This window comes from Schistocerca serialis, chromosome 1 (assembly GCF_023864345.2).
Source record: "Schistocerca serialis cubense isolate TAMUIC-IGC-003099 chromosome 1, iqSchSeri2.2, whole genome shotgun sequence".
NCBI classification, from domain to species: Eukaryota; Metazoa; Arthropoda; class Insecta; order Orthoptera; family Acrididae; genus Schistocerca; species Schistocerca serialis.
In genome coordinates, this window is record NC_064638.1 from 1,066,907,119 (window position 1) to 1,067,051,297 (window position 144,179).

Genomic DNA, 144,179 nt, shown 5'->3' on the forward strand with positions numbered 1-144,179 from the left:
AGGAAGTCGTTTCTGAAAGTATTTGTATGGAGTGTAGCCATGTATGGAAGTGAAACATGGACGATAACCAGTTTGGACAAGAAGAGAATAGAAGCTTTCGAAATGTGGTGCTACAGAAGAATGCTGAAGATAAGGTGGGTAGATCACGTAACTAATGAGGAGGTATTGAATAGGATTGGGGAGAAGAGAAGTTTGTGGCACAACTTGACTAGAAGAAGGGATCGGTTGGTAGGACATGTTTTGAGGCATCAAGGGATCACAAATTTAGCATTGGAGGGCAGCTTGGAGGGTAAAAATCGTAGAGGGAGACCAAGAGATGAATACACTAAGCAGATTCAGAAGGATGTAGGTTGCAGTAGGTACTGGGAGATGAAGAAGCTTGCACAGGATAGAGTAGCATGGAGAGCTGCATCAAACCAGTCTCAGGACTGAAGACCACAACAACAACATATTAATCGTCTCTCATTATACACTGTTTCGTTTTAGTTTGCCATTGCTTTTCAGTATATTACGGCCACCAGTGAATTACATGTTACTTCCTGAGTAAAAAAATACAAGCAGCTCCACAACTTACGAAATTTTCCCCATCTGTTAAAAACCGTTCAGGCGTGCAACCTGCTGCACATGGCTACTCAATCTGGACTGACCGACTCTTTCACCTAAAGATTTGCAGGCGCCAAAGCCACTTCATGCCCGTATAATAAGACTTCCTGCCAGCGACACCACCTCACTGAAATAAGACGCGTAAGGGTAGATTCACTCCACCAGGGACGTCATCAGTGTCTGTATCCTTACAACGTTTCCATTTTTAATGTAATTTTGTGGTAAAATAAGTAGTTCCGCAGTTTCTCAGTTTGCTTATGTCCTCCCACATATCCAACAAAGTATGTGCAGCCGCCAATAATATTGCTAGACGAAAAGATCTCAACACTCTGAGCACCTGTACCCATGACCAATTTTTATTCGATTTCGAAATACGAAATTAAAATCGTTTTCCTGAAATTGCTGATGTTCTCTCACATGTCCACCAAGTGTGTTTCTAGATGAATAGATCTCAACTTGCTGAGTATACCTAATGTCTCTATCTACAGTTAAATTTATTTAGATTCGTGATTTTCGAATTAATGAAATATTTTTGCATTCAGCCACCTGTACAGAACGTAGTCCAGCTTCTCTGCCAAGAGTGCTGTAGTGTTCTCCTATTCTGATTTTAAAAAGGGAAAAGTCCTTTGTAGTCTGTTTGTTGAATATATGTATGCATGACTGTTTCACTACTGTGCTCTGGTAATATAAGTTACCAATTGTCTATCGTGAAGTCACTAATTCAACAATGTATTCTACTTTCAAGATCCCACACCAGTTCCCCTTTTTTAACTTACTTTTTCCATTTGCTATGTGTTATCTGCAAAGAAAATCAATTCAGACGGTACTGGCTAATGAAGACTACAGGGAAATGTTTTCGGACTACCCCTTGTCTACTTGAGATTACCATGTAAATCTTTATTCGTCGCCATCTTTAGATTCATTAAAAATTAATCTCATTAACTGTACTAGGGAGTCTAATCACGATATTAGTGACTTCCATTGGGCGACTACAATCGACCTATTTGAAAGAAACAGCTATTCTTCCCAGGAGATCTTTTTTATCTGAGTTCACTAATAGAGCCAATGAGAACTACTGGTTACATTTTGTTAGTCAAGCACTCGTAGTAACTCTTTTCACACGATTTCTCAAGTATTTCTCAAGTATTTAGCTTTTACATTGTACACGGCAGCTATCTTTTAATGTTACTTTGAAGTAGAGGTTTCGTTCCAATACTCCAAAACCGTTCAACAAACACAATCAGCATTGAAAAATCGAGAACTCTGTTTCTCGGGAAGAGAATATCTTCTGATGATGGCGTATCCATGCACGACCGTAGACCTGGTTTAACAAGAAACATAAAGCATGAAACCGCAGACACATCTTTGTTTAGAGTCTATTCATATGTGTTACGGAAGTCTACAGTGTAACATGCACACATTCTTTCAATTTATCGAGGCTTTGCTACCCAGCCACAGTTCCGTATAGTGATGAAACTAGTAACTGGACCTGGATTTTAAGCCTTAACGAAGGACTCCAAAGAGAACCCACATTACCGCAAGAGCACAATGCCCTTTAGCTGTTGCACTATTCTTCTATTGAAAACTCCACAGACGCTCTCCTGTTCATCACGCCAGTTTTGCATCCCTGACAGGGGCAGGGGTTGAGGTAGCGGAGGGGGTTGGGGGTAGGCAGGATATGGGGGAGAATAGCTTAGCTGTTGCCTGGGGCTGCTTCCAGAATGAAATGTCTCTTTCTGGGGAGGAGTGGACGCTGAAATGAAGCTCTGTGGTAGATTAAAGCTTTGTGCACGACGGGAAGTCGAACATGGGACTCCGGGCTCTACAGCCGCTGCTCTAGGACGAGGGAGATTGAAAATCTGCATTGGTCTGTAAGGCGTGTAAGAAGAGCCACATCACGTATCATTCTGAAAGACTCGTTTTGGTACGCAGACTTCCATTGTAGTCACGTATTTAACAAATTCTCCTTTAAAATTTAGCCTAAAAGCATCAGCGCCTCAGGACGCAAATAAAGAAGAGAAAACTACCGGCGATAAAGCATTATGCCACTGCTATTCGGGGATAGCTGCTACTGCTACTGCTGTCCAGCAGCTGCTATTGAATTTTCGTTACAGTCGGTAGCTTTGCTGGACAAGTGTGCAAGTTTTAGTACTAAGTTTAGCAGCATACAAAAATAATTTTTTAAGTTTTTCTCTTCCATTGTGTGTGTGTTCTCTTTCATAGGTAGAAGTAGTTTTCGATTCCGTGTTCGAAGATGTCGATTGTTCAATGGCGTCAAGACAAGTCTGAAAAAGCTTTACTCCTATCCAATTAAAGTCTACGAAGCTTGTCCGATAAAGGGGAGATTTCACTAGAGTTATGGGTTGGAAGGTACGCAGAATGTGTGGTGTAAACAAGGTCGTGTTAGTGACTTACAGGCATGCAGTCCAAGCTGAGTAGGCAATTTCCAAAGGCTTTTGAATCGCGGTTAATGTTGATTATACTGCATGTATAATCAGAAAAACTCATCCAGTTTCTAAGATTATATCTTTTACACCTACATATATACCAGCGGCTACATGACTGCTCTGCAATTCACAGTTAAGTGCTTGGCAGAGGGTTTATCGAACCACCTTCAGAGTATTTCAATATCGATCTATTCTCGAACAACTCGCATGAAAAACGAACACGTAAATGTTTCCGTGAGAGTTCTGATTTCTCTAATTTTATTAAGGTGATCATTTCTCCCCATGTAGATACGGATTAACAAAACAATTTCGCAATGGGAGGAGAAAGTTGGTAACTGAAATTTCGTGAAAAGACATTGCCGCAACGAAAAACGCCTTTGTGTGAATGACACCACCCTAACCTGTGTATCATATACGTGATATCATATACGTGCCTGCCCTACTTCGCTTTTATAGAAAAGAGTTTCGAGAAAACGTGTTCAGTAACTTTGCTTTAGTGGCACTGTCATCTGTAACATCACCATTGCTACCACTCAGTGAAGGTAACGGTTGTGTCTTGTCACTGGTGTACTTTACTTACGACCAGAATTTACTTGAATTTTCTCCCAGAATTGGAGACAGAGTTTTGTTAAGAGAACTATTAAAAGAATCACACATTGAAATCCGCGCTAAATTTTAAGCTTCTGTAAAATATCGCTCGTCTTGGAGACTTTGCGTTCTTTACAATCTGACGTGATTGTTTTTTGTTCTTATGCACCTGTGTTTTGACCTGTTTACTGTAACATGGAAGATTTGTTTCGATTCTTATTAATTATTTACGTATAAATCTCTTAACTCCCGTCGATACTATTTCTTTGAATTCAGGCTGCATCTGATCTACGATAACATAGACAGTTTTGAAGAAATGGAGGGTATCTCTTACGAAGGCGTTAAGCGCATTTTAATCTGCTTTATTAAACAGATATATTTTGCGTGTATTTTTGGTGGTTCCTGGATGTTACGGCATTCAGCCTCGCTACAGCGACCTCGTAGGCACTAGTCCCTGAATCCGCCGTGATGCTCCATATTTTCTCAGGATTATTTGTTGCTAAGAGATTAAGTATGTTGTGGCAAGCATTTACACTTCTAGCGGGCTTCTGAACTAATTGCTTGAAATGACTTTCGGAGAAAGCATTTAGTGCACTTTCGGACGATGTTTTATATCTATCACCAACTTTAAAGATGTATTTTTGGCAACATATCAAGGGGCAAACATTGATAAAACCGAAAGCCTATAGGGATAGATTCCTGATTGGAAACGGAGGAAATAACGTTCTAAGAACATGTGTCCGGAAGTGCATCGTTGGCACAGTAACTGGCTTTGACGAATGACAGTTCCTCTGACCATGTGCTGTCAGCGGCAAGCTGTATGGTTCACGCACAGTACTGCAAGCAGCAGAATTGTCCGGAATTCATTTCGGGAACAAGCCGAGATGGTTTCTGTGTACTGCCAAGCAGATGGAAACGGTCGAGAGGCAGCATCGCCATACCAAAAGAAGTGTCCTTATAGACACCAAACAAATGACACAACATCTAAAGCCCTTTTCGGACGTTAGTGTGATCATGGGCCCTTTCAGACAGACGAACGTGCTGGGAAGCTGCGGGCTGTGCGTACACCCGATTTCGAGGACCGGGCTCTACAGGATATTGAGACAAACCCTATAACAAGCTCCAGGCTAAGTGGTCCACTAACAATATGGAACCAAACTACGATTATATGTATCCTGCATGACAACATCTACTATCCCTGTCACCTACAATCCCATGGAAGCCACTTTCAACAATTATTGTGACGCAGATGTGATACAGCTCTGTAGTGCGTTCCGGGACCATTTGTTGTCGTTGGACACACACTGTCCATTTCCGCACACAAGTTCACAGGACATTCCTTCCTCCATTTCAAGACAGTACTCCACCCCCGCACTTTATCGGTTTTGTTAATGTTCACCCTGTATATCATCTGAGTTGTAGGTCAGTAAAATGAAATAATAAATTATTCCGGTTGTCATGTATGACCTTTACCCATGCTAACTCTTAGGAACTATCTACTTCAGTTTCACAATAAGATAAACTACTTACACTACTGGCCATTAAAATTGCTACACCAAGAAGAAATGCAGATGATAAACGGGTATTCATTCGACAAATATATTATACTAGAACTGACATGGGATTACATTTTCAAGCAATCTGGGTGCACAGATCCTGAGAAATCAGTACCCAGAACAACAACTCCGGCCGTCATAACGACCTTGGTACACCTGGGCATTGAGTCAAACAGAGCTTGGATGGCGTGTACAGGTACAGCTGCCCGTGCAGGTTCAGCAGAATTCCACAGTTCATCAAGAGTAGTGACTGGCGTATTGTGACGAGCCAGTTGTGCGGCCTCCATTGACCAAACGTTTCCAATTGGTGAGAGATCTGAAGGCCCATACAGGACCTGCAACATGCGGTCGTGCATTATCTTGCTGAAATGTAGGGTTTCGCAGGGATCGAATGAAGGGTAGAGCCACGGGTCGTAACACATCTGAAATGTAACGTCCACTGTACAAAGTGCCGTCAGTGCGAACAAGAGGTGACCGAGACGTGTAACCAATGGCACCCCATACCATCACGCCGGGTGATACGCCAGTATGGGCGATGACGAATACACGCTTCCTATGTGCGATCACCGCGATGTCGCCAAATACGGATGCGACCCTCATGATGCTGTAAACAGAACCTGGATTCATCCGAAAAAATGACGTTTTGCCATTCGTGGACCCACGTTCGTCGTTGAGTACACCATCACAGGCGCTCCTGTCTGTGATGCAGCGTCAACAGTAACCGCAACCATGGTCTAACCATGGTCTCCGAGCTGATAGTCCATGCTGCTGCAAACGTCGTTGAACTGTTCGTGCAGGTGGTTTTCGTCTTGCCAACGTCCCCATTTGTTGACTCAGGGATCGAAATGTGGCTGCACGATCCGTTACAGCCATGCGGATAAGATCCGTGTCATCTCGACTGCTAGTGATACGAGGCCGTTGGGATCCAGCACTGCGTTTCGTATTACCCTCCTGAATCCACCGATTCCATCTTCTGCTAACAGTCATTGGATGTCGACCAACGCGAGCAGTTATGTCGCCATACGATAAACCGCAATCGCGATAGGCTACAATCCGACCTTTATCAAAGTCGGAAACGTGATGGTACGTTTTTCTCCTCCTTACAAAAAGCATCACAACAACGTTTCACCGGGGAACGCCGATCAACTGCTGTTTGTGTATGAGAAATCTGTTGGAAACTTTCCTCATGTCAGCACGTTTGTAGGTGTCGCCACCTGCGCCAACCTTGTGTGAATGCTCTGAAAAGCTAATCATTTGCATATCACAGCATCTTCTTCCTGTCGGTTAAATTTCGCGTCTGTAGCACATCTTCGTGGTGTAGCAATTTTAATGGCCAGTAATGAATAACAACAACAAACACATCACCACCAACAAGGTAAGCTATTTCTAACAGCAACAAACACACCACCATCAACTTTATTTATTTCATCATTTTTCAACATCGTTAAATGCTTTGTAACAATGTTGGCTTAACTTACCTCCGGCTTTAGCCAGCTTTCAATACCTATAACGATATGAACATTAGTGCTTTCTATTAGAGTTTGGAGCTCTGAATCTTTCCCTACACGGCTACGACAATTTACAACTACAATACCTATGATTCCTCTGTCTACCTTCGTCCTGTGTTTGAAGTGCAGCTTTGAGACTGAAGCCCTTTCCGTAGTTTCCCAAGACCCTCTAACGTAAATAATGGTCCAGTTCACTTCACATAGTCCCCAGTACGATTGTAGCCGCCTCCTGCATGATATGCGCATGTGACCTGTCATGCGGAGCCTGACACCTCTGCAACCTATGTCTGCAGCCTGCACAGTCAATCTGCTCTGTGCTAAAGGTCCGCAATGCTATAGATGGTGAGCTCTGTCTTCATCTTGCAAGACATTACCGCTTCAGATAACCTCTGGAACCCAGTGAAAATCTCTTCCGATCCAATGCGGGACAGATCATTAATCCCGACATTAGCCACCACCTGCAGTTGGCTGCACCCCATGCTACTCATGGCATCCGGAAGCACCTGTTCCACATCTGGGATGACTGCCACCAATACTCATACAGAGTGCACACTGGACTGCGTACCCTCCTGAGCAGGTGTATAATTAAGCTGTCCCTTTTTGCGCCTAACGTTCGAGCTTCCAACTATCTATAAACCCCTCCTCTGTGAACTTCTGTACCTTACTGGTACGGCAAGCGACTGCATCTCGCTTAGGATATCAGGAACAAATACTGCCTGAAATCAGTTTGCTGTACCAATTGGAGAGGCCTGTTGTTTGGTCCTCCAGAAGTCTCGCACCCTGCCATCCACTGTAGGGAAGCAGCCTACTCACGCCATATAGAATTCATATGATTTCCATTGTATACCAACCTAATACACTGTAACTAGCTATGACATCACCAATGTTGTGCAATACCTTAAAAGTAAAGTAAATCATCTGAAAAGTTAACAGCATGTCAGGAGTATTGCTAAAATGGTAAGGTGTTAAGTTTCAGTTTACTAAGTTTAACATTTTTCGAAAATTTGCCATTGTGCATAAAAATCATCGGTGCAACAGAAAAGAGCTAGAAACTTCAAAATTTATATTCGGATTCCCTTTTCATTGTAATTTAATGGAGACAGCGTGCTGGATCTCGCAAAGTAATATTTTGGCTGAAATTCCTGATTTTCTGCTTTTGTGTCCTAAAAGTACGGAAGCAAGTAAGTGATTAGATAAAGCTAGGATGTTTAGATTTAGGTACAATGGAATACACTATAATAACAAAGATGTAAGAAGTTTCCAAAAGGTAGCTATAAAACTATAGCTGTAGCGTCTCTCCAAAGGGCAAGTTCAGAGCTCATCTATTGCATGCAGTGCAACTCAAAAAAATTCTCTCGCCAAAAGTATTTAACCTAGCCATATCAGAACTTTATTATAGATTCTTACCTGTTTGCTGACTGCACAACTAAATTGAGAGATTCATCAGCCTTCAGCGAATGAAGCAATTAATTATTTAGTAACTTGAAGTGGTACTCTATTAGCCCCAGCAGCTAGTCAGGAAGGCAAATTTTGTCGGCCGCGCTTACGGCAGTCCGCACCGTGGCTATACAGGTTGGTCCATTGTTCATGACCAGACCAAATATCTCACAAAATAAGCGTCAAACGAAAAATCTACAAAGGACGAAACTTGTCTAGCTTGAAGGGGGAAACCAGATGGCGCTATGGTTGGCCCGCTAGATGGCGCTGCTATAGGCCAAACGGATATCAACAGCGTTTCTTTTTTTTTTAAATAGGAACCCCCATTTTTATTAAATATTCGCTTAGTACGTAAAGAAATATGAATGTTTTAGTTGGACCACTTTTTTCGCTTTACTGATAGATGGCGCTGTAATAGTCGCAAACACGTGGCTCACAATTTTAGACGAACAGTTGGTAACAGGTAGGTTTTTTAAATTAAAATACAGAACGTAGGTACGTTTGAACATTTTATTTCGGTTGTTCCAATGTGATACATGTACCTTTGTGAACCTATCATTTCTGAGAACACATGCCGTTACAGCGTGATTACTTGTAAATACCACATTAATGCAATAAATGCTCAAAATTATGTCCGTCAACCTCAATGCATTTGGCAATATGTGTAACGACATTCCTCTCAACAGTGAGTAGTGCGCCTTACGGAATGTTCGCACATGTATTGACGATGCTCTAACGCATGTTGTCAGGCGTTGTTGGTGGATCACGATAGCAAATATCCTTCAACTTTCCCCACAGAATGAAATCCGGGGAAGTCAGATCCGGTGAACGTGCGGGCCACGACCAGTCCACCTTTCATGAAATATGCTATTAAATACCGCTTCAACCCCAAGCGAGCTATGTGACGGACATCCATCATGTTGGAAGTACATCGCCATTCCGTCATGCAGAGAAACATCTTGTAGTAACATCGATAGAACATTACGTAGGAAATCAACATACATTGCACCATTTAGATTGACATCGATAAAATGGGGGCCAATTATCCTTCCTCCCATAATGCCACACCACACATTAACCCGCCAAGGTCGCTGATATTTCACTTGACGCAGCCATCGTGGATTTTCCGTTGCCCAATAGCGCAGATTATGCCGGTTTGCGTTACCGCTGTTGGTGAATGACGCTTCGTCACTACATAAAACGCGTGCAAAAAATCTGTCATCGTCCCGTAATTTCTCTTGCGCCCAGTGACAGAAATGTACACGACGCTCAAAGTCATCGACATGCAATTCCCGGTGCATAGAAATATGGTACAGGTGCAGTCGATGTTGATGTAGCATTCTCAGCACCGACGTTTTTGAGATTCCCGATTCTCGCGCAATTTGTCTGCTACTGATGTGCGGATTAGCCACAACAGCAGCTAAAACACCTACTTGGGCATCATCATTTTTTGCAGGTCGTGGTTGACGTTTCACGTGGCTGAACACATCCTGTTTCCTTAAATAACATAACTATCCAGCGAACGGTCTAGACACTTGGATGATGTCGTCCAGGATACCGAGCACCATACATAGCACACGCCCGTTCGGCATTTTGATCACAATAACCATACATCAACAGAATATCGACCTTTTCCGCAATTGGTAAACGGTCCATTTTAACACGGGTAGTGTATCAGGAAGCAAATACCGTCCTCACTGGCGGAATGTTACGTGATACCACATACTTATACGTTTGTGACTATTACAGCGCCATCTATCACAAAGCGAAAAAAGTGGTCCAACTAAAATATTCATATTTCTTTACGTACTACACGTATATGTAATAAAAAGTGGGGGTTCCTATTTTAAAAAACGCGGTTGATATACTTTTGACCTATGGTAGCGCCATCTAGCGCGCCAGCCATAGTGCCATCTGGTTTCCCCCTTCAAGCTAGCCGAGTTTCGTTCTTTGTAGTTTTTTCGTTTGATGCTTATTTAGTGAGATATTTGGCCCGGTCACTATCAATGGACCACCCTGTATAAATAAGAGCGCCGCGAGCTAGAGGCAGGTCCCAGTTCTCTTGTAAATCGATATCAGCGTGCACTCCGTGTCGGAAACCACATCGCGTTTGTGCAGTTGGAAGGAACAGCCTTGGATGCCATATTACGTAACTCGGTATGCATGTAACAATGAGTTCGCATTGTGGTAAAGTGTTAACTGCGGAAAGAATTCAGTGATTTATTCTCAGTTTGCGTATGTCGTATTTTCACGTGTCACCGCAGCAAAGACCTTCTATCATTACTAGCGTGGCATTTGATGACTATTAACATCAAAGTTTGGCGAGCATTCACTTTGAACATTTACATCGATAACAATTATTGAACAGTTTCGTTATCTAGCTACAATAGGATCCACGTAATAGACTCTGAATAGCTCTGATAGCACAAGAGCTGATAGTAGCAGTACTTGGGTAAACGTTTGTCTGGAACCTTACACTTTATCGTTTTCAGAATATAGTGAGAATGGTTATAGTAAACTGCATTTTCTATGAATCCCAGACATCATCCTAAATCCTGAGAGTAATTAACTTCAATGATCAATAACTTTATTTCTCCATCAGAGTGGGCACAGTGGACTTTAATTACAGGCAGCACGTTTTTGCTAATCACTTTCTGGTTGCCAACATAGAGCCTGTGTTGAGAACGGCAAAGCCGGCTGAAGTGGCCGTGCGGTTAAAGGCGCTGCAGTCTGGAACCGCAAGACCGCTACGGTCGCAGGTTCGAATCCTGCCTCGGGCGTGGATGTTTGTGATGTCCTTAGGTTAGTTCGTTTTAACTAGTTCTAAGTTCTAGGGGACTAATGACCTCAGCAGTTGAGTCCCATAGTGCTCAGAGCCATTTGAACCATTTGAGAACGGCAACAATAGAAATTTTCCACCCCCCACGCCACGATACTGTTTCTTGCGCTGGTCGAGGTCTAATGTCTGTCAAATGAATATACAGGAACAGGGCGGAATTACGGTCAATTTGTCTCAGCGCCGAGTCGGGCTAGAACCATTGTTGGTACAATGGAATGCAGATATGTCTGTTAAATTTCACACGAAGTACTCTCCCTAATCCAAAGGGATTGTAGTAATACAGAAAAAGAGTGACCACTGCTACTACCATTAGCTCGCACGCTTCGCACGAATTTTCTCATTTAAAGGTTGCGGCTGCAGCCTCAATGGTCTTGGCTCTGGTTTGGTAGTTAAGGCTGTGCATTTAAAAATGTAAGATCCAACTTATTTAACCTTGGGCTAATTTAAATAATTCATAACTCGTGAAAAATAATCGCCTGTACTCAAATACTGAGCAAGTAAAAGCTGTAGGACGTGCCGTGGATCAGGTATAGATGTGGCGTGGAATGAAATTCGGTTATGGAAAGCCTAAATACTATTACGAGTAGAAACGAACATTTATTGACTTAAATCTTAAACCTTGGTTCTCAGTCCGTTACGGAGTTCGTCGTTTATGGAACGGGAATAATCAACGATGGCCGGCCGGAGTGGCCGTGCGGTTCTAGGCGCTTCAGCCTGGAACCGCGAGACCGCTACGGTCGCAGGTTCGAATCCTGCCTCGAGCATGGATGTGAGTGATGTCCTTAGGTTAGTTAGGTTTAAGTAGTTCTAAGTTCTACGGGACTGATGACCTCAGATGTTAAGTCCCGTAGTGCTCAGAGCCATTTGAGCCAATCAGCGATGGCTTAACCACACAAGGCTTAACGTCCACGTGCAGCTGATGACGTTTTCACAGAGGAGACAAGAAAAGAACAAAGGCCGTCCACCATAACCACACGTAGCTAGCAAACAGATGTTGCTACCTCAGTTGTAACACGCGGAATGAGTATGTAAAGTTACCGGTGAAATATACGAAGGAAGATCAAAACAAGAGCCAAGTAACATATTTAATTTAAATGCACAGTGTAACAGGTAGGTTGCGGAAGCTACTGCGCAAAAGGCTCTAAATATGGTGGAAACGAAACGAAAGTAAGTAGTGAAGAAACAGGAATTTCGAGATAAACGGATTAGTACTACACTGCAGTTATGCTAAAGGAAACAAGATGTGAAAGCCGAGGCTCTTAAACATGGTGTTTAACAAGTGATGGTCATAAACAATGCATGTACCAAACAAAGGAAGGTCGCAATAAAACAGATTGAAAAATCAGTGGCAAAATCACAGTAATATACAAATCAGTCGTACTCGCCGTTAGAAAAGTAAGAAGCTGAGTGAGTGGAATCGTTACCCATTCAACACACCTTCACGTTTTCAAGTACCTAGTTGAATGAAACAGTAGCCTACGAAATTACCTAAATTTAAAAGTATTCAGTACTCTCGATACAAAAATAAAATTCGTGACAAGAGCTAATAGACTATCAAGTTATAAGAGAAAAGCGCTAGGGCTTCCGCTACACTGGAAACTTACAGAAATTAAAGCACTAACTGAATTATCGAGGAGAAGCTATTTCGAGCACCCGGTCAGTGAACAGTGATGAGCTCTCTTCATTAAATGGTGAATTGTCCTTCCAACGGAAGGGAGCAGATATCAGTCCTACAATATTATGCCAATCAAGACAAAAAAGTTCGACCAAGGCATACAGGAACGTCTTTGCTACCCACCAAATATCTATTAAAATTGAACATACTGTCACAGTGGCAGACTATTAGAACTCCCTAAATATACGCATAGAATTCGTAAATGCGCACACACATTCATTAGTATTATTATTATAAGAAGGAAAAGAAAGGACAGGTACGTTTGAATATGGCACTGAGGCACTTGTAAACATGAGCGTGGGATTTAGAGAAGTAGCAAAACTTAATAGACTTTGCACGAGTGCATCTGAATTAGACAATTAGCAGACAAAATAAAATATGAAAAATGTGTAAACTGTACTGATACGAACGCATTCAGCTGGCCACGCCTCTGGAGGAAATTTACCAACTGCATCGTAAACTGAGGTGACAGAAATATTGAGATGAGGTTACTTTCAATAAGATCTCATGAAGAGGCTTACATAGATACCTTTTCCACTGTATGTGAACAGTAAGTAAAATTTAGTTGCTTGATAACCTTCCTGGTGTTACAATGAAGAAAAATAATGAGGCAGTACGGGTTTCTCGAATAGATGCACAGTTTCTGCGTAACTGAGTGCACGGTGTCTGGTGGCGGATGAGCTCCAAAAATACTGAAATGTGAACGGTTCCAGAGACGGCCCACTTCATCAGAGAACGAAATGGAGGAAGACGGAGAAGGTGAATGGCTAACGTGTCACCCAACGCCTGCCACTGACAGCAGTGTGGGGCGAGGTCCATCGGCAAGCCGACACCCCCCTGGGACCGCTGAAAATTCAATATTGGACGAGAGAAGTCAACAGTCCACTCACAGGCGTAAGGGGCGAAAGGCTCCTAGCGCTTCTCGGTTACAGTCCCGCGCGCACACTGTTTGTGCAGGCCCATCCACGTCCCATCTGTCGCCCTCTTCTCACCCGTTAGCAGTGGCACAAGGTACTACCAGCGCTGCAGGTTTGATGTAGGTGAGATCTTATAATTGGACAACAAAATGAGACGAGCGTTTCCGTATCAAATAATACTCCGGTTTGAGCCTGTTTTTCGCAGCGGGAACTAGGAACCCCGTAACGGTAATCAATATCTTAGCGTTTCCCTGCGAAGTATTTCGAGCATCAGATAAGCAACACCACTTGCAACGATTGAGCTCCATCTACAGCAGACTGCATTCAGTATCTGACTGTAGATTCCATTATAGCCTTTATCTGAAGCTCATCTAAAGCTGACGTCGTAATAACTTTTGACAATTCTAAAGAAAGTAACAATGTCATACTGTTGAAATCATACAATGGTTTTGTGCTCATCATAAAAACTGTCTAATACTGGAGATAAAATAATATGCTGTTACGATGATAAAATATAAAATGTCTGTCCTTGTCCCGGCGACAAGTGTAAAAAAAACAACGTCTTCCTTGTCACGGCAGTTTGTTAACATATTTTTTGATGCTATCGCACTCGAGTGTGGTATCTTTACTGTGAAAACACGTTTCGTTACTAAATAACTTGACCATGACGCTAATGCAAAGACTTGCCTCTTATACTTTTCAAATATTGGCGCTAATGGCTCTGAGCACTATGGGACCTAACGTCTGAGGTCATCAGTCCCCTAGAACTTAGAACTACTTAAACCTAACTAACCTAAGGACGACACACACATCCATGCCCGAGGCAGGATTCGAACCCGCGACCGTAGCGGTCGCCCGGTTCCAGACTGGAGCGCCTAGAACCGCTCGGCCACTCCGGCCGGCTTTCAAATATTAGTTTCTTGTTTATGAAACGGAGAATGTCACTTTGGAAACAGTACAAATCAATATTACCTCGTTTATTTGTTACTTTGCCACGTAACACACTCTCCAACAACGTCTAAATGTATCTACTATTACGTTAACAGTTAAACTCGTTAAAAATCCGTACTTCCTTTCAGCTTTAATTTAACGTTAGTTCCTGATCACTGAAGACTCTTCGTGTCTGTTTAAACAGCAATATATTCAGATAACGAAGTTAATAATCATGAAGCCCAATGCCGTTTCACACACAATTTTCAGTAAAATCCGGCGCACCTCTCCCCGTATAAACTCAACTACTAAAACATACTTTTACCCTACGATCCGGAGTAATAATTTCAACTATTACTCTACTCTTTAGCGTATTCTTCGGAAAATTTAAGTGTAACATGGCTTCGCGCGACTGCTCTTTACTCAAACCAAACGACGACTCACTGTTCAGTAGCTCGGCGCGTGACCAGTAGGGCTGTGCCGTTGATGAAGTTAAACCTGCCAGTCAGTGACATCGCCAGTGGAAAAGCGTGCCCTGCTTCGAAAATTCCGAAAGTGGGAGATAAGTAAGCAGCACAAAATAACTACGCCCCGACACCTAGAGGTGACAGAAAGTTGAATGTGTTAGAAATATCCGAGATCTCCTATCGTTATATTGCAACTATCTTCCTCTTGTTCATCAGCGTATGCTGTCAACACTACCACAGTTTTCCTCGTCTAAGTATTTTGTTCTTTCTTGTTCCTTCCATCTCATTTGCTGACTTATTTTTCATTTTTGATCATCAGGTTCCCCAGACCTAATTCCTTTTCAACTGCTGCCATGCATTTCTGTATGCCATTACTCCCATTCGACAGGAATATGGTGTTACAAGAAAATTATTGCAAACACTGCCACTAGAACTGATACGTCTGTAATATCATTTATTAATTATTGTAATTACATATACGGAAAAACCGCAACACCAGAAACTAATTAACATGGAGTAACGAAATTTCGGAAATACATTTATGTAGGTAACATATTTAAGTGATTATTATTTGCAAGATCACAGGTTGAAGTAAGTGCGAGAGAGGTCATTACAAATGTGAAATGCTTTTACATTAATAACTGGTGTAACCGCCGGAATATTGAAGCAAGCGTGCAAATGTGCATGCATTGTGTTGTACAGGTGCCGGATGTCAGGAGTTCCATGCCTGTTGGTCAGTCAATATAGGGACTGTTTATGCTGTTTTTGGATGACGCAGAAGTTCTCGTCCGATGATGTACCATATCTGCTCGGTTGGAATTAGGTCTGATGATCGATCAGACAAAGATAACATGACGACACTCTATAGAGCATGTTGGGTTACAACAGTGCTATGTGGGCGAGCGTTGTCCTGTTGGAAAACGCCTCCTGGATTGCTGTTCATGCATCACCAGAGTGATGTACAAATTTGCAGCCAGCGTGCGTGGGACAACCACTGCTGTCGTGCGAAATCGCACCCAAGACCGTAAGTCTAGGTTTATGTCAAGTTTGTCTGGTACGCAGACAGGTTGGTTGCTGGCCCTCAACTCCTTCTATCCAACATACGGCCACCATTGGCAGCAAGCCAAAACCAGCATTCATCAGAAAACACTTTTCATCCTGAGCTCTCGCTTGACACCACTAAAGTTGCAAATGGCGATGGTTTCGGATCAGTGGAATGCACAGGACTACAGGGCATCTGACACGGAGCTGACGTTGAAGTAACCGATTTGTAAAAGCTTGTTGTGTCACGGTGGTGTCAACTACTGCTCAGATTGCAGCTGCAGATGTCGTACGATGCGCCAGAGCCGTACGCCGAACACGACTGTCTTACCTCTCCGTAATGCCACTCGGCGGTACAGAGCCCGGTCATCTGGAGACCGTAATTCTCGTGACCACCGCAGCCAGCAATCATGTACAGTGGATACATTCCCGCCAAGTCTTTCAGCAGTGTTGCAGAAGGGACAGTCAGCTTCTCGTAGCCCTATTTCACGACCTGGTTGAAACTGAGTGCGGTGTTGATAACGGCGTCTTTGTCGTCTTAAAAGCATTCTTGACTACACGTCGAATCTCAAAGGTAACTAATGCCCACGACCGTTACAGCACGAATTTAAAGCAAACCTGATTTGCTACTAGCGCCACTCTTATGCGACTGGTGCGAAATTTGAACAGGCATCATCTGCCAGATGTAGAAATACGTCTACCAACTTTCGTTTACGTCGCACAATTCCTTCTTGGTGCGATTTTTTTTTTCCTTCAGTGTATTATTATTATTTTGGCTATCTTTTCCTCGCGTAATGTGCACATTTAAGCGTTAACTTTCTACAGATACCTCGTTATAGTTTTACATATCAAAAGTAATGCATACATCAAGAAAATACCATAGTATAATTTACGCAACGATAATAACATGTGTGGCAGTCAAATAAAAACCGGACACCTGTCTCGTCGGGATCATGGAATGTTTCCATTAAAAAGCTTCCACACACGTTAAGACATTTGTCCCACTGGGAGATGAGAGGATCAATACCTTGATCGTAGATCGCGATGGGCTGCTGACGAACCCACATCGGCCTCCACTCTCTGAAGCCGACGTAAACGAATGTCTTTCTTCAGTTTGCCAAGGTCGAAAAAATCACTCTGTGAAAGATCCTGCGTGTGTGGAGGATGTTGCAGTGTTTCCCAGCGAAATAGTTGAAGTCTAGCCTTCATCCGATTGTGGTGCCACGCACGAGGAACTAGTTCCCATGTGATAGCCGCCGGATTGTAGCGAGCATGCGAGGAATTCAGACCACTTCTGCTACACAGCTGTCTGAAGGGTAGTCGAGACATAGGCGCTACTTGCACGATATTACGACAGCGGCCAAACACTTTATGTTTGACCACTGCTTAAGGCAGTATTACTACTCAGGGCACATATTGGTTGAAAGCACCGATGATGGCTGTTAAGCAGTTGAAATCGATTTGCAAAAGTGAATAAATAAAACAAGATTTTGGGAATGGTTGCTGCATATTTGGTAATTTTGTGAGAAAGAATTTTTAAGAAAAAACTTTGATGCGTTGTGCCATTTCCGAGTTCAGTAGCTTTAGGGTTAGCCAGTCAGGGTATTGCGCGAGGAAATTAAAGCGGCTCGCCAGACACTGTGTCGCCAAACGTGTTCTTCGTTTTGTTTCCTAAAACCGAACAAGACAGAACACAAAAACTGAACATGGCACAGTAGTAAGAATCGAACCGGAGCCGAAGGCTGAGCAGTCTTGTGCGTTATCATCTGCGCTATGAGAACAACTGACACTAATTGTACCTGGCGTGCAACGTGAATTTGTACGCTCAACGGCCTGACTAACACCAATCCTATTTAACTCTGAAATTGTGCAACGAATAAAATTTTTTTCTAATCAATTATTTCTCAGTGCAGCACTCTTACAAACTTTACAGACTGTTTCTGAACACCCTGTACGTGTATTTTAGCGATACAAAAATATCGTAGGTCGTGGAAGAACTCTTATAGTACAAATGTATTTACAATCAGGTTTTTCTGACGTTCTTGCAGGTTTTTTACAACATATAACCCTAAATTTTATGATTCTCCCAACATTAGAACGTTTCGTTGAATAGAAGGTACTCAAATAATTGTGTAGGCCCGTCTGAGTATTTGAATGAAGTACAGTGGAAACAGTATAGGTATGCCACATGGGATATATGCCAACGTTCAGTTAATTTATGCTGCACATGGATATGTAGCTGTAGCGTCTAGACAAGACAGCCTAGACACAATGAGAGGAAGCCGAAAGGCACGCGCTAAGCTAAAGCAGGATGGCGTGAGGTCTGAAACAGGATACGTAATGAATGCTACAAATAAAAGTACGTAGCTTCTGGAATACTCAACTTTAATCCATCCTTTTGGTACATCTGGAGATTGTGGCGATACAAGTGAGACTCTTTAGATACATGCAATGTTACTAATGGCGCCTTGATAGGTCGTAGCCATTGACTTAGCTGAAGGCTATTCTAACTATCTGCTCTGCAAATGAGCGAGGCTTCGTCAGTGTGCATCGCTAGCTACGTCGTCCGTACAACTGGGGCGAGTGCTAGTCCGTATCTCAAGACCTGCCTTGTGGTGGCGCTCGGTCTGCGATCACACAGTGGCGACACGCGGGTCCGACATGTACTAATGGACCGCGGCCGATTTAAAACTACCACCTAGCAAGTGTGGTGTCTGGCGGTGACACCACATGCCTCCCCCGCAAATCGGCGAACGGTCGTGTTATAAGGCTTCCGCCCGCCGTGGGGAGGATCCCATGTTGACGTATGCGATGAGGTGGGGAGCCTAACAACAGGCGAGGCTATGCCACCCGCACCCGGCCATTCGGTCCGAGGGGAGCTAGGAAACGCCTGAAAACCTAGTCCAGGGTGCACGTCAACATGCGGTGTATGCGCCTGTAAAGAGACAGGAGGGGCCGAAGGGTCGACCTCCATTGCTTCGGGGTACCCGACGCGCGAAGACGCCATGTGGTCCGGAGCGGGCAAGAGTTCCATGGCAGAGGACAGCTGGTCACGGGAAGCGATCGGCGGCGCGTGACCCAGGGAGGCGCTTGGCGGTTGCAGCGAAGCGCCCACTGCGGGCGGCGCCGGCGGGAGAACAGGCGGCGGCGGCGGCGGCTGCGGCGGCGCGTCGCCATGGGGCAAAATGGAAGGCATCGTCGGTAACACCTGGGGATGAGGCGAGCCAGTAGATGGGTCCACAGGGCGCTGACCGGACGGCACCGTCGCTGAAAGCAGACGACGAGCGGCAGAACCCGTGCGACGACAGAGCTGCAGCTGATTGAGATGTCGACGCACCTCACCAGAGGCCCCCAAAACCAAATACATTGCGCGGCCGAGGCAGCGAAGAATGCGCCCTGCGAGCCAACGCCGTGAACCTCGATAGTTGCGATAGAATACAACGTCGCCTGGAGCAAAAGCAGAAGACTGCCGCTGCACAGGAACCTGATGCGGCGGGTGCAGCAAAGACATCAAGGTTCGATGAGGACGACCGTGGAGCAACTCAGCCGGCGAGCGACCATCTCGGGGCTGAGAGCGATACGATGACAAAAAGAGCAACAACGCGTCCTCCCGAGAATGCGACTCTTTCCACTTCAACATCTGTGACTTGAAAGTCCGGACCAATCGTTCAGCGGCACCGTTTGACTGAGGCGAAAACGGCGCGGATGTCAGATGTTGAATACCATGGGCCTTGCAGAAAGACTGAAATTCTGCAGACATGAATTGTGGGCCATTGTCAGAAACAATAGTCTGCAGAAGACCTTCAATACAAAAGATAGCAGACAACGCGTGGATGGTGGCAGATGACGTCGTGGAAGACATCCGGACAACAAAAGGAAAATTACTGAAGGCATCTACCAGAACCAACCATCTAGCATTCCAGAATGGACCAGCAAAATCGATGTGCAAGCGTTGCCAAGGGGAAGTGGCTTTTAGCCAAGCAAAGACTTTCCACGGCGGTGCGGATTGTTGTTCGGCACACGCCATGCAAGAAGAACACATATTCGTAATCGCAGCATCGATTCCGAACCAAGTACAGTGCTGACGAGCAAGTTGTTTCGTTCGCACTATACCCCAATGTCCTCGGTGAAGAAGCCGTAAGACAGAGGACTGTAACGAACGTGGGACCACGACTCTGGACTGATCATTATCAGAACACAACAACAAAACACCACGTCGAACAAAAGTCTCTCCTTGTGAGCAAAAAATCGGCGAACCAACGGATCCTCGATCCGAGACTTTGACAAAGGCCATTGCGTAGCAACAAAACGCAAAACGGTAGCAAGGACTGGGTCAGCAGCTGTGGCTGTAGCTACACGACGAAAATCAATCGGAAACGATTCGACCACTTCATCGGTTTCTGAATCAATGAACATGCAAGCAAGTTCGGAAGAATCGAATGCTCTATCCTCAGCAACAGGCAAACGGGACAACGCATCGGCGTTTCCGTGCTTAGCAGTGGACCGATACAAGATATCATAGCGGTACTGCGAGAGGAAAATAGACCAGCGAATGAATTTCTGCGCTGTACGTGGAGGTACAGGCTTGTTCGGATGAAAAAGCGATGTCAAAGGTTTGTGGTCCGTGACGATGGTAAAGTGACGACCATACATGAAATCATGGAACTTAGTAACACCAAACATGAGAGCCAAAGCGTCTTTCTCTATCTGTGAATAATTTCTTTGCGCAGACGAGAGCAATTTGGACGCAAAGGCAATAGGGTGATCATGCGAGCCATCTTTGTGCGCAAGCACAGCACCGATCCCGAAATCCGATGCATCTACCATCAACAAAAGTGGTTTCTGGGGATCGAACGGCATAAGGCAAGTATTTGAAAGCAACGCCGATTTCAACTGGCGATAAGCGCGTTCGCATTCCGTCGTCCAGACGAACGGAACACCTGTACGGCGTAAGCGATGAAACGGAGCTGAAAGAGAAGAGGCATTGCGCACATTCAATCATACCTTGTGATCCCAAATCGTGTAATGTTCTTGCGACCTCACCACGCAATGCGTGAGGAACATCGCGCGCTCTGAAAAATTTCGGATGCGCGTTTACTTTCAGTTCCAAATGTGCTTCATAGTTCTTAGCGCAACCAAGGCCCGGTGCAAAAATGGCTGCAAATTCTTCACACAGACGAGAAACACTGTCTGAAGGCACAGTCTGATTCACTGATGGGACCTGATTTACAATAGACAAGTTAAACAATTGAAATAAATCTAAACCAAACAAGTTCACTGCAGAAGAAGAACGAAGAATGTAAAATGACACCAGTTTTGTTTGTCCCTTGTATGTTGCAAGAAGAGTGCACTGTCCGAACACAGGGATATGCTGTCCTGAATAACTAGTGAGCTGAACATTTGCAGTACGCAACGGAGGTTTGCCCAGTTGTTTGTACGTGTCGTGATTGATCAATGAAACTGCAGCTCCGGTATCGAGGTGGAATGGTATGACCTTGCCATTAAAGTCCAAATCTACAAAAAGTTTATTGTCCTGCTGACGACAAGAGCGACTGTCTCGTGCAATTTGAACTGACACAGGTACAGAAGCACTTGCGACTTGACGCGATTTCCGGCGACGTCGACGCACAGTATTTGTGGGACGAACACAGTCACTGTTAGAGACAGTGGCACTGGACGAAGTGGAATTAACTACATGAATGTCCACGGGCGAAGGTTCACGAGCCTGAGTATTCTTGGTTCGATTCCGGCGCGAAGCAAAGGGCCTGGAATGGTTGTGATTGTCTGATCTGAGCTTTTTCTGGCAAACACTTTGAACATGTCCTTTCTTATTACAGAAAAAGCAAATAGCTTGGCGTGACAGGCCATTTTCACGCGAATGTCTAGTTGCACACCGCGGGCATGATTTCACTGCATTTGTATGCTTGTGCGGCACACCTGGTTTAGAGCGTGGCGGCAGCTGCGCGGACGTGTGCGAGGGCAGTTTACCGGGCCGTGCAGCGCTCCCGGCAGGCCGGTTAATGTTACACGCGGCTGGCGAAGTTGCAAATGATTCCTGAGCAAAGTCAAGCGTGTCGTGTCTATCCAATATGTCTCTCACTTGTTGAAGGGAGGGATTGACTAGTTTCAAAATCTGTTCCCGTATGCGAACATCAGAAACGTTCTGTGCTATTGCATCACGTACCATAGTATCTGAATAAGGGAGTCCACATTCACACTCAAAAGCACAATCCCGAGTAAGGCCTTGCAATGTTGCAACCCACTCCCTATTAGTTTGACCGGCCTACTGTTTTGTACGAAAGAACGTATACCTTTGTGCAACGACATTTACTGTTTCCTTGAAATAGGCATCTAAAGCAGACAAAATTTCTTCGTAGGACAAAGTTGCTACGTCGCGTCGGGGAAATAATTTCACTATCACACGGTACGTTTGCACCCCTACACACGCCAATAAATGAGGCTGCCGCTCGTTACCTTGAATTCTGTAGGCGGCGAGATGAAATCCAAACTGGCGTGACCACTCCGTCCATGTTTCCACGTCTGCTTGAAAATTACGTAATGGTGGTGCAACTGCATGTTGTGGCTGCGGTAGTTGTGAAGCGGCGGCGGCCACATCGTTTTGCAGTGCACGTTGACCCTGGACGAGCTGTCCAAGGGCATCCAATAACACCTGCGTCTGCTGATTCTGCAAGCGATAAAATTCGGACAGTACATCTGGCGAAGCCATGACACAAGTAAATGTAAGCAATTAGAAAGAACAAGACCCTTTTTGGACTCGTCGCCAAAAATGTTGTGTCTAGACAAGACAGCCTAGACACAATGAGAGGAAGCTGAAAGGCACGTGCTAAGCTAAAGCAGAATGGCGTGAGGTCTGAAACACGATACATAATGAATGCTATAAAGAAAAGTACGTAGCTTCTGGAATACTTAACTTTAATCCATCCTTTTGGTACATCTGGAGATTGTGGCGATACAAGTGAGACTCTTTAGATACATGCAATGTTACTAATGGCGCCTTGCTAGGTCGTAGCCATTGACTTAGCTGAAGGCTATTCTAACTATCTGCTCTGCAAATGAGCGAGGCTTCGTCAGTGTGCATCGCTAGCTACGTCGTCCGTACAACTGGGGCGAGTGCTAGTCCGTATCTCGAGACCTGCCCTGTGGTGGCGCTCGGTCTGTGATCACACAGTGGCGACACGCGGGTCCGACATGTACTAATGGATCGCGGCCGATTTAAAACTACAACCTAGCAAGTGTGGTGTCTGGCGGTGACACCACAGTAGCGTTGACTCGTGTGAATAACTATTGTGACTACAAGGATTTTTGATAACTAGGTATTAGCTAACATCAATAAACCGCATATTTCCATTTGAAGAAAAACAGTTTGATACTTACATTATAATTGATGAGATTCCGAAAACATGCTGTTCGGTATATTATGTGACAACAGTGAGCATTCCTCAAAACATAAATGGATTATCAGTATGTTCAGTATAGTAAGTAGTATCCAAAGTGCAACAGGCGCCTTATCTCATACAATACGTCAAATCTGAGGAACGACGGCACCCGGTGAGTTGTATCTGTTACTTTCTTTTACTCTGCTGTCTAAACACTTGAACAAACCAAATGTTTGACACGAATCAGTCCATATAGATATAACAGTAATATTTAATTTAAAATTCTGAATGTATAACTCAGTATTATGTTTCATTCCCGCAGCAATAAAATGTTTCCTAGATTAGGAGGGACTCTCTAACACATCTTATCTGATTATGAGAATGCTATGTATATTATGCTACATTAACACAATGTGCGTTGTCATGATAATCTTTGCCGCATACACAGAGAACTAATGGAATGTATAACTTGATCTTTGCATTAACTATATGCTATCTGTAGAATTGTACGCCGTATGTATTATCACGACAAATATGAAATGAATCACTTCTGTACTGCTATTGAATCCCAAAGGAACGATGTAATCTTACGGTATAATAACTTCTATATTTGTGGCTTTCATTCGGCTAGAGAATAGAGACCGCCTTGAACTTGAAGTAATTAAGTAGTTAGTTTTGAAACATATCATTTCTTTGACTGGCCACTGAAATACTTAACGAAGGTTTCTTTGTGATACGTGGCATTAAAGTAGCTTCTACATATGCTTTCGTCTAGAGCTAACTGTTCAGTAATGAACTCTTATGTTTGGATTCGTTATCATTGACCTTATTAGAAACTGTACTTCGTTTGTTTTGGGAACTTGAGTCCGTTAGCCTTGGTTATTTCTATTTTAACACAGAGATTGAATAATTAAGCAAATTTCTGTGTTACATTGTTGACTGCGTCCACCTCTCGAAATACCTCGCATTTTTTTTTTTACCTGTCGCATCCTGCTTCTTCATTATTTGATGGATGTTGTATGTTGTATGTATTCCAGTCCCTATCTTCCTCTACAGTTTTCACCCTCTACAGCTTCCTCTAGTACCACAGAAGTTATCCCCAGACGTCTCACCAGATTCTTATCATCCTGTCCCTTATTCTTGTCGGTGTTTTCCATATGTTTCTTTCCTCACCGATTCTCCGGAAAACCTCTTCAATCCTTACCTTATCAGACTACCTAATTTTCAACAATCTTCAGTAAAACCACATCTCAAAGGTTTCGACTCTCTTCTGCTCCGGTTTTCCCACAGTCCATGTCACTCTACCATACAATGCTGTACTACAAACGAACATCCTCAGAAATTTCTTCCTCAAATGAAGACCTATGTTTGATACCAGTAGACTTCCCCTAGCCAGGAATGCCCTTTTTGCCAGTGCTAGTCTGCTTTTGATGTCTTCCTTGCTCGTCTAACATGCGTTATTTTGCTACTAGGCAGCAGAATTCCTTAACTTCATCTACTTCGAAATCCCCAATTATCTTGTTACATTTCTCGCTGTTCTCATTTTTCATACTTCTCATCACTTTCGTCTTCCTTCGATGTACTCTCACTCCATATTCTGCACTCATTACACTGAGCACTCCATTGAACACATCCTGTAATTCTTTTTCAATATCAGTGAGGATACCAATGTCGCCAGCGAATCTTACCACTGCTATCATTTCACCCTGAATTTTAATCTCACCCTTGAACCTTTCTTTTACTTATCTCATTCCTTCTTCGATGTATAGATTGAATACTAGGGTGGAAAGTCTACATTCCTGCTCTACGCCTATTTTAATCCGAGCACTTTGTTCTTGATTTTCCAGTCTTATTTTCGTCTCTTGGTTCTTGTTCATGTTATATGTTACCGTCTTTCCCTGCAGTTGACACTTATTTTTCTGAGAATGTCAACCGTCTTGCACCATTTTACATTGCCTGAGAGGCACCCACATGCCTTACTCATACTGTGGCATCAAGCAGTCAGGCCTGCAAGATGAGTGGTCTGCCAAGCGAGTGGATTCATTCTTATTTATCGAGTAACATGAACTCTCGTACTCACAATTAAGTTACAAATTATCCTCCTGCATGAATATTACGCAACGGATAACGCACATCTGACTCTTAGTAATTTACACAAGTCTGACTGTTCACTACGCACTGGCAATACCACATTTTCTTTCTGATTCAACGGCTTTGAACAACACGTGGCCATCGCACTGAATATGAATGGCGCACACATTATAAATTCTGGGTATCATGACAACATACTATTCGAAGGAAAAGGCCACCAATCTTTTTCTTTTCACTATCTTATTTATTCCAATAAATTCTATAACCTAAACACACAAATTCTATAACCTATAACAATAACACATGAGAAATTTCGCCCAGTGGGCATGGCTTTACATTGGTGATTCTCTATATTATGGTCTCGTAATTATTTAACGCTACAGTGCACTTTCTGGATAGGATGGTGGATCTTTTGCTATATCTCACACTTCGACTCTCACACCCATCATCACGAAACTTTCCTCCAGACCGAGTGGTACAAAAAGGAACACGCATAACCCACTGCCTCTGAAACTATCTTGTTACTCTCCCATGCCAACCACACATACTTAAATTTCATGAAATACATCGCACTGGCAACATACAATACAAAACAAGGAATAGTCATATTGTTATAATCACATCACTTTTAGCTTTCCCACTTCAATTAAAATTCATCCCAGTTTCACACGACACTGCCCCACTTCGTAACTTTTCTTTCCTACTACGAACTCTGGAGGATATATGCACGTCTTTCTGTGCAATGCAAGCCAAGTGGCGTTGCTGGATAGACGGCTGACTCACCTTGCTTCACTCTCAGAGTATTATAGTTTGAATCAAGCGTCACATGGAAACATAACATGCAAAGTAATATTAAGAACATATTCATCACACACGCGAGTCCTCAACTGATACCATGGACGAGTACTTCTCTTTATCCTTTGTCTCATACACAGATTGAGACTCACACAGTACTCACCACGTGGAAGTACTCGTCTCTAATTTCAAGTCCTGCACAAGCCATTTCTTAAATATTTCCAACTAATAGTACACACGCAAGTAATTCAGCTTAACTTAAGCACTCGGAAGTATTTCAACTTATTGCTACACGTGGTTTCATCGTGACCGTTGGTCACTTCCGAAGATTACTACGATCCCCTTAATATTACCTGCCTGACATTTAATTCTCCCCACAAAAGTTCCTGAAATAGAGAAATTATTATTCCAAACTACTCTTAAGTATTTCACATGCATACCATGTCTCCACTCTTTTGTCTTTACGGAGCACACCTAAGACAGGTCTTACCAACACTAGATCCAGCGGCAGAGTTCTGAAACATGGCCGTTCTTCAGGTCCTCTCGCACCTCTGCCGAAGTGGGGGAAGACCATGCTACCCATTGGTCAGCCACATTTCAGGCTCTCAAAGTTCCTGTAAATTTCAGCTCTTTGGTTCCACCAAAGGTGACCAAAAGATCGTCTCAAAGATGATCATATATTCACATTCACTATCTGCGGTTAGCAGACGACCATACATTCATTCATTTCACCGATCTCACCAAACTGTGTAGGGATTTATTTTGTGGGGGTGCACATGTGATCAATTAAATAAATAAATTGTCATTCTTTCCCACACTGGTATCCGGCTTCGCTGTATTAATTGAAATTGAGTTATTCTTAGAAAAAATATGTTGTACTGACAAGAATAACGAAGAATGTTGTACCTATTTTCAATGTCGGGCGGTACTGTACCCTTTCATGCCTAACGCTTTTCCCAGGCCAACAAATTCTATGAATGTATCTCGCTTTTTCTCCACTCTTACTTACGTTGTTAACCGTAGCTTCAGAACTGCCTCTCTGGTGCCTGTACCTTTCCTAAAGCAAAACTGATCGACTTCTTAAAGATCCCCAATTTCCTTTTCCATACTTCTGGGTATTATCGTCGTCAGCAAGTTGGCTGCATAATCATTATTACTAAATTGTGATCTGCGTCTATATCTGCTTCTGAGTACGCCTTACAATCCACTATCTTATTTCGGAATGTTTGCTTGACCGTGATGTAATCTAACTGAAATTTTTCCATATCTCTCGGCCTTTACCAAGTATACCTCCACCTCTTGTGATTTTTTAACAGAGTATTCGTTGTTACTAAATGATATTTATTCCATAACCCAATTAGTTTTTTCCTCTCTCGTTCCTACTGCCAAGTCCATATTCTTCCGTTACCCTTTCTTTTACTCCCTCACCCACAACTGCATTCCAGTCCTCCATGACTGTGAGATTTTTATCTGCCCTTACGTTCTAAATTATCCGTTCAATCTCTTCCATCTCTTCAGCCTCTGATTGCGACGACGGCATACATACCTGAACTACCGTCCCGTAATCAGTACTATTTGCTAGTTACGAGTTGAACATCTGTTGCTGTTGAATCAGTGAGTCGCCGGTTAAGCGAAATCCCATACACGTTCGGAGGGCGTTGTACCAAAGAACTAGAGGAACAAGGAATAAATTGATATCCAGCGGGCGAATAAAAAATTATTAATATTTGTTCCAACATGTGATAGCGTTGGATGTGTTGAAACAAAGAATCGTGCATCCATCGATGATGGAATATAAGTCTGCATCTCCAGCGGCAGTTACTTACAGCAATCTCAGATAGCAACCGCGCCATTCGCCAACGATACTCAGTGCGCCAAAGACCATCAAGACGGATTTAATTCGGTATGATGGAGTGTAATGCTCTGTGGGAGATGATATCCATCATATTATCAACGTTATTTCTTTTTCCTTTTTGATTCCCAGGAGCATGCTCTTCTCTTCTCCAGACCTATCAATAGATGACATAATTTAAAAGAATTCACGGTATCAGTCATCATTTGGACGCAGTAAGGAAATGCGTAAGTTCTGCGCAGTGTTGCTAAAAGCCATATTATTCTTATTGAAGCGACTGCCACTTTTTTTAACGAATGACGTAATATTTTCAACTGCTGTAATGCCGAATTTGAAGCAACATGAGCAGCCGAATCATTTAATGTGATTTACATTTTTCTTACGAGTTACGCCGCAGATAGCTAATAGTTATCTTCAGCAGCTTTCAATATATAAGGTGTTTAAAATAAACACTTTCCCATATTATTGCAAGTGAGAGTACTGGTCAAAGCTTTAAAAACGTCCTGCAAACAACTATCCGGATACAAAATCTCTCGAAGATGTGGATCATTTTACTCCTTTCGATGACGGCCAGTGTGTGGACTCTCTTCCTGTTAGTGTTCATCGCTCATTTCATAATGGCTGTTTTTGTCTCTACACTTAGATGCAGTTGGCCGACATAGTGCACACAATAGTTTCATGAGCCGCTCCCTGTTCATCGTTTTGATTTTGTGCTGGCATCAGAACGATATTATCCATTATGTGGTGTTTGAACAATCTACTCATTAAGATGAAGTCATATTATTTCCCTGTTATGCATGGCTCGCCACGAATTCCTCTCGCGGGCCGGTGTGGCTGAGTGGTTCTAGGCGCTTCAGTCTGGAACCGCGCGACCGCTACGGTCGCAGGTTCGAATCCTGCCTCGGGCATGAATGTGCGTGATGTCCTTAGGTTTAAGTAGTTCTAAGTTCTGGGGGACTGATGACCTCAGATGTTATATCCCATAGTGCTCAGAGCCATTTGAACCAATTCCTCTCCTCCGCCATCCTCTTCCTCTGGGGGTAGTAAACGTCGCTCAGCCATTTCCTGCATGTTTCCCAATCTGTCTTCCCGTACAGATTTTGCCCTCGAATGTCATGGTAGTTCTTCTTTGACGTCTTCACACGTGTCCTATGATTCCCCCTCTTTTTCTTTATAAATGTTTTCCACATGTTGCTCTCCTCAACTATTTTGCTGAAAAACTTATTTCCTATCAACCCACCTAACTTTCAATATCCTTCTAAAGCACCACATCTCAAAAGCTTCTCTTGTTTTCCAGGATTCCGATATTCCAGTATTCCCACAACCAATGAATCACATCCATATAGTGCTATGCTCTAAATGTACGTTCCCAAATTAAATCCGCTGTTTAATACTAGGAGACTTCTTTAATCCTCGCAGAAAGACAATGAAAATTATTTATGCACAGCGGGGCATCACCTCAACTTCAACGTCTCGTTCGACAGTACCTAACACAAATGTCAATGAATTTGTCAGGTAGACTTACTAGCATGGTCTCCCTACTCATCTGACGTGAATCATTTAGACAATTGGTGCTTTTTTGTGAAAAAAAATGTCGCATTGCGTAATAAATAAGACCTCTGGCATGTAAGATTATATAAATTGCCAGCCACGATACCTTGTAGTAAATTGCGCGAGAAGCCGTTTAAGTCATTTTAAATTGCATTTCTTCAGTTGCACAGTGACGAACGTCAAAATGGCAGGTATTACTAACTACTAGGAGGAAGAGGTTAACATTGTTACAGATTTACAACTATATCCGAGAACTCTTGAGAGATTTTAGTTCTGTTATGCTATGTCTATTTGGAGGTGACACTATATTTTGCCGCCGAATTTCGCCATTATATTCAGCACTGTTTGTACCCTTTTGGCGGAATGTATGACTGCTGTAATCAAGAATTGCGAAATGTTAAAAAATACCATTAAAGCAGCCTTTGATTTTTCAGTAACACGGTAAATAAAATGAATTTTTGGTGTTAACACACTAAAAATTACTCTCTTATTTACGTAGAGTAACTCACAGGAAATCATTACATGTTTAGAAATGTTCACGAAATTGTAGATGTGTCATATTCATTTATGTCATCGTCCAGCGATAATTATTCTTACAGTAACCCACGGGAACAGACTCTCAGGAACTTCTCGTTATTTGTTTTAGCCACAATCATAGAACTACATTACAGTCAGTATCGTTGTCATAAAATTTTTAAGTCTTAGAAATAATTTCACTTCTCCTTGTAAGTGACGTCAATTAAAGGACAAAACATATGTCGTCATACGCAGCAAATGGTGATAAAAAAAGGCTACGACATGTATTGTGAAGTAACTCAGAGCAAAAATCCAGGGAATTATACCGATAAATGTTTGGTTGTACAACAACAATTTCCAGCACTTATTTATTACCTACGAAACACTTTTGTGTAAGACAAACAAGTATGGGAATGGCTCTGAACGAATTCTTTTATTTATCCATTCATTAACTAATTTCAATTTCAGAACTGTCAAATGCAGATGAGCATGTATTGATCAAGAGATTATTTCGTAAGCTAGTGCTCTCATAAGAAGTCACACCTCTATAAAATTCCATCAATAATTGTACTTACTCTTATAGAGCAAGTACCCCCTGCATCGCCGTGGTCGATAACGTACTCCTGCACGATGGTGCTACACTCCGAGATAAGCTGGTTCGAATCCTGATGGTACATGAAATTTTCATTACTAGTATCTGGCCAGCAAGGGGAGGAGAGGTGACGGCGTGTGTACCAATGTATGCACATTTTTTGTATCTCTTCCTGAACTGGTTGTTTTAATCGCCAGGGAATGGGATAGTGTGTGCGGCAAAATGTCTTATGGGGCTTAATCTGTAATGTACAAACATATCTTCTAATAATTCCGGGCTTTTCATCGAAAACTGAATCATATTCTGTTAATATATTGAATAATTGTTACCTCTGACTACACGTTAGGCAATCTGACTCAGCAATCTTCTGTTCGACTGCTTGCCTGAAATCCTCTACTTGAATTGAATTGATCGGTAGTCGGTACATATTATTATTTTCAGCACAAATCAACTGCACAGAAGCACCACGGAAATATCGCTCATACACTGCCTCCTTTCTCAGTAAGATCAGTGTAACAAATTGATCTTCGATTTTAAAATGCACCTTTCCTTCTACCAAGTCCAACTTGCAATTGCAGGCTTGCAAAGTTCCAATGCCAAGAATACAATCTACTAACAACTTTTCCACTACAAGGAATGTGCATTGTTTAACTACATTTCCCAATTTTATCTCTATAAGCGTTTGTATCTTGACGTTCAGGGATTTTGCTCCCACTGCACCTATAACTCGGCAATTTTGTACTGGTAGGACAGGGGTTTTCTTAATTTTACTAATTCTGCGAAACAAAGTTCCGGATACTACGTCTCTAGATGAAGCTGTGTCCAATACAACATTGGTTAAAATCCCTCCCACTTCTGTGATGATCTCAGACACAGGAACCCTTTTATCTTCGACTACACAGGCCTCTAAGTCTCTTGTCAATTCATCTGTCATTAATTCGCCTTCATTGTATCTCAACATTGCCACGGAATTAATTTCGTTTAAAACAGGTTTGCCCCTTTTGTATTCCCCGGCCGACTTTACGGAGCACAAAGCGGCCCTCTTCAGTTTAAATGTCGATTATCATTTCCTCTTGAATCACCTACTACTTCTGTTATGATTGGGTGTTGTTGATGACTGGTTGTGTTATTTGCTTCAAATCAAGGGTCAGAATTTCTGTACGCATTATTATTGTTTGAAAACTGCTGGTTCTGAAAATATCTTGCATTTCCAAACATTGTATTGTGTCTGCGGCCTGTTCGATTGTCTCTGAACCTGCCCCTCGCAGCACTGTTATTGAAATTTCCATTTCCGTAGCAATTGTTTCCGTTGAATCTCTGACTATTCCTAGTATAATAATTATTAAATCCGTTTCCGTTCCGGTTTGCGTTTGGCGCCTCAATCGCTCTCCTCTGCATAACCGGTTGTCTTGGCCGATGTTCATCTTCCTCGATCATATCTATAGTGTCAAGCGTAGTCATGAAAGAGTCAAGGTCATGCTCATTAATATACAGCATTCTATTTCTGATGCTGGCCGGAAGTAGAGATTTTAATATGCCAATCACGTCTTGTAGAGGCATAGGCTTATCCCAAAACCGCGATTTGTTTATATATTTCTCAAAGTATTTCTTTAAAGACCCACGTGAAAAGGAAAAAAGTTCCGGGTATAATACCTCCTACCTTAAACGTTCTTGTACTCCATCGGACCAGTATTTGGATAAAAATGCTCGTTCAAAATCTTCATATGTGTCCCAAGTTGATATCTTATCAGATGCCCATATAGCTCCTGACCACTGAATATAACCGGTTACGAAACTAACCTTTTGCCACTCACTCCAGTTTTTTTGCAAAACTCTTCTAAAACTTCTTATGAACACTACGGGATGAACATTTTTCTTGTCTGGCCTGTAGATCAGGAATTGACGTTGTTTCAGCATTTTCTCTTCAGTTTTGCTTTTAGAATTACAGTCATTATGACTACCCTCATAGTGTTGTGATAGATGTCGATTGCAAAAACGAACGTGTGCATTAATGTCCCTTTCTGTACTTGATCGGTTAAATAAGGTAGCTTCATTGATAGATGTTGTTATGGGTTCATTTCCTTACGTGGAACGCAAATCTTGTGGAGATAAATTTAAAGATCCCTCAATGTTTTCTTTCCATTGTTTAAGTTCTTCGCCTAGTTGTTCTCTGGCTTCTCGCAACCCTTTATTAAATAAATTTTCTTCGTAACTCTCGGTCATAGATCCCTCAATGTTTTCTTTCCATTGTTTAAGTTCTTCGCCTAGTTGTTCTCTGGCTTCTCGCAAACCTTCATTAAATAAATTTTCTTCGGAACTCTTGGTCATAGATTGCATAGCTGTTCTGACCGCTTGTTTAATATTGTCTGAACAAATGCTTTGCCTTTCCAAACTGAACTGCGAGAATTTTCCCGCGAGAATGTTTATCTTATGATCATCCTCGTCTTGTCTCTCCTTTATGTTATTTATGGATTTATCCAAATTTTGGATGTCCTTCGGAATCTTGTCTTGTGATTGTCTCAAATCCTGCATATCTGCTGACATCTCATTTACTTGTTGCTTTAATTCATCTTGAACTTCAACTAATACCGGAATTACCGCCATAGAACATTGCAACTGTTCTTGTGCTTGAACTATCTGGGATTGACTCGACCTGCTCTTTAATAGTATCAAGGTTAATAGCAACATACTCGGTTAGCTCTAGGCATAACTTCTTCGCATTTTCATTACACTGTTGAGTGACTTGCTCAATTTGAGCAGCTGATTTTAATTCTGTCTTTTCATTCTGAATTTTCAATTCTTCCGCAGTTTTATTTAATTTATCATCAAGTTTCTGAAAACTCTCTACTAATTTATTATTTAATTCCGCTTGATTAGCTTCTAATTGCTCATTCAACTTTGTTTGAATAGTTAGTGATTGCTCCTGGACTTTCACTTGATTGGCTGCTAATTGTCCATTCATTTCCCTTTTAGTCTCTATTTGCGCTTTAGTTAAGTCTGTTACATTTTTGGCGAACAGTGTTAACTGCTGCATGATTACAGTCAATGGGTTTATTTCGTCCTGCTCAGATGACATCGAAACACTTAAGCTTTGTTGTTGGGCCTGATTAATGCTGCCTCTAGACGCTACTTCAATTAAGCTAGTGTCTATTATTTCACTAACCTCAGAAACAGCTGAGGGCTGTTGTGATTCGCTCTGCTGTTGCATTGCCATTTTATAAGCCACCCTAGTAAGAACCATTAATACACAGAACAATAAATACATGAAGTCACTCGCATCTGAGTTATTAATGTCACTGACCTAAACTTTGCATAATATTCACTTATAATAAACACTTCCTATCTAAAGTTCAACCTAACAGTCACTCAATCAAACTGATTCAAAAAATATTCAAAGTCCACCGATAGACATTTAAATAGTTATTCTATCTACACATATCAAATTTATATTGAAAATGTCTGTCACTACTCAAGTATTAAAATTTCTATCTACAAAAATGTAATTGTATATTGTCTGGCCTGAACGACGTTCTCGTAGGTTGTGCCGAAATTGTGACTTCTGGAACAGGCCTCGTCTTCTTTTCTCTCGTGCACATGCAACATTAAATTCACACAATGTTTAAGTAATGCTCAAAAATGTGTCCTGTCACAGTGAAGCCAAATTTAATATTTTTTGTGCGATCTGAAATTTAAAAACCTCTCTCACACCGGCCTGATTTAGCTTCACTGAGCAGGATAGTAAAAAACATGCGTATATTAAGGGAATTTTCATTCACAAAGCAGGCTTATCACATTCACACAGTTCAATACTGTTCTATCCTGATGAAATTGAGCTTAATGTAAATTCCATAAGGCAGTGAAGCAATTTCGAAGTCTCGGTGCGACGAAAATTGTCAGTCGATCTCCTGAAAACATTTGTAGTAATTATTCACTTTCGGTGATCACTTGGGGAAGACCGGAGATCTGCTGGTAAGACCGTGTTAGCCCATTTATTAAAAGTAATAAACTGGATATCTTGAGCGTACAAAACGGCAGGTTCGTCCAGTGTAAATCAGACGTTTCCCACTGATCCCGTGCAACACAGCGTAGTAAGCAGGCACTGTCTTTATAATCAGTTAAATAATACGCAAACACACTTACTTTAGTTTAGTTCATGTATTAAATTCCTTCTCATACAGAATCTCATCAAGATGGCGACTAGCTCAACAATACATACATATACATCTTCGTTCTTTCACGGCTAATCGGTAAGATCTCAATCATTCTTTTCCTAAGAGAAAACATACATAGCAGAGAAGCTATTCCATGGAGTAAATGCACGCTCCAAGGAATAATAGGGCTTGAAACTACTTTGCATTGATAATCATCGTATATTAAGGTTTAGGAATCGGTAAGAGAAGAAGAGATATTTCGAGATATGTACTGAGTTATATAATTTATAAAATTTCTGAAAATATCGCGGAGAGACCGCTGCAAGAGACATTACAGTTATTATTATTATTGTTATAGAGCACGTGAGGGACTGACCTCTTACGAAAGTACTAACATTTCACAGACACAATTGACGTAGTTTTATGATGCAAGTCATTATCTTCCAATACACTTCAGACTTTATCCTATTTTGAATGGTTCATGAGTTCAGTATGCAGTTCTAACTTTCAGCTTGCTTCCACGAATGTTAAACAGTTTGCAACATATCGAGTCTGCCTGCACCTTTGTGCTCGCCCTAATCTTGGCTATTGTGGATGCCAGATTATATATGTGGGGAGAGGGGGGGGGGGGGAGGCGCGTCGTTCGAAATGCACATGATAGGACTGTCTTTCCATAAGCCTTCTAAATGGGTTGTGGTCCAAGCCTAATAAGTAGGCGTAAGGAACAGTGGCTTTCCATGATCGCAAGTGGTTTCCAGCAGCTGCTGAAAATAAAAGTGTGAAAAGTCTTTCCAGTAAGAGCACTTTGCAGAGAAATGATATTAATGACAGCACGAAATAGACAGTGAAAATACCAGCATTCTGCTCCTGTGGATCACTGACACAAGAGCATGCATTTTAAAACAATTCGTGGAGTGGCTGGCAGCTCACGAAATTAGGAGGTGGTCGGCTGCACTCAAGGGTGAAAAAGGGAAGTTTTGTAGCATGTGAGGCGGATTTGGTGTTTAAAGCATTTATCTTATTGAGGTACTTTTTAATGAACATAGCAGTGCAAACATGTCTGGTTTTCAAGAGTTGAAAAACTGCAGATGTAAAAGTACTGTGGTGTGATATCCATTGCTGCGAGAATTCGGTATAGATTCGCTAAGGCGCTCTTCCAGCGCTTTCAGTCAACCCATATATTTTGTGCATATCGGTCAGGTCTTTACCAGTTAACTTCCAGAGTGCCATTTTATTTTTAGTTTACTCGTCTAGTTCCGTAGGGTCAAATTTAGGAGTAAATCCCCAAGGTCATGGGACGTGTCAGTACATGACATTACAACAAAAAAACTAATAACAGATAAAATAAAATATTTATGAATCCAAAAAAAGACAATCCTTAAGTTTATGTAAACGTAATCAACAATGTAACACAGTAATCAGCTTAATTTTTCAAGAAACTCCATCAGAATAGAAGGAGTGACCCATGAGGAAACACTTTAGTTTTGATTTGAAAGCGCATGCATTACTGCTAAGATTGTTGAATGCTTGTGGTAGCTTATGGCAAATGGATACAGCAGCATACTGCACGACTTTCTGCACAAGAGCCAAGGAAGTGCGATCTAAACGCAGATTGGATTTCCGCCTAATATCAACTGAGCGAAAGGTGCTCATTCTTGGGAATAAACTGATATTGTTAAAAGAAATGACAGGAAAGAATATATATATATATATATATATATATATATATATATATATATATATATATATATTGTGAGGCCAATGTCAGAATACCCAGATTAATGTAATGAACAGGGGTCGACAAGAGGTTCGCGAACTAACACCATTTATTGCCAGAGCTGCCCGTTTCTGAACCAAAAACATCTTTTGAGAAAGGCAAGAGTTACCCCAAAATGTAATATCATACGCCATAAGCGAATGAAAATAAGCGAAGTTGACTATTTTCCGTGGCGGACTGTCGCTTACTTCAGATAGTAAAAATTGCAGCATTAAGTCTTTGAACAAGATACTGAAAGCGGGCTTTCCACGACAGTTTACTATCTATCTGAACACCTACAAGACATGATCTTATGTCATGAACTACACTATTTGAATCAGTACCGATGTTGCACACAACATCCTCTATTACCAAGCTAGTGTTATCAGCAAACAGAAATACTTTAGAATTACCTGTAATATGGAGTCCATATCATTTATAAAAATAAGGAACAGGATTGGCCCCAGCACTGATCCCTGCAGCAGCACCCCCCCCCCCCCCTTTTAACTGTGCCGCACTCAGACCCCACATCATAGCCATTCTCAACACTGCGGAGGATGACTTTTAGTAGTTCATTATTAAAGCAAGAGGTGAACCAATTCTGAGCTACTCCCTGTATTCAATTATGGTCCAACTTCTGGAACAATATCTTATGATCGACACAATCAAACGCCTTAGTTAAATCAAAAAAGGTGCCTAACGTTCGAAACCTTTTGTTTAATCCATCCAGTACCTCACAGAGAAAAGAAAATATAGCATTTTCAGTTGTTGAATCACTTCTAAAACCAGCTGCATATTTGGTAGCAAATTATGTGAAATAAAATGATTAATTATCCTTACATACACAGACTTCTCAATAACTTTAGCAAACACTGATGGCATAGAAATAGGTCTAAAATTCTCTAAATTATCTCTTTCTCCCTTTTTATGAAGCGGCTTTACTACTCAGTTCTTTATTCGTTCAGAGAACTAATCGTTCTTGAAGGAAAAGTTACAAATATGCCTAGGTACAGGGCTAACATGTGCAGCACAGAACTTTAATATTCTGCTAGGTACTTCATCACATCCATGAGAGTCCTCAGCCTTCAGTGATTTAATTATTGAATTAATCTCCAGCTTGTCAGTATCACAGAGGAGTATTTAAGACATCAGTCTCGGAAAGGCATTTTCCGAGAGAGTTATACGATTCCCTGCAGAAACGAAGTTTTTATTTAATTCACCAGAAGTGCTCAAGATGTGATTGTTAAATACTGTACGTATATTTGACTTATCAGTAACAGAAATATTTTTACCACGAATTGACTTTATATTGTCGACCTTGTGCAGCTGACCACACACTTCCTTTACGATTGACCAAATGGTTTTAATTTTATCCTGTGAATTAGCTATTCTATTTGCATACCACGTAATCCTTCCCTACCTAATAACATTTTTAAGCAACTTACAATATTCTTTGTAATGGGCTACTGTAGTTCGATTGTTACCACTCTAACATCAGATATAACTCCCACTTTTTTCTATACGATATCCTTATTCCACTAGTGAATCACCCAGGCTGCCGTTTGCTGCTAGTATCCAGTTTAGGACATTCTAATGGAAACCAACTTTCAAAAAGAAAGAGAAATATGCTAAGGAAAGCATTATAATTGTCATCTATATTCTCCGCGCTATAAACATCCTGCCACTCTTGTTCCTTGACGAGGTTTAAAACTCTCTCTCTGGCAGTTGGATTAGATTTCCCACATAGTTTGTAATTACATACAGCATTTGTTTGAGTAAAAAATGTTTCAGTGTTAAAATTTGTGCATCGTTGTCTGAAAGGCCATTCACCCTTTTACTAACAGAATGCCCATCTGGTAATGAAGAATGAATAAAAATATCGTCCATGGTTGTTCTACGGTTCTGCTGCACCCTGATCGGAGAAAAACACAGTCTGCATCAAATTATATGAATGTAGGAGAGCTTACAACATCGTTTTTCTTGCACAGTCACGTACAAATTTGATATTTAAGTCACCACATGTAACTGATTTTTGGTATTTCCTGTAGAGTGAACCTTGAAGAACCCTCTCTAGCTTGAGCAGAAATGTTCTGAATCCAGAGTTAGGGGACCTATAAATAACAACAATTAGAAATTTAGATTCACTAAATTTAACTGCGCCTGCACAACATTCAAATACATCTGCATCTACATCTACGTTTATACTCCACAAGCCACCTAACGGTGTGTGATGGAGCGCACTTTACGTGCCACTGTCATTACCTCCCTTTCCTGTTCCAGTCGCGAATGGTTCGTGGGAAGAACGACTGCCAGAAAGCCTCCTTGCGCGCTCGAATCTCTTTAATTTTACATTCGTGATCTCCTCGGGAGGTATAAGTAGGGGGAAGCAATATATTCGATACCTCATCCAGAAACGCACCCTCTAGAAATCTGGACAGCAAGCTACACCGCGATTCAGAGCGCCTCTCTTGCAGAGTCCACCACTTGAGTTTGAAAACATCTCCGTAACGCTATCACGCTTACCAAATAACCCTGTGACGAAACGCGCCGCTCTTCTTTGGATCTTCTTTATCTCCTCTGCCAACCCGACCTGGTGCGGATCCCACACTGATGAGCAATACTCAACTATAAGTCTAACGAGTGTTTTGTAAGCCACCTCCTTTGTTGATGGACTACATTTTCTAAGGACTCTCTCAATGGATCTCAACCTGGCACTGGCCTTACCAACAATTAATTTTATATGATCATTCCACTTCAAATCGTTCCGTACGCATACTTCCAGATATTTTACAGAAGTAACTGCTACCAGTGTTTGTTCCGCTATCATATAATCATACTATAAAGGATCCTTCTTTCTATGTATTCGCAATACATTACATTTGTCTACGTTAAGAGTCAGTTGCCACTCCCTGCACCAAGCGCCTATCCGCTGCAGATCTCCCTGCATTTCGCTGCAATTTTCTAATGCTGCAACTTCTCTGTATACTACAGCATCATCCGCGAAAATGCGCATGAAACTTCCGACACTATCTACTAGGTCATTTATAGTGAAAAGCAATGGTCCCATAACACTCCCCTGTGCCACGCAAGAGGTTATTCTAACGTCTGTAGACGTCTCTCCATTGAGAACAACATGCTGTGTTCTGTTTACTAAAAACTCTTCAATCCAACCACACAGCTGGTCTGATATTCCGTAGGCTCTTACTTTGTTTATCAGGCGACAGTGCGGAACTGTATCGAACACCATCCGGAAGTCAAGGAAAATGGCATCTACCTGGGAGCCTGTATCTAACATTTTCTGGGTCTCATGAACAAATAAGGCGAGTTTCCGGAATCCATGTTGATTCCTACAGAGTAGATTCTGTGTTTCCAGAAATGGCATGATACGCGAACAACAAACATGTTCAAAATTCTACAACAGATCGAAGTCAGAGATCTAGGCCTATAGTTTTGCGCATCTGCTCGACGACCCTTCTTGAAAACTGTAATTACCTGTGCTCTTTTCCAATCATTTGGAACCTTCCGTTCTTCTAGAGACTTGCGGTACACGGCTGTTAGAAGGGGGGCAAGCTCTTTCGCGTACTCTGTGTAGAATCGAATTGGTATCCCGTCAGGTCCAGTGGATTTTCCTCTGTTGAGTGATTTCAGTTGCTTTTCTGTTCCTTGGACACTTATTTCGATGTCAGCCATTTTTTCGTTCGTGCGAGTGCCGTGCCGTGATACGTCTACGGTCTCAAACGGAATACTGTTTTTTACGAACATGGCCACTTCCCCACTCCGCAAACTCGTTGAAAAACGGCCAGCTAATTTGTATCCTGATAATGGAAGCCTCAGAACTGTCAAATCATTTACTTGGTGCTCCGATACACCAATCATGTCAGAGTCAACATCTCTCCTTTGAAGGTGATTCCTCTGTTAGAGGGACTTCCTTTAACCAGGGATACCTGTCAGCTGACTTCAATCTAAAAAAGGTGCAGCTCTAACACCAAATATTACACGAATTTTTCCATGAGTGATCCCCTGACCGCCCACTACACTGTCACTTTGCAGTCCCTCCTTCCCCTACCTATTGAGGCGCAGACCATCCCTAGTGAAACCTGATCTATTGCCTATTGATAGACTGAACTGGCACCACTGCCATGTGAACCATGCCCTCCGCAATCACTGTCTTTCCAGCCCTGTGTTAACGTTCCTGACAGCAGCATTAAGACGAGGCCGATCATGACGCTGAAACAAATGTGCGAAGTGGACATTAAAGCTCTGTGTTTGAGTAACTATCTTTACAAGGTCACCACTTACATCATGCTCCACGTCCCTATCAAGATTATTGCAAGTCTATCCACAGTCACTAACTGAACCTCTTTCGTAAAACTCCTACGTAACTCCACTACATTAACAAGTCACCTGATCCAACCCTGCTCTAAGCTTCACAATTTTGGTGACCTGGTGCTCACTTCCAACACTTCCTGCAATTGCTGGCCCATACCGCTGCCACGCGAACTACCTAGCAGCAGAACATTCTTCTTTCTGTTAGAACTGGGAATTGACTGAGGCTCCCTAACTGCTGAGGACTGCTGCGTGTTTCCTACACCAACAGCTACAAGAGGCTTCTCTCCACTAAACTCTGACAGTTGGCCAAATCTATCGGTTCCACGCAAAGTACAACTGTCTGAGTATCTCCTCCTCCTAGCTGGCTTCTTACCAGCTGCCAGTTCCCATTCCCCAGTGCCCTGCACCCTTCTCAACCTATCTGGTTCCTCCTTTGCGTATTGTAACTGCACCTGAAGTGCATAGAGCTTACGCTCCTGCTCCTCTATCAACTTATTCCTGCTACAAATTCTGCATTTCCAGGCGAGGACCTCGCTAGAAGGCCCAATGGCTGCCCCACTGCATTCCACCCAATAAATACTTTGAAAAAATCTCACACCGTGACCCTCTACCCACAAACCTACGAAGAAGCCCACACTCATGGCAATATGCTAAGAGTTACCGAAAAAACTGAAAGTGTACATTGTCTTAGTTCAATTACTACAGTAGGACTTTTTAAAGAACTAACAATAGCGGTCTCGAATGTCGCTCTCTACTAAGAAAGCAAGCAATTATATTAACACTACAAAACTACAACTAAAACCATTATCACAAAACATTCACACAATTTGTTACCTAAAACCAAAAATTCAAACGACAACTGGAACACTCAACGAAATTAAACACTGTGAACGGAAGGTTTACTGTAATATTTCACTGCAAACAATAAGAAATGTCAGCTGAAAACTACAGTCATAAATTTAATAAATGATCTCAACGCACAGACAACTCTATAAAACACTGTGGGCGAAAGATTCTGGAAGTTTATTAAACTTTTGTTTCACCAGAAACAGCACGAGACACCGTTGAAGACTACTAAATTTAATAACCAAATAAGAGTGCACAGACAATTTTGTCAGAACTTAACTCAAGAACCGCCACCACTGCAACTGCACGCCACGAAAATAAACACACTGCTAATATCTGGATGAACGAATGAAAACTACTGAATTTAATATTCGAATACAGTGCACGAACAACTTTGTCAGTACTTAGCTTTAGAACCGCCACCGCTGCAACTGCACGCCACGAAATGTAAACACACTGCTAATATTTGGATGAACGAATGAAAACTACTAAATTTAATATTCGAATACAGTGCACAAACAACTTTGTCAGTAATTAGCTTTAGAACCGCTGCAGGTGCAGCCGTACACCACGAAATGTGAACGTACAACTAACACTCCCAGAAAAACAAACCTGAGACCGACCGACCAGTACGTAACGCAAGCCTCAGGACGATATTACTGTTGTCAACTGAAAATAACATGACTGAATGGAGGAAACTTGTTTCCACGCGCGACACACTCTGCATTCCGTCGACGTTTGTACTGTTGTGCAGATATTTTTGGTTCAATACGGATACAAAGATAAATGAGATTAAGAAATCAAACGAAATGCAATCGCTATGGAGCGAGCTACTGGGGACCGTGGGCTACTCGTACAAAATTTTCAAAAACAATCCCTCACCAGCTGCCGAAATTTTGTTAGTGGATTTCGGATTCACTGTGTACGCGCTTAGCAAAGATTTTTCTCCGCATAACAACGAATTCGTTTTGTCAGTATCCTGCTGAAAGAGACCGGGCGACGATATTATTTACAACAATTAAAAAAAAAAAATTCGTTGTCACACTGCATCTCAAATACTGAAATATTGTTCTCAAAGGCAGAATATCTTATTCGCTGAGATCATTATTACTGTGGTACTGTTTTATTATTTTATTTACTTGTGTGCGTGTGAGTGTGTGTGTATGTGAGTGGGTGGGTGGGTGGGTATGCATGCGGGTGTACTGAAAGCGATATGGCACAATCGAGTTCGTCGTATGAAGACTGCCCCATCTGTCTGAAAACAAATCTATAGAGAGGGAAACGAATTTCATGAGCGTCGAGTGTCCCCTTTGTTTCGGCAAGCTATCCTACACGCATTGGTAGACGCGAATATTCTGTTCGGACACAGAGGACTAGAACAAAGGGCAGCGCAGGTAGGTGGATCCGCACAGCCTGCGGCGTTTCACGCGTGAATTAGCGCCCCGCCGATCGGCTGCGCTCGGCTGACCTCGGTACTCCTCGGGTGCCCTGAAGGGGAAAGGGAAAGGTACGGGGAGAGAGCCGTTTACGACCGAGCGGAGCAGCGCGCGCCTTAATCCGGCAAGGGCCGCTACCCGCGCCGCACGGACGACGGTTGGGCTGCGTTGGCGCCAGGCCTGGCGGTGCTCAAGTTTAGAGGCCTACGTAACGGCCGCAGCAGGCCGCAAACTGCCAGCGTCCCGTCCCCATAATTTATATATGCAAATATTTTACGAGTCACTTAATGAATGTATTGTACGCGCAGGGAAAATTAAAGCAGTAAAAGCGGCTACAAAACCGTGCAAAACGCACGTGCTCCCAGCGAGAGCCGCTAAAATTTCGAGGCTTAACGACGTTAATCGAACGGTGTCGTTTGGCATTACGTTCGCTTTTTACGGTGGAAGCAAATGTGTGCGCCAAGAGAGCTGCGCAATGGCATGAAATTCTTGGAAGTTTCGAACGTCTGTTTACGAACACGACATTCATTGCCTCGTCTCGAAATACATCTTCATAAAGGGCACATGTATAAGGGGCAATCAAAAAGTTTCTGTTTGCTGCAGCTTATATGCAACTGAGTGCGACTACGGCGTTGGTCTGTTAGCACCAACATGAAGGTTAGGGTTTAGTGTAGCCTTCGAACAGAGACTTTTCGACCGCCTCTTATATACAGTATATGGCTTAGAATATTCGAAGGTAGCCTCCCGAAAGGTAAATATGCGTACAAACGTATAAACAATAATTTCAAACTAACCATGAAGTATAACAGCCCATTTCACGCTAAAATAACCCAAAACGCTTTAAACACTAGGAGATTTCTTATTGAACTGGCACGAAATGGATTTATTTTCGACTAGTCGCCTTTACTTCATTGACTATATAAATTCGAACATTCAGGAGAAAAGTCCGTCGTTTTTATTTTTCGTTGTTATATGTTATACATTAATTTACGTCGTTGGCATATCCTCACGTATTGTGCTAATATTGCTACATCTGTACATATACTACGTGAAAGGTTGTCGACAATTTGTTCAGCAAGATTAGAATCTTTGCTCAATACCACAATTTCTGCTCAGCACTAATCAGCTATTCCTTACCTGTTTCATTTAGGAACTGTTCCTGTTTGCTCCTGGAGATGTGTCTTTAATTCGGCGCTTGTCGTGATATCGATATTCTGCAGTCGTCTTTCCTCGCCTGTAAAGTTTGTGTTAATAATGGATGAAATGTCAGTGAAAGCCTCAGGATAAAAGAACAATTAAAGGGGCATGGAAAAGTGCAAGTCATTTGTACAGATAAATCTTATAATTCAGCTGCCTGTGGCAAAAAACACATTTCTTCTAATTCTCTTATTTCATATTACCACCATAAATACAAAGCATTTTTCAAACATAAATTAAAAATGGAGACACTTCAATTCAGATTTACAGGTAAACAGAACACCAATACGTTCAATATAAATAATAAAATAATATTTATTTTGTAACGCTGGCCAAAGTTGAGTCGCACAATTCTGAAAACGTATTTGCTCAATGAGAGAAGGCTCTTGGGCTTATTCAGAAACTGACGTGGAAAAATAACAAAATACACTCCTGGAAATTGAAATAAGAACACCGTGCATTCATTGTCCCAGGAAGGGGAAACTTTATTGACACATTCCTGGGGTCAGATACATCACATGATCACACTGACAGAACCACAGGCACATAGACACAGGCAACAGAGCATGCACAATGTCGGCACTAGTACAGTGTATATCCACCTTTCGCAGCAATGCAGGCTGCTATTCTCCCATGGAGACGATCGTAGAGATGCTGGATGTAATCCTGTGGAACGGCTTGCCATGCCATTTCCACCTGGCGCCTCAGTTGGACCAGCGTTCGTGCTGGACGTGCAGACCGCGTGAGACGACGCTTCATCCAGTCCCAAACATGCTCAATGGGGGACAGATCCGGAGATCTTGCTGGCCAGGGTAGTTGACTTACACCTTCTAGAGCACTTTGGGTGGCACGGGATACATGCGGACGTGCATTCTCCTGTTGGAACAGCACGTTCCCTTGCCGGTCTAGGAATGGTAACACGATGGGTTCGATGACGGTTTGGATGTACCGTGCACTATTCAGTGTCCCCTCGACGATCACCAGTGGTGTACGGCCAGTGTAGGAGATCGCTCCCCACACCATGATGCCGGGTGTTGGCCCTGTGTGCCTCGGTCGTATGCAGTCCTGATTGTGGCGCTCACCTGCACGGCGCCAAACACGCATACGACCATCATTGGCACCAAGGCAGAAGCGACTCTCATCGCTGAAGACGACACGTCTCCATTCGTCCCTCCATTCACGCCTGTAGCGACACCACTGGAGGCGGGCTGCACGATGTTGGGGCGTGAGCGGAAGACGGCCTAACGGTGTGCGGGACCGTAGCCCAGCTTCATGGAGACGGTTGCGAATGGTCCTTGCCGATACCCCAGGAGCAACAGTGTCCCTAATTTGCTGGGAAGTGGCGGTGCGGTCCCCTACGGCACTGCGTAGGATCCTACGGTCTTGGCGTGCATCCGTGCGTCGCTGCGGTCCGGTCCCAGGTCGACGGGCACGTGCACCTTCCGCCGACCACTGGCGACAACATCGATGTACTGTGGAGACCTCACGCCCCACGTGTTGAGCAATTCGGCGGTACGTCCACCCGGCCTCCCGCATGCCCACTATACGCCCTCGCTCAAAGTCCGTCAACTGCACATACGGTTCACGTTCACGCTGTCGCGGCATGCTACCAGTGTTAAAGACTGCGATGGAGCTCCGTATGCCACGGCAAACTGGCTGACACTGACGGCGGCGGTGCACAAATGCTGCGCAGCTAGCGCCATTCGACGGCCAACACCGCGGTTCCTGGTGTGTCCGCTGTGCCGTGCGTGTGATCATTGCTTGTACAGCCCTCTCGCAGTGTCCGGAGCAAGTATGGTGGGTCTGACACACCGGTGTCAATGTGTTCTTTTTTCCATTTCCAGGAGTGTAGAATTTAACAATTGAGCATTACATCAATATTAAAACTATCACGTTAAAAAGCAAACTTTGGACAGGGAAACCTTGGAACTGACAGGTATGGTTTAGATTAACGGGCACTGCTGGGTAAATTGACGCCTGATTGCTACGACATAGACACTCAGCGTGTGAAGGATGTCGTAGCAAAACAGGCGATCGTAACGTCCAGGGACTGCGGTGAGACGAGAAACGGCACGCGGACCGCGCGCACACTTACACAGCCAATGCGGACAGACTATGCCTGATGGAGCGGTGGATACTAAATAACACTCCGAAGAAGCACCTCCAAACGGTACGAACAGCTCGGACGGCCGAGAGAAAACAAGCAAACAAGTAAGTCATGGATAATAATCATAGAACGTATGAAAATGCTCAGGCCAAGGCAAGAAGCTCAAACTGCCCCAAGCCCCAGCCGTACCTTACGCGTAACGACAAGGATTTTACAATAAGAATTATTAAATGGATTAACCCTTTGATCTTAAATGAAATCTAACAAGATACTGTAATAACCAGAAAATCATGTGGACCTCAGACACAGTAACTTAAGTGGCTTACAAGGTAACAGGCAAATCTTGAGGGCGAACACTCAAACAACTACAATAGTAATTATATTTGAAACAATAAATATTAACTATTCTGAAGGGGGCAAAATCTCACCAGAGTTACGGGAATCAATTACCCAAATGAGCCAAGATTCACTCGGCCGCTAGCTTTTGCTTACCAGAGCGCTAGGTAATCTTATAGCCGCTATATCAGTCAGGGAAGCAACAACTTCCGATACAAATTAGAGTCAATTTCGATCGTGGCGGCCTAGAAATATGACAATTTTAGGCGCAGTGACAAATAAGCAGATATTAAACAAGTAATTAAAAGAAAGTTTAAAACACACGAATATGGCGCTCAAATAATTTCATAATTTGAAGCAGAGGCGCCAAAAGGTAAACAACTCTTCAGACAGAGCGGTGGAGAACAACAGGCTATCCAGCGTAGCGGGAGCAACTTCAACACGGGAGCACGTGCGTCAATCAAGTAACGAGTACGTCACCCCAAAGGGCGGAGCAGACGACACCAGAAAGTAAACGTTACTCCAACACCGACAACAGCAACTATGTCTCCTTATTCCATGGTAAATCGGCTTCGTCGATATTAGGCCCAAATATTGCCGACGAACATAACTTTAGCGATGACCAGCCGCTTGGACAATCATGCACCCGTAAGCTCCATGAACAGCCCACCGTACGTTACACGTGCCTCGTATCTCTCTCTCTCGCACTGATTACCACGGCCTGCCGACATGGTTAAAAACCTGCTCCAAGGAACTACAATCAAAGATTCAACCAACAAGCGACCGAAGTGCTACCTGTAGACTGGACAGAGACGCTTCGGACCAGTAGGCAACGAGGTAAAAACACAGAACGAGCCAACACAGCTCAATGGGTATTCCGATTTTAACTGACTAGCCATTATCAACAGTTCATATACACTTCTTGCACTACGGATGCGTCCAACAATGTTAGAAGTCAACGATTCATTGGAGTAGCTACAAGAGGTCAAAAAGTGTTCATGAGCTGCTGACAATGGCTAGTCAGTTGTAATTCGTATAGTCATATAAAATTTGTGTGAACATTCATTAAAAGAAGCTTTATTTTTTAAAATAATGTGCTCAATGATGAACTTCGCCAGTAACATGCAAAATATGCACAAATGTCTTCAATTTTTCAGTACAAAATGTGTCTATTTCGTACGCCATCTTTTCATTTGAGTTTTAATAGTTGAAATAGTGTCAGTTTTTTTTCTCTTTCTTCCCTCGGTCCACATTAAATGGAGTATAATAGAATGAACGGCTTCACGGGAACACGAACTTCTTAGTTAAGTCAATGACAGTATTCTGGGGTCAACGCAAAACTCAAATCATCTGAAATCATTTGTCTTCTTCCGTCCCTTACAACCGTTCTTTCATGATTTTCATCTCATTAGAAAAGTACTAGTACTCTTTTGCCCATACATTCGTTGTATTCGAAAGTAGTTTCAAGATATGCTACGAAATTACTTTACATTATTAGAAAGATACTACTGGTCGTACCAGCACTATTTGATACTACTTTGTAGTGAGGTAATTTATTGTATTGAGAAATAGTGTAAGATAAAGAAGATTCAGTATGGCATGTGTTGAATATATATATTTATTCATACACCGCACTTCGAATATCTTAGACATTTTCGTCAAAAATGTAAGAAATATAAGTTGTCCCCCATTTATTTTTCTAGGCTACCGTTTCTCAAGAAGCGGCTGTCTCGTAAACTGACCAGTTACTATACGTTGCAAGAGAAAACTGTTATTGCACTTCACTAAACATAGTGATGTTGAGGTTTTATTCTTTCCTTAGGACGAAGAGCAGATTACAACAACAAATATTTTTCCAGCTTAGCCCCAGTCTATAACGTCCAGTACCTTTATCTCTTAAAAGAAATAGTACATTAAGTCTGTTCCTACTTTCCTAGTATACCGTTATATTCATATTGTTTTATTATATGACCAACTTCGACGTTCCAATTACGTCATCTTCAGGCCTGTCGCATGAATGACACCAGGGACCACACGAACGTGCACCAATAGTTGTGTCTGGTTCCGTAGGTATCCGAACTTGATGATCGTGTATGCTCTGCACACATGATTGTAGGCACGCATGAGAAGAGCATACATGCTCATGAAGTTCGGAAATCTACGGAACCAGATACGAATAACGGTGCCTTGTCTTTCACACGCACGACTGGTCTTTGTTGCCGTTCATGTGACAGACCTGAAGATGAAGTGATCGGAACATCGAAACTGATTGCCCTATATAACAATCTCAGAATAACGGCTGTTGGTACAGTACGATTACATTTCATCGACCTGCCGCTGTTCCACACTCCTGAGCTCAAGATGAAGTTACATTTACAGTACCACTTCATCGATTTCACACATGCAGAGCGATTGTTAACTAAAGGGATAAACTTCAGAAAATAATTTCAGACAAGAAAAGGCACAAAACGTTTCACATCAACGTGCGAGTGAGTCTGGAAATGGGTGATGAGTTTGCATACACCAGTAATTACTGGTATGTTGCATTAGGCATTGCAAGGTTTTAATTTCCCCCACATTACAAAAATTTTGAACGTGGTCACGATGGGATGGAATACAAGCATTGGGGATTACTTCACCCTTTGAAACGTTCCAGGCTGAAGACGAATAGCGTTACACGGCATGTCAGCAACTGATACAGCATACACAACACTTTTCAGATGCCCACGCAAGTAAAAATCAAGAAGGTTTATTTATATCCTATGATCGAGACAGCCAGGGCACGAGGGCTTCCTCATCCTACCCACCTCCTAGGAAAGACGTTGCCGTTGTGATGAACGATGAGGTGGAAGTGGGCTGGTGCTCCACCACGCGTCAGCCGCATTACTTGTCATATTGCTACACGCACACTTCACGGAAAACGGGCACTGCGTAAACCCTCTCTGTCTTCTTTTCAGCTTCGGATTACATGCAAATATATATCCTGAAACATACCCTGAATAAAATTTCCTCTTCCATTCAGATCCATGAAATCATATAACAACGCTACCTAATAGCTTCTTTCTAAGGAATAGGGCAAGGCAATGAGTAGTTTCTTTGCCCAAAATAATAATAGTGGGCATAAGTAAACACTTGACTGAATTCCATGAACGCAATGAGTTGTCATAAGCACATGAACTAAAATTAATAAAGTGTAACTAACCCAAATTGTAGCTACGTTACGCGCAGTGGGCATGTTTAGCCCAAATTTTAGCCTAACCTTTCTATTTAGAAATGTGAAATTCAAAGATACAAAGCAAACACCGAGCGAGGTGGCGCAGTGGCTAGCACACTGGACTCGCATTCGGAAGGTCGGAGGTTCAATCCCGTGTCTAGCCGTCCTGATTTAGGTTTTCCTTGATTTCCCTAAACCTCTCCAGGCAAATGCCGGGGTGGTTCCTTTGAAAGGGCACAGCTGACTGCCTTCCCCGTCCTTCTCTAATCCGATGAGACCGATGACCTCGCTGCCTGGTCTCCTCCCCCAAACAACCCAACCCAACCAACAAACAAACATGTCTTATACAACGTGATGAACTTGCAACTCGGACTGCTCACTTACATCCTGGCCTGTAGAAACATACACAGTGCGCCGCTCACTGTAATTTTGAAAAATACATGTTGATTGTTACAACCGTTCAGAAAAGCTGGTATAAGCTGAAGGCAGAACGTTTACAACATTACTCCAGATAGTAGCTCTACGCGAACTGCAAACGGCAACTCAACCTTAAAGATATGAGAATTTTAAAATAGTGACAAGGGATTACGAATAAACCTTACAATATTTGAATAGTGAAAGATATAGCTGCATTTAAAGTCACCATGATTCACTCGCCATCCGACGGTGACACATTTGATACAATGAATCACTACAGGTTAAAGATATAAACAAGTAGAATTCTATATGAATCAGAGACTGAAAGAAGCTCACTAAACAGGAATATGATAAATTCAGATGGGCAATTAATATTCAGATGGAATAATGTAACCTCGAAAGTTAGCCATCGCACCAAATAACGAACTTACGGCCTCAAGATAGAGAAGTATAGATAAGTTTTGTTCAAGTCCTGAAAATATTGTGAATACCACTAAGCGAAGCCTTAAAATACGCACCAGAACATACACAGGCATTTATAGCACAAGAGCTGAAAATGAACGATTTCAATCTTCTGGAAGACTACCACCTTACTGTGGCAAGGAGGTTTGTGAAATCTCGTATGACTCACAAAGCAGTGCTGGTGTGAGCTTAATCTGTTCAATAGGAAAGAGCCTTTGCTGGAAATGATGATAATGGTAGAACAAAGAACGAAATACCCTCTTACTCGGAAATACCCTCTTACTCCACCAATGACCATAAAATTGTGTTAATAATAAAGATATAAGATAAACATGGATGATTATCTGGTTATTAGCAAGGGATTTAAAAGCAAGGATGGGTAACACCTCCGCAACAAATGTTATTGGTTCTGAAGGGGAAAATGTGATAGTAATGGATGTAGACTGAAGTCTTTCTCATTAAATAATGAGATGAGGATAACAAACACGTTCTTCAGGCATAAACAGATCCACAAATACACCCGGTCATCCAGAAGCTGTGCCACAATTATAGACTACCTGATCGCAAATCAAAAGACTTGGGCTGTTTTGCAAGACACAAGAGTATGTAGAGACCCAGATGTTCTCTTCAGATGCTTTGCTGTTAGTCTAAAAAATAGAACTAATTAAAAGATGGAAGATAACTTCCAAACACAAACAAAATAATGCTAATAGAACATTTAAACTGTATTAACTTCAAGCAGAGGAAGTTCGGTTGATACATCAGAAAATGCTTGAATAGTATGTAAATTTAAATTAAATGCGGGGAAGATCAATCAGGAATGGAATCATACAAATAAAGCGATAATTAAAGCAGCAACAGAAAAACTTAGCACGAGAAATCGAAGTTTTTTCGAGAGGGGTCTACAATACCGGAATGATGAAATACATACTGTAATTGAAGATAAGAACCCACCTACTTAAAAATGTTAAATTTTCCGGATGACCAAGACTTGACACTACGATATAGGAGAGAATCAGTTCTAGTAAAAAGGTAAAAACCATGGAAAAATATATTTCAGACATGAAACATGCCGTTAGAAGAAGACAGGAAAAAGCATGCACAATACTGAAACATTTTTACAAAGAAGATAAGGAGAGTCTAGAAATATACACAATATCTGTAACTAACAGGTTATAAAACTACACTCTCGATAGATGTGCTGCATGTTCAGGTAGTTCTAGCTAAAGCAGACAGAACTTTACAGTTGATATAGGTGGAGGAACCACAGGACCCATTATAATGTCAGCAAAAACAGGAAGCCTCTAGGGTATGATAAAATTAATGTAGAACTGTTGAAATAATTACCAAATATTGCAAAAATATGAATATTTGGTCTTGTCAATATATGATAGCAAAATGGTTATATACCTGAGGAATGGATAGCCAAAATATGCCAAATTTCTAAAAAAAGCAGCAACAGAAAAACTTAGCACGAGAAATCGAAGTTTTTTCGAGAGGGGTCTACAATACCGGAATGATGAAATACATACTGTGATTGAAGATAAGAACCCACCTACTTAAAAATGTTAAATGTTAACTGACATGAACGTCAGAACTACAGAAGTATGAGCCTGCTAAATGCAAGGTACAGATTTTAACAAAATACCTATCGACAATCGCTGAAACTATATTATCTGATGCGCAACATGGTTTTCTCAAAGATCATGCTCTGACAGCTAATAGAAAAACACCGGTAATTCAGTTCACCAACCTTTAGAGCCTTCATCGACTACGAAACTGTTTTTGAGAAAATAAATCTAAGAAAACTGTGGGAAATTTTAAGATACATTGTGATCCCATCTCATAACAGCAATACAGCGTTTGTATATGAATAACAAAATACAAATAAAAATAGCGGTCATTATAGATAATACGGCTGAAATAAGCCAAGGAGTCCACTTCCACCCACTCTTTTTAATATACGTGGTGTCTCTCCCGAGATTTGTCAGGTGCATTTTCTCTGTTTCGGCAGATATTTGCAGTTTTGTTTTTTCAACGTATATCTGGAGTTAGCCCAAAAAAATCCTACTCATCACGTCTCACAGGCGACGCTCGATAACGCCACAAAAATTTGGGTAATAACAATAAAACGGTTTACGATTAACAGCGCGGACGTTAGTATAATGCACGTAATTGTTGGTCAGAATGAAAATGACTTACAAGAATCAGTTTTTAAGTAAAATAGACAGAGAACAGAATCCGAACATCTCCACTAGGAAGACAAAATCAGTGGGATTCTTAAGACACCAGCCCATGCGAGCTAAGATCTATATTGAGAAACGGATCATACAGCCAGTTAATACATTTAAATATTTATGGTGGTGTATTACATAAGGACCAGTGACGAAACACAAAAAAAGTTAGACTCATTCAACTATAAAATGAAGTCAAATGAAAACGAGACGGACTATATAATGCGCATGGCACAGACATTGGTACTGCAGGTAGGTGCGTGTACAGAAGTGCCTTCTGTTGAGAAACAGGAAGGAACCGAGGGAATGTTAATCCTGTTAGACGCTCCTGACGTGAGGTCAGCGAGTCGTATCTGCGACCGGCTTCACTATGGAAACAGGGAAAGACAGACAGCGAGGTGTGGTGCGATTATTGACTGGGGAAGGACTGTCAAGAAGTGACATTCATATCCCAATGTCCGCTGTGTATGACGAACACATTATGTCACGAGTGCGCGCGTTTGCGTGAAATAAATGATTTCTAGAAGATCGGATGTCACTGAAAGACAGCAGTAGGCCAGAACAGAGTGTCAGTACCCATTCTGTCAGTGCTTCGCTGAATGCTGCCGTCAAAAATGACTGAGCAAAAGTTGAACAGCATGTCGACACCGTTGCACAGCAGTTGGAACGCCATCACGATGATGATATCGTTTTCTGTCCCGCATGATGAAACATGGTGTCATTAATTTGAGCCGGGGAGCAGGCGTCAAAACCAACAAAGGGATCACGTGGATTCCCCCCACCGAAACAATTCAGACCCGTGCACGCCAAATACGAAGAGAAAGTCTTGATGACCTTTTGTTTTGATTACAAGGGCCGGCAAGTAATTGACTTTCTGGAACACGACGCCCCAATTAACGCACAGAGGTAGGTAGACTCTGCAATAATCAAGACCAGACGCCCAGGAATGTTGACGAACGACGTCCCATTGTTGCAGTATAATGCCTGCCCACATGTTGCCAAGGCTATTGTGGCGTTCGCTGTGTTATTCAGTGGTTTAGTATTTAACTAATTTGTAAATAAAAATGATAATGATATTTCATTACAGTGAGTAATTAAAAAATAATTTTTTCTCCCAGCTAAAGATTTGGGCAAGTTGCTAAAGAAATCCAAATTAACGTTGTGTTAAAGTGTTGTCTGTAATTTGTGTAAGCATCACTAAATCACAGTTCATACAATAGATTCTATACAACTATTGATTATATGGAAACAGTTATCTTCAGCAAAATGATCATTAAAACCACCGAATATCAGCCGCGCATAACACTGACGTATGTTACCTGAAACAATATTCTGCGCAACTCGTGCGTAATTAATTTCGGCTCTAAACATCAGCAAGAAAAGTTTGTTGTATGGATCGTGCTATGAGCACTGTCTTTAAAGAACCAATCTGATTCGAATTATTTTCATTAAAATGAGTTCGGGACCACCAGTGCACACTTATTTTTACACATTTTTATTACCTTCGGCATTGATGTCTGCAGAGTTGCGTAATTTGAATTTGCCGCTGCGATAATTGTTAAGATGGCGGCAGACAATTGACGGAGACTTTTTATTGTTACAGCAAATTTCCTTTTAACAGGATAAGTATTTGAATTAATGCTTATTAAACTTTACTTTTATATCGTACACTATTTAGACTAATTTTCATCAAGTAAACCTTTGATACTTCCATAAGAAACACAGATAAAAATGCGATACCAATCGCTGTCATCAATGGCTGCGCTCCTTGCAGCGGAAAGAAATAATTAACACAGATAATGCTTTTTGAGAGAGGAATTAAAGTTACAAATAATTATTCACTCATATTTATAATAATAATACGCTCTATTCTCAAGTAATAATTAACAAATATTTCCAATTTCTTAACAGACCTCATTTTGATATGCGTCTTGCGTCCGCAGCCTACAAAAGCCAACCAAAAAAAGGTAAAAACAAGGGAAGACAAACGCAGATCATAAAAGGAATTTACAATTATCATTGTCTTTGTATGATACACATCGATATGTCCAATTACATCATAAAATATTATATAAATAATTAATGTGTATCATCGTTTTGTTTTATTTCACTGTTTTTCCATATGTCGGATAGATAATGTTTATAACTGTTAGAGGCATAATTTCCTCTCGTCGCACTGTAGCTAAAATTTATCTCGTGGATGTTACACTATTTCGAGTACGCTGCAGAAGTTAACGGTTAGAAGTCCTCCATACAGTCTCGATCTATCCTCATGCGATTTCCTTACTTTTAGAGCCCCGAAGAAAGTTATTCGTGGCCGTCAAAGATTTTTCCATGAAGGCATTGATCGTCTTGTCTCACAGTGAGATATGTGTGTTAACAGGTATGGTGACTACTTTTGAAATAATAAACAGTTTGCTTACTTTTTTCCATGTGTCTCGATTTCATTTGACTACCTCCCACTCTTCCTCCTCCTCCTCCTCCCCCCCCCCCCTTACATTTCTGTGAAAATATACACAGAACGTTTAGAAAGAGTTCACAGAGATACTCTGCTGAAGTTGCATAGGGCTATACCTATACCAGCACTGCTCTGTGGATGTGAATACTGAACCCTAAACAACAGAGATGAAAACAGAATAGAAGCAACAGAATTGAACTTCGTTAGATGCATAGCTGGATACACTTGCGCGGTGACCGTCTTTTTGCTTGTGCTTGCATGTGCTGCTTGCTTGCTTGTTTGGTGCTCATTCACTGATATGACACTCTATCCTTATCTAAATTTCTCCCCTACTGGATGCTGTGGTTGAGTGAGCATGAGAATTTCGTCGTGTCATTACCAATAACAACCCGGATTTTTAATTATTGACAAAACGCTAGTGCACGCAGCGGAAAACCGGCACACACACGCACAACACCAACGCACTTAGTAACCGAGGTGGCAATCGCTAGCATTATTCAGGCTTATGCTCATATTCCTACTGGATTAAAGAGGGGGAAAGGCTAGCTGGTTTGGCATTATTTAATAAGGTAAAAAGGGGGTTCTCACTCTTTTATAATTGCGAATCTGAGCTTGATAACAATCATTTGGGATACGAGAGGTAATTGTCCAGAAACGCCAACACTTATTTTTACGTGACTGAACCTTTATTGCAAATTAAGATGACGTAAATGAACATAATCTGGAATCACTGGTTCAAATTTTTTATCGGCCCTGACAAGTACTAAGATATCTAATTGGTCTCGTATCATTAACCTATCAACTGTCATACTGCAGGAAAGCTGAAGGAAATTCATTATCACACACCAAGGCACAACTGCAATACCATAAGACGATTACACTTCCATGCGTCGACACGCTGAAGCATAAAGCGAAGCACTGGGTAAAATGCTGCTACTACACAAATTAAAGCTAAAGCGCGATTGCAAGAACTGGGAAGGTACCCACAATGATGCCTTAGCATATAATTTCATGAAGCGCTCTGGCAGTACTGCTTCATACTTTAATGGACATTTTAGCTAAACTGAATATGCAAAATATTATTAACATAAAAAAGTTAATATCAGTAAATATGGATAGAATACATAAACCATTTGCCAGAAGCAAGAATGACTAAAACAATGAAAAAGGCAAGAGGCAAAATATCTTTCATTAACTACTGCTGCTGCCACTGCCGCCTACCCGGGCGCTGCTGCCGATGTTCCTCCTGCCGTCCCGAGCCTACGCTGCCACAGTTGCAGCTACTGCTGTCGCCCTTGGCTGTTGCTGACTCCCATTGTTGATGCTGCCGCCCCGAGTCGCTGCCACTGTTGCTCTTGTTGATGCCGCCCCAGCTGCCGCCTACATCTACATTTACATTTATATTCTGAAAACCACCTTACGGTTCGTGTGGTGCCGGGTACTTTGTCACTTCCCCATATTACAGTTCCAGTCAGGTATGGTTTGCTGGAAGAATGATTGCTGGTACGCTAAGTGATCAAAAGTATCCGGACACCCCCAGAAACATACGTTTTTCATATTAGGTGCATTGTGCTCCCACCTACTGCCGGGTACTCCATATCAGCGACATCAGTAGTCATGAGACACTCCGTGGAACTCACGGACTTCGAAAGTGGTCAGGTGATCGGGTGTCATTTGTATCATACGTCTTTTTGCGGGATTTTCACACTCCTAAACATCCATAGGTCCACTGTTTCCGATTTGAAAGTGAAGTGCAAACGTGAAGGGACACGTACAGCACAAAAGTGTACAGGCTGACCTCATCTCTTGACCGACAAAGATGCCGACAGTTGAAGAGGGTCGTAATGTGTAATAGGCAGACATCTATCCAGACCATCACACAGGAATTCCAAACCGATCAGGATCCACTCCAAGTACTATGACAGTTAGGCGGGAGGTGAGAAAACTTGGATTTCATGGTCGAGCGGCTGCTCATAAGCCACACATCAGTCCAGTAAATGCCAAACGACGCCTCGCTTGGTGTAAGGAGCGTTAACATTGGACGACTGAACAGTGGAAAAACGTTGTGTGGAGTGACGAATCACGGTACACAATGTGGCCATCAGATGGCAGGGTGTGGGTATGGCGAATGCCCGGTGAACGTCATCTGCCAGCGTGTGTAGTGCCAACAGTAAAATTCGGAGGTGGTAGTGTTATGGTGTGGTCATGTTTTTCATGGAAGAGTCATGCACCCCATGTTGTTTTGCATGGCACTATCACAGCACAGGCCTACAAAGATGTTTAAGCACCTTCCTGCTTCCCACTGTTGAAAAGCAATTCGGAGATGGCGATTGCATCTTTAAACATGATCGAGCACTTTTTCATAATGCACGGCCTGTGGCGGAGTGGTTACACGACAATAACATCTCTATAATAGACTGGCCTACACAGAGTCCTGAATCCTATAGAACCCCTTTGGGATGTTTTGGAACGCCGACTCTATGCCCTGCCTCACCGACCGACATCGATACATCTCCTAAGTGGAGCACTCCGTGAAGAATGGGCTGCCATTCCCCAAGAAATCTTACAGCACCTAAACCAATGTGTGCATTACTGATGGAGGGCTCCACAGACTTGTTAGTCATTTTAAGCCAGGTATCTGGATACTTCCGATCACATAGTGTAAGTGTCCGTGTGGACTCGAATATCTTACCATTGTCGTTTGTGCTCTTGATGCAACTGCCACTGCTAACTCCATTGCTGCTGTTGCTGCCTCTGTTGCTGCTACTGTTGCCGCTACTTTGTTTACACCTGCCGTCATTGCTGCTGCTGCCAACGCCCCAACTACCATGTGTGCTGGTGGTGCTGCTCTTGCCCCCAGGTGCCACTGCTGTTGCTACTACTGCTGCCCCCACCCCCAGTTGCAGTTGCCGACGTTGCTGCTGCTGCTCCCAGTTGCCACCTGTGTTACTAATGGTGCTCTCATCCCCAGACGCCACACTGTTGTTTCTACTATCTTCCTGATGCTGCAGCTGTTGTTGCAATCCCTGTTGCTATCTCTCCCAACCACTGGCGCTGCTGTCAGTGCTGCCACCACTCCCAGATGCAGCTGACGACGCTGCTGCTGGTTGCTGCTGCTACCTGTGCTGCTGATGCTACACCCACCCCCAGGTGAGACCACTGTTGCTGCTACTACGGCCACAGCTTCCAGCAGCAGCCACCGCCGTTGCTGCTGCTCATGCTGCCCCTGGCACCATCGCTCTTGCTGCTACTGCTACCACTGCTCCCAGTCGCAGCTGCTAATGTTTCTTCTTCTGATGCTACCCAGCTGTTCCTGTGCTGCTGATGCTGCTCCTGCCCCCAAAGGCCACCACTGTGGCTGCTGCCATCCTGCTGATGCAGCGGCTGCTGTTGCTAATCCTACTGCTACTGCTACCAACCACTAGCACTGTCAGAGCGATCCTCATGCTATTCCCAGCTACCGCTTGCGCATCTCACAGCTGCTGCTGCTCCTGCTGCCACCACTTCCAGTGGCAGCCGCCTACACTTCTGCTGCTTATGCTATCCCCAACTGCTGCCTGTGCCGTTGATGCTGCTCCTGCCCACATGTGCCACAGCTGTTGCTGCTGCCACCCTCCAGATGCTGTGGCTGCTGTTGCTGTTCCTGCTGCTACTGTTTCCAGCTACTAGCACAGTCATCAGTACTCTTGATGCTGCTCCCTGTCTGCTGGTGAGCTGTTGATGCTGCTCCCACCCCAGGCGCCATAGCTGTTGCTGTTACTGCCACTGCTCCCAGTTGCAGCTGCGACCACTTCTACTGCTGCTAGTACTGCCTCCTGCTGCCACCTATGCTGCTGACGCTGCTTTCACCACCATGTGCCACCATTGTTGCTGGTACTGTGGCAACCACTCCCAGTCATAACTCCCACCACTGCTGCTGCAGATGCTACACCTGTCTTCAGGTGCCACTGCTGTTGCTGCTTCTTGTAGCACTGCTTCCAGCTGCAGCCACAACTTCTGCTGATGCTGATGTTGCACCCCTGCTGCCACATGTGCTGCTGAGGCGCCATTCACACCCAGATTCCAGCATTGTTGCTGCTGCTGATGCAGCTCCCATGTGTCACCTGTGCTGCTGATGCTGCTACCAGCCCCAGGCACCACTGCTGCTGCTGCTTTTGTTTCCACTGCTTCCAGTCACAGCTGCCACTTTGCTCCTGCTGATCGTACCCCCAGCTGCTGCCTGTTCTGCCGGTGCTGCTCCTGCTACCAGGCCCCACAGCTGTTGAATTCTGTTACCATTCCTGCTGCTACTGCTCCCAGCTACTGGTGCTGTTCTCAGTGCTGCTGCTGCTACTGCCTGCAGCTGTCACCACCATTGTTTCTACTGTTGCTGTCGCCAAACCGGGCTGTCACCTCTAAAAATCACATTACAGCGTGTGGCGGAGGGTACTTGGTAAATCCGGGGTCATTCCCCTTTTTCCAGTTCCAGTGACACATGGTTCAGTGGGAAGAATGATTGATGCTCGAAGCTCTCACTGCCACTGTAGCTCCTGAGTGCCACACATGCAGCCATCACCACTCAGCTCAGATGTTGCTGCACACTTTGGGAGATGTGGTGTGTTTTCAATGTGGCACAGGAGTAACTCCTATGTGCTTCCTATCCTGGAATTTACATTGCCACAGAGAGACACCCTACAAAAATGATGTAAAATCTGTGAGCAGTTGAATAAAAAATGCATGGAATGAAAGAATATGCTAAGTCACGAAAATTAATATCTCCGATTAAATAAAAGTATGAACAAGTAATTACTAATATTCAACTTACATGAAAAGAGTGAAATTAACTGGTGCTGGCAAAATAAAGGCAGTGGAGGAGTGAGTTTCAGGACTTTCTCCTTGATAAAATCAGCGTATAAAAACATGTGACAATAAGTAATACAAGGCTGATAATGGATGTTAACCTAACTACCTATAAGCGTGCTAAGCTTGCAGGAATATGGGGCTGTGACTGTCAGAAATGAAAAGTCTTTAGATGTAAACTAATGCCCAGGTGACATTAATCTGCCTAAGCTGCGAGTATCTCACCACTGTTCAATACAGACATCGGTACGACTAGTACATTGCACAGTGCGTTGTGTGAGAACGAAGTCTCGGTCAGATGGCGGAATATTGACAAATTTGCTACAGTAGCCCACCCCATCAGTTCGCTCCATAATTTTTCGATGTTACTCCATGTGGAGTCGTCTGAAGAACGCTAGTATGCCATTGTGAGTCATGCCGCGCTTTTCTGCGAAAAAGCACATAGGTTCTAGCTGCAGAAATAATCCCCTCCGCTCAAATTTGGAGGTTCTCCTCTGACATGACATATCGCACACCCAATCTTTGGCCACCCCACCTGTATTTTTCCAGATACACGCTTTCGAGAGTCAACGCTGTCTTAAAAAATAAATAAATAAATAAATATAAATTCCAACTGAGTGCTTCCACCCCAGTACGCACAAGTCTCCTCACAAGATTGCTCCTTGTGCTCACATCTCGTCTTACGTTGTTTGTGAGCTAAAGGGATGAGATATGTAGAGGTAGTTTTTCTTCAGAAATGTCTACGCTGTGCTAAAACCATGAAATTTGCTGGCGAAGCTTGCCTGCCACCCCTGCCTCGTAGTTGACGGAATCTTTCTAAGCAAGGGTCATTTGACACAAACAAGATCTTCCGCGGTACAATTGTATGAGTTTCTAGATGTTGTCATTTGTTAACTCCTTCGCCATCATGAGTGAAATTTGCGGTCATGTGAAAACAGTAGGAAAACCCACGGCGTTTCTAAACGTGGATCCAATAGAGAAAAATAAGAGTAGATTCACTGATGACAATGGTATCTTCACTGAAAGTTAAGAAGAACTACGGGGTATGCTGAATGGAATGAATAGTTTAATGAATACAGAATATAGATTGAGAGTAAATCGAATAAAGTTCGAAGTAGAGAGAAATAGCAGAAAGAGGGATAGCGAGAAATTTAACATCAGGATTGATTGTCACGAAGTAGATGAAGTTAGGGAATTCTGCTACCTAGGCAACAAAATAACAAGTGACAGACGGAGCAAAGAAGGTATGAAGAGCAGACAACCATTGACAAAAAGGGCATTCCTGGCGGAGAGAAGTCTTCTAGTATTAAATATAGGCCTTCATGTGAGGAAGAAATTTCTGAGAATGTGCGTTTGGAGCAGAGCATTGTATGGTTGTGAGACAAACTTTGGGAAAACCGGAACAGAAGAGGATCGAAGCATTTGAAAATTAGCTGGACAGATTAGGTGACCGCAGAATCGCAGATCGCAGAATCGGCAAGGAAAGAAACAAAAGGGACACTGCTAGGAGAAGGGAGAGAACAATAGAATGTGTCATAGAATGTGCCGGGGTGGCCGAGCGGTTCTAGGCGCTACAGTCTGGAACCGCGCGACCGCTACGGTCGCAGGTTCGAATCCTGCCTCGGGCATGGTTGTGTGTGATGTCCTTGGGTTAGTTAGGTTTAAGTAGTTCTAAGTTCTAGGGGACTGATGACCTTAGAAGTTAAGTCCCATAGTGCACAGAGCCACGCTTGGGGCTGTAGATGGTAAAAACTGTAGAAGAAGACAGAGACAGAAATACGTCTCGCTAATAACTGAGGACATACGTTGGGATTGCTACTGTGAGGTCAAAAGGTTGGCATAAGAGGGAATTTATAGCGGTGTAACACTACAATCAATATTGTTTATAACTTGTACTGATCAATCCTGCATAATGTCAAGTGTATATTCTTTATTATGAAATGTCTGTGTTTGCTGTAAGGAAATGGAAAGGTAGTATGAATGTTTACTCCTTTGCAAGTTAAGTTCTTTGTATTATTTGGAGGGAAGTGGTATTTAAATATGTATATTTTTGTTGACTTCTCAATATGTTTAAATAATGAGATTTTTTAAAATATGTTTGCTGGCAACTATGTAATAACTGGTTCATTCATAGGGGCTTTATACTGTATAAAGAGAAACCCAAAGTAGCTCCCATCTGTAACGGAAGTGAGTTGGCGCGCTAGGAAAAGGTGGATGTGGCGCTCAGTCTGGGCGGCAAGTGAGAGAGCACAGTAGTCAGTTCTTAGTGCATCCTGTCCTGCAGCACCCTTACAAACTTTTCATATTGTTTATAACCACCCTGTATAATGAACATGGAGTAGACATTGGTAACCCAGATGTATGTGTGTGTGTGTGTGTGTGTGTGTGTGTGTGTGCGTGTGTGTGTGCGCGCGTGCGTGTGTGTGTATGTGTTTGTGTGTGTGTATATGTGTGTGTGTGTGTGTGTGTGTGTGTGTGTGTGTGTGTATGGAAGTACCCTCTATTGGGAACCAGGAAGGAAGAGAGGAAGCGTTCTCTGTCGTGCCATTGTTTGTATGTGATGTGTTCACATCGAGGTAATAGAATCTATCTCCTCTGGTTCAAAGACTATGTAAGCTAGCCAGTATCGATTTTGTCTCGCGCTGGCTAGGTATATAGCGCGTCTCCGAAGCAAACAGTGTGGCTGACGGAACTGAGCGACCAGGAGGCGCAGCTGTGGTGCGCTGCGGCTGGAGCACAGAGAGCGAGAGAGGCGAGTGACGGCCCTCAGACGTCGGTTATGGGGCTCCGTTTCCATCTGCTGGAGTTTCAGTCTTACCGATAATCCTTCTAGTGAGCATCATTCCAACGACAACTGTGGTTATCGCAAACATTAAAGAATTGCGCAGGCTCGTTCTTCGTATAAAAACTTTCTCAGTTCAGATTCAGATTGTGATACTGGTGCTGCTCATTACTTGTCGTTTATTAATATTCGACTAAGCCGGGACATGCTGATTGGTTGCGAAAGAGGCATTTTGGTTTTCGTACTGTATATCAATGAATGTTCTTTTCATTAGTTAAAGAGAGATGTGTAATTGTTAAGGTTTTTTACTCGTAATTAAGTTGCGGGGTTGTTTTCTTAATTGTATGGCCACTATTTTATTGTGTTTTATTTGCATGTTAAAGTCTGCAACGTATGTATCAGGTCGTGGGTAACAATGTTTCTAATAGCAGATTTCTGTGTGTTCTAGAAGGCTTCTTGTTCGGAGGAGTACGCGGGTCGTGTGGGTCCGTTCGGAGAGCAAGAAGGGCATGTGTCCAGAGCAGGACTGTAAAATTCTAAATTGTCTTTTCTTCCTGTAATTTAGCACTGTTATTGAGCTATAATTATCTGAGTAGCTTATGCTTGAATGTGTGGTAATTAAGCTTGCAAAAATTTTGCTTTGTTCAAGGTTCGCTAAGATAATGTTGAACGTTCAATAATTTTATTAATTGGGTAAATATTTTTTTAATGCAGTTATGTTTGTGTCTTTTTTAAAGTTGAATTTTTTAGTATATTTTATTTAAGGGAAAGGTAAACTTAAGCCTGGCTGTGAGGTGAGTTTCTTTCTGAGTTCACTTCGAAAGCCTTTGTTTAAATTTTTGGTGTTACTGAAATGGTTTAAAGAGAATCTGATAGTGATCGTATTTATTTCAAAATTTGTTTGCTAAAGTATAAAGAGTGTAATGAATGTAAATTGTACAGTATATTTCTTTGAGTACCAAGGAATGTGAACGTATGCTGAGGAACTACACTATAATAAAATTTATTATATGTGCAAACTTGGGCCCAGTCCTTCATTAATCAAAAGTGAGAGCCTGTTCTAAAGATTTTAAGTCATCGCTACAGTATATCCAATTTTGTAATATCCAGTTACAAGGACTTCTGCCGTTCACTATAAATTAAAATTAAAGCGGCTGCGTCTTTTGCATTTTATTTATTTGTGTATCCAACTTCAGCGTTCCATTATACCATTTTCAGGCATCTTGGCAAGCGTACCACCCAGGGGACGTGCTTCGCCATTGATTAGCTGGCCACACACGAGTGGATTTCTCTAATGGGCCAGAAATGCGTGCCAGTTCCGCGGATGTTTTTGTTGGGTCAGGCACGCCGATCTCAAGTCCGGATTTGTCCACTTAAGCTTTGATCGATAGATGAATTCGAAAAGTATTTCAGTCATCCTATTTTTTATAACGTAATGTTCACGGGTCACCGTTTTTGAGAATTTCAGCTGACGACCAGAAGGTGGTTTCTCCATTAACGCCAGGCGAGAACTACAGGTATTCTAGAATCCATCGGAAATAGCCCTGGTCACCTGGCCAGACACTAGAATCCACGCGGCCAGCTATGATTAGGAAACGTTCATGACGGACCCGTATCATTTATCGTTGCTGCTGCAAAATTCTCAAAACAATCCAAAAGATCCGTCTTCTGACTAGTGTTATGGGACCCGCTATAACACCTAACACCCCAACAGAACAAATAGTCCAGTCACGGGAAAAGCCACATATAACACTACTGGCGTCGCTTGTGCTATTAATTACCAAATATGGTTTATGACGCACAGTAAGTATTACCCTCTCTGAGGATTTTGAAATCTGACCGAGTTTGTCTAACGGTAAATTGGTATCGAACCTTAATTTCGCAAGAATACCTGTGGATAGTTAACAGAAAAAATTATTTTGCAAAAAGTAACAGTAACTTATTACTGTTAACTGAAATAGTTATACGGTCGTCAGCCTAATTAGGCATAATAATGTAAAAGTATTATTCATAAAAAACCTATTTTTACTAATTCAAAACGAACTTTCATTAAATACTTTTCTGTAAAGTGCAATGAACACATCCAAATGGACAAATTACACAGTGAATAGCAGCAGTTGTCACTTCAGCAGTAAAGGAGTGTAAGTGTTTGAATTTCCGCGCGCCACGACCTGGTTGGCTAACTTCAATGCTAAATAACTCGGAAACGGCGCAACGTATCCAACTGTTTCCTTCACAATTATTTTCCAGCACAGCCTCCCTTGCAACACCCTTAGAAGATTTTTGGACTGTTTGTGACGATCCTGTGTATATGTATGTATGTATTAAATCGGGGAACTAGAAACGACGTAGAAGCTCCGTCCCGCGGTAGCCCTCAGTGATTCACAACCCCACAACAGGCCACAGCAGTCCACTCACCCTACCGCAATCCCACGCCGAACACAGGGTTATTGTGCGGTTCGGCCCCCAGCGGACTCGACCGGATACGTCTCATACCAGACGAGTGTAGCCTCAAATGTTTGTATGGTAGAATAAATATGGTGTATGCGTACATGGAAACAGTGTTCGCGCAGCAATCGCCGATACAGTGCAACTGAGGCGGAATAAGGGGAACCAGCCCGCATTCGACGAGGTAGTTGGAAAACCGCCTTAAAAACCGCCCACAAGCTGGCCAGCACACTGGACCTCTACACTAATCAGCCGGATGGATTCGTGCTGGGGACTGGCACGCCTTCCTATTCGGGAAGCAGGGCGCTAGACCTAGTCTTCATTTCACTGTCCCTTGTATCTCTACTGCGCTGGAAAGCTTATCATTGTTTATGTTATCTGATTAACCAACACGACGATAGTGAAGAAAAAAAAAGTATTTTAATGCGCCCAAAATAACAGAAAACAAGACCACAAAATCGAAGAACACGACAAGCCGTACAACTTACGCTATATACAACACACTAGAGGCACAAAATAACTGATAGCGCCATGTGAGTTAGGATAATACACAAAAAATCAGTGGCATAAAGCACATGAAATGTTGAAACGCATGTTGATAAAACAAAAAAAAACTGTTCTGGAATTTCTTCCAGCTTTATTTCAATGTAACCCAAGTGGGAAATCAGAACATGCTGCGTGATCACAAGATCTAATTCCTACATCAATTGGAGAATTTCTTTCGGTCGATTGTCCGTAGACGACGAAGACATTCGCCTTTACCGAGGACACTTCGCAGACATTGGCGCCCGCACGGGCAGTTTTGTCTGTACGCCGGCAGCGCAGCCGTTACGCTTTGGGTTAGTACAGCTACTTCCCGGCCGATGCCATAAAACTTTCCGGGGCGAGCGGGAAAGAACAGCGTAATTTGTTGTCTCAACGAGCAGCAGCGGCGGCGGCGGCGGCGGTGGCGGTGGCTCCATAGCTCGTTTACGATTTCTTGAGGGCGGCGTTAAGGACCCACGCGGGCCTTTAGGGCTAATCAGGCGGCCCTAGTGCCGGCAGACGCGCCCTTAACGAGTCCCTGCGCCTTGCCGCGCTCCGCTACTCATTAGAACGGTGGGGTCCGCAAACACGCCGCTACTGTGCGGACACACGAGGACACAGCCCCTGCAAACTTCTACTCCTGAATTTGTTGTAAGCCACCCGCAGTCATACGCATGCTACGTTACGTACATATACTACGCCTATAGAAAATTCAGGATCTCTTAACGACCGTCTGTTCTACTTCAGGAAGGGTGAAAATAACGGAAGCAAGGCCTTAGAGAAATCAGGACACATTCATGAGATCTGGCGACCTAGAAAATGCGTTCGACCACGTAAAACATTGCAACACGTTAGAAATTCTCAGATAAATAGGTGTAATGTTCACTGAGGTGAAAAAAAAAAGAAATAAATTCATGTGATAGCGATATTCACATATATCGATGGCGGTAGTATCGTGTACACAAGGTGTAAAATGACTGCCATTTGTACTCAGATGATTCATTTGAAAAAGTTTCCAGGTGATCATGGCCGCACGACAGGAATTAATAGACAGTGAACGCGCAGTGGTAATTGGAGCTAGGAGGATGGGACTTTCCATTTCGGGAATCATTAAGGAATTCAATATTCCTAGGCCCGTAGTACCAAGAGTGCGCCGAGAACACCAAATTTCAGGTATTACTTTTCACCAAGGGATAGCAAAGGCCTACGACCTTCAAATAACGACCGAGAGCAGCAGCGTCTGCGTAGAGGTGTCAGTGGTTAACAGACAAGCAACTCTGCCCAAGAAATCAGAGTGGGACATTCAACGAGGGTATCCGTTAGGACAGTGCTGCGAAATTTGGCGTTAATGGGCTATGGAAACAGACGACAGACGCGAGTGCCTTTCTTAACAGCACGACATCCCCTGCAGCACGTTTTCTGGACTCCTGACCATGTCGGTTGGGCCATAGACGACAGGAAAACTGCCGCCTGGTCATATGAGTCCCAATTTCAGGTGATAAGTGTTGCTGGTAGGGCTCGACAGTGGTGTAGACTCCACGAAGTCATGGACCCAGTTTGGCAACGATGCACTGTACAAGCCTGTAGTGGCTTCATAATGGTGTGGGCTGTGTTCATATGGAATTGAACCGACCATTGGCTGTAAATGGCTATATTTGGGTACTTGCAGACCATTTGCACCTATTTATCAACTTCAATACCCAAACAACAACGGAATTTTTATGGATGACAATGAGCTATGTCACTGGGCCATCGAACATTTATGGGCAGCATCGAGAGGTCAGTTTGTGAACAAATTTCGCAATTGTGGATGGTTATAGAGGCAGACTGGTTCTGTATTTCTGCAGGGAACTTCTAACGACGTATTGAGTCCATGTCACGTCGATTTGCTATTCTATGGCGGACAAAAGGAAGTCCTACATGATATTAGGAGGTATCCCATGACAAAGAACAAAGATGTGATAAAGAACGATTTACTCGGATTAAAAGACACGGTCTTTGTCCTTCTTCCGTGCTATTCACTAAGTACATCGAAGAAGACATGAATAAATAAAAGAAATGTTGAGAAGTGGAACTAAAATTTAATGTGAATATGTTTCAGTTATATGATTCGCTGATTACATTAGTGTCCTGATTGAAAGTCAGGTACAATTGCATTAGCTCTTCAATTGAATGAACTGTCTTATGAGCACACGTTATGGAGTAGCAATAACCGATAAAAGAAGAAATTAATTCAGATTAGCGATTAGTACAATATAAAAAATTCTGACTCTGAAGCAGGTAAAGTGAAGGAATTCTGCTAACTTGTACAAAGTAACTCATGATGGACGAAGCTAGAAAGAGAAATTATCTCAGGAAAAGAGGGCGCTGTTGGCCGAGATAACGTCTATTAGCATCAAACATCTGCCTCAATTTGAGGAAAACATTTGTAAGAATATACGATTGGAGACAGCATTGTACGGTAGTGAATCGTGGGTTCTGGGAAGACCGGAAAGGAAGAGAATTGAAGAGTTAACAATGTGCTTCAGTTGCATATAATTTCATTTTATCTAAAATTATATATAAAGTAGTCACCTTTCAGATACTTACATTCTTCTTATTACACACTTAAACCCTGGAATTAATAAATCATCCTTCTCTCCTATATCATTTTTTATCTTCAAGTACAAGCATGCAACATGACAGCAGAAAATGTCTTAATGGAGCGGTGTTATGATTTGCTGCTAACGACATCATATTTAATGACGATAGAGAGGAGAAATAGCAAAGATGACGAAACAGTAATTACACTTGCACAGGCCAATAACGTGGGCTCTAGGCAAGGAGAAAATCGGTATGAGAGAGTTTTGTGCCTAGAGGATAATGTAAATAGAAACTCATGAAATCTTTTCGTCTATTCTTCAGTATAGCGATTGATTTTAGGAAAATATGAAGGCCCGCATCTCGTGGTCGTGCGGTAGCGTTCTCGCTTCCCACGCCCGGGTTCCCGGGTTCGATTCCCGGCGGGGTCAGGGATTTTCTCTCCCTCGTGATGGCTGGGTGTTGTGTGCTGTCCTTAGGTTAGTTAGGTTTAAGTAGTTCTAAGTTCTCGGGGACTTATGACCACAGCAGTTGAGTCCCATAGTGCTCCGAGCCATTTGAACCATTTGAAAATATGAAGGAATGCAATCTATAGAGCACCATAAGCAGATCCCACTATTTCGTACAGTTTTGTTGTTCATGGACGTGAGGTTGAGTTTTGTGCAGCATATGAAAATATTTGATCCTCTACAGATTTAAGTTATGCTTAATATATTAAAGCTATTTGTAATATTTGTTATTTCTTCAGTTGCAGTATGGCAAGTAGCGTCCTACACATTTTTAAAACTAGTTCAGTAATACATGGACGGCTTATACACACTTCGTTAGTTGTGCATCATCTTGTACTTTGAATGAAAAGAAGGTCGTTTGTTATGGAGTATGTGATAACTGCATATTGACTTAACTTCATTAATGTCTTGTCAGTTTTACCTATCTCCGCTATTTTGAGTTAGTTCATAATATGTTCTGCTTCAAAATATATTTAACATATACCTGGCTTATGGTAATACTTCTGCTTAATTTTATTTCACTTGGAAATTACTGATGTGTAGCACAGTAACAATGTAACAGAAACAGATGGTAACTGAATATATATATATATATATATATATATATATATATATATATATATAGGTGTGTGTGTGTGTGTGTAAAATGTGTAAAATATCATAATTAACATCTTTAACTAATGTTAAACAAACATTAAAGAAATGTTCAACCTTCGTTTGACCATCATTAACAATTGTTTTACCATTGTTAACATTTATTTAACCTAAATTTGACATTTGTTTGATCTTTGTTTGCCACATTTACATTTTTTAGTGATACATTTTTCTGATCACTGCATACAATCCAAAACCTGTTATCAGTAAAGCTAAATTTTTGTGGAAGCACTAAAACAGAGTGGCTCTATACTTTTCCTTAAGAAATATTGTTGTAGAAATCGAGAGACTAAGATTTTAGTACTTACAGATCTTAAACTAACAAAACTACGAATAAAAATTCAATCCTTCTTTGGTGAATTCGACCACCACTATAGTTTTTTCAAATTCATTTTGCACAAATTCATCTTCATAATATTTAGCACTATCTATTTCGTTTTCTTCTCTAGAATCTGACTCATCTTCTTCCAAATAACATTTGTTAATTGCCTTAAGAATCTTTTTTATATATTTCTCTCTACTACTTTTATTTAAATCTTTTCATTCTACAAAAGTCTACTAAGTAGAAGTGTAACAGAGCCAAACACTCGGCGAAGTAAGGAACCAGAAGAAGAAATGTCGGGTACGGCCTTTCTGCCATACATTCCCAGAGTGACGGACAGAATCGGCCGTATATTGCGCAAACATGGCGTAAAGACGATTTTCAAACTGACAAGGAAGATCAAATAGTGTCTTAGATCGGCGAAGGAGAAAAGAGACCCACTTGCAATGTCGGGAATATACCGTATACCATGCACATGCGGAAAAGTTTATGTCGGAATGAGTGGACGATCCATTAACACCAGGATCAAAGAGCATAAGCGACATTGCAGGTTGGGGCAGGTGGAGAAATCGGCCGTGGCAGAGCACGCACTGAATGAGACCGACCACGTAATAAAATTCGCCGACACGGAAGTTCTGGCTGTAGAGAAGCACTATCACACGCGCTTGTTTAGAGAAGCTGTAGAAATACAAAAACACGCGAACAGTTTCAACAAGAAAGAGGAAAGCCTTAAGGTAAACGGATCCTGGCTTCCCGTACTGCAGCGAACGACCGTCGCAGGTAGCAAGAGGAGAACCGCACCGGAAATGACCGCGGAGAAGCCCTCGGACGTTGGCGCGACAGGTACATATAGTCTGCGGCCGCGAGCTCGGCTCCAGTTCACCACCGGCAATGGAGGGTGAAGCTTTGACAATGCCAGCCACTCGTGCTGGCGAAACGTCAGAAACACCGTTAGATGAACGTCGGCCGAAGAACCCGAGACAGAAGCCAATAGGCAGTTTGTCAAGATTATTATTATTTAAATTTTTTGTTAGTAACCATAATCCAAATCTTTCATTATGAAGCTGGTATCGGTACAGTTGCCATTGGTGATCTTACAGCTCTCGAAGAATGAAATTATAATGAAATCCAGACCTTTAGGTGCTGACAGGCATTGATAAATATCAACAGGGACAGTTGAAAAATATGTGCCCCGACCGGGACTTGAACCCTTACCCTTACATTAGGCAAATTATATGGGAATTACACAAGTTCCCACCTATTCTGGAGGAATGTTGTTCTGAGAAAATAATTGACTGACAAATGATGGTACCAATTTTTTTCTTGGAAATGATAACAGGGGACCGAATGACAAAATACGTGTGTTTGTCAGAAAAAACGAAAAGAGTTTTTAGCAGGCTGTGAATCATTCTTTGTATATGGAATGTTCAAGAGTTTGACCAAGTAGTTTGTACAGTTGTTTACACTTTTAGCTGACCTTAATAGTTCGGGGGAGGAAACAAAACCGCTCCAATTGTTTACACTTTGCTACCAAATAAAAAATGAGAAACATATGTACGTTTTTTTAATGCTATTACAACTAATGTACCTGGATAGAACCCTGCATCTGTGATGATTAACTACGAAATTGTCATTGTCCAAGCAGCTAACAGTTTGTTTCCTGGAGAGAGGTTACTGGTTTAATTTATCATTTTAATTAATGTAAAGGCTTCCTCTTAGTGATATCAGTGAACTCCCTTTTATCAACAGCAAAACACGGAACACTACTTGCCAGTCACAGGTCAGCTGCAGTACTGAACTCTGGGGAAAGTCTCGCACACAACGACCTGGTGCGGGGGCAGGAAATTTTGTGCAGGATTGGGCTCTTACCTTCCTTAGAATATGTCTCAGGTAGCTGCAGACAGGACGATGCAGCCTACTTCTGGAACACCCTGTCCACTAACTACAGTGTCCTTGGCTCCGTGCAAGTGTCAACACATTCCCACTCCGTAAAACTGTCGCTCCGTCCATACAGTACATCACAAAAGTATCGACTATCTTCATTGTTCTTGAAATGTGAGGTTCTCTTGGAACATTTGTGGCCCACGAGGAGCAATTGTCGGTCCATTCTGTAATGTGAATATTGTCTGACAATATGTAATTAACTGAGTGCAATGTATATTTGCATTATAAGGCACCACAACATGCAGTCATTTTCTTATTCGGACACATGTCGTATAGGCGGCTGTGGTGCTAGCTGTAGACCGAGTAGGCTCATTGTGTGCTGAGTTTCCGTGTTGTTAACAGGCATGGTGCACAATGCGATGAGGCGGAAAGGAAACAATACGTTATTTGAGAAGAGACAACGTGTCATTTTCCATCACGCTAAAGAACGTTCCGAAAGACGGATTGCCGCATTGTTACAAATGAGTAAGAGTACTGTAGGTGACATTATACGAAGATTCAACAGAGAATATAGAATTGAAGATAAACCAAAAACAGGGCGACCAAAGAAGCTGAGTAGAAGAGACGAAACCGGAGTAATAAGATACATTAAGACAAGTCCAAGTTTGTCGCCAACGTGCAGAAGGAATATGGGAAGGACGTGCACTCTGAAACAGTCCATTGAAGTATCAGACGAGTGGGGTATAATGGTCGAGTAAGCAGGAAGAAGCCTATGGTAAACAAGAGGAATGGAAAGAAACGACTGGACTTCGTGAAGCAGTGCGTAAATAAAAGTGTCAGTTGGTGGGACGAAGTAAATTTTGTCGATGAATGTCAAGTGCAGATCTTCTCCTCAAACGGACGACCTATGACTTGGAGAAAACCACGTGAAGAATTTCAATTGAAGCATCTGCAACCCGCAGTTAAACACGGTGGTGGAGGTGTCATGATCTGGTGTTCCATGTCATCATCAGGGGTAGCAGAATTATCATTCGTTGAAGGTACAATGGACAAGCATAAGTATCTGAACATTCTAAAAGAGAACTTACTGCAAAGTGCTACAAGTTTCGGGCTTTCGAGGACATTCAAGTTGTATCAAGACAATGATCCGAAGCATAAAGCGGATATTGTGAGATTATGGCCGCTGTATAATTGCTCTAAGGTTGTGGATATCCCTCCTCAGAGTCCAGATTTGAACCCAACAGAAAATCTTTGGAGTGAATTCAACCGAAAAGTACGACAAACGCAAGTGACATCAAAACAAGCTTTAATGGAACGAATACTGGGATAATGGCGACAAATAAAGCTCCTTCACAGCATACCTAAACGCTTGGAAAAAGTGATTAAGCAAAAAGGACTGCATAAAAGGTATTAAAAAGTACAAGGTTGTGATTGCTGCACTTGCCACACAAAAACTTTTGTGGCTGTGATAGTGGGCATCTTTCTTTATATGTTATTGTTTATGTTGTTTGAGTTAAGTTTGCAAATACGAAACTGGTCTACTGTTATTTATTACATAGTCCTAATCCATTTTGTGCCGAGACTACTCCAGTAATATGTGATGCCTGTATATAATGAAGTAAAAATAAAACATAAAATAACTGGTGGCCGAATACTTTTGTGAGTTGCTGTAGGTCACAAACTCGATTCGAATCTCGGATGCTGACGTGCGTGTTTCAGCCGAAGCAGTAAAATATTTTGGATAATAATAATGAGAGATTTGATTACAGGTTATAAGAGATCGTCAAAAAAAGCAAATAAGTCTAATTTTTTTTCCTTTCTATGCGTAAATGTAATACAGAAATTGAAGAGCCTGTGAAGGAAACGGAAGAGAATACACTATATGATCAAAAGTATCCTGACACCCCCAAAAACATACATTTTTCATATTAGGTGCATTGTGCTGCCACCTACTGCAGGGTACTCCATATCAGCGACCTCAGTAGTCATTAGAAATCGTGAGAGAGCGGAATGGGACACCCCGCGGAACTCACGGACTTCGAACGTGGTCAGGTGATTGGGTGTCATCTGTGTCCTACGTCTGTATGCGAGATTTCCACACTCCTAAACATCCATAGGACCACTGTTTCCGATGTGAAAGTGAAGTGGAAACATGAAGGGACGCGTACAGCACAAAAGCGTACAGGCCGACCTCGTCTCTTGACGGACAAAGACCGCCGACATTTGAAGAGGGTCGTAATGTGTAATAGGCAGACATCTATCCAGACCATCACACAGGAATTCCAAACTGATCAGCATCCACTGCAAGCACTATGACAGTTTGGCAGGAGATGAGAAAACTTGGATTTCATGGTCGAGCGGCTGCTCATATGCCACACATCACCCCGGTAAATGCCAAACGACGCCTCGTATGGTGTAATTAGCGCAAACAATGGACGAATGAACAGTAGGAAAACGTTGTCTGCAGTGATGAATCACGGTACACAATGTGGCGATCCTATGGCAGGGTGTGGGTACGGTGAATGCCCTGAGAACGTCATCTGCCAGCGTGTGTAGTGCCAACAGTAAAATTCGGAGGTGGTGTTGTTATGGGGTGGTCGTGTTTTTCATGGAGGGGGCTTGCACCCTTTCCTGTTTTGCGTGTCACTATCACAGCACAGACCTACATTGACGTTTTCAGCACCTTCTTGCTTCCCAATGTTTAAGAGCAATTGGGGGACGGCGACTGTATCTTTCAACACGACCGAGCACCTGTTCATAATGGACGGCCTGTGGCGGAGCGGTTACGCCACAATAACATCCCTGTAATGAACTGGCCTGCACATAGTCCTGACCTAAATCCTATAGAACACCTTTGGGATGTTCCTGCCAGGCCTCGATACCTCTCCTCAGTGCAGCACTCCATGAAGAACGGACTGCCACCCCCAAGAAACCTTTCAGCACCTGATTGAACGCATGGCTGTGGGAGTGGAAGCTGTCATCAAAGTTAAGGGTGGGCAAACACGATATTGAATTCCAGCATTATCGACGGAGGGTGCCACGAACTTGTAACTCATTTTCTGGTAGGTGTCGGGCTGATAAAATAGAGCATAAGTCCTGCTACAAACGAGAAAACAAAAAACAGAACACCAGTAAGGAAGAGTGGAACCATGCACTGCAATAAATACAGAATACCGTACCTAACGCTCTGTTATAACTAGGTAGTTGATTTAGTAACTTTAGAAGATGTTTAATAGGGCGTGAAATGTTTTAGAAATAGCAAGAGTTGTGGCCCAGATGCAAGTAAGGGGGGGGGGGGGTAGCTGGTAAAACTACGATACATTTATGTAACGAGTGTTGGAGATGTTATAAACTTCTTGATAGACTGGAAAATCGCTACAGTAACATCTATTTTTAAATAGGGAAAAAGAAATGCATGTGACAATTTCATAAATACAGTCTATAAAGTTACTCAAAAATAATAAATGGTCGATTAACAGCATTAACAGATGCATATTTGGGAGAATAGGGTATAGCAAAGGACGCTCAGTATACTGAGAATTTTAGAAAATCGATGAGATATCAGTTTAGAAATACATGTTGCTTTCATTGATTTCGAAGAAACCTGTGATTATCTCATCTAAAACAGATTATGGTCAATAATGGACAAGAGAAGGTAGCCCATACATCGTATCCAGGTAATCCAAAGCACATGAAGACACCAAATTGATCACAAATGAAGGCACTTCAAAGACATATAAGACTATAATAAACAGATGTGTCAGACAGGGATGTAGCATGCCACCAGCTCTTTCAAACAGCTATATTGAAGACCTCATAAGAAACTGGAAGGAGAAGTCCATGAAGGTACACAGCTGAAAAAAAATTACCATCTAAATGGTATGGTGCAAGCAGATGATGTTATTGTGTTACAAAGAGTTAGACTTATAACACACTATGTATAAGATGTATGAATTGAGAAGAAATCATTACAATCTAAAAATACCTGCTAATAAAACAAAATTTATGGCCCATACTGAAAATTCCCAGTTTGATCTAAGATAGTTCTCGAAAACCAAATGACTGAACAAGTCTTTAGTTCCAGTTATTTAGGGAGTGACATAAGTCTGGACAGAGACAAAGACATAGACAGCAAAACCAACAAATTTCAACGGATAAGTGTAACTGTAAACAGACTTTTAAAAAATAAAGCTAGAAAAGCCAAAAAAATTGAAACTTTATAAAACAGTGGCACAGCCTTTGCTACTTTAAAGCAGTTGATCCTGGATTGAGATAAAAGGAGATAAAAAGCACACACAGTCAACAGAAACGAGATTTTCGAGAACTATCATTGGTTGCGAAAGGAGGGACCATATACAAAGAACAATGGCATCTGGGGAGAACAGGAAATTTATGATTTAAATGAGAATGTTCAAGAACATAGGAGAGAATGCAGACAACATCTCAAGTTGATAGATGAAGACAGAATTGCAGTCACTGTAAGCAAGTACAAGCCAATAGGAAGAAGCGATATAGGACGCCCGAAAACGAGATGGAGTTAATTATGTGAAGTCAGAACAGGCATACTGCCTAAGCCATGAATTTCGGAAGAAGAACGAGATGTAACTGTGGTGGAGCTATCTAGGACATGCTCCAATTTTTGTTTTATTCCTTTTGAGTACGAAGTGTATGTTGGAGATGGCCAGAGAATTAACGAAATATTAAGACTTTTTCTATGACTGAACACCACGCAGTGAGTGTAATAAATATGAAGAATAACTATTGACCCACTATCATCGTCTTAGTTTTTTGTACGTGCGTTTCGAAAGATTTAGCTTAATTTGTAATTCATAGCAGTCAAACGTGAATCCGTCTTAAAATACAAATATAAAACGTTTTATTGGTTTCGGAAAGTGAATAACAATAGTTATTCTTTATTGTTTGCAAACCACATGGAGGTAAAGAAAGAAGAAAGGTGGCACTGCAAACTTACGCTGTACGTTATTTTGAAGTCAGAGTGGGCGGGGCCTGCCGCCATTTTAAGTAGCCCAAAACATCAGCAGGCTACCGTTTACGATTGCTCTTTGTTCACTATTTCGGTCGTGTACGCTCAGCAGCTGTTTTAAACGCTAAAAAATTATGGAGCTTACATGATTAACATAATGTCAGGAAGGCAACTTCGAATGTTTTTCTGTTCTTGAATGGGTATTGCTCTAGTAACACGAGACATTTGGCCTTGTTAATGTAACTTGTTTTTTACTGATACGTTTCGAACAACCAGAAACAGAAGGAAGTGATGTGAAAGGCATGCTTTCTTGATCCATTTAATTCGACTTTTACTGTATCTATATCGATAGCAAATGAAACCAGAAGTCCGAAACCAATGCATGTTTGCTCACTGGTATCGATACTCCTTTTTGTCCGTTACATTTTCAGCTTTCAACTCGTACGCACAACATTTTTAGTGTTCACGTTTGCAAGAAACTTACCTACTTGTGTTTTGCTAGCCCATAAACGTGTGCAATGAGGAAAGAAGCAAGGCATGCATCTCAACAAAGTGAATGGTTATTGAAATATCAAAGAAACAGAACTGCTTAGAGGTATACCTCCATGCAGAATAGAGAGGTTTTTTGATTAGATTGTCAGTGCATTATTCTCACTGTAGATTACCCATATATTCACTTTCAAATCTCACCTATGATGCGTCATTCATTGCGTGGCCAATAACAGCAGTTTACGGGTTAAAAAACAATATAATTTTGTAAACAACTTGAAGCATTATGGAATGCTATCAATGTGATTAAGGAAAAAGTCTCCTACGTTTAAGACCCCATAAAATGGATATTTTGCTTTCACACGTATGTGAGTAACTTTTTAGTAATCATAGCCTAACCTATGTAAGATGTGGGCCTTCCTTTCCAACAATAGCCTGTTTGCTTCTTGTCCTAGAATATTTCTCGCCAGTAACTCTGTCAGTTTTTCAGGTATAACCAGACATAGCGCAACTGGAATGTGCGTCTACGTCGATCATTTGCACTTTTGAATCTGATTTTGAGCTTTTAAAAGTATTTAACTCTATACTATGCTTTATGATGCAAAAATAGTTAGTTACATAGTTTCATGTTCCATGTATAATTTGCACGATGATTCGTAATGTCATGGAACGAGTCATCAGTATTTTTTTTAATATGCCTCAATGCTGATCGTCTATTAGCTTTTGTGTTATTAATTGAAGAGAAATAGATGTTAGTCAGTAATGCCTACCCATCACCATTTATACATTACAGTAATAGACAATTTTCCGTGGAATAGGAGAAATTATCAAAGAGAAGCGTTTTCAGTTTAGTTTCAAATTTTACTTTGCCGTATGTCATCATTTTGTATCAATGGGTAAGTAATCAAAACTTTTGGTTGCAGTACTGCGAACCCGTTTTTGAGCTACAGACAAAATTAATGTAGCGCAATGAATGTCTTTTTTCTTCTTCATTGTAATTATGTACATCAATGTTCCTGTTGTGTTGCAGTCGATCATTGACAACAAACTTTGTGAGGGAGTAACTGTACTGTGAAACGGATAGATTTCTACACACAGGCCGAGCACAAGGCAGGCACGACGAAAAGAGAGTCCACATAAATTTTCAGCCAAAGCCTTCTTCAGAGAGGAAGTACAGCACACATGCACATTCATACACTCATACGCAGGAAACTCATGCACACATGGTTGCTGTCTCCGACTGTTATAACCAGAATCTTTTTTAAAGGGAGATGATATGTCAACAATGAATAATAATTATCGGCGGGAAGAATTTAGGGCACCAGGTGCTGCTCCAACGATCAGTGCAGTTACGTGTGCTGCGCGGGTAGGAGACACTTGATACAGTGTGGCTCGGATATCGGAGCGTTTGCGATTTGGAGGACAATTACAAGCACAGGAAAGAAGGGACTCTGCGAAAAATAAGGCAAATCTAATGTCAAATGACATAAATAAAACCATTACAATAAAAGTAAACAGTGCAACAATAATTCATGTACAAAAAAGAAAATATTGCTTGAATTGCTCCACTTACGAATGAAATGTGATTCATCTAAACTTTACATTACGATTGGATCGATTAGTGTGCACCCGTAAACAACGTAATCTGGCATTTTTGATGAAACAACTACGTCTCCAGACAATCAGAGCACGCAACACGCCCTTAACTCGGCACGGGCACGTCAGAGTGACGTCACGGGGAAGTGTCGCCCCGGGGAACTATGGGGGTACGAATGCGTGAACCTAATGTTTTCGGCTAGTTACAATGGTGGACATCGGCTCCAAGCTTGTGGCGTAACGCCACAACCCCTCTTTTCTTTACCTCCATGATAAACCACAACAAAGTGTAATCGCTGGCACAAAGATAATACTCAGCCAAGAGCGGCACAAAAATAAAATTATCGCATCCCATTTACTCAAGGCAAGATTCAAGTTAAAACTATAATCTACTGTTGACCTTTACTAAGAGAGTTCAGTGGTAGTGGTACAGTTTCAATCGTTTATTAATAATCAACTGCAGTCAGTGTTTTTGTGATATCAGCATTAAACGTGCTTAAACTAAAAAACAGTCACTAATCAGCCTTCTAGCTTGGCAGTTACGATATTGCCACGGCAACTAATTGCTCAGTGTTCTTAACTGCTCGGTGTTCTTCCTAAGATAATCTTGCGACAGAATTAGTTAAAAGTTCGTCATTAAACAAAATAAACAACTATCTATTCTTCTGGGACGGGAAATAAACTATTGTACAACAAATATAAAATTTCAATTAGATTTATAATGAAAGAACAATAATCTGTAGTTACGTATGAACATTTTTCATTTCACCCACTTTTTTTCCGTAGAAATCGTCTAGTGGGACTTTTTACAGCGTAATTTTAAATTACACAACACCATCTTTCTGTTTGTATCGATTTGCAATTTAATACGTTCCTTTCTCCATAGGGAGTTTGTGATAGAGAATATGCTTTCAACATTGAATTTATGGCCTGAAATGGGAAAGTAATAAATATTCCACCAGTTTCAGTAACGCAAATAAAATTCTTCATTCGCTGAGATCTGAAATTAGGTATGCTTTTCATGAGTCAAAAACTTTTGAAATTCAGTAGTTTTTTTCGTGAAATTTTATCACAGATCAAAGAAGTTACTGTTTCTTTATAGAATAGCATTGGGTGGTACATCTTCATATCCTTGCGATGTATCACAAGCAGAAGTCGATATAGAAGACATACGAGATTCAGTATCAGACTCAGAATTTAAAAGAACACTGGAAGACCTAATTTCAAATAAGGTAGAAGCGATCGATAAACTTCCATCAGATTTCCTAAAATCTTTAGCTGAAAATGCAACTAAATGACTATTCATGTAGAATGTATGAATCTGGTGGTATACCACAACTTCATAGCACAATCAACTTAACAGCCTGTACATCAAAGTTACTAACAAGAACAATATACAGAATGATGAAAAAGAATATTTAGAGTGTGTTAGATGACGATCACTTTAGTTTTAGAAAGGTAAAGGCACCAGGGAGGCAATTCTGACGTAGCAGTTGGTAATGGAAGCAAGACTAAAGAAAAATCAAGACCCGTTCATAGGATTTATCTATCTTGGAAAAGCATTCGACAATGTCAAACGACGCAAAATGTTCTATTTGACAAAAATAGGGGTAAGCTATAGGGAAAGAGGGGTGATATACAGTATGTACAAAACTCAAGACGGTGAAATAAGAGTAGATTCGCTGATGACATTGCTGTCCGCAGTGAAAATTAAGAAGAAATGCAGGATCTGCTGAATAGAATGAACAATCTCAAGAGTAAAGAACATGGATTGAGAGAAAATTGAAGATAAAATTAATTGGAAGTAGCAGAAATGAGAACAGCGAGAAACTTAATATCAGGACTGGTGATCACGAAGCAGATGAAGTTAAGGAATTCTGCTACCTAGGTAGCAAAATAACTCATGACAGATGGAGCAAGGGCAACAGCAAAAACAGAGTAGCACTGGCAAAAAGGGCATTCCTGAATAAGAGAACTCTACTAGTATCAAACACAGGCCTTAATTTAGGGAAGAAAGTTCTGAGAGTGTACAGCACTGCATCGTAGTAAAACATACTGTGGAAAAATCAGAACAGAGGAGAATCGACACATTTGAGATGTGGTAGTACAGAAGAACGTGGAAAATAAGTTGGACCGATAAGGTGTGCAATGAGGAGCTTTCACGCAGAATCGGCGAGGAAAGGAATGTATGGAAAACACTGACAAGAGACGGGACAGAGTGGTAGGACATCTGTTAAGACGTCAGGAAATAAGTTCTATGGTTCTAGAGGGAGTTTCAGAGGGTAAAAAACTGTAGAGGAAGACAGAGACTAGAGTACATCCACCAAATAACTGAGGACGTAGGTTGGAAGAGCTACTGTGAATTGAAGAGGTTGGTACAGGAGAGGAATTTGCCGCGTCAGACCAGTCAGAAAACTGATGACAAAAAAATCTCCTTAATCTCCCAAGTGTTTAATCCTCGCGCCCACGTCATTAGGTTGAAACGAGCCTTAGTTGTGTGTTCTCCACTTCGTCCTAAAAGGACCCGAGTCGTATTTATTTTGTCGCACACGACAGTAAAAAGCTGGACATGGCCAACTGAAGCTGGAGGCCTGGAACCCTAAAGGGTTAACAATCTTTGGAGTTAACGGATTTGGCCTTCTAGCATTTGCCAACATGATCTTTCTATTATTCGTACTATGAACGATTTGGAGGCGTTATATTTCCTCAGGACATACAGGAAATCGAGACAGCTGACAGTCTCAAAAAATGGTTCAAATGGCTCTGAGCACTATGGGACTCAACTGCTGAGGTCATTAGTCTCCTAGAACTTAGAACTAGTTAAACCTAACTAACCTAAGGACATCACAAACATCCATGCCCGAGGCAGGATTCGAACCTGCGACCGTAGCGGTCTTGCGGTTCCAGACTGCAGCGCCTTTAACCGCACGGCCACTTCGGCCGGCCTGACAGTCTCCATGAGAATGTCCTCAGATGTTACATACAGCTAAATTGTATGGAGTGAGGAGATGCTTCATACGTCTTGGGACACGAGACCACCAACACAAAAACAATGAACATTGGTGTTGCAGGCTGAAACCGGTAGTGAAGACGATACAGCTGGTGCGACATCTCAGAATTCCGTCAGATTCTCCGCCATAAACAGGTGAGCGCCTGCGAAGATTAGCTGCTTCTGTGGCTCCCACATCGCTGCGCGCCCGCTGGTGCTCCAGTGTCCTGGAGCCGCACATGGAAAGAAGAGTGGCCCCTGCCGTGTCGCCAGTGGGGGAGGGGGAAGGCGGAGGGGAGAGGGAGGGGCCACCCGCATTGTAGCCGAACAAAGGCCCGGCGGCGTCCTCCGGTTTGTGGGTCACGGGGAAGGAAGAAAGCTGCGAGGGGTCGTTGACCCCGAGCAGTGAGCTGCAGCCGCTCCGCGCCGCCGCGGCCCGAATACCTCTCACCGCGCGAGCTCTCTCCCCTGGTCGCCAACGGTCAGTCTTCAGCCCGTCCGGGTTACGTTGTGACAGCAAACGTGTCTTAGTAATGAGTCACAGGAAGCACGCTCTTTTGGTAACAATAAACGTACAGTTTTTAACGGTACGGACGTTGGCCTCGCACCGTGGTCAGACTAGCAAACCAGTGGCTTTGTAATGCTTCCTCCTATCTTTTCCCACGAACTGTGTTTTTAGTCATGGCTGGCTTGTCTTCAGATGATGGATGTTTACAAGTTCTTTATACAACGAGCAACTACGGTACAACCGCGTGCTTAGTATGATTGTACAAAACACTGCCGCGTTTCTGTGTGGCAACGATTCCAAAAGTCCTTGATGGGTTTTCGGATGACGAACATGCGCCAAGAGATACATGGAAATGCAGTGAAAGACCCTATCAAACTAACAACGTAAGGATGGAACCGAAGGATAAATACATGAATACCAGGAGATTCGTGCCAAACTTCCGCATTTTTATACTTTTAAATAATGACAGTATTTGGAATAAGTGTAGTCGTTAGTAAAAGGATAGTCGTGGGCTTTGAAGAGAAAACAACTTTAAAAATGAACCGAACGATGTGAAATAATAATCATGACTTCATGCTACATCCTTGTATATCCATTTCCATGTACATAATTTTGAACAAAATCCTTCACAGAACGTTACAATACCTCTGTGTAAACGATTCTCTTATTTAACGTAAGAATGTAGTTTTCATGTACTCTTCGTTTTTCATTTTCTCTACGTGACACTAAAATGTTAGTTGGTTTAGTGACGTTTCAAAAGGCTACATAAAACTGTCCGTGAATAAAGACAGGATTTAATGTAGGTTAATTGCTACAGAGAAGAAAACAGCAACCAGCCACTATTAATACTGCTATTTATTAACGTAAATAAATTAAATTAAATGTAGGTTAATTCCTACAGAGAAAAAAACGGCAACCAGCCACTATTACTACTGCTATTTATTTACCCAAATGAATAGCAGTATTAATAGTGGCTGGTTGCTGTTTTCTTCTCTGTAAGAATTAACCTACATTAATTGTACACAGTCACGGTCTCACCATGTCAGTTTTAGAGAAAATAGCATAAGACAGGATTTGGTAAGTACAATCCTTCTCTCTGAAGCGTTTGTTCCTGCGACTTTAGTTCGTCGGGGATCCTGATATCTGGAATTTAACTTTACCTTTGTGGCAGTATAAAGATGGTGATCCCTCCGAGACTTCTTCTCTAAAGAGTTAAGCACCACAATATTTACAAAGTTTGTCGATAGGACCAACTGAGTGTGTTGTCGTCTCACAATCATTAAACAACAGCATTGGTAACTTACCTCGCACTCGCCTTCTTTCAATGTCCACTTTGTACTGTTCGAATAGCGGAAAAGTTTTTTCCACGTTTGCATTGTCTTGTATGGAAGTTTCGTTACCTCTGCTGGTTGATGCCTGGGGTTCTGTTCTTCGCGGGCGTGATGTTTTCTGGGATTTCCGTAGGGAAATACTCTTTAAAGAAAATAATTTAGTGATGAGTAATTGCAGCAAATTTTTATTTCTTGGCGACACGGGGAACCCACTGGTGTCCACCAGTGAACAGAGAAAATCATGTTAATTAAGCTGTGAATCATTCCTTTCGGTCAGACCGTTCAACAATTCGGATCGGACAAACAAATTCGACGGTTGTTTATACTTCACGCCGATCTTACAAGTTCTTGGCAGGAAACAAACAACAAACATTATCCTCGCTGTCTACCTTACTCTACCGAACAAAAAGCGAGAGAGATATGATCATTCAGTCTTCTGACTGGTCTGACGCGCGAATTTCTCTCTTCTGCCAACCTACGTAGCACTTGCAACCAACGTCCGCAATTATTCGCTGGATGTACTCCAGTCTCTGTCTTTCTCTACAGCTTTTACCCTCTACAGCTCCCTCTAGTACCATGGCAGTTATCCCCTGATGTCTTAACAGATATCCTACCAACCTGTCCCTTATTCTTCACAATGTTTTCCACACGTTCCTTTCCTCACAGATTCCTCGGAGAACCTCTTCATTGCATACCTTATCAGTCCACCGTATTTTCCAAATTCGTCTGTAACACCATCTCTCAAATGGTTTGATTCTCCTCTTTTCCAGTTTTATCAAAATCCACGTTTCACCACGATACAATGCTGTGCTCCAAACGCACGTATCAGAAATTCCTTCCTTAAATTACGGCCTGTGTTTGTTACTAGTAGACTTCTCTTACCCAGGGGTGCCCTTCTTGCAAGTGATAGTTTGCTTTTGATGTCCTCCTTGCTCCATCCGTCATGGGTTATTTTGCTACCTAGGCAGCAGAATTCCTTAGCTTCGTCTGCTTCGTGATGACCAGTCCTGATGTTAAGTTTCTCGCTGTTCTCATTTCTGCTACTTCTCATTAATTTTGTCTTTCTTCGATTTACTCGCAATCCATATTCGGTACTAATTAGATTGTTCATTCTATTCAGATTATCATGTGATTTTTCTTCATTTTCATTCAGGAATGTCATCAGGATAGGAATGTCATCAGCGAATCGTGTAATTGATAACCTTCCAGAATGAATTTTAATTCCACTCCTGAAACTTCCTTTTATTTCCATTATTGCTTCTTCGGTGTACAGATTGAACAATAGGGGCAAAAGGCTACATCCTTTTCCTACACCCTTTCTAATCCGGGAATATCGTTATTGGTTGTCTACTCTTACTATTCCCTCTTGTTTCTTGTACATATTGTATATTACCCGTCTCTCCCTGTAGCTTACCCCTATTTTGCTCAGAATCTCGAACGTCTTGCACCATTTTACATCGTCTAACGCTTTTCTTCGGTCGACAAATCCTGTGAACGTATCTTGATTTTTCTTTAGTCTTGCTTCCATTATCAACCGCAACTTCAGAATTGCCTCTCTGGTGCCATTACCTTTCCTAAAGCCAAACTGATAGTCATCTAACACGACCTTAATTTTCTTTTCCATTCTTCTGTGTATTATTCTTGTCAGCAACTTCGATGGACGAGCTGTTAAGCTGATTGTAAAATAATTCTCGCACTTGTCAGCTTTTGCAGTTTTCGGAATTGTGTGGATGATATTTTTCCGGATGTCAGACGGTATGCCACCAGACTCATACATTCTACACACCAACATGAATAGTCGCTTTGTTGCCACTTCCTCTAATGATTTTAGAATTTCTGATGGAATGTTATCAATCTCTTCAGCCTTATTTGATGCTAAGTGCTCCAAAGCTCTGTTATATTCTGATTGTAGTACTGGATCCCCTATCTGGTCTAAATCGAGTCCTGTCTCTTCTTCTTTCACATCAGACAAATCTTCCCGCACACAGAGGTCCTCAGTGTACTCTTTTCACCTTTCTTCTCTCACCTTTGCATTTAACAATGGAATTCCGGTTGCACTCTTAATGTTACCACCCATTCTTTTAATTTCATCGAAGGTTGTTTTGACTTTCCTGTATGCTGAGTCAGTCTTTCCGACTATCATTTCTTTTTCTATTTCTTCACATTTTTCACGCAGCCATTCCGTCTTAGCTTTCCTGCACTTCCTATTTATTTCATTCCTCAGTGACTTGTATTTCTGTATCGCTGAAATGCCCTGAACATTTTTGGACTTCATTGTTGCATCGATCAGCTTAAGTATTTCTTCTGTTACCCATTGTTTCTTTGCAGTTACCTTCTTCGTACCTTCCCAGCTTCTGTGATTGCAGTTTTTGGAGATGTCCACTCCTTTTTAACTGTATTGCCTACTGGACTACTCCTTATTGCTGTATCTACAGCCTTAGAAAACTTCAAGCATATCTCGTCATTCCTTAGTACTTCCGTATCCCACTGATTTCCGTATTGATTCTTCCTGACTAATCTCTTAAATCATTCCATGTAGGCTTTCACGGCCGGCGTCTTTATCAGTAAACTCTTCCGGGCTAAGTTGCCATGGTCGATCTGTAGAACTTCTTCTCCCTGACGTTTCGTTCTCAACTGCGGAGAACATCTTCAGCCTACTTTTCATCACTACTACATTGTGATCTGAGTCTGTATCTGCTCCTGGGTAGCCTTACAATCCAGAATCTGATTAAAGGAATCTCTGTCTGACCATGACGTAATCTAACTGAAATCTTCCCGTATCACCCAGCCTTTTCCAAGTAAACCTCATCCTTTTTTGATTCTTGAACAGAGTATTCGCTATTCCTAGCTGAAATTTATTACAAAACTCAGTTAGTCTTTCTCCTCTCTCATTCTTTGTCCCAAGCCCACATTCTCCTGCAACGTTTTCTTCTACTCCTTCCCCTACAACTGCATTCCAGTCCCCTATGACTACTAGATATTCATCTCCCTTTGTGTATTGTTTTACCCTTTCAAAATCCTATTATATTTTCTCTGTTTCTTCATCTTCAGCTTGCGACGTCGGCATGTATACCGGAACTATAGTTGTCGTTGTTGGTTTGCTGTCAATTCTGATAAGAATAACCCTATCACTGAACTGTTCGTAGTAACACACTCTCTGCTCTACCTTCCTACTCATAACGAATCTTACTCCTGTTATACCGTTTTCTGCTGCTGTTAATATACCATATATTCATCTGACCAGAAATACTTGTCTTCTTTACATTTCACTTCACTGACCCCTAATATATCTAGACAGAGCCTTTGCATTTCCCTTTTCAGATTTTCTAGCTTCCCTAACACATTCAAGCTTCTCCCATTCCACGCCCCGACTCGTAGAACATAGTTCTTTTGTTGATTATTCAATCTTTTTCTCGTAGTCACCTGTACCTTGGCAGCCCTTCCCAGAGATCCGAATGGGACACCATTCCGGAATCTTTTGCCAATAGGAAGATCATCATGACACTTTTTCAATTACAGGCCGCATGTCCTGTGAGTATAAGTTATGTGTCTTTAATGCAGTGGTTTCCTTTTCCTTATGCATCTTCATGCCGTTGACAATTGCTGAATTTTCTTCCTTTAGGGGAAGTTTCCCATCCCAGCAGCAAGAGAGTGCCCTGAATCTCTGTCCACTCCCCTGTCCTCTTTGACAGCGCTGTTGGCAGAATGAATGTGACTTCTTATGCCGGTAGTCTTCAACCGCCACTGCTGATTATTAATCAAAATTTAAGCGGTAGCAAGTTTAGAATCCAGGACCGAGAACGTTGTGATTATAAACTCAAGACGCTACCCCTTTTTTATCTCATTTTGTTCTTTATTGTTCGTTCTACCTGCTCGCGGCGGACGTTCCATGACGCTTGTTCAAGTTCATCGTTGATTCATTAACTCATTTTTTGGTTTTTATTATAGAGGGCAGCAAAACCTCTGAACAAACACGCTGAGCTACCGTGCTGGCAGCCCTAGACCACGGAAGACTTCCGTAATACGAATTTATAAACAGTTATATACTATTAAGCTAGAAGGTTGTTTCCATAAACAGAGTTTATGGGCTGCAATTTTCATTTTAATGAGTGTTTCTGGAAACAAGTTCAGTGTTGTCGCCTTGTTCCTGCCTATAAGGAAAATGAAGAAAAATACTGTGACAGAAGAATGTGTTGATTGGTTCAAATGGCTCTGAGCACTATGGGACTTAACTTGTAAGGTCATCAGTCCCCTAGAACTTAGATCTACTTAAACCTAACTAACCTAAGGACATCACACACATCCATTCCCGAGGCAGGATTCAAACCTGCGACCGTATCGGTCGCGTGGTTCCAGACTGTAGCGCCTTTCACCGGAATGTGTTGAGTTCTAGCATATCTTCCCCTGCAAATGGTGGATGACGGTTGTCTCTCTCGTCAGCAGGGCACGTCTGAAAACCAAAAGCTTCAGAATTTCTACGTCTATTTCTGTACGATTGGTTTGATAATGAACATATGCCAAGAAATATTTGGAATGTGGAATTAGGATGAAAGGCCCCATCGGGCTGAAAGTCCCTTGAGGATGGAACCGAAGCATAAATACATTAATAAAAAACGTTCGGCCAAGTATTTACTTATCGTAAAAAATTTGCGAGAAATACCACGGCCATCAGTTTGACAGATTAATTTTTAAATTTTGATGGGAAAAGAAGAAATAAATCAGCAATGTTGAGATTGACAAGATTACTCCAAAGGCTTTAGAAAGTAGGATGAGAAGTTCCGTCTTATGCAACACACCTTTTTCTTTCTGTTTTGTTTCACCCCTACATGTTTCAGCACATTAGTGCTATCTTCAATGGGTTTAATTTTTATTTTTGACTTACATGATGTTATTGTCCATTGCTTTTGGTAGCTATTCTGCTACACAATATACAACGTGTCATAGTTTTGAAGTTGTGGTGCGTTCTCCTGTGTTGTTGGCGAAGTAAATAGGCTTACTTCGTGACCTGTGGTCGCTGTGCACTGCACTTCTTCGATTTCTCAAAACATAGGCGGAGTTTTCGCTGCCATTACGTATTGTTTAGAAAGACTCTTAGTTGACGGCAACTTCAAATCATTCCTTACTTGTGTGGCCTATGCACAGAAATTACTGTGAAAAACAAAACGTCACAACCACTGAAAACTATGTAAATAAAAACTACGTAAATATTGAAAGGTCTTGTAATGCACTTCAGACTAATTTACAATCCCCTAAAATTGTAAATAATTTTAATGGAGGACGAAATGAGATTACCTCCACGAGGTTTTGCTTGCAAATAACACAAAGTCGGCTATATCTCTGTCGCAATTTGTAAAATATTCGCTAAGGAACACGGACAAGGCTAGCTCAAAGGCCATGTTCTTTTATGGAATCATCGCGGCATTTCCTTTCAGAGATTCTTAGAATCGGAGTCTGTATTGGTGGACACTCAGTATAAAATCGTTGCAGGCAGATGTCCTGGGACTACGTCCATTCACTCTCCCCCGCCACACTGCTCATCCTGCACGTAACATTCGTTCCGTTTCTTGTCACGTGTATTGATTACACAACAGTCTGTTATTATACTGCCAAAGTATTTATATGCTATGAATATAGTTGCTGTGAGAACCAAAATGGAAATGTATTTTACTTTCCCAATGAAGTAAATATTTATAAACATATTTGTGCAAGCTTTGCTTCATAGTATGTGATGTAGCAATTAACGTCGCTGACTGGCGTGCTGTGCGACGCCAGTTCAAACCCAATTACTATCAATTTTCTCTTTTTAGAGGGTAATTTACGATTTCTGAAAGGTTCTCAAAGCTTCTTACGTTTGTAATGTTCGAGTATTCTGGAATGTTTGATGATTGCAAAAATAGCAGCACGCCCCCTCCACCTGGGGGTTCAGCTCTGACCTGGCTGTACATTAGTGTCCGAGATAAACGCGGCTTTAGTGACAAGTGCTTCACTTCATTGAGGTCCCTGCTTTCGGATTTGGACTTGATTGTGGTTACGTCGTGACAATATATAACACTGATGTGTACGATTGGCGTCGTGTAACATTACGACGTATGACTATCATCAGCAGACCATCTATTGATTGTAATCGACAGTGAGATACCAGAACTGACGTACAGCCTTCCTTAAGTTTCGCGCTGTTACCGCATTCATCCCTGGCAAAACATGATTTTCTGGCACGCACAAAACATTGATAACTTTTCTTTCGTGTATCCTAAGTTGTTTTATATGTTATGAATGACAGTGCTTAACCGAAAGTTGTTTGAAGGGATAAAGAAATATATGGCAGAATTGATCATAAATGTAATGTTTTTAAATCTTATTTACCAGCTGTGAGGGTAAGAGTGAGTTTATTCAGGAATGATTCAACGGTTTGCTACATGCTGCATCAGTTGAAGTCGACTTAATACAATGCTCAGAAACAGCTATTATGAAACGTTGCAATTTCGAAATGAATATTTTAACGAACTGATAATGTAGAACCTTGTGACCTTCCACATATGACAGCATACACAAACCCTTCTCCTTCATGGGATGAAACGTCAGTAACCACAACAAGGTAACGAGACTATAAGAATCCTGCACTCTGCCATGTGAAGGACGCCTAGTGCATCATCTGTTCTTGTAATCTGTGGAAGTAATAACAGAGTCCATGAGATGTATGAACTAATGGGAGTGGGCTGATATTCAAACGTTCCTCATTCCGAACACTTCTCTTCTTATTTGCTTCTGATTTATGTGATTCGACTGATTTGCTGGGACATGACCTTCAGGCTTGTAGCGAATGTGAATTTTGCGGAAATTCTCAAGGGGTTGACCACGTTCATTAAAGTAGAATATTGGTATTCAGTAATTTAGTGGAGTAAGATCTGTGCAACGTGTAGGTTCCTTTGCAAACCATCAGTAAGTCCTACAGACGCTAAGATCATTAGAAACGGAATTAATTTTAAATCTGACTGTATTACGTGGCGACAACAGTTAAATCTCGTAATGTAACCGCAATGGAAACAGCTTGACAAGCATAAACAAAAATGATTATTTGTAAGAATGATTATTTAGCCAAGAAAATTAATTACAGAATGAGGGTTAAGAACTTTTACTGCAATTGAGTTTTTTAGATAGGAAATCGTACGTGGAATGCACACGTGGGTGCAGTTTGCTTGATTGATAACAAGTCTCAGCATTTATTAAACACACAGACAGTTTTCTTAAATATTAGAGAAGAACTTTCAAGTGAGCGTTTGAAGAGGGACAACCTGTAGCGCGTGTGTTGCTTGCTCCTCTAAATACATAAAAATGCTGAAAATCACAAAATATAAAACGAGAATTGTAACATTGCAGAACGTGAAAAATATTTTTGAATGCTCGTAGAGTGAAACACGGAATGGGAGCGAGCATAGCCTGCGGCAAGCCGTTAGCTTACTGAAGAACGCTGTTAAATGGGAAACAGAATAAATCTCCCAAAGCAGTTGTATGGATGCATGATTTGTAATAAACTCTGTCCAAAAATACTTTTTACACGATTCCTATTGAGGCTCATTAGTCAACACCGAAATTCTAGAAAAATAAGTCGATTTGCAAAGGAGAATAAAAAAATGAATCGTAGGAGCCGGATTGACTTGCTACCGAGGCAAATTTGTAACATGAGCAAGGGTGCCCATGTAGTGCGCGGATACTCCTGCTCACGTTGGCTCAGGACTCAAGCCCATTCACACTCTGGTTTCAATCTGAATGCAGAAAGAAGAGAGTGAAATCTGGTTTCGCAGGACAGAGCGAATCAGGTTGTGGAAAGCGGGCAAGGTCAGTTACTGTTAGTTATACAAGAACACACACAACTTTATTCCTCAAACCAATGCACAGTTTTCTCTTTAAAACAAAAAGTTAAAATCATGGATAAGGGCCTTAGTAACTTCTTAAGCATAAGTTTAAGTGATTGCTTCTAAAACACCAGGATTTAAAATAACGGCTGAAGGCCTTACTTAAGCAAAATTACAATATCTTCTCGGCTAAAGGCCGAAATAATACCTCAGATCACCTAAGGAAATTTTTTAAAAGCCAAGCATTTACAAATTCCGGATAAAGGCCATTTTAACGAAAATTCAAGTGAATTCTTAGGCTGAAAGCCGAATAATGAACCTTTCTTTACGTAATAAAAGAGGTTTTAAAGATAAGCTTCTACAGTGTACAACAGAAAAACATCTTAAGAATACTTGAAGTATTTGATCGACAGAAGGCGCAAACAATTACTTAAGAATAATTAAAGATAACCTTAAGATAAACATTTACAGAACACGGCTGAAGGCCGTTTCAAGAATTCAATATAATTAAAGAGAAACCTTGGAGACAAGGATTTACATTTTAAAGCCACAGATTCTGTAACAAATGCGGCTGAAGGCCTAAATGCAGAGCAACAAGAACTTCAAATGAAACACGGCTGATGGCCTAATCTTAAAGTTGTTATGAAGTTCGGCTGAAGGCCAAATACTAAACATAAAACAAATAATATTAATATACGGCTGACGGCCTGGCACAGTACCTACGATCAAATAAAATGACAATCACAAACAACAAACAGTGGTGCTCAGAAGTGTTCAAGGGTTGGTCTGGAGAGGAAACTCTAACGACAGTTTAGGTGAGACAGACAGCCAAGCGTAACACTAAACAGTCGGGTTGCAGCACGACCTACGAACGGCTGACGAACCAACCAACCGCCTAATCTATTCCCTCCCACCCGACCAACAGCACGACAACCAAAAGTACCAATGAAGACGAGGATCGCAACAGGATTATGTCTTAATAATGAGCGTATAAGCACAGTCAAGGCACAATAAACACTCAAAGAGAAAAGGAGAACAATACCAAGCTGTCTAACTACACTCTGTGCCGGACTGGATCAACACGGCGAGGAAAACACACTGCCGCAAAACTACGCTAACGACCAGGACAGGTAACCGGAACGTTAACGGCCACAAGGCAGAAGATACGCTGGTGCACTTCACTAATAAATTATAATCATTTCAAAGGTTAAACACCATACAGGGAAGCGACTCCAACACACCATGACGTTGCCACTTGCGGGGACAGTCCAGGATGCAACAACCAGCAATCAACGAAGAGATGTCACACCGGTTGAGCTTTCACGACAGGTTCACTGATTACTCAACTGCAGTATGCAGGTGCGGTGGGCGACTAACTTAGCAGTTCTCGCAGCAAGTGCCACACAACTCCGACCGCGCTTGCACGCCGCCAGTGGCCATGGTCTGATCACATGGCGCAGAGACTTCCTCGCTGCTCCGCCACATACCCGGAAATGGTCAAAAGATCAAATACACGTCGGCCGATGAGACGACCGACCGAACGAACAACCGAAGGTCGTTCCCGCTCCAATCTCCGTCCGCGGGACGGTTCATGTGTGTGGCCATCGACCGGCAAGTGCTGGCTGTCCCCGACTCTCCCTCGTACCCGACCGCTGCTCCGTGCCCAACTCACTTCCAGACACATTTTTTTTTTATTGATTTTCTATTCCCCACGAAGGGGGCGGGCTGGCAGCAGCTTACTACGCTGCTCTACAGCCTACAGACTTTGTTTAAATAAAGAAACAAGGAAAAACAGGCGATAAAATGGTGACTGAAAGTGTAAAATGACGTAAAATTGCGGAAAGTTAAAACAGAAAGCAAAAGAGTTGGCAATGTAGATAAAATACACAGGAATCAGACAAGTAACATAGTAGACACACAATTAAAAAACATGGCGACAGTCTGGTTTCTGTTCGCAAGAGGTACAAGGCACACCCAGCGACAGTATGATGGCCGTTCACAACCAGTCCCAAAAAAACTCAACACGGAACACTCACTGTAAAACATGCACTGTAGAACACTCACTGTAGAACACTGCACGAAATTGGCAGCACAAAGACATCACTCCCGAGTCAATGGCAGATGGGGGGGGGGGGGGACCTGCAGGAGGGGAAAAAACAAGGAGGGAGGAGAGGAAAAAACGAAAAGGGGGGGAACCAAGGAGGGAGAGGACTAATAAAGGGGTAGAAGGGCAGACGCGAGAGGGAATGAGAGGAGGCAGAGGAGGGAAATGGAAAAGGACGTGGGGGAGAGAAGGGGGCAAAGAGAGGGGAGGTGGGGAAGAAAGAGGATGGAAGGGGGGGGAGAGGGAGCCCAGGAAAAGGACAGAGGAAAGGAGGGGGAGTGAGGATCAGAGTTGATAGGAGGGGTAAATGGAGGGAGAGGGGGCATCATCCGGGAGGGGGAGTTGACGGAAGCCACCTTGGGAAAGGAGATGTAGGATGTAGAGATGGAGGGTAGGGGGGACACAACGGTGAAGACGTGGCAGGGGGCGGGGATCGGAGAGGAGAGGAGCAACCAGGGGGTGAGGGGGTTCAAGACGGCGGGAGGTGTAGAGGATGCGGATATGTTCGAGGAATAGGAGCAGATGGGGGAAAGAAATGAGATCATAGAGGATCCGCGTGGGGGACAGGAGGCGTATACGGAAGGCGAGGTGGAGTGCATGACGCTCAAGGATCTGGAGGGACTTATAGAATTTGGGGAAGGGCAGTTCCAGACACACGACGACCCGGAAATACTATCGGTCGCTCCAGAGATAATACGACAGAACACTTATTGATGAGCGCTACTGCTGCCACTCACGCGCTGGTAAGGCAGGAAGTTAGTGACGCCAGTAAATGGAACAAGAAAACGAGGCGGCAGTACGGTAAGAGAAGATGACAAACAATAAACGGAGTGAACACGAGCCGCGCACGGCTGAGAGAGAAATAATTTACTATTAGTAACCATGTCATTGGGAAGAATTATAATAAGCTGACCCTGAGTCAGGGCATCCGATGGAAACTGCAGTGCGTTTCCTTAAGCAAAAAGCATGTGGCGATCTCACTAGCAATTTCAAAATCTTAAAGGTAGTACAGCAACTAACAGACAACGACTGTGCGACCGACCAAAAACAAGACAGAAGAAGCGTAAGGTGCCAAGAGTTTAACTGCTCTGAGTGACTCTCGCTGTCTCATAGGCAGAATGTATCCAAAGAACTGCATGTGAGTCATATCACTCGTCGAGGTACCTACTGGTCCAAAGAGATATACAAATTGCTCCTCTGCCTCTAGACCATGTTCGTAGAAAGACACTAGATTTAGGATGCAGTAAATAGCCCGGATGTCCCTCTAAAGAGTGGTCAGGTGAATTTTCTGTGGTGTTTCGCCAGATAATTGTAGTCTCCAATACTGCTCATCCCGTCTGCCATACGACGCTCATTGTCGACGGAAAGCGTCGATTGTTTCCCAGGTCAAAAAAAAATGTTTTTTAAAGTGAAATCTTAGGTGCCCATCCATGAACGGTCCCAAATTAATCTAGTGTTACATTCGTTTTATCGATCTGCATTAACAGTAACATTAAGAATGCAATGGGAATTCCACTGTTAAATGCAGAGGAGAGATAGGATAGGTGGAAAATGTACATTCAGAGCCTCTATGCTGGAGAAGACTTATCTAATGACGTGAGAGAAGAAGAAACAGGGATCGACAGGGAAGAGATAGGGAATCCATTATTAGAATCAGAATTTAAGACAGCTTTGCAAGATTTAAAATCAAGTAAGGCAAAAGGGATAGCTAACGTTCCATCGGAATTTCTAAAATCATTTTGGGAAGTGGCAACGAACCGATTATTCACGATAGTTTGTAGGAGGTACGAGTCTGGCGATATACCATCAGACTTTCGGAAAAACGTCATCCTCACAATTCCGAAGATTGCAAGAGCCAACAAGTGCGTGAATTATCGTCTAGTCAGGCTAATAGCTCATGCAACCTAGTTGCTGGTAAGAGTAATATACAGAAGAATGGAAAAGAAAATTGAGGATGTGTTAGATGACGGTAAGTTTGGCTTTATGAAAAGTAAAGGCACCAGAAAGGTAGCTCTGACGTTGAGGGTGACGATAGAAGCAACAGTGAAGAAAAATAAAGAGACGTTCATAGGATTTCTCGACCTGAGGAAGCGTTCGCCAATGTAAAATGGTGCAAGACTTTCAATATACAGAGAAGAATATGGGTAAGCTATAGGGAGAGACGGATTACACATAATATGTACAAGTACCAAGAGGAAACAATAAGAGTGGAAGACCAAGAACGAAATGCTCGGATTGAAAAGGTTGTAAGACATGGATGTAGTCTCTCTCCTCTGTTGTTCAAGCCATGCTTCGGAGAAGCAATGACGGAAATTTATTAAAGAAAGGTTCAACAGTGAGATCAAAATTCAAGGGGAAACGATATCAATTTTAAGATTCGATGATGACATTGCTATCCTCAGTGAATGTAAAGAAGAATTATAGGCTCTGTTGAATGGAATGAACAGTCTAACAAGCGCAGAATGTATATTGAGAGTATATCGAAGAAACACGAAAGTAATGAGAAGCAGCAGAAATCAGAACAGCGAGAAACTTAACATCATAACTGATGATCACGAAGCCGAAGGGATTCTGCTACCTAGATACCACAATAACCCACGATGGACGGTGCAAGAAGGATATAAGAAGCAAACTAGCACTGCCAAAAAGGGCATTCCTGGCCAAAAGAAATCTACTGTATATATGGGTATTAATTTGGGGAAGAAATTTCTGAAAATGGTCATTTGGAGCACAGAATTCTATGGCAATGAGATATGGACTGTGGCAAAACCTGAGCGGAAGAGAATAGAAGCATTTGAGATGTGGTGCTGCAGAAGAATGTTGAATATTAGGTGGACTGGTAAGGTAACGAGCGAGGAGGTTCTCCACACAATCGACGAGGAAAGGAATATGTGGAAAACACTGAAAAGAAGAAGCGACAGAATGACTGGAGATCTGTTAAGACATCAGGGAGTAAATTCCATGGAACCAGAGGGAGTTGTAGAGGTTAACAACTGTAGATGAAGACTGAGATTGGAAAACATCCTGCATATAATTGAGGGCGTAGGTTGCAAGTGCTACTCTGAGGTTGGCACATGAGAGGAATTCATGTCGGGCGCCATCAAACCAGTCAGAAGATTGATGACTCGAAAAAAAAAAAAAATACTTGCACGTTAATACCAGTACTCCAACGGCGACTCGTGTGCTGCCCTGGCCAATGCTGACTGTTGGCACACAGCGCTACTCAGTCACTGGCGAACTACTGGCTGTTCTTCGTTTTTCACTGTCCCTGTAAAAACATATAGTTAAAACATATAGATAAAACGATTGTCGCACTAATTTCGGGCCACTCTATCAAATGAACACGCAAACTTTCCCTTTAAAATCTTTTATTCGTAATGGGAAACAAACCGACGGCTTCCGTCGACACTGAGCGTCGCATGAAATATTTGATGAACACACAGCAAAAACCAAATTCTAAATAGTTACCGAAACATCAGAGGCAAAACGCCTGACGGCTCTTAGGAGTGACACTCTGTGCTTGCATGCCTCTTTGGAGTGAAAATTTTGATGTGGCCATACCTAATTGTGACTGAATGCCTCAAAATGCCCATAATTTCGTAGCCACTGACACTGTAAATGGTTGTCCTGAAACCTTTTATACTCATCACTGTCTGTTAGCATGTGTAGTGGACACATCCTTGAGTAACAGTAAATTTTTCACAGAACCGTTATTAACATCACCGAGCGCCGTATATAGCGAGGATACACTGATTCAAATGGTCTGCACCACATTCACATGCGGCCAACACCTCGAAATGATTTTTGTCGTGTTCTTTCTGAGCCTATATTTTTGTTTCCTTGCGGTCCTCTCACGGACTTGACTTTCCGGGTCCTGCTGTCTTAAAAGACGCCCTGTGAGGCTGTTTATTGTGCGAATTTTAATAAAGACAGGGCATGGTGCGATAGGGGGGATACATGTCCAGCGTTTTCTTCAGCAAATCCCGATATCATAATAATTTACCGGTGGCTGGCTATCTGCCTCAATTAGAATGGCCATTAAATAAACTGTGACAACAAGGTGTGCTTTTCTTTAGATCTTTCTTTATATCGCTACATCACTGACTGCGAGGAGTCGGCACAAGTTGGCGCTAGGGGGCTAACAAGACAGAATGAGCCAGTTAATATCGACGCTTCAATGGCGGTCGGCAACAGCTGTATAAGACAACAAGAGTCTGGCGCAGTTATTATATGGGTTACTGCTGCTACAATGGCAGGTTATCAAGATTTATATGGGTCTGAACCTGGCGTTACAGTCGATGCACGAGAGATGGGACACAGCATCTTCGAGATAGCGATGAAGTGTGAATTTCCCCGCACGACCATTTCACGACTTTACCGTGAATATCAGGAATCCCGTAAAACATCAGATCTCCGACATCACTGCGGCTGGAAAAAGAACCTGAAACAACAGTACCAACGTAGACTGAAGAGAATCATTCAACGTGACAGAAGTGCAACCCTTCCGCAAATTGCTGGGCCATCAACAACGTTCTCGCTTCCCACGCCCGGGTTCGATTCCCGGCGGGGTCAGGGATTTTCTCTGCCTCGTGATGACTGGGTGTTGTGTGCTGTCCTTAGGTTAGTTAGGTTTAAGTAGTTCTAAGTTCTAGGGGACTGATGACCATAGATGTTAAGTCCCATAGTGCTCAGAGCCATTTGAACCATTTGAGCCATCAACAAGTGTCAGCGTGCGAACCATTCAAAGAAACATCATCGATATGGGCTTTCGGAGCCTAAGGCCCACTCATGAACCGTTAATGACTGCACGCCACAAAGCTTTATGCCTCGCCTGAACCCTTCATTGGACTGTTGACGACTGTGAACATCTTTCCTGGTCGGGCGAGTCTCGTTTCAAATTGTACCGTGTGGGTGGACGTGTACGGGTATGGAAGAACCTCGTAAATCCATGGACCCTGCATGTCAGCAGGGAACTGTTCAAGTCGGTGGAGGCTCTGTAATTGTGTGGGGAGTGTGAAGTTGGAGTGATATGGGACCCATAACAGGTGTAAATAGGACTCTGACGGGTGACACGTGCGTAAGCATTCTGTCAGATCACCTGCATCCATTCATGTCCATTGTGCATTCCAACGAACTTGGGCTATTCCAACAGAACAATGTGACACGCCACACATCCAGAAGAGCTACAGAGTGATTCCAGGAACACTCTTCTGAGTTTAAACACTTACACTGGCCACTGAACTCCTCAGACATGTACATTATTAGCACATCTGGGATGCCTTACAGCCTGTTATTCAGAAGAGATCTCCACCCCGTCGTACTGTTACGGATTTGTGGACAGCCCTGCATGATTCATGGTATCAGTTCCCTCCAGCACTACTTCAGACATTAGTCGAGTCGATACCACGCCTTGTTGCGGCACTTCTGCGTGCTCCCGGGGGCCCTACACATTATTAGGAAGGTGTACCAGTTTCTTTGGCTCTTCAGTGTACAACTGAGCCAAGCTATTGGGGGGCTGTAGCGATCACGAAGTAAGCCGCGGCCGTCAGAAAACAAGCAGATAATCTGAAAGGTTACTGCGTGTAGTTTACCCCTCGCGAGTGGCAGTTGGAAGGCGGTGTAGTGCGTGAGGGAACCACCAAGGTGTGATCTCAAAGGCTGCAAATCATTTCACAGGTTCAGCATGAGTAAGACCAGTAATTAATGAAGCTTTTTGAAAGCCAGTGGTGCTCCATGAAAGACTAAGAACTCTGTTCGTGGAATAGTAACTTTAATTTTCTGTAGGCATCTTCTATATTTCTGATAGTGAAGCACGTTTCTACAGATTTTCATTTCATCTGTAGCCATTTCTAGATTATCATTTTTAATTTCTATCAGTTTCTTTAGATGTCTGCATCCCCCTTTACCTGAATCAGAATTTACAAGAGCTTTGGAAGATTTGAAATCAAATAAAGCAAGATGTATAGATCACATTCAGTCAGAATTTCTAAGATCATTAGGAGAAGTGGCAACAAAACGACTATTAGTGTTTGTGTATGAGTCTGGCGATATACCATCTGACTTTCCGAAAATCATCGTCTACACAATTCCAAAGATTGCAAGAGACGAGAAGTTAGAGAACTATCTTACAATCAGCTTCACAGCTCATACATCCAAACTGCTGACAAGAATAATACACAGAAGAATGGAAAAGAAAATTGAGGATGAGTTAGATGACGATCAGTTTGGCTATTCGAGACGTAAAAGCACTAGAGAGGCAATCCTGACATTGCGGTTGATAATGAAAGCAAGACAAAAGAAAAATCAAGATACTTTCATGGGTTTAGTCTATATGGAAAAAGCGTTCGCCAATGTTAAACTGTCCAAGATGTTCGAGCTTCTGACAAAAATACAGATACGCTATAATGAAAGAAGGGTAGTATGTCACATGCGAAAGAACCAAGACGAAACAATAAGAGTGGATGATAAAGAGTGAACTGCTTGGATTTAAAAGGGTATAAGAAAGTCTTTCGCCCTTACTGTTCAGTCTATACATCGAAGAAGCAATGTCGGAAATAAAAGAAATGTTCAGGAGTACAATCAAAATTCGAGGTGAAAGGATGTTAACGTTGATACGCAATCGACATTGTTATCGTCAGTGCAAGTGAGGAAGAGTTACAGGATGTGTTGAAGGAATGAACAGACTGATGAGTATGCAATACGAACTGAGAGTGAATCGGAGAAAGATGAAAGTAATGAGAATTAGCAGAGATAAGGGCAGCATTTGTGATGTGATGCTGCAGAAGAATGTTCAAAATTGGATGGACTCTGAGGGTGAGGAATGAGGAGGTTCTCGGCAGTATCGGCGAGGAAAGGAATATGTGGAAAACACTGACAAGAAGAAGGGACGGGACGATAGGAGATCTGTTAAGACGTCAGTGAACAACTTCCATTGTACAAGAGGGAACTTCAAATTGTCGATAAAGACAGAGATTGGAAATGCATCCAGCAAATAATTGATGACATTGGTTGCAAGTGCAACTCTGAGTTCAAATGGTTCAAATGGCTCTGAGCACTATGGGACTTAACATCTGAGGTCATCAGTCCCCTAGAACTTAGAACTACTTAAACCTAACTAACCTAAGTACATCACACACATCCATGCCCGAGGCAGGATTCGAACCTGCGACCGTAGCAGTTGCGCGGTTCCGGCCTGCAGCGCCTAGAACCGCGTGGCCACCGCGGCCGGCAACTCTGAGTTGAAGAGGCTGGTACAGAAGAGGAATTCATAACGTGGCGCATCAAACCAGTTACAAGACTGATGACTAATAAATAAATAGAAGAATGTAATGAATAAGGTAAACAGGCTCAATTTTTCCCAAATATTGTTTGATGTATCTGTTTGTACATATTTTCGCTAGCAAATTAATGTCGATATTTACAAATGTTGTTTTATTTCTCATCAGTTAATCACTCACAGTTGGTTAAGGACATCCGTTATGTAGTTCACTTTGGCCATTAGCAAACTTTACCGTTGTTAGTTCCTCAATTCCGATAGTGTTCTCAGGCTTTCGTATCACCGACGATAACTCATAACCTCACTTTGCCCGTTCGGTATTCCGCTACGGAACTGACGTGATGCGACGTGACGTGTAGTGTGAGTATACACTGACGTGAGTGTGCGGTGACGTGACTTTAAGTGACGGCCAGTGTGAATTAACCTTAACTCGCCCCTTAGTCTCACAGAAAATGTCCGGGACTATTTTTAACGGCAGGTGGAACGTAACAATCAACATCCATGTAATTCGGTAGATCTTCAAGGTTCATGATTGACTTCATCTCTATACGGCGTACCCGGGAAAGCTTCCACACCGTACTGAGGACGTAATCAAGGCTATATGCAGGACCACTGTTCGGTATTAACGTAATATCGCTTGGGCGTAACTAATGTTATGTCTTGTGTGTTGAGATTTGTGGAAGATGTTAAAATGTGCCCCTACTGCTGATTTTCTGTTATATGAGCCTTATGTGTCTTTCGTGTTCCGTTACGCGTGTTCTTGTAGGACCACTCATCTAACCAAAGTAACAGGGCGTAAACAAGTTTACTTCGTGTATACCAGAAGCAGATAGTCGACCAGGGCACGTATGATTTTGTTGCTGCTGCGGTAGGTGTGCTTGATGACCTCTCGTGCGGGAACTTTACCAATGTACACTGCCGCCCCAAAACATTAAGGTTCGACGGATATTTTACTTGCAGCAAACTCGGACACTACTCGCTATAAAACAGAAAATAAAATTGATGTGCAATAAACAAACTTATTTTTTACACATATTCTGACTACCTAACGGCAAAAAATAAACAGAAGGAAGTGTTATTATTTGCACATAAAATATAACAGATTCGCACCAACCTGATATTATAAGCTATACGTATAGGATAAAGTTGTAAGATCGAAGTTATCAGACACATGCGGAAGTGATGCGCCACTGGGTTTTCTGTCATCAAAGCTGCTGCACGTTAACGTATTCATGAAATCGTAATAACGTGGAAAAATCTGGTACAGAAACTCCTATTCGTCCATTCAAATTCGTCATATCAGCCAGTGATACACTCGTTTCTAAAATGCGTGGCCCCGCAGTGGTCACATCGAAGTGAAATTTAAACGCATCGTGTCCGTCATTCCAATGAAACAAGCGACAAAGGCCACAAATACTTCATTACTGATTCCCGTACATCAAAGTTGTGCGCCCGGGTAATGAGATTACGCACCATGCTTGCCAGAACAGTTCACTTTATCATACTGCGCATCTCTCGTTGATATTCCGTATAATTGCCAGTAGCGTGTTTATTACCGGGTCGGTGTTCCCCTTTTCAAACGAAGATATATTTGCATCAGAATTAAATGTTAAAAAAGTATAATTATTGCTTACATTGTATGAAGAGAGCTACTATATACAACAACTATTCTACGTCTTGTACAGTATTTTCATCGTGATATACTTCATACCAAAACATGAACAGCTGCTTGTTTTAAGTTCAACGGAATTAAGCTATACGAGCTCTTTTCAGAAATAATTCACAGTAATGTGAGGGAATCACTTTCTGATAGCTGCAGAAAATATTAATTCTACTCAACAGAAGTGATACTGAATGCAAAAGTTGTGCCTTGATGCAAAATATTTGTTTCAAGCAACTTAGTCTCTGTAATTTTTCTCCACTGTCAGAGCGCTCTTCATTCTGAGAATGTAGGACGCTTCGAAAGGCATACAGAAACAGTGAAATTAAATTGATTTCTTATATTATTTATAGTTAACTAGCTACAAGGATCCATTTCGGTTGCTCTTTTTTGCCATTTGTTTTCAGAATTTTCACCTGTATAGCACATAGCTTATGTCACTGTATTCCCATAAACGACATGTGATGTTTTGCTTTCGGGTGCAAAGACGAAAAGGTTTTGTGGTTGTCTAGTACACGACAAGCTACGTCTTGTTGCCCGTACGAGCAACACCATTCCTTTAAATTTACTCAGCGACGTTGTAATTTTTGCCCTTGTGGCTAAGCTAAGCTTACCGGAAATTCGGACCTTCTTATACTGAAATACTGAAGCCGTAATGTTTGTAATATATACCGACTCGCTTTTCTCTTCTACATTTAATACTTCCGCGTCTATAATGCATAAAAGATCTTTTGCAAAGATCTAGTTGTAGCACTGAGCGACAGTACGAATTCTGTTGGGAAGTTTACGCTTTCATCTTGGTTCGTCATTCTATCAATAGGTTTAAATATTCTCCTTCGCTGGTATAATGCTCCGTATTCGATGACTTGTTTGCTGAGCTACGTGTTTTTTTTTTTTGTTTTTTTTTGCTAACATCGTTCGTTCAGGCAGTCATTCGCTCTTTACGAGTTTATCTTTATAAATGGATACACGTTTTGCATGAGCTGTTTCTCTGTGTTTAGTACGTTGCACAACTCATCGATCAAGTCTCTTTTGCTGGAGTGCTGATCGATGTGATATACTGTATGTATTCCAAGCTGAGTTCTAAAAGTTTTGATACTAGGCTAGAACGCTGGAAAATACTCGTTATCATTTGAGAATATTCTTCAAATCTCGGCAACGTAAGTCAAAAAGCTCGAATTTTTTTCCATGAAAAATGTTGATGCGAAAGAGACAGAGTTCCTGGTGTCAGTCACGATGTGATGGCGATCGCTTCTAATACTCACATCTCAACATACATGACAACTACCATCACACAACCACTACAGTGTATAACAGGGGACACAAAGGCAGCATCAAACAAAAAGGTCAGTGATTTGCGGTGGGATGTTTTAGTGATGTCGATAACTTCTCCCACTACGTAATTTACGGATAAATTGCTTGACAAAAAAAGTCCAGCACCCAAAAGACACGACCGATGTCAATGTAACTTTGTACACGCACAGACCAACAGTGGGTATGTAACTTGAAATTCTCTCTGTCAGGTAGAACGACTACCACAGTTCATGAGGGTTGTTAGTGTTTAGTATCGTTACTATGCCTAGTAAAGGGCGTGAACAACGTCAATTGTTGAGTAATCAATGTGAAGGACATGGAGATGCTGCATACACGTGTGATGCAGCTTTACTAGCACCTAACATAGTTTGAAAACGACCGCATTCTGGTTCGCCATTTGGGCAGCTGGTGAAATCGTACAACATTCAGCTTACTGGTGGATCTGGATGTGAGAGTGGTCTGATGATGGGCACATGGGAACATGAGGCCAGTCACACTCTTCATAGCGGTTCCAGTCGACCAAATCCGATCACTACAAGGGAACATAGCCATATTGTGCACCAAGCAAGCATAACCCCTTCACATCGGCATCTGCCATTCAAGAATAAGCAATGGTCAGTAGTAGGGTAAAGAGAGACTGAACGTGCTTTGTTTGTGTGGGTTGCATACATTCAGGGATAACCATACATTCAGAGGAACACTTTATTGATTTATGAACTCCCCCCCCCCCCCCCAGCTCACCTTAAACTATTGTTGTACTAATTGATTTTTGACATCCTGGGGGTTGATTTATGACTGTCTGGGGATAAGCCATCCTCCTGACAAACCCCCTACCCTCCCCTACTCCTCCTCCTCCAGCAACCCTCCGGCAAATCCCAAACCTCTCCCCCTCATCAATACAAGCACATTTTTGATATCAAATTAATTGGACAATTCATTAACCTCATGAATTAATTACAGCCTCACCCTTCTGGGAAATCCCCAGCCCTACCATCCCTTCCCCACAACTTTCCCCTTACCCACTCAGGAAAAAATTGGCAGAAAAATCGCTCAGTCTGTGCAGAGCTGTTGGTGTGGAAGGTGCAAGTATTATCGTGTCCAGCAACTATGTGTCCTAATCATGTAATTACATTGCTGCAGAATGGAAGTGCTGTCTCATTGGCAAATTTCTGTGTGTGTGCTCACCTTTTCATACATGGTTCGACTGAGCTAATTCACAATTCCACTATGAGAGGACATCATACCAATTGCCCCCTCCCTACTCACCCCTCGCAGAACAAAATTAGTGGGAAGAATCGCTGAGTTGGTCCACTGGAAGGATCCTTCAACAGGAAATTTAATTACACTGTAGAGGGAATTATAATATATTGTTCAATTATATAACTCAATTTTCAGCGGTAGGATTTCTCTTTTATTTGGTGGGAAAAGCTCATCATTCCCTGCTGTTCTGGAGGATGCAGGTCTAGTAAAATACATCGAAAAAAGTAATTAAATGCATATGAATTTTCCGTTCATGCAAGGAATACCCTCAACATAAAACAATCACAGTACATAATTACACTGTTACAGATCGACCTAAATGTATCTGTCGAAAAAACAATGTTCTGATTGCACACACATGCTTCTTCATGCATGCCATCCATAAAGAACCAGGCAATGATGAGGTCGTGGCTGCATGGGCATTGAACACAAGGCATTGGCTTTGGGAGTACCAGGTTGATATCAGTAGCAGCCTCCAGTTGCTTAATCCCCAAACAAAGCATCAGATGCTGCCCCCCCCCCCCCCCAATACCAGACTCAATGCTAGTTTTGCTCCGAAATACACACCTTCCATACCAGACCAGTGGAAGAAGCTGCTCTTTATACTCACCCTGCTGTGCAGATACTGGCTGAGTTAGTTTACAATATCACTGGCAGAGGACACTGGGAGAAGCAACCTCCCCAACCTTCCTCCCTCCAATCCTCTCTTTCCTTCCCTCTTGCCCATCAGGTTACTTCCCGTTGGACAAAGCATCAGGTAGTGGAAACTTTTTTATATTGATACCTGAGAAATTCCTGTAAAAACATATGCTCTCTCTCTCTGTCTCTCTCTCTCTGTCTCTCTCTCTCTCTCTCTCTCCCTCCCACCCTCCCTCCAAATGGCTCTGAGCACTATGGGACTCAACTGCTGAGGTCATAAGTCCCCTAGAACTTAGAACTACTTAAAGCTAACTAACCTAAGGACAACACACACATCCACGCCCGAGGCAGGATTCGAACCTGCGACCGTAGCAGTCGCGCGGATCCAGACTGTAGCGCCAGAACCGCTCGGCCACCAGCGGCCGGCTCCCTCCCTCCCCCCTCTCCCCCAGGCATCTGTGTGTGAACCAATGTCTCCACACAAATGAAGGTTTTCATATCTACTCAGAATACTGTGTTCCTATTGGCTGCTACTGGGGAAAAAAGGGAGGATTGAAGCACTTTTGCTATCAAAACTAAAGGGAAATACACTCCTGGAAATGGAAAAAAGAACACATTGACACCGGTGTGTCAGACCCACCATACTTGCTCCGGACACTGCGAGAGGCCTGTACAAGCAATGATCACACGCACGGCACAGCGGACACACCAGGAACCGCGGTGTTGGCCGTCGAATGGCGCTAGCTGCGCAGCGTTTGTGCTCCGCCGCCGTCAGTGTCAGCCAGTTTGCCGTGGCATACGGAGCTCCATCGCAGTCTTTAACACTGGTAGCATGCCGCGACAGCGTGGACGTGAACTGTATGTGCAGTTGACGGACTTTCAGCGAGGGCGTATAGTGGGCATGCGGGAGGCCGGGTGGACGTACCGCCGAATTGCTCAACACGTGGGGCGTGAGGTCTCCACAGTACATCGATGTTGTCGCCAGTGGTCGGCGGAAGGTGCACGTGCCCGTCGACCTGGGACCGGACAGCAGCGACGCACGGATGCACAAGACCATAGGATCCTACGCAGTGCCGTAGGGGACCGCACCGCCACTTCCCAGCAAATTAGGGACACTGTTGCTCCTGGGGTATCGGCGAGGACCATTCGCAACCGTCTCCATGAAGCTGGGCTACGGTCCCGCACACCGTTAGGCCGTCTTCCGCTCACGCCCCAACATAGTGCAGCCCGCCTCCAGTGGTGTCGCGACAGGCGTGAATGGAGGGACGAATGGAGACGTGTCGTCTTCAGCGATGAGAGTCGCTTCTGCCTTGGTGCCAATGATGGTCGTATGCGTGTTTGGCGCCGTGCAGGTGGGCGCCACAATCAGGACTGCATACGACCGAGGCACACAGGGCCAACACCCGGCATCATGGTGTGGGGAGCGATCTCCTACACTGGCCGTACACCACTGGTGATCGTCGAGGGGACACTGAATAGTGCACGGTACATCCAAACCGTCATCGAACCCATCGTTCTACCATTCCTAGACCGGCAAGGGAACTTGCTGTTCCAACAGGACAATGCGCGTCCGCATGTATCCCGTGCCACCCAACGTGCTCTAGAAGGTGTAAGTCAACTACCCTGGCCAGCAAGATCTCCGGATCTGTCCCCCATTGAGCATGTTTGGGACTGGATGAAGCGTCTTCTCACGCGGTCTGCACGTCCAGCACGAACGCTGGTCCAACTGAGGCGCCAGGTGGAAATGGCATGGCAAGCCGTTCCACAGGACTACATCCAGCATCTCTACGATCGTCTCCATGGGAGAATAGCAGCCTGCATTGCTGCGAAAGGTGGATATACACTGTACTAGTGCCGACATTGTGCATGCTCTGTTGCCTGTGTCTATGTGCCTGTGGTTCTGTCAGTGTGATCATGTGATGTATCTGACCCCAGGAATGTGTCAATAAAGTTTCCCCTTCGTGGGACAATGAATTCACGGTGTTCTTATTTCAATTTCCAGGAGTGTAGTTCATTTGCAGTACCGTATCGAATTGATTGTTTAACAATTTACGTGAGTCAAATAGATCGCTTAAAACACTCAGCACCAGCTTATAATGATTCTCTTGGCAATGAAATATATTTTCAACGTTTCAAAATCATATGCAATCATTTTGCTAGTAAAGTAATTAAATTTCCGTCACAAAGAGATTGTAGCGCTAAATCTGTTGAAGATCTTATATGCACCAATATTTGACATCACAAGCACCTTCTCCACCCCAACGATCCCACTAAACATATCTGGGGGAACATCCTGCTGGTCGCACACACTTGCTATTGAGAACAATGCACCATCTGCCGACTGTTGGGAGCCGTGGCCTTGTATCATCACATGTGCGCCAGTTGGAAGGCATCTGCACATACATTGGCAGCTGCAAGCCCATCCCACAACTCCTCTTCCGTCAAAATTCTCATTAAATTCAAAGTCTTCGATATACAGTATATAAATCCAATTGATTTCAACTAGTAAGAGATGCCTCCCACCAAGCCATAGACCCCTGCTAATTCTCTCAGAATCCCATCACGTTTCGACTACATTGTTCCAATACAAAGAATGCTGTCTAGTCCCCCACCTGTCACTGACTGCTGCAACATTTTTGAAGAAACCAAGAGCACTGTTTCCTCATATTGGCAGGGCATATCGCACCCAGGTATATGATCACAGTTTCAATGACCTAGTTGGCGGCCATCATGAGCTCCAAATCATTAGACTCTGCGTCTTTTCTTTTTATGGCTTGCAGTGTATGAATGTACGAGAAACAATGGGTATTCTACAGTACTTAAACCCATAGAGCACAAATAGTATGGGCAATTAACTGTCAATCACATTGGTGCAGGAATGGAATTATTTTCATAAACCCAGACGAGCAAGTAAGCAACCTTATACATCCATGTTTTTGTCGTATTTACCACAGTTTTACTTTTTTTCATCAATTTTCGTAATTCTGCTAGGTTGTCCGTAATTTAAACTCATTATATCAGTATACTCAAGATCCAAACCATCAGTCTCGACGACTTATCACGTCAATGAAACGTCGTACATCGTCGATCTCGTCTTGCTATAATCCAATGACACTGCAGTATGATTCTCAGTTTCTGTCTCATTAAAAAAAACACCCCTCTCCATTACCCCACGAGAACTGTATACATGTAGACACATCGCAAACCATGTTACATTGCATATACATCATAATGAAAATACTGTTTCGTAGTGTAGTAGGAAATAGCTAACAACCAAGAGGAGGTGCATTAACTAGGTTCTTTAGCCGAAACATTTTATAAATTCGGTAAGATCTTATTACAACTGGCCATCTCTCCGTATGTGGCTGGGCGTCACAAAGTATTTTCGCATTCGTGGATCTTTAGCAAAACTCTAGATGGTATCTCTATGCATCTTATGACTGTTCCTCTGTCTTTAACCAACATTCCCATCAACACTGTCTCTGATGTAATTTGGAACCATCCAGAAGTAGGAGCGCACTATATCCACTACATTCGACATCTCATGAAGGAACAGACTGGTCTAAATTTCACATTATCAATACACTTCGATATTTTACTTTCTGGAAGAGCATAACACTTGTTCCAAATTTACACAACCAACTGACACCTGTGGTATAGACCGGTATTCTCATCCCAATACAGCAACTACCACCCCATGAAGAATGTTCTTCAACAATCTTACTCAAATCACTCATCGAGTTACACATGAGTTCTCTAGATGCAGGCATGCTAAGGACATTGGCACCCCCCATTGGCATATACCAGATATGAGCATGACATATTTGAAAGTGTTCTGGTGATATAACGAACGTTTAAAAAGAAGAAGAAATTTACGGTTTATGCATAATAGGGCTACAGACATAAGGTGTTAGAAACATTTTATGTAAATAACTTGTAATATCAATTTGTAGTATTGTTGTTGTGCTATTAACTCTGTACTATCGTTGTAGAGCTTGGACTCGTACCAGGATGATATAGGAAGGGCTACTCCGTTCTGCACTTAAATATGCTGTAATATTAAAGCACCGTGGTTTCCGATACATGCAGTGCTGTTAATATGCCAACGTAGAAAATATATTTCCAAAAACTGACGTACATTCACCCTAAAAGTTTTCTGTCCCACTCACTATGGTGAGAATCTTTAAGATGGCAGATCGACTACTTTCTACATCAAAGAAAGAAAAACGTAGATTACTTGTGATACATGGCACTATATGGCTTTCCAGAGATGTAAATTATTCACTGCTCAGTGTTCACATCTTGTGACGGTTCGTCCTACAAATGACCATCTGCAATGGAAAATGCTTGAAACTACGATATCTTATGAGGAAAAAGACGAATGTATAGCAGTGGTGTTTCGCATGTGAAATCACACACCATTCTACACTAACCCCGTGAACAGTACACAGTCTCTTCCATACACACAACATCTGTCAAGTAAATGTATACACAAGGATTGCAGTGCCTCAAGAATCCATTTCATCACCTTAGAATCACTGCAGTTATAAAACTGAAGACTCGATTTGTATTCGACATGAGGCAGATCAATGGAGTACTTCACTTATATCTTTTTTCATCTAGAGGAGGTTGCCAAGATAGGTTTTCCATCGGTTTGGTGGAAATGATTCATCACCCATGAGCTTGCAAGTCCTCTGTTGGCCGTGGTTTGCAGAGGGTTGCTGTTAATTATCATATGTACATAGCAATCCTAGTCACACACAGAACACGTAGTTGTGTAGAAGTAGACTGTAGGCTGTTCCACACAGCATACACCCTGAGAGAACAACAGAAAAAAATGGTTGACTGAGTGATAAATGTCACATCCATCTCTCCAGAATGCATCATCCGTCTATCATAAAATCATACTTCATTACAACGCCTCCCAACAACTCTCTATCGTGCTTTAACACAGGTCCACATCAATTTAGAGGCAAGCATCAAGACATCAGTCAACTTGTTTGGAGACCTATGACCTCAATAGACTTACAACATAATTTTGGTCGCTGGAATAAATTGTTTAACATAGATGACCACCAAATACAGAATCATAGTTTTATATATCTCAGATCACAAGCCCAGATGTGACCCCAAAGTTATCAGCTACCCCTTTATATCATTTTATAAAGTACCCTAAGCTAAAGAGCATTTCATTACCAGCTTGTGGACTTTAATATACAAGTACAGAACGGATGTGTGTTTAATCCTGTGCAAGACTGTTTACATGACATTAACTCTAACAACCAGAATTTACAATGAGTTTCTGTGTACTCTCTTTCAATCACAACCATGTAGTGTCAGCTATCAAATACGTTACAGAACAGTTGCTACATGGTTTTAGCAACATTCTGCTGTATGTCTATTGAGGTAATAGGGATACATACAAGTTGATTGCTGTCTCTGATGCTTTCCTGGAGAAGAGAACCATCTGCATCTAAACTGACATGGACCTGATAGAAAGTAGAAGGGATAATCATTTGAGAGGGATTGTAACGAGGTATGGTAGTCTGATGATGCATTCTAGAGACAGGGATGTCATTTATTAGGCGTTTTGGCTCTACCGAGCAAGGTGGTGCAGTGGTTAGCACACTGGTCTCATATCGGAAGGACAATGGTTCAAATCCACGTCTGGCAATCCTGATTTAGGTTTTCCATGATATCCCTAAACCACTTCAGGCAAATGCCACGATGGCTCTTTTAAAAGGGCACAGCCGATTTCTTTCTCCATCCTTCCCTCATTCAATGGGACCGATGGCCTTGCTGTTTGGTTCCCTTCCTCAAATCAAACAAACAACCAATTAATTTGTTGCTGTCTCAGATTATATAATTTGTATGGTATAACCTGTGTTTGTCTCCTAGAAAACTGCATGTTCCGTGTGGCACTTACAGCACTATCTACATACAACCATTAACAGCAACCCCCTCCATACCACAGTCACCAGAGGACTTGCCAGTGGAAGTGTGATATTTCAAGACCCCCTCTACACAAACAAAGATGTAAGAAAAGTGCTCTATAGCCCTTCCCCATATAGGATACGCATTGAGTCTTCAGCTTTATATCTGCAGTGACCCAAAGTTACTGACTGGGATCTGTCAGGCACTGGAAGCCTTGTGTATACATTTGCTTGACCGATTTTGTGCATGTGGAAGATACTGTGTTCTGTTCTGGGGGAATAGTGCAGCATGGGGTGTAATTTAACATGCCAAACATAGCTGCAATGCATTTGTCTATTGTCTCATAAGATGTCATAAATTCATACATTTTCCAAAGTTGATGATCATATATATATATATATATATATATATATATATATATATATATATATATATATATATATATATCCTTTGGTGTAGAAGATAATTATATCATCTTAAAGATTCTTGCCATAGTGAGTGAGACAGATAACTTACAGGATGAATGTATTACAGGTGTTGGAAATATTCCTACATTGGTGTAATAACAGTATTGCATGTATTGTAAACCACACTGCTTTAACATTATAGCATGTATAAGTGCAGAACTATGTAGCCTCAGGAGTGTTTGTTTATGTTCTACAATCATATCTCTGTTTCCAACATGTTCTTGGCATGGAATCCAAACTCTACAACAATATTACAAAATTGATGGCACAAGTGATTTAAATCAAATGCTTCAAACACCTTGTATCTAGAGCTACATTATGCATAAACCATAAGTTTCTTCTTCTTATTAATCGTCTATTATATCACTACAACACTCAACTATATCAGGCTCATATCTGCTATACGCCAATAAAGGTTGATAACCTCGTCAGCAAACCTGTGTCTAGAGATATCGTGAGTAACTGATTGAGTGATGTGAGTAAGATTGCTACAGATCAGTCTTCCCAGGGTGGTAGTTATGGTACTGGGATGAGAATAGTAGTCTATACCATAGGCGCCAACCGGTCGTAAAATTTGGAACACGTGTTAGGCTCTTCACAAAAGCAAAATATCGTTGTGATGTCTTCCACATTTTTGTTAATAAGAAATAATACTTCTGTCTTTTATTCCAACTATTCTGTATGTTGGGGGAGCAGCTTAACTTACACCATACGATGTCCAACTTTCTGTGAGATCCATTGGATCGAAATGTGTTAATTTCAGTTTAGCAGTTGACACAGACCTCAAAGTCATGGTGGGAAAACAAAACGTATGGCAGTGTACAAAAATGTAGTCACATATTGCTTGGATATGTTACAGCAGAAAAACAGTGTATCAATGTGCTTATGAAAGAACAACACAGGAACCCCCTCTTGTGGCTGACAGTCTGTGGGATATGGTCCTCCTGCAACACGTGCGACAAAACTTCACACAGGTTTGTGCAAGTGACTTCAATCACTGGCAGTCTGCTCCAATGGGCCAATATGTATACATTCAATAGGATCACCACATATGCTGGATGTCAACACGCAGACGATATTTCTTTGTAATATACCAGAAGAGAGGGATGAGGTAATATCTTATTGATGTGTCGTGACGTTAGAGTAGTTTGTATAGTGTGTTGTTTCAATACAGTGTGTATTATGAAAATAATGAGGGGAAAGAGAGAGAGAGAGAGAGACAGACAGACAGACAGACAGACAGACAGAGAGACTGTACTGACAACAAAGTCTATGACACCATTACACTGCCATATTTCTACTGCAGTAAACATAGGAATGTGATAAAGGAGATCATAACATGTACAGAGTGCTATTTATAGACTGTCATTCGATATTGATGAATTTCAGGTGTTATGCTTCTGAATTTCTTTGTGCAGTTTGGGTATACTCTGCATCACTGTGAATTTCCCCTTGAACATTGGTGTGCAATTTTTCTCATTGTGATAGCTCTCTACCTAGTCAGTGATGGGTGGAGGACTAGACAGCATCCTAACTAATGGAACAGTGTTGTCTGAATGTGAAAGAATTATCAGAGGTCTATGTGTTGGTGGGAGATATAATTTGCTCGTGGAAATCTTATGGATTCAGATGCCATATATCAATGAACGTAGGATTTGCAAGAATATCGTAGGTAAGCGATACTCTGACGAGAGAGGAGTTGAGAGGTGAGCTCTATACGGCTTCTTTTAAGTGTTGTGGGTGAACATATTACAACCTTTCACATAAGTCTCACAAAGTGATGCAATGAGAAAAATTGGAGGTGATATGAAGATTTTTATCAAGAGGGATTCAGCAGTAGAAGTCCTGTCTTACGTTGTCTCCATAAATAACAGATAACTTCCTTCCATGAGATCTGAGTGTCTATAAATGGATAAAATGACATACTAGTAGGTACACTAAATTTACATTCACTTCTTTATGCTTATTTTGCAAGCCGTCGTACTGTGTCTGATGGAGGGCACCTGTACCGCTACTAGTCATCCCCTGTCCTATTCCTCTCGCAAAAAGAGCGAGTAAAAAAGATTGCCTATGTACCTCCTCATGAGCGCTAATTTCTCATATCTTATCTTCATAGTCTTTAGCAAAATGTTGTTGGTGGCGGTGGAATCCTTCTGCTGTCAGCTTCAGAAGTCAGTGTTCCATGAAGAGAACATAACCTTCCCTCCAGGGATTCCCATTAGAGCTACCTGGCGAGTGTAATCCGACAGCTGTAAAAAAGTGATTACTGTGAAAAGTGATTCTCACGATTAGTTTAATTAATTAGCCTTTTTTTGGTTCATGATTTGATGCAACCATCCATGAATTCCTCTCCTGTGCCAACCTCTTCATCTCAGAGTAGCACTTCTAGATTATGTCCTCAGTTATTTGCTGGATGTATTCCAATTTCTGTCTTCCCCTACAGTTTTTGCCCTCTACAGCTCCCTCCAGTATCATGGAAGACATTCCCTGATTTCTTCCCTTCTCCTTGTCAGTGATTTCCGCATATTCCTTTACTCTCTGATTCTGTGCACAACCTCCTCATTCCTTTACTTATCAGTCCATTTAATTTTCGACGTTTGCCTGTAGTATCACATCTAAAATGCTTCGATTCTCTTGTGTTCTAGTTTTCCCACAGTCCATGTTTCACTACCATACAAGGCTGTGCTACAAATGTACATTCTCAGATATGTCTTTCTCAAATCAAGGCCGACATTTGATACTAGCTGACTTCTCATGGCCAAGAATGGCATTTCATCCAATGCTAGTCTGCTTTTGATGTCCTTTCTCCACCCGTCATTGGCTACTTTGCTGCCTAGGTAGCAGAATTCCGTAACTTCATCTACTTCAGGAACATCAATTCTGACGTTAAGTTTCTCATTTCTGCTACTTTTCGTTAATTTGATCTTTTTTCGACTTACTCTCAGTCCATATTCTATATTCATTAGGTGGTTCATTCCATTCAGCAGATCATGTAATTCTTATTTACTTTCAATCAGAGTAGCAATGTTGTCAGAAAATCGTGTGATTGATATAGTTTCACCCTGAATTTTTATTCCACTCCTAAACCTTTCTTTCATTTCCATCATTGCTTCTTTGATGTACAGATTCAACAGTAGGAGGAAAGACCACAACACTGTCTTACATCTGTCTAAATCTGAGCACCTCGTTCCTGGTCATCCACTCTTCTTATTCCCTCTTGGCTTTTGGACATGTTGTATATTACATGTCTCTCCCAATAGCTTACTCCTGTTTTTCTCAGAATTTCGAACATCTTGCACCAGTTTACAGTGTCGAACGCTTTTTCCAGGTCGACTAATCCTATGAAGGTGTCTTAATTTTTATTTACTTTGCTTCAGTTATCAGCTGCAACATCAGAATTGCCTCTCTGGTGCCTTTACCTTTCCTGAAGCCAAACTGATCGCCACCTAACACATCCTCAATTTTGTTTTACATTCTTCTGTTTACTATTCTTGTCAGCAATTTAGATGCATGAGCTGCAAAGCTGACTGAGCGATATTTCTCGCACTTGTCAGCTCTTGCAGTCTTCAGAATCGTGTGGAAGATATTTTTCAAAAAGTCAGATGGTATATCGCCAGACTCATACATTCTACACATCAACATGAATAGTGGTTTTGTTTCCACTTCCCCTAATGATTTTAGATATTCTGATGGAATAGAATGCTATCTACACCTTCTTCCTTATTTGATTTTAAGTCTTCTAAATCTCTTCTAAATTCTGGTTCAAGCAAAGGGGAATGCAGACATCTATAGAAACTGATAGAGAATCAAAATGGTAAACTACAAATGACTAGAGATAAAATGAAAAGCTGTAGAAACATGTTTAACTGTCGGAAATATAGACTGTGCCTACAGAGAAATATAGACTGTGCCTCTTCCATATACAGGGATTTTAGTCTGCCGTGGAGTGCCACTGGCTTTCAAATAACTTCATTAATTACTGGTTTTACTGATGCAGAACCTGTGAAATGATTTGCAGCCTTTGAGTTCACACCATGCTGGTTTCCTCATGCAGTGCACCACCTTTGACAGCCGTGGTTTACTTCGTTGTCGCTACCGTCCACCAATAGCATGGCTCAAATGTACACTGAAGAGCCAAAGAAACTGGTACAATTGCCTAATATTGTGTAGAGCCCCCACGGGCACACAGAAGTGCCGCAGCATGACATGGCATGGACTCGACTAATGCCCGAATTAGTGACGGAGGGAATTGACACCATGAATTCTACATGGCTGTCCATAAATACGTAATAGTGGAAGGGGGTAGAGATCTCTTGTAAACAGAATGTTGTAAGGCATCCCATACATGCTCAGTAATGATCATGTCTGGGAAGTCTGGTGGCCAAGTCAGACTTGGTTTGTGAGGCAGCTACATCAAGACAGGTGGCAAAGTTTAGCTGGCTTGAGACTTCTTCACAGCAAGAAACTGTTATTCCATGTGATGATGCTTTTAAGTAAAGGAGCGAACTTTGCACCCACGCCCAAGGTTTCACCAATACCAACTTTCATCAGCACTGTTGAAGAAGATGTTCATCTTCTTTCTATGGAACTGGCAGAAAAAATTAGACACAAAACTTGTCGAGCAGTTATGAAGGCTCGCCCAAAAAGGGTGTTGGTTTGGGAAGTGGGAAAGGGGGCTAAGGAAAGGGGAGGGCTGGGGATTTCCCAGGAGCAGGAGGGTGTAATTAATTGATCAATTTCATTAATCACCCAATTAATTTGATATAACTAGTGTACTTGTATATTCGATGGGGGGAAGAGGGTTGGGGACTTCCCAGAGGGTTGGGGGTGAAAGAGGAGAAGGTGGAGGGCTGAGGTTTCTCAGAGGGTTGGGTTATCCCTGAAGAGTCATAAATCAACTTCCAGGGGGTCATAAATCAGTTAGCATAACAATAGGTTAAAGGGTGGGGGGGGGTCATAAAACAATCAAGTATGCCCCTGAATGTATGGTTACCCCTGAATGCATGTAACCCACACAAACAATATGTACCTGTTCTCTCTCTACCCAACTACTATGGACTCCGCAATATTCTGTGTCATTCTGCACCACCGGCTGGAGACTAGTATCAGCTGGGCTAGTGATATGTCACAGTGTACATTGCAGTTAACATCAATGCAGATGGATGCAACTTGAATGGAGACATGGCGAGGAAGCATGAAATGCTCATAAAAAGCATGGTCACGTTCAGTGGTTAACTGTGTTTCCACATTAACCCAGATGCCCATCATTGCTGAGTAATTGGCGACCTAAGAACAGATCTTATCCTTCTGATGTTTTGGTGAAACACATTACTCCTGGTGTCATGGTGTGGGGAGCCATGGGATATGACATCGTCCACAGCTCATGGTCGTGCGGTAGCGTTCTCGCTTCCCACGCCCGAGTTCCCGGGTTCGATTCCCGGTGGGGTCAGGGATTTTCTCTGCCTCGTGATGACTGGGTGTTGTGTGATGTCCTTAGGTTAGTTAGGTTTAAGTAGTTCTAAGTTCTAGGAAACTGATGACCATAGATGTTGCAACCTCCCCACAAAATTAAATAATTAATATTAAATAATATTCACCTTTAGTGTAACCTCCCCACAATAGTGTAACCTCCCCACAATATTCTTTCTCCAGTGTAAACTCCAAACAGAAAAATTCCTAAACCTCTCAACAGTAAAACTGTAATTGCGTCGTTCACATTCAGTGTAACATCCCAAAAAAAAAAAAAAATTCAGAAACCTGGTAATAATACAATGTAACTGACCTCTCAATTAAATTGTCACTCACTTATAATTTTTCAATAATTGACTGTGAATTTAACCTGGTAAATTTTGGACGTCAGCAGTGCTGCGTCATTGCCCTGAAAGATCATTCTGAATAAAAAAAAAGAAAAATTCTTACCTCAATGAAGTCGCCGGATAACGCATATATATACCTGCTCTTACATTAAATTTTTCTGGCACAGCCCTGTGTAATGCTGGCCGATAGATTTGTCACTTATGAAAGGAAACAACAGATTTTTCTTTTGCAATAATCGGGATGATCATGGATTGGAGAAATTAGTAAATTCTTTAAATTGAAATGAATGTTGTTAAAAATTACTTTATATGATAAAGATTATTATTAGGACATTTTAAAACATTTACATGGGACTTCAGATAACATTACTACATATGCGCAAGGCTACTTTTTACCTTATACAATAATGCTCAGGCTCCGCCATCGCTACACCACGACTGGCCCAGCCAACACGATACACCAGACCAGACCAGAGCAGACCACTCACTAGCAACAACTTACTGCTACAGCTACACAGTTCCTACTGCAGTCAACACTGCTCTGTGGTCAGAGATTCTCTTACACCTTGCATATCACAGGCAGCGCATGAGCAATATATCGAAATTACATCTGCTCGGACCTCTTACAATGTTAAGTCCCATAGTGCTCAGAGCCATTTGAACCATTTGATATGACATCAGGTTATGGTTGGCAGTGGCTGATCTAACTCTGATCTAATAATAGTACATCAATGTTATGCTGCCTCTTCATGTCTTATGTCTCACCCGGTGACCTTTTTCAACAGGGCAGTGCTCATCCACAAGTGGCACATGTCTCCAGTGCATGATGTAGAGGGACCCCCATGTACAGCAGGATCACCAGATCTGTTAGCAACAGTTGACGTCCGCAAGGCGTTTGGTACAGTTCCCCACAGTCGTTTAATGAACAAAGTAAGAGCATGTGGATTGTCAGACCAATTGTGTGATTGGATTGAGGAGTTCCTAGATAACATAACGCAGCATGTCATTCTCAATGGAGAGAAGTCTTACGAAGTAAGAGTGATTTCAGGTGTGCCGCAGGGGAGTGTCACAGGACCGTTGCTATTCACAATATACGTAAATGACCTGGTGGATGACATCGGAAGTTCACTGAGGCTTTTTGCAGATGATGCTGTGGTGTATCGAGAGGTTGTAACAATGGAAAACTGTACTGAAATGCAGGAGGATCTGCAGCGAATTGACGCATGGTGCAGGGAATGGCAATTTAATCTCAATGTAGACAAGTGTAATGTGCTGCGAATACATAGAAAGATAGATCCCTTATCATTTAGCTACAAAATAGCAGATCAGCAACTGGAAGCAGTTAATTCCATAAATTATCTGGGAGTACGCATTAGGAGTGATTTAAAATGGAATGATCATATAAAATTGATCGTCGGTAAAGCAGATGGCAGACTCAGATTCATTGGAAGAATCCTAAGGAAATGCAATCCGAAAACAAAGGAAGTAGGTTACAGTACGTTTGTTCGCCCACTGCTTGAACACTGCTCAGCAGTGTGGGATCCGTACCAGATAGGGTTGATAGAAGAAATAGAGAAGATCCAACGGAGAACAGCGCGCTTCGTTACGGGATCATTTAGTAATCGCGAAAGCGTTACGGAGATGATAGATAAACTCCAGTGGAAGACTCTGCAGGAGAGACGCTCAGTAGCTCGGTACGGGCTTTTGTTAAAGTTTCGAGAACGTACCTACACCGAAGAGTCAAACAGTATATTGCTCCCTCCTACGTATATCTAGCGAAGAGACCATGAGGATAATATCAGAGAGATTAGAGCCCACACAGAAGCATACCGACAATCCTTCTTTCCACGAACAATACGAGACTGGAATAGAAGGGAGAACCGATAGAGGTACTCAGGGTACCCTCCGCCACACACCATCAGGTGGCTTGCGGAGTATGGATGTAGATGTAGATGTAGAATGTGTGAGACGAGCTTGGATAGCAACTCCACCTCAGTGCCAATATGTGGGACATCAAGGACCAGTTATAACAGTTATGTGCCAGTTTGTCTCAGGAGGGACCACAATGGCTTTATGACTCTAATCCTAACTGTATAAGTGCAGGCATCCAGGCCAGAGGGAGTGTAATGTCACACTGATAATTGGGCTTGTCCTGCTGAGTTATTTGTAATTTTAACTGAATTTTTCTAATAAATGAAATAACATCAGATACACTATGAACCCGTGAAGTTTCATTTAATTTCCTATTCTCCTCGGTGCTTTATTTTCTCCAGCAGGCAACTATAATGATTGTGTACCGCAGTACTTGAGATTTATCAGAATATATGTTTGGTAGCACAGTGTAACACTTGCAACCATTACAGTGGGAGTTTTTGTCATCGAAAATTACCAGTATAGTGGGACGTTTAGGATAAGACTGAAGTAAATAAGTTGTGCTACATAGTTTATTGAAATTGCTCCATTGTTTGTTTTTCACATTTGCCAAGTACAGTGTGATAGTTGAAAAACACGAAATTTGGATGACAGTTTTCATATATAAATACATATACTTGTATGTACCTGATACGTTTATAACCATATTACAATGGTCAAAGACAAATTTCCTCTGTTTACCATCATTATCCATTTTAACACCGTTTCGCAGTTGTGATTCACTAGTGTAGCTCATATGACTCGTATTTGTGATTAGTTGTCATTGTATCTCATAATTTCTATACATTCTGTGTTGCGGTAATTACAAAGTATAATAGTAGGTACATTTAAGTATTCATAGATACTGAGATAAATCTGTCATTTGTGTAGCACTTTTATAATAGATACAAATTTAGATTTAGGTTTTGTTGGTGTCATCACCCACATCCTTATTGTCATCCCAATCCCACTGTTTCATACAAATCCTGCACACACACACACACACACACACACACACACACACACAAACGTACTCATGCACACACACACACACACAAACGTACTCATGCACACACACACACACACACACACACACACACACACACACACACACACACACACACACAAACGTACTCATGCACACACACACACACACACACACACACACACACACATGTTATAACTGGATATTCGAGGATTGTTCTATCTTCAAACTGTCTATGCCTATCCTTTTTTGTGACGGTAGTCAGTTAATGTCTGAAGTCCGCATAAGCCGAAAAGACCTACAGTGAGCATGAAATAAAACGACCCCTAAATGCGCAGACGACGTGGTAGAAGAGGAGAAAATGGAAATGGTGAGAGTTAACCCGTTAGAGGTTAGCCCGCGATGGGGTCACTGCAGTTCAACAGCTGAGGCTTATGCGAAAGCAGAACTCATTAAGTTCAACTAGCGAGTTTGCAAGCGATACTTTTTTTTGGTCATCAGTCTACTGACTGGTTTGATACGGCCCGCCACGAATTTCTTTCCTGTGCTAACCTCTTCATCTCAGAGTAGCACTTGCAACCTACGTCCTCAATTATTTGCTTGACGTATTCCAATCTCTGTCTTCCTCTACAGTTTTGGCCCTCTACAGCTCCCTTTAGTACCATGGAAGTCATTCCCTCATGTCTTAGCAGATGGCCTATTATCCTGTCCCTTCTCCTTATCAGTGTTTTCCACATATTCCTTTCCTCTCCGATTCTGCGTAGAACCTCCTCATTCCTTACCTTATCAGTCCACCTAATTTTCAACATTCGTCTGTAGCACCACATCTCAGATGCTTCGATTCTCTTCTGTTCCGGTTTTCCCACAGTCCATGTTTCACTACCATACAATGCTGTACTCCAGACGTACATCCTCAGAAATGTCTTCCTCAAATTAAGGCCGGTATTTGATATTAGTAGACTTCTCTTGGCCAGAAATGCCTTTTTTGCCATAGCGAGTCTGCTTTTGATGTCCTCCTTGCACCGTCCGTCATTGGTTATTTTACTGCCTAGGTAGCAGAATTCCTTAACTTCATTGACTTCGTGACCATCAATCCTGATGTTACGTTTCTCGCTGTTCTCATTTCTAATACTTCTCATTGCCTTCGTCTTTTTCCGATTTATTCTCAAACCATACTGTGTACTCATTATACTGTTCATTCCGTTCAGCAGATCATTTAATTCTTCTTCACTTTCACTCAGGATAGCAATGTCAACAGCGAATCGTATCATTGATATCCTTTCACCCTGTATTTTAATTCCACTCCTGAACCTTTCTTTTATTTCCATCATTGCTTCCTCGATGTACAGATTGAAGAGTAGGGGCGAAAGGCTACAGCCTTGTCTTACACCCTTCTTAATACGAGCACTTCGTTCTTGATCGTCCACTCTTCTTATTCCCTCTTGGTTGTTGCACATATTGTACATCACCCGTCTCTCCCTATAGCTTACCCCTACTTTTTTCAGAATCTCGAACAGCTTGCACCATTTTGTATTGTCGAATGCTTTTTCCAGGTCGACAAATCCTATGAAAGTGTCTTGATTTTTCTTTAGCCTTGCTTCCATTATTAGGCGTAAAGTCAGAATTGCCTCTCTCGTCCCTTTACTATTCCTAAAGCCAATCTGATCGTCACCTAGTGCATTCTCAATTTTCTTTTCCATTCTTCTGTATATTACTCTTGTAAGCAGCTTCGATGTATGAGCTGTTAAGCTGATTGTGCGATAATTCTCGCACTTGTCAGCTCTTGCTGTCTTCGTAATTGTGTGGATGATGCTTTTCCGAAAGTCAGATGGTATATCGCTAGACTCATATATTCTACACACCAACGTGAATAGTCGTTTTGTTGCCACTTCCCCCAATGATTTTAGAAATTCTGATGGAATGTTATCTATCCCTTCTGCCTTATTTGACCGTAAGTCCTCCAAAGCTCTTTTAAATTCCGATTCTAATACTGGGTCCCCTATCTCTTCTAAATCGACTCCTGTTTCTTCATCTATCACATCAGACAAATCTTCACCCTCATAGAGGCTTTCAATGTATTCTTTCCACCTATCTGCGCTCTCCTCTGCATTTAACAATGGAATTCCCGTTGCACTCTTAATGTTACCACCGTTGCTTTTAATGTCACTAAAGGTTGTTTTGACTTTCCTGTATGCTGAGTCTGTCCTTCCGACAATCATATCTTTTTCGATGTCTACACATTTTTCCTGCAGCCATTTCGTCTTAGCTTCCCTGCACTCCCTATTTATTTCATTCCTCAGCGACTTGTATTTCTGTATTCCTGATTTTTCCGGAACATGTATGTACTTCCTCCTTTCATCAATCAACTGAAGTATTTCTTCTGTTACCCATGGTTTCGTCGCAGCTACCTTCTTTGTACCTATGTTTTCCTTCCCAAATTCTGTGATGGCCCTTTTTAGAGATGTCCATTCCTCTTCAACTGTACTGCCTGCTGCGCTATTCCTTATTGCTGTATCTATAGCGTTAGAGAACTTCAAACGTATCTCGTCATTCCTTAGTACTTCCGTATCCCACTTCTTTGCGTATTGATTCTTCCTGACTAATGTCTTGAACTTCAGCCTACTCTTCATCACATCTATATTGTGATCTGAGTCTATATCTGCTCCTGGGTACGACTTGCAATCCAGTATCTGATTTCGGAATCTCTGTCTGACCATTGAAATCTTCCCGTATCTCCCGGCCTTTTCCAAGTATACCTCCTCCTCTTGTGATTCTTGAACATGGTATTCGCTATTACTAGCTGAAACTTGTTACAGAACTCAATTCGTCTTTCTCCTCTTTCATTCCTTGTCCCAAGCCCATATTCTCCTGTAACCTTTTCTTCTACTCCTTCCCCTGCAACTGCATTCCAGTCGCCCATGACTATTAGATTTTCGTCCCCCTTTACATACTGCATTACCCTTTGAATATCCTCATACACTTTCTCTATCTGTTCATCTTCAGCTTGCGACGTCGGCATGTATACCTGAATTATCGTTGTCGGTGTTGGTCTGCTGTCGATTCTGATTAGAACAACCCTGTCACTGAACTGTTCATAGTAACACACCCTCTGCCCTACCTTCCTATTCATAACGAATCCTACACCTGTTATACCATTTTCTGCTGCTGTTGATATTACCCGATACTCATCTGACCAGAAATCCTTGTCTTCCTCGCACTTCACTTCACTGACCCCAACTATATCTAGATCGAGCCTTTGCATTTCCCTTTTCAGATTTTCTAGTTTCCCTACCACGTTCGAGCTTCTGACATTCCACGCCCCGACTCGTAGAACGTTATCCTTTCGTTGATTATTCAATCTTTTTCTCATGGTAACCTCCTCCTTGGCAGTACCCTCCTGGATATCTGAATGGGGGACTATTCCGGAATCTTTTCCCAATGGAGAGATCATCATGACACTTCTTCAATTACAGGCCACATGTCCTGTGGATGCACGTTACGTGTCTTTAATCCTGTGGTTTCCATTGCCTTCTGCATCCTCATGTCGTTGATCATTGCTGATTCTTCCGCCTTTAGGGGCAATTTCCCACCCCTAGGACAAGAGAGTGCCCTGAACCTCTATCCGCTCCTCCGCCCTCTTTGCCAAGGCCGTTGGCAGAATGAGGCTGACTTCTTATGCCGGAAGTCTTCGGCCGCCAATGCTGATTAATTATCAATAATTTAGGCAGTGGCGGGGATCGAACCCGGGACCGAAGACGTTTTTGATCATGAATCAAAGACGCTACCCCTAGACCACGGTTCCATCTGAGAGGTAAAGGCAGTGCTGCATGTAATTCTACAAACCGATGAGAAGTCACCCCATTAACAACTCAGACTGCGTCCTCTGACACGTTATGTGCACAGCTCAGCAGGCGACAGCAAACTTAGGTGACGATCCGTTTGGAACAAAGAGGTGGACTCGCTCAGTGCTGAGAACTAAAGTTCGTTTCTGTGCATAGGCCGTTATTTTGTGCAAACACTGAACTAAATAGAAGCACATTATAAGCACAGAATACCAGAATACCCACCTTCTTTTTTAGTTATAAATACGAACCTTTTCTTCCAAGCAGCGATGGAAAATCCAATTAAAATCAATCTGTTTTTATAAGTTGTGCCTTTGCTCCCAGCATCAGTGCAAACTCTAAATAAGCATATTTCATTCTGTGCTTCATTAACGGCTAACGATACATTGCATTCTGCTACAAGTTGCTAACTGAAAGTTAACAGAACAAGACTACTGGTTTTGTGTTGAATCCAAATCAATCTTTCCGAGCACTATGCTGTGGTACTGTTAACTTGCAAAGTACGTCAGAGCGTAAAACGTGGAGAGAAGACAAGTAACAACAGACAGTTTGACAACTTAGTTTTGGAGTAGGTGGAAATTGAGAGAAAGGAAGACGTGGAAAACATACGTTAAACCATTGCAACTTGTCTGCCTGGGACGGTATGGCACCGCCCGCAACTCGGGCGCTGGACACTTGCTGGCTGGAAAAACGTCCGCTCCGTGCGGCTAAACGCAATAAAGTAGCAACTGGCTTTGCAATGCAATCGTGTGAATGAAATTCAAACAGTGGTGGCCTGCACTCTCGCAAAAAGAGGGGAAAAAAGCGGGCGACGAGGTGAAGCGCTCTGCCCGATACGAGTCGGACAGGCGCGGTCCGCGCTGCCATTGCCGCCCGGCTGTCCTCTTAATAAGAAGATAACTCTCGCCGGCCGGCGCGTTTAATCGCAACGCTTCCCGCCCGCCCGCGCTCGCTAAACACGGCACCAGAGAGCGCGCTTTTGTAGGGATGTGACTGCTGCTCCCGTATCGTGAAATTGTCAGGGCAGCTCCGGGGTATCACGGTGCAAATTACGTGTCAATCTCGTGTTCGCAACACTAGTGCTGGCGCACTGCTACTGCAGCATCAGTTTTTTCACCCAGCCAACGGGAGTCAGGATTATTTTTTTCCGCCGCTGGTCATCAGGTCAGCCCGCGCTGGCATCGGCTAAGGAATGGCCCAACCCGTCGTGTCGAAATACAGTGCGATACTGTTCCCACTGCTAGTCATCTATGCACCAAATTAGTACGCCAGATACTAGCTGCCGATACGAATTGGAATCTACTCAAAAAAAAAAAAAAAAGTATGTTACGTATCTCGTCGGTTCCACAAGAGAGATTACCCGAAGTACATCCGCAACCCCAACCGAACACTGCAATCTCTTCCACTGCTTTCATTGGTTTGCAATGTGAGGTGCTCTAACCGTCGAGTAAAACCAACAGGAACGCTTGAGACGAGATTTTCCCTGCAATATTTACATACTTTTCTCCTTTTTTATTTAATTAACTTTTCCCGTGCTACCAGAGATGCATAAATTCTTGTACAGGGTTATTACAAATGATTGAAGCGATTTCACAGCTCTACAATAACTTTATTATCTGAGATATTTTCACAATGCTTTGCACACACATACAAAAACTCAACAAGTTTTTTTAGGCATTCACAAATGTTTGATATGTGCCCCTTTAGTGATTCGGCAGACATCAAGCCGATAATCAAGTTCCTCCCACACTCGGCGCAGCATGTCCCCATCAATGAGTTCGAAAGCATCGTTGATGCGAGCTCGCAGTTCTGGCACGTTTCTTGGTAGAGGAGGTTTAAACACTGAATCTTTCACATAAACCCACAGAAAGAAATCGCATGGGGTTAAGTCGGGAGAGCGTGAAGGCCATGACATGAATTGCTGATCATGATCTCCACCACGACCGATCCATCGGTTTTCCAATCTCCTGTATAAGAAATGCCGAACATCATGATGGAAGTGCGGTGGAGCACCATCCTGTTGAAAGATGAAGTCGGCGCAGTCGGTCTCCAGTTGTGGCATGAGCCAATTTTCCAGCATGTCCAGATACACGTGTCCTGTAACGTTTTTTTCGCAGAAGAAAAAGGGGACGTAAACTTTAAACCGTGAGATTGCACAAAACACGTTAACTTTTGGTGAATTGCGAATTTGCTGCACGAATGCGTGAGGATTCTCTACCACCCAGATTCGAACATTGTGTTTGTTCATTTCACCATTAAGAAAAAATGTTGCTTCATTACTGAAAACAAGTTTCGCACTGAACGCATCCTCTTCCATGAGCTGTTGCAACCGCGCCGAAAATTCAAAGCGTTTGACTTTGTCATCGGGTGTCAGGGCTTGTAGCAATTGTAAACGGTAAGGCTTCTGCTTTAGCCTTTTCCGTAAGATTTTCCCAACCGTCGGCTGTGGTACGTTTAGCTCCCTGCTTGCTTTATTCGTCGACTTCCGCGGGATACGCGTGAAACTTGCCCGCACGCGTTCAACCGTTTCTTCGCTCACTGCAAGCCGACCCGTTGATTTCCCCTTACAGAGGCATCCAGAAGCTTAAACTGCGCATACCATTGCACTGTTATGACTGACTGATGTGAGTGCATTTCAAGCACGACATACGCTTTCTCGGCTCCTGTCGCCATTTCGTCTCACTGCGCTCTCGAGCGCTCTGGCGGCAGAAACCTGAAGTGCGGCTTCAGCCGAACAAAACTTTATGAGTTTTTCTACGTATCTGTAGTGTGTCGTGGCCATATGTCAATGAATGGAGCTACAGTGAATTTATGAAATCGCTTCAGTCATTTGTAATAGCCCTGTATATTCAACTGTTGTGCATGTATAGTTTCTGTTGTGAGGGATCTCTACGCGCTTGAGAAATTCTTATTCGATTTGCCTCCAAACGCTGTCTGCGCTCTTCGTGAGTCTCATTGACTCGAGGGATCATGAAGTTAGCCTGCAATCCACGTGCGCCGACCGAAACTTCGACGCCTCACTGAGGGCATTTTATCCAGAGAAATAAAACACAAACAGAAATGGAATAAATGTTTGCAATGCACCAAATTACCTCGAACTGACATCAATTTAATCCTCGCAACACACCAAAGATATGGACACCGCCGTAACATACTACAATACCACATCAAATTGTATTTTTTTTTTTTTCAAAATATTAATATTCGGTGCGGAATTCGTTGTTATGAAACTGCCCACCACATTTCTTCCTTGAGATTTTCATACAAAAATACCATCCAGAATTCCAAAAATTTCCTTTCACACAAACCTTGTTCAGGTAATTAAGAACACAAAAAAAAAACAGCGAAATCAGTCGAGCCGTTCTGAAATGATGATCCTTCATACATATGGCAATTGATTTTTATTTATATAGATTATTCTTTGTTGCTTCTAAGCATGTCCTATGCCAGCATACTTTCTTATTCTACATCTAAAACATTGGAACTTGTGTTTTCAACTTACCATACGGTATGATTACATACTTTTTAGACTCTCACCATGTATGAGAATAAATCGTCATAGAAGAATTCAAATGGTTGAAATGGCTCTGAGCACTATGGGACCTAACTTCTTAGGTCATCAGTCCCCTAGAACTTAGAACTACTTAAATCTAACTAACCTAAGGACATCACACACATCCATGCCCGAGGCAGGATTCAAACCTGCGACCGTAGCGGTCGCGCGGTTCCAGACTGTAGTGCCTAGAACCGCATGGCCACTCCGGTCGCCATAGAAGTATATATATATATATATATATATATATATATATATATATATTCACTACAGCATTTTAAGTACATGTATTTTACACTTTACCTTTTAACCCTTGATGTCTTCATGTATGTTTCATGTTTGTGTTATCTTTGTATTCCATCGTGCTTATCCATGATATTGTGATCATATGTGATTCTGTTGTTGCCTATTCTCAGCCAGTTTATTGTCTTCATTTTCAGTGATTAGCGTCTGCATTTTACACACGTATTGTGTTCAGAATTGTTCTGATTGACTTTAACTATGTACCTTGGATTCCGAAAAATGCATGATATGTAATGCTGGTTTTATAACTGCATATTTGACGTAAGTATCTTCTTATGAATATTTTTATCGTAATTTGTGTCCTTGCAGGTCGTGTTGATCATTGTGCTTTTTGTTTTGTGTTTGCATAGTGCCGTGAACGTGGTCCTGGACTGAAACCGGCCAGTAAATAAATTTTATTAAAGTCAGCATTCGTGTTATGCATTTCCTCATTATATATAAGCCAATATCTGCCTGGACAATATGTTTAAGTCATTGCCAACCACTGTAAAACAGGCAGTACTACTGTACCAACGTGCAAAACTTTAGATTCACCATCCATCTTCCTGGTTGCAGTATGACTGCTCTGAAGGCATTTTAGTAGTGACACTAGGTATGCTGGAACAGCAAACTCATTTAGCAGTTGCCGCAGCTTGTCCCGCATGACATTGTGAAAGGCCTTTTTATTTTTAGGAAACAAAGGAAGGCACGGACACGGAACTCACGACATTTTTCACTTATCTGCTCAGATTCGTGATTCGCTCTGAGTAGCATTGTCTGTCACAAAATCTGCTTGTTCTGCAGAAATCTGAGAGTGCAGGAAATTTTTTAGAGGTTAGTTCATTAAGTATCGGACGGCTCTGCTAGCATTCGATATTAACAGCTGTTAATAGCAACTCCTAAAATGAAATTATTTCTGTAGTAGTTTCAACAACACCTACGACGAAACTGTCATTCAACCAGTTAATTATTCATATTGGGTTGCCGAAAGCAAATTCAGCCACGGTGCCACATTTTTATACTTTCACACACCTTGCATAGCTACAAATATCAAATTTTAGGAGCGTATCATACTCCTTGACAGCCACAGTAAACCGAACTGACAATTCACCAATCTCTTGCCGAATTTGTCATATAGTTGATTCCAAACTGTAATACTAATTAATACCCTGGTTGGCATGTCATTGGGGGTTCTTTGCCCTGATGCAATAATGTTCTTCCATTCTACATAGATTTCTTGTGGTGTCACCGCCAGACACCACACTTGCTAGGTGGTAGCCTTTAAATCGGCCGCGGTCCGTTAGTAAACATCGGACCCGCGTGTCGCCGCTGTCAGTGATTGCAGACCGAGCGCCATCACACGGCAGGTCTAGAGAGACGTCCTGGCACTCGCCCCAGTTGTAAAGCCGACTTTGCAAGGAAAAGTTCACTGACAACTACGCTCTCATTTGCTGAGACGATAGTTAGCATAGCCTTCAGCTACGTCATTTGCTACGACCTAGAAAGGCGCCGTATTCAATTGATATTTATTATGTGAAGCATGTATCATCAAGAGAGATGTTCTACAATTGTGGATTAAAGTTAACTATTACATCATCTACGTACTTTATTTGTAATTCTCAAGATATTGTCCTGTTCCAGACCTCACGCCAGTCAGCGTGTAATTAAACGCGTGCATTTCGGCCTCCTCTAGAAACACAGTGTTGCCTCTTCTGCCAACACTACATTTCTCCCACTATTATCTGTAATATTGCATCTAATGATCTTAAATACCCAATTTTCCTCTCAGTCCTTTTGGCAATTAAATGATTTTAATTTCTAGTAACATATCATGTTTGACTTACGTAATACATACACCTTGATAACTACGGTGCGTATTGGCAGACTACTCACGTTGTATGAACAGTAAACGAAATTTATGAAAAACAATTTTGTCACAGGCGTATCGATTTGGAAAACGTTTATGATGTAATTAAGGTATATTCGGTTAGTAATATATTCATGTCGTCAAGGATCAACGCGGAAATTTTTAATAAAAGGCGAGTGCCAAATTCGTGCTGATGTAGGGCTACTTCTACTTGACAAGAATCAACATTGTTGTGTTACGCTGATTGCCGATGTGCACACCCTGCAGGGCTTCACAGAGTGCAGTGACCGGAACAACGACACTATGCCGAGCTGTTCCCTCAGCGCCGTCAACCGCACCTCATTTCTTTTACATAGGCACGTACTAGAAACCAGATACTTTCATGATTGCATATTACCGGATTCTTCATGTTCTGAAAATACTGTCACATAACAAAAGGGTAAAAGGGGTAACAAAGCGGATAAGACGTTACGTTATTACTCTGAAAGGAGGTAACGTGAACGATTGGCCACTTGTACCTAAATTCTAGACTAATATTTCTCATCAGCTTCCAAAAGTTTCTCGGTGGAATCCAGGCACACCCTGTACGTGTCATTATTTACGCAAGCTGAGAAAGACAGTTTTGGGAAAGGAACCACCACGGCAGTCTTATAGAGCACTATTTTGAGGAAACGACGGAGAAACTTGATCTAGATATCAGGACGAAAATCTGTACTCTCGTTGTATCGAATATGAGTCCAGTAGCTTCAGTACAGCCTCCTCGCTAAGCGGTTTTTGCCTGAGAAATACAACTGTATGAGATGGGCTTACAAAGACTTCTTTCTGTGTCTGTCTCCTGTTGCAGCATCGTTCTTACTGTCAAGCTGTGGCCAAGATTTTGACTCACCAATGCAGTTTTTCTTCTGCGTCTCACGCAGTCTGGTGGATTCTTCACTCAGTCTTGAAGAATATAGATCCAGAAAATTACCTACCTTCTTTTGTAGATATTTTTGTGTATACAGGGTAAGTATTAACGGATGTGACATGCTTCAGTGTTCTTATTCACAGGGAAAAGGAACAAAAACTCATATCAATAAATTTCCGGAAATGCACGGTAATTCTACAATAAAATAAATAGCACTGGTACATTACATTATGCGTTACATGGTATTAATTTCCTCCATGTTACAAAAAGATGTTCATACGTCACATCGAAGATTGCCTCACTTCATCAAATTTTCCAGCCTCAAGCGAAAATTCAGCCAACACTGGAGATTTTTTGAAGCCCACAGATGACGAATGTAGTCTATGATGCCATCTGCAGCAAAGGTCAATGTGTTGGTGTAAACTACTAACGATAGAAATTCCATAGTAATGGTGATGCACTGTAAAACGAACTAAAAAGCTTGTTTCTGCCATGAATCCTTGCACATATTGCAGATGATAGGGATAGCAACGGGTTTTCAACTCAGGACGTGCAGTACCGCCATCTGGCTTCCTCCATGCTGACGGGCGTACCTAGTGCTGTTTCTACTAGGTTGGTTTCAGTAACACGTACAACTTAATGTTCCAGGGATGGTGTACGAGCATTACCCAGCCAACAAGAGTGCTCATCGCTCTGAGAGGACCCAAACTCACACCAACACCGCAGAAATGTCTGCAAAGGTTTTGTAAGTTGCGTGGTGCTGCCCATAATCGTAAGTGGCTCTGTAAATCCGTGCGGCCTTTCGACTGTTTCTACGAGATTCACCATAGACGATAACTTTCTCGGCTCTCTCCTGGAATGAAAATGGACCATTGCGCTTCGACTTAGCTGAAATCACACAGCATCCAACCCACAGAATAATGTTGTTCATCAAAGACATGTTGCTGTTGCGGTCTTCAGTCCGAAGATTTGAAGCAACTGGCCACACTAGTCTATCCTGTACAACTTTCTTCGCCCTGCATAACTATTGCAACCTGTAATCCTTTGAACCAGATTGATGTATACGAGCCTTTGACACCCCGTAAACATTTTACTCCACAAACTTCCCTCCATTACCAAATTTACGATTCCTCGATGCCAGAATTTTTTTTTTCCAGCAGCTGAGTCAGTACCCCCTCGTTAGTCATTCCATCCACCCATCAAATCTCCAGCATTCTTACGCAACACTCCACTTCAAAACCTTCCGTTCTCTTGGAATCATTTATCATCCAAGTTTCACGCCGTATAAGACTGCAAGCCACAAAAATATCTTCAGAGAAGCCTTCCTGCCGTATAAATTTGTATTATATGTTAAATATTTTCTCTTTCACAAAAATTATTTCCTTGCTACTCTCCATTTCATATCCTCTCTACTGCGGCAATCATCAGTTATTTTGCTGCCCAAATGGCAGAAGTCACCTACTTTTAGTGTCTTATTTCCTAATCCAATTCCCTCATAATCGTTTCATTTAACTGGGCTACATTGAACCTCTTTTCAAGGCACTATCCGAAACGTTCAACTGATCTTCCAAATCCTTTGCCTTCTCTGACAGAATAAATGTCACTGGCAAACCTTGAATTTTTTATTTCTGTTCCCTATACTTTAACTCATTTTTCAAATTTATCCTTGCTTTACTTTACAGTTTCATCAATGCACAGATTGAACAACAACACTGGGGACTGACTACAAACCTGTCTCTTTGCTGAACTATTGTTTCACTTTCATGGCAACTCTTACAACTGCAGTCTTATTTCTTTACATGTTATTTCTAACGTTTCGCTGTCTGTATTTGATGCCTGCAACCGACAAATTTCAAAACGTGTAGTCCAGTCAACATTGTCTAAAAGTTTCTCTAAAACTATAAATGCTGTAAACGTGTGTCTCACTTTCTTCAAACTGAGCGAGATGGTCATATGGTTAGCACAATGGACTAGAATTCGGGAGGACCACGGTTCAAACCCGCGTCCGCCCACCCCCATTTAAGTTTTCTGTGGTTTTCCTAAATAGCTCCAGGCAAATGCTGGGATGGTTCCTTTCAAAGGGCACGGCTGACTACCTTCGCCGTCCGTCCCTAATCCGATGAGACCGATGACCTCGCTGTCTGATCTCCTTCCCCAAACAACCCAACCCCCTAAATCGCTTGAGGCAAATGCCGGGATCGTTGCCTTGAGAGGGCACCGCCGATTCCCTTCTCCGTCCTTTCCTAATTCGAGCTTGTGCTCCGTCTCTACTGATCTCGTTTTCGACGGAAAGTTAAACACTAATCTCTCCCCCTCCTTCTCTCTTCGATATGTCTTGTAGAATAAATCATTGTGTCAGTATCGGCTCGAGTGTTCCTATATTTTTCCGGAACCTTAACTGAAGTTCCCCGAGATTGGCTTCTACAAGCTTTTCTGCTCTTCTGCAAACAATTTGTGTCAATATTTTGCTAGTGTTATTGCTTTTGTGGTCTTCACTGCAAACTACATCCTTCTGAATCTGCTTGGTGTATTCATCTCTTGGTGTCCCTCTACGATTTTTTCCCTCCACGCTGCCCTCCAATACTAAATTGGTGATCCCTTGATACCTCAGAACATGTCCTACCAACCAATCCCTTCTTCTAGTGAAGTTGTGCCACAAATTTCTCTTCTCCTCAATTCTATTCAGTACCTCCTCATTAGTTATGTGATCTACCCATCTAATCTTCAGAATTCTTCTGTAGCACCGCATTTCGAAAACTTCTATTCTCTTCATGTCTAAACTATTTATCGTCCATTTTTCCGCTCCAATAGCTGAACTCAACGCGTTGGAATGCCACGCGTGGCGGGCCCGGGTTCGATTCACGGCTGGAGTGGGAGATTTTCTCCCCTCAGCGACGGGGTGTTGTGCTGTCCTCGTCATCATTTCATCCCCTTTGTCGACGCTCAAGTCGCCCACTGTGGCGTCGTACTCACTAAGACTTTGCACTTGGGGGGCCGAACTTCCCGCCTGGGACCTCGCGGCCACTGACGCCATACGATAATTTTCCATCGTCCATGTTTCACCTCCATACATGGCTACACTCCATACAAATACTTTCAGAAACTACTTCCTGTCCTTCAAATCTATACTTGATGTTAACAAATTTCTATTCTTTAGAAACGCTTTCCTTGCCATTGCCAGTCTACATTTTACATCCTCTCTACATCGACCATCATCAGTTATTTTGCTCCCCATGTAGCAAAACTCATCTACTACTTTAAGTGTCTCATTTCCTAATCTAATTCCCTTAGCATCACACGATTTAATTCGACTACATTTCATTATCTTCGTTTTGATTTTGTTGATGTTCATCTTACATCCTCCTTTCAAGACACTGTCCATTCCGTTCAGCTGCTCTCCCGGGTCATTTGTTGTCTCTGACAGAATTACAATGCCATCGGCAAACCTCAATTTTTTATTTCTTCTCTTATTTTAATTCCTACCCCGAATTTTGTTTCCTTTACTGCTTGCTCAATATACAGATTGAATAACATCGGGGATAGGCTGTAACCCTGTCTCACTGCCTTCCCAACCACTGCTTCCCTTTCATACCACTCGACTTTTATAACTGCCATATCGTTTCTGTACAAATTTTGCTACTATGATTTATTAAACTGTTGTCCAGTAATACTCACCCCTTTCAGCACCTGACTTCTTTGGTAGCAATGCATTCATTGAATAATAACACATTGTATTGCAATGAACCAGGATTAATTGTTTTCTTGCGGACTCATCGTCCATTTGACAACGTAGGTTGATACGAACCTGTTCCTCCCTTTTGGTGTCTTGAATCTCCTCCTGAAGTTAGTTCCCGTACTCATTTCTCAAAGATTTTCCCTTCTTGCTGAAAGCACATTTACTACGCAGTGTTTTCGAAATAACGACGTAGAAAGATCCGTGGACATTCTCGACACCAACCTCAGTACATTCAGTTCTTAATTTATGACTTCCGGCGACTCGGATTTCCGTTCAGCGAATCTCAGTCGAGCTTAGCGCATTTCGATTACCAACTTCCGACTCAACTTGTTTAAAGAAATAAAGAAAACGAAAAAGAACTACCCCACGGTTATATCGGCTAAATGCTTCTGCAACGGCAAAATCAGAACCAAATTACATCCTGCAGTGCCTTCCCGGTCGACAGTGGGAAGATGGGAACAGCTCCAGCGGTAAATATCTGTTAACGAAAATAAAGCATTATCCTACTCAGTGAAAAAAAAGTATAGTGCACTGACTCATTAAAGGCATGAGAATAAAGCAACATAAGAGACTTTCAGCTCCACCTATAGTGATAAAGTAAACAAAACGTGAAAGAAATACACATCGAAGTTTGAACACATCTTGTCAGCAAGATAAAAGTTACCGCATATAAAACTAATCCATAGGAATATTATAAAAACGAAAGTATCACTGTCTGTTACGCTTTCATGGATAAACAGCTGAACCGATTTTGATGAAGTCTGATATGGAGATAGCTTGAACGCCCAGAGAAAACACAGGCTACTTTAGAAAGAGTGTACAAAAGTATTTTTATTGCTCTGAAGAATATGATGCGAAATATGGAATAATAATTACTCTCTGAGAAAGCTATATGCACTTTCCTTTTGAACTTTATCATATTTGTAAAAATTCTTTTATTGGCTCAAATGGTTCAAATGGCTCTGAGCACTATGGGACTCAACTGCCGTGGTCATAAGTCCCCTAGAACTTAGAACTACTTAAACCTAACTAACCTAAGGACAGCACACAACACCCAGCCATCACGAGGCAGAGAAAATCCCTGACCCCGCCGGGAATCGAACCCGGGAACCCGGGCGTGGGAAGCGAGAACGCTACCGCACTACCACGAGATGCGGGCAAAAATTCTTTTATTGTTTGGTATGTTCTACATAATGTGATTCATCGTAATGAATGTAATGCATATATGAGCTTATACCTGTTTAATCCATACTTCCATATCAATCGCATTTTAGTTGCTGAGCATCAAGCGTCTGTTATAACTTCTAAGTCGCGTTACGATTTTCAAGAGCAGCTTGTGATTCTGTGGTTAGTGTTACTCTTTCTACAGTAGGGGGTTCCCCGTGCTATTCCCCACCGGATTGCCTTTCTTTCCCTCTCTAGACTGGATCTGTGTGTTGTTATTATCACCATTTTATCAAAATCGACACGCAAGTTGCCGAAGTGACGTCAAATAAAAAGACTTCCACCTAGCTCCTGAACATCCTGACTGGGGCGTCTAGGCCAATGATCTCACGCCCATTTCATTCCATTTTACTGATATGCGAACGCAGCCACGGATAACAACTAGAATACAATGCTTATACAACCCTCAATGAGTATCATCCATAACAAACCATACTTCCATACTAATTAAACCGCTGAAGCGATGTCTGTGAAATTTGGTATGAGATACCTTGAACCCTGAGGAAGAACTTATGCTACATTACAACGTGTGTAGCACAAGATATTTGGCTTTGAAGAATATTACGTGAATTAACGAAAAACAGTTACTCTCTGAAACAGCTATTTACTCTTTCATTTTTGAACTTTATCATGTTCCGCATAATATGATTCGAAGCAATCAATATAATGCTTATTCAATTCTCAACGTTTTTAATTCATATTTCTGTATAATATCAATACTATTAAATTCAAAAGTAGCTCTGTCTGTTATGTTTTCACGACTGTACCACTGAACCTGTTCCAATGAAATCTGATACGGGGATTGCTTGAACACTGAGGGAGATTATGGGCTACATTATAAAGTTGTATTATTGACATTTTTTAATATGGTATACGTGAATGGGATGCAGACGACACTGGCGTGACGGTCGGCGACTCATAGTCACTATGGATTATTCCGTGACGCTGCAAATTCAAGCGTAACACTCATTTCACAACACTTACTTCATATATGATGTCATTGCGAAGTCACGCGTAACATCGACGACAGCAAGGTCTGTTGTCGACTAAGTGACACGGAAGAATGTGAATTTTATTGCTCTTCGATTCATGTGCAGCTATTTAAGCTGTCCTCTTAGGTTTCTGCCAGCACACACACTCGAAATCGCCACATATTCCAAAGCAAAGAGCCAGAAATTTGTTGCAGCTCGTTACAGTGGCAGCAAATTAAGGTGTCCTCTTAGGTTCTTGGCTAACCACACTCTAGGAAATCGCTAAATATTTATTCCATCCTTCGTTCTCTAATCAAACAGAATCTAAATAACACCCAATATAGCAGAACATACTTGTATTAAATTTATAAGGAAGTCCCAGAATGTGTTAACAACGCAGACATGAAATATATATATATTTGCAAAAGGCGAACCTACATCTTTCAACTCCAGAAGCCCAGACTTCATGTATTACGCTAGTATTTACTCACGGGACATTTGTGTTATAGTAGTATCTGTTGAAGGCTTATTAAATTATTACTTTATTGATTGACATTTAATGATAATGGTGACGTAAATGTACTAAATTTTCAATGCTCGGTTTCCTTGAAGCGGCACTTTACAAATTATATACAACCACGTTTGATGCTTAATTTTACCATAACAACTCACTGCTAAGAAAGCACTCTTATATAAAAGCATTAATAGTCGATAAATCATAATGTGACATCTACTTATGGCAACAATTACAATAAATCATTCCAAGAATGACGTGTTTTTGTAAATCTCCGGTACGCATGCATCAGATCTTGTGAGAGGCCCATATCGAATGCTAACAAAAGTCGATAGCAGTTCCTGCCGTCGTCGAGACTGCAGAAGTAGTGTGAAACGAGTGTTACTCCAAATCCAATGTTACTGTGCATACAGTTTATGGCATTGAGCTGTTACTAAATGGCATAGCTAGAGAGTTTTTGTCGAGATACAAAATACGATGGGAAGCCAGAGGGCCATATTTAAAACCATTTTGATAAGAATTACAGACTTCAAGTTTGATTTAGTGCATAGTTCTAAGAGAGCTCGAGCTGCAAAAGTTAATCGAATCCAGAAAGCCTTGGAGCCGTCTCATGTCCGCCGGCACTTGGATGCAGAACGTCAAGTCGACATAAGAGCTTTAGAGACAATAGAACAGCCACAAACTAGTCGCATTTTAGACGCTGAGCATCACGCATCACTTGCAACTTCAGAGACACCTTTCACCTAAGATTGTATTTGTCGATGAGTATATTATTTCAGAATTTTAATTTCGGCCACTATTTAAATGAGGTAGTGAAAACCAAATGTTTTGTTTCCTCTGGAAGCCGTTAGATAAGCAGCCTTCAACTGGAATTTGGTTCCACGCCGCTGGACTATTGCTTAGTAGTAAGAGTATAGATGAGATACACTGACATAATAAATGAAGCATTGTATAGAACTGACAACATGCAAAGAAATAATTAAAAGTGAAAAAGAAAAAACAAAAACAACTACCACTCGAAACAACAGTACATTGAAAAACAATAAAACTCCCATCATAAACAAGTTTGTTTGTGTGACCATCCTCCGCAGCAAGCATATCAACACGTTTTTTTTTTTTTAAATAAAACTGCCTTTTCCTGCTGCTAGTTGCTTTATTTATCCAATATGCGTTTCGCCTTTTCCTTTTCTAAGGCATCATCAGTGGAATCTACAACAGTTTTGTTAATTTTATTTACAAGAAGACGGATTATCAATAGGGTCCCCAGTTTCAGGAGCCTTAACAAATATTTTTGTAAACCACACCGAACAGATCATTTTCACAAAAATAGCAACAAAAGAATACAACATATTATATTGGTTCAGGTATATGGATGACATCATTCGCTTAATAGATGAACCACAAACAAAAGTTGAAAAATTACATACTGACATCAACAAGATGCATAAAACTATAAAATTCACAATTGAAAGAGAACAGAACAACCAAATTAACTTTGTGGATACAACAATCAAAAAACAAAACAATAAGCATATGTTTGGAATTTACCGTAAAAACACAGCAACGGATATTATCATTCCCCAATCCTCGAACCATCCACACGCAAAAAAGCAAGCAACACTTCGACACATGCTCCATAGACTCAACACAGTACCACTCACCAAAGAAAGCTACCAAAAAGAAATGGACATAATAATGCAGATAGCACAAAATAACGGTTACAATAATAACACAGTCACAAAGCTAAACAACAAAATTAAAAGTAAAACAAAAGCAGAAAGTTCCAAACCACAGACAGCAACACAATAGAACCAGACATAAACATGCAGTCCCATAACGTCTACACAGGATAATGAGAAAAAGATGAAAGAAAGCACAAGATGGTCCACTATGACATACATACACAAACTCACCCATAAAATCACCAGCATTTTCAAACGACAGGGAATAAACATAGCGTACACAACAGACAATTCAATACAAAAATACACCCCAAAACTGAAAAAAACAGAGATATATGTATCGGAAACCAGGTATATATCAACTACAGTGTAACACTTGTGAAGGCAGGTGCATAGGACAAACAGGTAGAACATTTTATGTCAGATACAAAGAACACATGAGAGACTGGAAACATGGGACAAACCATTCCACATTTGCAGAACACCTAAGAAAAAATGACCACAAACCAACCACTAGAGAAGATGACTTGAAAATTATTGGAATCGACAGTAAAAATCACCTCCTAACCATGCAAGAAAATTACCACATACAGAAAATCAAATCAGAAGGGAAAATCTGTTGAATGACGAATTACACATGCCAAGCAATGCATTATTTACACTAATAGATAAAATAATAGAATAACGCTCCCAAAATGTATTAATATGACAGTACTTTCCAATATAATAATAATAGCATCTTTACACTCATTCATCCATGAACCCCTCCACAGAATATTGAAACGAAAAGTCAAATCAGCTCTCATCAAAGTTATCAAAATAAAAAAAAGAAACTCATCGGCTCTATTCCTCTCTCTCTATCTCTCTCTCTCTCTCTCTCTCTCTCTCTCGCTCATACACACACACGGTATAAAAATCATGAATAGAAGCTAGTCTCGAACTTATACTTCGTTAGGTTGGCAACAAAAAGGTAAACATACCTAAGAGGTGGAAACACGTAATGGAGTCGCAATATTTCCGTTGTGAAAAGCAGTGTCCGGCGAAATTGTAGTATCGAGTGACAAAACAACAATACTACTCCTCAAAAATGAGTGAAAAACATGGTGAGAGTGTGAGCAAGGCCAGAACACAAAGCTGTGATGTGAGGAAACGAAGATCATCAAATAGTAAGTAATTACTTTTTTACAAAAAATCGCGACGTGAACTGTTTAATAAACTAAAACTAACAAAACTGTATCCTTGTACATCCCATTTACGATATGTTAGAAAAGAAAAAGGCGAAACACGTGTGGGATAAATAAAGTAACTAGCAGTAGGAAAAGGCAGTTTTATTTACAAAACAAGTATTACCATCATAAAACTTCAAATTTCACAAAACGGCGTACATCAGTGAACTTGTAAGAAACGCAAGTGAGATGAAGGATGTAAGATGTAAAAGCTGCAAAACGATATATTTACAACATTAAAGAGGACTAAAAAGTTGCAGACATGCTGAACGATGTTGAAAAATATATCGGCTCAACCACTTGTTTCTAGTATAAAACACGAAGATTGACGCGTTTCGGAAGTCAAGCTTCCATCATCAGAATAATAAAAAAGTAAAATCACCTGTTAAAACTTCCTAAAATGGAACATACACCAGGCACAATATAATTGATAATAAAATTAAAACATCGTGGCTACTTCCCTTGTTGCAGCCGTGTCTTCCAAGGTGCATCTCCACATAGTCGTCAAAATATAAAAAACTCTAAACTGGTGTCGCCTATGGTGTTCAACATCTAACCACATGGCTCTCTCCTCTATCGCCGTAAACCGCCTGTGCGTCTTCGTTGATACCACACACCACGTAGCCAACACGACACTGAAACGGGAGTGAGCTCACGCTCAAGTAAACAAGGAATTCACAGAGATGTCTATACAAACAGATAACGTATACATTTCCAAGGACCTCATGAAATGATGGTATCCTACCAATTGCTAAAAATGTAGTTACTAAAAGAAACCAGTGAAATGTTTGAAAAAGTTACTTGTATCACCAGTTAGCTGTTCAGTTCAGTGTGTTCTGATTATCCACGCTGTGTATCGTAATTTCCAGCTGTTCTAGTATATCCAGTTTTTGCCTTTGTCCTGTCTATGCAAAATAACGAGGTCCTGATCTACTCCCAACATGGGGTGTCCCGTCTCCCAAGTATGCGTGGCTACAGCTGACTTTTCGAAATTATTAAGCCGGAAAGCATCACTATGTTTTTTGTAATGTACTTTAAAGGACTTACCCGTTTGGCCTAGATAGCTTGCCTTGCACGTGTTACACTGAATTTTATAGACCCCAGCTCTCTCATATTTATCGCTTTCCTGCTGCAACTAAACTAAGAAATAATTTGCAGCGTGAAGTTACGATAATATACTGATGTGACTCTTGTTCCACTTGGGACTCTATCTGTCATGAAGATTGCTTGGTGACCATATGCAAAATATGGTCCAAAATCTCTAATCCACGTTTCATCAGTTGCGACATTTCGACACAAGAATCAGTGACTTTTACTGTCGAATCGTTGTTTGAGCAAGGTTGCAATGTCCAGGCGTTTCTGCTTCTCTTCAGCGGTCAAACAGTGTGGGACTCTTCTCGTAATAAAAAAAATGGCTCTGAGCACTATGGGACTCAACTGCTGAGGTCATTAGTCCCCTAGAACTTAGAACTAGTTAAACTAACTTAAGGACATCACAAACATCCATGCCCGAGGCAGGATTCGACCTGCGACCGTAGCGGTCTTGCGGTTCCAGACTGCAGCGCCTTTAACCGCACGGCCACTTCGGCCGGCCTTCTCGAAAGAGCTTTTCTCTTTTTAAAATCGTTTGTCAGAATACGGAGTAATTTTGTTGAGGGAATTCCCGTGGCTTCAGGGAGTTCCTCAAATGACGCACTGCGATCTTCTTCAAGAGCATCTGCCACAAGTTTCACACTTCGTTCATCTGTTGACGTTTTTGGCCTCCCGGGACTAGGATTTTCGTCTAGGCTCATACGACCAACACGAAAAGAATTATTAACCCCACGTGAAACTGTACTATGGTCCACTTTAAACTCACCACAGACGTCACTCGTGGATTTTTGTAGGGTTTTTGCAGCTTAGAGTTTCGATCTTGATGTACGACCTCTGCTCTTAGACATTCACAGTAGACGAGACCGCTGCAGGGCCGATTAGCACCACTCACCAATTTTATCTTAGAGTACACTGCGAAAAAACAAAAACACGTGCTTCTTCCTCAAGCTCTCAACTACGTCTGACGTAATTTTCATTGTTTTGCATCAAACAATGCACCCTAATACCAACCTGTGTATTGGTTATGAGATGTGCTTCGTAATTACATGTTGATTGGTAAGAGAAAGATTTCTGAAATATTCGAACACCCGATATATGGTTTGTCGTTTTTTTCAGCCACGTCAAATACATATCTGGGCGTAATGCTGCGAAATGACATGAAATGAAACTTGTATGTACACTATATCATCAAAAGTGTCCGGCCACCACTATGTAATGCGGAAACGAATCAGTAACAGCAGAATGGACCGGTCTGGAAAGCTCAGTGACTTCGAACGTGGACTAGTCATTGGATGTCACCTGAGTGACAAATCCATCAACGAGATTTCAGCTCTTCTAAAACCGCTCATATCGATTGTTGGTGTTCTAATTGTGAACCGGAGACACGAAGCAGCAGCCACAGCTAAACCAAGGCAGTACTCATGTACTGAAGGATAGGTAGCGCTGAGCATTACGGCGAGTGATTCTAAAACATCGCGTGATATCGGTGAAAGGAATCACTTCTGGGTTCCAGTATGCTATCAGCAGTCCAACTAGCACAATGACTGTGCATAGTAGTTTAGTTATATAGAATGGAATAAAATAGTCCAGCAGCACCTCATAAGCCACACATTTCTGTAAAATGCTGAGCGACGTTTCTGGTCGTGTAAAAAAGGACTCCACTGCACAATTATGACTGATAAGGAGTGAACTCGAGTGATCGGTCACGCTCGCTGTACCCTGTGGCAGTCCGATGGAAGGGCTTAGGCTTGGCGAATGCCTGGAGATTTTTACCTGCCATCGTTGTATTACCAACAGAGAAGTATGGACGAGTGGTCTTAACCTTTTGGTGGTGCTTTTCGTAGTTGTGTTATCGTCCTCTTGTTGCGCTTAAGAAAACACT